Source organism: Ornithorhynchus anatinus, chromosome 14 (assembly GCF_004115215.2).
Source record: "Ornithorhynchus anatinus isolate Pmale09 chromosome 14, mOrnAna1.pri.v4, whole genome shotgun sequence".
Classification (NCBI taxonomy): domain Eukaryota; kingdom Metazoa; phylum Chordata; class Mammalia; order Monotremata; family Ornithorhynchidae; genus Ornithorhynchus; species Ornithorhynchus anatinus.
Genome location: NC_041741.1, coordinates 46,678,740 through 46,813,541, shown reverse-complemented (window position 1 = coordinate 46,813,541; position 134,802 = coordinate 46,678,740). Strand labels below are relative to the sequence as shown.

The following is a 134,802-nucleotide window of genomic DNA, read 5'->3' as shown; positions in this document are numbered from 1 at the left end:
CTTTAAAAGGATATCAAAATGAAAAGAAAGAAACCAGAGCAGAGATAGTCACGGTTTCTGAGAGAGAAAAGGGTAAAAATGATTGTCAGCATTTTAGGTGACAGGAAGTTCCAGAAGGTTGGAAGACTGACGACAGGTCAGTGGACTGACCCAACATCAATTCAGTGCAGGGCAATCAGCTCAATAAATTGATGATGATGATGGTTAAATTGGGTGGTTTTTTGCTCATGATCTCAGACTCATTACCTTTTTCTTTATATCTATTAGAATAGAAAGCTAATTATTGAAATTTTAGTTAAACAAACTAGGGCTAGTTAAAATAGTAAAAAAAAAAATTGGCTGCACCTGTTCCAAATAACCAACTCCAGTTTTGTTCAATTAACCAACCTTTTGATTATCGCAATTAGCCTCAGTCCCATTTATGGTTGTTTGAATAATTGGCTTCCTACTATATTTTTATTTTGATGGAGGCAGGAAGGAGGAGCTGAGAAATGCCTGGGACACAGTACTTATTTGTCTCTGACCATTAAAACCCTGAATTTGGCCAGGAGTTTATTATTTATGTTGATAATAGTCTTTCTGTTAAGTCTGAAGGAAGCCTTGTAAATAAGTACATAAAAATTTACTAGGGCACATATTTTTTTTCTACCTGGTCTCATTCCTTGGAGGTTCTGAGTAGTACAGCAAATGGAGACAGCCACCAACATTTTTTACTCTTTTTTAACGGTAATTTTAAGTGCTTACTATATGTCAACCACTGTTCTAAGCGGTGGGGAGCTACAAGTTTATCAAGTTGGATATAGTTTCTATCCCACATGGAACTCACAGTTTAAATTGGAGGGTGGAGGATTTAATCTCCATTTTACAAATGAGGTAACTGAAGCCCAGAGAAGTGAAGTGACTTGTCCAAGGTCACATATCAGTCAAATTGGTAAATCAGGATTAGAACCCGGGTCCTGGGAGTCAGGACCTTTTGACTCCCAGGTTCATGCTCTTTCCCCTAGGCCATGCTGTTTCTTTCTGGGTGAGTGGACAAGTGACTATTTCCAAAGGCTGGGCTATGAGAACAAACAGAATACTCGGAATAATTAATAAATAACATTTATTGGAAAACTACTCTGTGCAGAGAGTATTGTACAAATCGATCGCTCAATCAATCATATTTATTGAGCATTAACTGTGTGCAGAGCACTGTACTAACTGCTTGGAAGAGAAAATACTACAGAACTGATAGTCACATTCCCTGCCCGTAAACTTAAGTGTTTGGGAGTGTGCAGAAGACTTAGAAAACACAATCTCTTTTCTGCAAGGCACTTAGACTACTTGGAGACAGAGATACCTAAATAAAAAAGCAAATGTTTTCCAGCTCCGTGGTATCGTTATAGTGTACTCACCCAAGTGCTCAGAACAGTGCTCTGCACAAAGTAAGTGCTCAATAAATCGTGGCTCAGTGGTAAGAGCACGGGCTTTGGAGTCAGAGATCATGGGTTCAAATCCTGGCTCGGCCACTTGTCAGTTGTGTGACTTTGGGCAAGTCACTTAACTTCTCGGTGCCTCAGTTACCTCATCTGTAAAATGGGGATGCAGACTGTGAACCCCACATGGGACAACCTGATTCCCCTGTGTCTACCCCAGTGCTTAGAACAGTGCTCGGCACATAGTAGGTGCTTAAAAAATACCAGCATTATTAAATATGATTGATTCATTGTCTGATAAATTACAGACTGTATAAGTGCTAAAGGGGTTAGGTAACTTAAATGCTTAGATGGTGCAAAAGGAATGAGGTGGCTTTTTGGAGTTATAAAGTGTGAAGATGAGAGTTTAGTCAGGGAAGGGCTTCTAGAGGAGTTGTGATTTCAGAATCAGTCAGTCAATCAGTCAATTATATTTAGTGAGCACTTCCTGTGTGCAGAGCACTGCACTAAGCTTGGAAGAGTTCAGTAGAATGGACACATTTCCTGCCCAAAACAAGTTTACAGTCTAGAAGTGGAGGGGGAGGGGGAGATAGACATAAATAAAATAAATTACAGAGATAATAAATTAATTACAGATATGAAGAAGAACTATGAAGATAGGGAGAGCTATTGTAATTGGATATGAAGGGGGTTCCAGATGGGGAGTAGGTGGCAGGAGACACAAGAGTGTGGTACCATGACTAGTTTGAGAGGATAAAAGAGCGTGAGCTGGGATGTAGAGGGAGAAGGGAGTGGATTAGTAGGAGGGAGAGAGCTGATTGAGTACTTTAAAGCTCATGGGAGGGACTTTCTACTTAATGCAGAGAGGAATGGACAACCACTGGAGGATTTCAAGGATCCGGGTAGCAGAGTGAAACATGTACTGGAGAGGAGAAATAATGGAGGCAGGGAGATCTGCAAGGAGGCTGTTAAGAGTAATCAAGCTGGGATATTACAAGGGCTGCGCCCAGCTTGGTAGCCATTGGGATGTAGAGAGAAGAATGGATTCTGGCGACGGAGGAAGAACTTGACAGGAATGGGCAACAGGCTGTATCTCCATCTCATCTATTTCACCGCCGACCGCATTGTTACTACAACCCAGCCCGCACACTTCACTCCTCTAAAGTTAACTTTCACACTGTACCTTAGTGAAGGCCCACAGAAACCTTATTGAAGGTCCACCTCCTCCAAGAGGCCTTCCCTGACTAAGCCCTCTTTTCCTTTTCTTCAACTCCCTGCTGCGTCACTCTGACTTGCTCCCTTTATTCATTCCTCCCCTCCCAGCCCCACAGCACTTACGTACATATCTGTGATTTATTTATTTATATTAATGTCTGTCTCCCACTCTAGACTCTAAACTCGTTGTGGGCAGGGGGTGTGTCTGTTATATTGTTATATTGTACTCTCCCAAGTGCTTAGTGTGGTACTCTGCCCACAGTAAGCGCTCGATAAAAACAATTGACTTCCTCTGGCCTGGAACTCCCTTCCCCTTTATATCTGACAGAACACCACTCTCTTTACCTTTAAAGCCTTATAATAATAACAATAATAATGGTATTTGTTAAGCACTTACTATGTGCCAAGCACTATTCTAAACACTGGGGTAGATACAAGATAATTATTCATTCATTCAATAGCATTTATTGAGCGCTTACTATGTGCAGAGCATTGTACTAAGCGCTTGGAATGAACAAGTCGGCAACAGATAGAGACAGTCCCTGCCGTTTGACGGGCTTACAGTCTAATCGGGGGAGACGGACAGACAAGAACGATGGCGATAAATAGAGTCAAGGGGAAGAACATCTCATAAAAACAATGGCAACTAAATAGAATCGAGGCAATGTACAATTCATTAACAAAATAAATAGGGTAATGGAAATATATACAGTTGAGCGGACGAGTACAGTGCTGAGGGGATGGGAAGGGAGAGGGGGAGGAGCAGAGGGAAAGGGGGAAAAGAGGGTTTAGCTGTGGAGAGGTGAAGGGGGGTGGTAGAGGGAGTAGAGGGAGAAGGTTGTCCCATGTGGGGCTCACAGTCTTAACCTCTATTTTACAGATGAGGTAACTGAAGCACAGAGAAGTTAAGTGACTTGACCCAAGTCATACAGCTGATAAGGGATTAGAACCCACGACCTCTGACTCCCAAGCCTGTGCTCTTTCCACCAAGACAAGCAAATCACATCTCCTTCAAGAGGCCTTCCACTAAGCCCTCATTTCCCCTACTCCCTCTCCCTTCTGTGTCACCTGGGCACTTGGATCTGTACCCTTTAAGCATGTGATAGTCACCCTGCCCTCAGCCCCAGAGCACTTATACCCATATCTGTAATTTATTTTAACATCTATCTCCCTCTCTAGACTGTAAGTTCCTTGTAGGCTTGGATCGTGTTTACCAATTGTATTTTATTACTCTCTCAAGTGCTTAATACAGTGCTCTGCACATAGTAAGCGCTCAATAAATACCTGGGATTGATTGATTGACTGAATTTGGAGGTAGGAGGAAGCCAGGATGCTGCCTAGGTTGCAAGCTTGAGAAATGGGGAAGGTGGTGGTTTCGTCAACTGTGATGGGAAAATGAGGTGGAGGAGAGGATTTGATGGGGAAGATGAGGAGTTCTTTTTACTAATTGCAGGAAGGGCCTATCGTGCCAAGCACTCTGCTAAGCATTGGGAACGATGAGCATTAGACACAATCCCTGGCTCCTATGAGGTCCACAGTCTAAGAACAAAGTGGAGGGGAAGAAATTGGTGGTAGACTCATAAGAAAAGGTGAAAGAATAAAAGCATAAAAGCAACATAAAAGACAAAGGGCTTTGATAAATTCAGCAAGAGTAATAGGATACATAGAATAAGAGACTAGGGGAGTGATTGAGAAGTTTGGTGGCCAAAATTACATAGAAGTACTGTGAGAGGCAAGAGGAATGACTCAAAACAAGTGCTAGAAAGTGGAAGGAGATCAGCCTGTTCACAGAAATTTTGAATGAAAGAAGATTTGGGTCAAAGGGGACAAGTAATGGAATAGAAATGAATGGTAGAGGAATAAGAAGCAGTATTATAAGAAGCAGTGGACAGTGCATGGACCTGGGAATCAAAAGGACCTGAGTCCTAATCCCGGCTCTGCTGCTTGACTGCCAGGTGACCTCAGTTAGGTCATTTAACTTCTCTGTGCCTCAGTGACCTCATCTGTGAGACCGGTGTGGGAAGGGGACTCTGTGCAACTTGAATATCTTGTATCTACCCCAGTGCTTAGTATGGTGTCCGGCGCATAGTAAATGTTTAACAAATATTTTTTTTTTTTAAAAAAAAGGAAGGAGCTACATTTAGACTGGTAAAGAATCAATGGGGGTGGAGCAGGTTCCCAGAAATCAAACAAGGAAATAAAAGTTTTTCAACGAAGGAGCGCAGGAGAAAATGAGTAAGGAGTGCAGAAGGTCTGTTAGTCATTTAGCGGAGCAGTTTCAGGAGCAAAGGTCAAAGACAGCCCAGGTTAAAAGTTCTGCGATTGGCAAAGTGTTGGGAGAGAAAAAGCAAGATATCAGTTATTCAGGAAGGGGAAAGCTTGCTAAGAAACCCTTTTGAGTCAACTTCTAAGAGAGAAAGGAAGAAAAAGAAAGGTTCCCAGAGAACGAGACAGGCCCGGAAAAGTGCAAGTGACAAAATGAGGAACTACTCGGAATGTGGGTCATTTAGAGATAGGAAAGCGTAAAGAATGGTTATCTTCTGGAATAGACCAGGTTGAACGGATGACTAACTCCAACAGAGGATGGGATGGAAAAGCAGGCCTGGAGTTGGGGGGTGAAAATAGACCGAAATGCTACCTTTTGAGCATGCAAAGATAAGAGTTTGAACTCCTAGAGTAGATTCAGAGGCCAGCTAGATAATAGATGGATCCCACAGTGTGGCCCAGTTCTCACCTCACTACTCTCCTACCTCAAACCAGCTTGCACAGTTTGCTCCTCTAATGCCAACCTTCTCACTGTACCTCCTTCTCATCTGTTTCATTCATTCATTCATTCATTTATCCAATTGTATTTATTGAGCATTTACTGTGTGCAGAGCACTGTACTAAGCGCTTGGAAACTACGATTCAGCAATAATGAGAGACAATCCCTGCCCACAGCGTGCTTACAGTCTAGAATGGGGGCGACAGACATCAAAGCAAGTGAACAGGCATCAATAGCATCAATATAAATGAATAGAATTATAGATCTATACACATCAAAACAAGTAAACAGGCATTAATATATGCAAATAGAATTATAGATATGTAGATATATACACAAGGGCTTTGGGGTGAGGAGTAGAGCAAAGAGAGAGAGTCGGGGCGATGGGGAGGGGAGGGGGAGCTGAGGACAAGTGGGGCTTATACTGGGAAGGCCTCTTGGAGAAGGTGAACCTTCAGCTTTATTAAGCGGTTACTATGTGCCAGGCACTGTACTAAGTGTTGGGGTGAATATAAGCAAATCAGGTTGGACACAGTCCCTGTCCCACATGGGTTTCACGGTCTTAATCCCCATTTTACAGATGAATTTACCATAACATGGGGCGGATATCAATCAATCACATTTATGGAGTGCTTACTATGAACAGTAAGTTTGCCTATACAGTAAGTGCTTAAATATCATTATTATTATTATTATTATTATTAATATAAGTAAATAAATTACAGATATGGACATAAGTGCTTTGTGGCTGGGACGAGTGGATGAATAAAGGGAGCAAGTCAGGGCAGCTGGAGAAGAGGAAAGGAGGGCTAAATCAGGAAAGGCCTCTTGGAGGACATGGGCCTTCAATATGGCTTTGAAAAGTGGGGAGAGTCATTGTCTGTCTTAATCCCTATTTCACAGATGAGGTAATTGAGGCACAGAGAAGTTATGTGACTTGCCCAAGGTCTCACAGCAGACATATGGCAGAGCTGAGATTAGAATCCAGGTCCTCCTGATTCCCAGGCCCATGCTGTATCCACTAGGCCATGAGGTGGGCTGGGACGGGGGGGATGAATAAAGGGAGCAAGTCGGAGGGAGTGGGAGAAGAAGAACGGATGGCTAAATCAGGAAAGGCTTCTTTGAGGAGATGTGCCTTCAGCAAGGCTTTGAAGGGGGGGAGAGTCATTGTCTATCGGATATGAGGAGGAGGGAGGGCAATCTAGGCCAAAGGAGATGGGATTAGAACCCAGATTCTCTAATGCCCACTCCTGGAATCTTTCCATTAGAAGCAGCATCTCGTGGCCTAGTGGATACAGCATGGGCCTGGGAGTCAGGAGGACCTGGGTTCTAATGCTGGCTCTGCCATATGTCTGCTGTGAGACCTTGGGCAACTCGCATAACTTCTCTGTGCCTCAAATACCTCATCTGTGAAATAGGGATTAAGTCTGTGAGCCCCATGTGGGAGAGGGACTGTGTCCTACTGATTCTGTTGTATCTACCTCAGCGCTAAGTACAGTGCCTGGCACATAGTAAGCGCTTAACAAATACCAAAAATAAAAAAAAATCAAAAATAGACCATTTGACCCTTATGAACAACCCTCTTATAATGCCATTTTCTCTGAAAGTCTTCCCAGGACTGTTGATTTGTAAAATTCTCTCTAAAAAGTCAGTAGGAAAATCCCAGGAAGTGTGAAAGTTGAGGCACAGGAAGCCTCCTAACGAGATCCCATCCGACACACTGAACAGCAGCCATATGGGGAGTTCTTGAGTCGATTTGGTATTTTTCCAGTCCATCAATCGTATTTAATGATTGCTTGCTATGTGCAGAGCACTGTCCTAAGCACTTGGGAGAGTACACTATACTAAACAGTCCCTAATGAGTTTACAGTCTCTAGGGCCCCCAAAATGAGACTGCCCGTTGGGGTATTTGTTCTGAGCAGATCTTTATCATTCATACCTATCATTCATTGGCACGTCATGATGGCTTGACAGCAGATGCCTCCCTTTTCTAGAGTCTTCCTTGAAGCTTTTCAGTCTTGAGGAGTAGGATGCCACTACCCCCTTCAGAGATTAGAACCTAACTTGCTAACAAGCCCGGTTCTTTGAAGGTGTCACACTGGGCCCCCTCAACCTTCCCATCTGTCTAACGTTCATCTTCCTTTGATTTTTTTTTCTCCTCTCCCATTTGGAATGGCAGGACAGCATTCGTGGTCATTTGCTCTCCTATCAGATATTGAGGAAATCCCTGCTCCAACAAGACCGTGTCTATATCTCTTCCCCTCTCTGCCAATTAAAAAAATAGGGGTGGGGAAAATGGATGGCTCGATGAGAGAGGCAGCACTGGATGGAAACCTCTCCAAATCGTGTAGGTTTTGACTGAGCGGTATTGAAAAGATTCCCTTGGAATTCTTTTCTGAAGGTGGTGTTATAGTCATTTTCTTTCTATTTAAAAAAACAAACAAACAGCCTGCCAATAGTTTTCCACTTCCTGGTTGCTTTCCAGTCCACTTCTGTGGATCTTAACCCAGGACAAGAAAGAGTTGCAAATCTCATATTAAGGTCAAAGAATGTCTTTAGACAAGCTTTACCTGAAGCTTTACCGAAGCCCATTCTGAGACAGTGGTGGATCATTAACCAATTGCTCATTTTACCCAGGTTGGCTCTGTGCTTCCCTCTAGTCCTCAGGTAGATGCTGTTGCAGGTAGAAGGATCTCCAGATCTGAGTATGCACAATCTTGTTTCCGTAGGCATAGAATATTAAGCCAACCAGGCATCAGCCACCAGAGAAGCAGCGTGGCTCAGTGGAAAGAGCACGGGCTTTGGAGTCAGAGGTCATGGGTTTGAATCCCAGCTCGGCCACTTGTCAGGTGTGTGACTTTGGGCAAGTCACTTAACTTTTCGGTGCCTCAGTTACCTCATCTGTAAAATGGGGATTAAGACGGTGAACCCCACGTGAGACAACCTGATTCCCCTGTGTCTACTCCAGTGCTTAGAACAGTGCTCGGCACATAGTAAGTGCTTAACAAATACCAACATTATTATTATTACCTCCGAAGAATGCACGGTCGCATGGGGCGTCTGCAGTGTAAGGAATTTGCTGGTCCTGCCAGCCGGGCCTATAGCCAGTCACTTGCATTTATTGAGTGCTTACTGTGTGCAGAACACTGTACTAAATGCTTGGGAGAGTACAATATAACTGACACATTCCCTGCCCACAGCAAGCTTACAGTCTAGAGGGGGAGACAGACATTAATATGGGTGCATTACCACTGGCCTGGAACACCCTCCTTCATCATATCTGACGAACAGTCGCTCTCCCCACCTTCAAAGCCTTATTGAAGGCACATCTCCTCCAAGAGGCCTTCCTTGATTAAGCCCTCATTTCCTCTTCTCCCACACCACCCTTGTACTCGCATTTGCTCCGTTTATTCACCCCTCTCTCAGCCCCACAGCCCTTATGCCCATATCCATAAAAAAAAATTAGGCCCATCCCAAGAGCCCCCAGAGACAATCAAGAATTTGTGAATTTCCCTCCCATTCAAAGCAGTGAAGATTTCTGAGGGCCTGCTGGAATGTATGACCAGACCAAAAGAATTCTAGAGTTTCCGATCTCCTCTCTTCTCCAATTACAATTCTTTTAAAACTTCTGAAAGCGTCCATGTCTGCCTCTAAACGTCTGGGGGGGAGAGGGCTGCCCTGGGCCTGCGGCTGGGTTAGGGAGCCACACTAGGCCGGCCGGGCCGGGCAGTCCCAGCCACGTGGGCGCCTGTGCAGACCCCTGCCAATGGCTCGCTTGTGTTATGTCTGGCTACATCTCCCAGTTTAGCCCTTTGGTTACTGCCTTGCTGATGTTCCAAACACATTTTCTCTGTTTAGAATCATAATAATAATAATTGTGGCATCTGTTAAGAACTTACTGTGCGCCAGGCATGGTATTATTCATTCATTCATTCAGTAGTATTTATTGAGCGCTTACTATGTGCAGAGCACCATACTAAGCACTTGGAATGTACAAATCGGTAACAGATAGAGACAGTCCCCGCCCTTTGACGGGTTTACAGTCTAATCGGGGAAGACAGAGAGACAAAAACAATAGCAATAAATAGAATCGAGGGGATGAACATCGCATTAAAACAATAGCAAATAAATAGAATCAAGGTGATGTACACCTCATTAACAAAATAAATAGGGTAATGAAAATATATACAGTTGAGCGGACGAGTACAGTGCTGAGGGGAGGGGAAGGGAGATGGGGAGGAGCAGAGGGAAAGGGGGGAGAAGAGGGCTTAGCTGAGGAGAGTTGAAGGGGGGTAGAGGGGGAGCAGAGTATTAGTGGATAGAGCACAGGCCTGAGAGTCAGAAGGTCCTGGGTTCTAATCCAGACCTAACCACTTGTCTGCTGTGTGACTTGGGGCAAGTCGCTTCATTCTCTGTACCTCAGTTACCTCATCTGTAAAAGGGGGATTAAGACTGTGAGCCCCATGTGGGACAGGGACTTTGTCCAACTTGATCTGCTTGTATCCACCTCAACACTTAGTATAGTGCCTGGCATATAATAAGCACTTAATAAATAAGAAGCAGAGAAGCAGTGTGGCTCAGTGGAAAGAGCATGGGCTTGGGAGTCAGAGGTCATGGGTTCGAATTCCGGCTCTGCCACTGGTCAGCTGTGTGACTGTGGGCAAGTCACTTCACTTCTCTGGGCCTCAGTTACCTCATCTGTAAATTGGGGATTAAGCCTGTGAGTCTCACGTGGGACAACCTGATTACCCTGTATCTACCCCAGGACTTAGAACAGTGCTCTGCACATAGTAAGCGTTTAACAAATACCAACATTAAATACCATAATTGTTATTGTTGTTACTAAGCACTGGGGTTGATATAAGATAATCGGGATGGATGTTGTCCTTGTCCCACAGAAGGTTCACAGTCTTAATCCCCATTTTATGGACGAGGTAACTGAGGCACAGAGAAGTGAAGTAACATGTCCAAGGGCCCACAGCAAAGTAGCAGAGCCTGGATTAGGACTGGACTAGAACCCAAGTCCTCCTGACTCTCAGGACCGTTTGCTATGTGAGGCCAGGCAAGTCACTTCACTTTTCTGCAACTCAGTTACTTTGTCTGTAAAATAGTAATAATAATAATAATGTTGGCATTTGTTAAGCGCTTACTATGTGCAGAGCACTGTTCTAAGCACTGGGGGAGATGCAGGGTAATCAGGTTGTCCCATGTGAGTCTCACAGTTAATCCCCATTTTATAGATGAGGTAACTGAGGCACAGAGAAGTTAAGTGATTTGCCCACAGTCACACAGCTGACAGACAGGTGGCAGAGCCGGGATACGAACCCCTGACCTCTGACGCCCAAGCCCGGGATCTTTCCACTGAGCCACGCTGCTTCTCAAATGAGGATTAAGACTGTGAACCCAAATGGGACATGGACTCTGTCCAACTGAATTAGCTTGTATCTACCCCAGCACTTAGTACAGGGCCTGGCACATAGTAAGTACTTAACAAATACCATTAAAAAGAAACAAAACACCTCAGAACAAACCCAATCATGATTTCCATCTTACATAAGGGCTCACAGTCTAGGTACATCACTTCTTTTAAACTGTAAGCTCCTCATGGACAGGAAACATGGTTACACGTCTACCAACTCTGTTGTACTCTCCCAAGTGCTTAGTACAGTGCTCCGCCTACAATAATAATGATAATGTTGGTATTTGTTAAGCACTAACTATGTGCAGAGCACTGTTCTAAGTGCTGGGATAGATACAGGGTCATCAGGTTGTCCCCCGTGAGGCTCACAGTTTTCATCCCCATTTTACAGATGAGGTAACTGAGGCCCCGAGAAGTTAAGTAACTTGCCCAAAATCACACAGCTGACAGGTGGCAGAGCTGGGATTAAAACCCACGACCTCTGACTCCTAAACCCGGACTCTTTCCACTGAGCCATGCTGCTTCTATATGGTAGGTGCTTGATAATAATAATAATAATGTTGGTATTTGTTAAGCACTTACTATGTGCTTAACAAAGCACATAAAGAGAAGCACCATGGCTAAGTGGAAAGAGCCCGGGCTTGGGAGTCAGAAGTTGTGGGTTCTAATCCCAGCTCTGCCGCCTGTCAGTTGTGTGATTTTGGGCAAGTCACTTAACTTCTCTGTGCCTCAGTTACCTCATCTATAAAATGGGGATTCACTGTGAGCCTCACATGGGACAACCTGATCACCTTGTATTCCCCAGCGCTTAGAACATAGTAAATGCTTAACAAATGCCACTATTTTTTTTTTTTTTTTGTGCAGAGCACTGATCTAAGTGCTGGGGTAGAGACAGGGTAATCAGGTTGTCCCACGTGAGGCTCACGGTCTTCATCCCCATTTTGCAGATGAGGTAACTGAGGCGCAGAGAAGTTAAGTGACTTGTCCACGGTCACACAGCTGACAAGTGGCAGAGCTGGGATTCGAACCCATGACCTCTGACTCCCAAACCTGGGCTCTTTCCACTGAGCCACGCTGCTTCTCTAATAAATACCATTGATTGATCTCTGTCTTTTTTTTAAATTGTTGGTATTTGTTAAGCGCTTACTATGTGCAGAGCACTGTTCTAAGCGCTGGGGGGGGATACAGGGTCATCAGGTTGTCCGACATGAGGCTCACAGCCTTCATCCCCAGACTCTTCATTTTACAGATGAGGTAACTGAGGCCCAGAGAAGTTAAGTGATTTGTCCACAGTCACACAGATGACAAGTCAGAGAAGCAGTGTGGCTCAATGGCAAGAGCCCGGGCTTGGGAATCAGAGGTCATGGGTTCCAATCCCAGCTCTGCCACTTGTTAGCTGTGTGACTGTGGGCAAGTCACTTCACTTCTCTGGGTCTCAGTTCCCTCATCTGTAAAATGGGGATTAACTGTGTGCCTCACGTGGGACAACCTGATGACCCTGTATCTCCCCCAGGGCTTAGAGCAGTGCTCTGCACATAGTAAGTGTTTAACAAATACCAACATTATTGTTATTATTATTATTAAGTGGCAGAGCCAGGATACGAACCTGCCTCCTTCTTTGTCCATCTCTTCTCTGTCTCCCTAGCTCACCGTCTGCCCTCCTTCTGCCTCCTGGCACCCATGACCCAGTACTCAGAATGAAAAGCTGTCCCCCATGGATGAGCTCCGCAGAAAATTATTGCCCCATAGAGGGCTCTGACAGGGGCATTGATCATTGAGTGAAACAACATACAAGCGACTCATTCTTATTCCAGGTTTACCCCCGGCAGAACCTTCTTGAACCTAAATTCCTTCAGCTTATAAAGCTGGGGCAGCATGATCAACCTGCTTTTTCCTGGGAGGTAGTGAGGAGTAATAATAATAATAACAGTAATAGTTAAGCACTATTTTCCACATCAGGAAACTGAGGCACAGAGAAGTTAAATGATTTGCCCAAGGCCACACAACAGGCAAGTGACAGAGTAGGAATTAGGACCCAGGACCTCTAATAATAATAATAATAATTATGGTATTTATTTAGTGCTTACGCTGTGTGAGGCACTGTACTAAGCATTCATTCATTCAATAGTATCTATTGAGCGCTTACTACGTGCAGAGCACTGTACTAAGTGCTTGGAATGTACAATTCGGCAACAGATAGACAGTCCCTGCCCACTAACGGGCTCACAGTCTAAACCCTGGGAAGGATACAAGCAAATTGGGTTGGACACAGTCCCTGTCCCACGTGGGGCTCACAGTTTCAATCCCCATTTTACAGATGCAGTAACTGAGGCACAGAGAAGTGAAGTGACTTGGCTAAGGTCACACAGCAGATAAATGGCAGAGTTGGGATTAGATCCCATGACCTTCTGACTCCCAGGCCTGTGCTCTATCCACTAAGCCATGCTGGTTCTCAAAAAATTAAGCACTTATTATGTGCCAATCACTGTAATAAGCCCTGGAGGAGGTACAAGCAAATCGGGTGGGACACAGTCCCTGTCCCATCTGGAGCTCACAGTCTCAATCCCCATTTTACAGATGAGGTAACTGAGGCCCAGGGAAGTGAAGTGACTTGCCCAAGGTCACCTAGCAGTCAAGTGGTTGAGCTGAGATAAGAACCTATGACCTTCTGACTCCCAGGCCCATGTTCTTTTCACTTGGCCATGCTGCTTCAAGGACCAAAGCAAAGGATCGAATCACCCAAAGCTTTGCAAATAATGAGGTTCTGCTAGGAATGTTCAATAATAAGGGAAGATAATCATAATGATAATAATAATTTCATTAGAAGGAGAGAGACAGAACTCCTGGGCCTCAGCAGAGCTGTGCTGTTTCTGCAGGGTTCAGTAAAGACTGACAGTTTACGAACTGCCCCCAGGGTGAATTTACTGCTTTGTGATTTAAAATGACGAAAGAAAGACTCTTTCAGACTGAACAAAACTCCAGCAATACAGTATCAGCTACTTGCTAAATCTGAAACTAAAACAAAGCCACCACCACCGTGAAAGACCCATTTTTATCCACTTACTCATCAAAGAATCTTTTCAAACTTTTCCCTACACCCCACCCTTCCACTAAGGTCAAGTGGGTATAATCTTCAAGAAGAAAAAAAGATTTTTCAAGAAATTAGGAGTCGCAGAAGAATTAAAGCATCACCTTCACTGTAACAAAAGCCTTGTCTCCGGGGAATTCTTAGCCAAGAAGTACTTAGAGGCCTAGAGAAAAGAATGACTACACCAAAAATTCTCATACCTATAACTGTAATGCTATAGCCTTAAGGAGCATTTGTGTTGCGGAAGAAAATGGTGTGAATCTCTATTTAACGTGTTCCGTCGATCGGATATGTCAAAGCCCTAAACCCCACTCCTGGTAAATTATAAGTGTTTTATCTAGTCTGTAACTCCGACAGATTATGAATGTTTGGGATCCAATCCATTACAGTGGCAGGGATGGGGGAAAGGAGGGGGTGGGCGGGGAATGGAGGAGGGTCACTTCTCCAATTTCTACTTAGAAAAGGTTGCCCAGTTTACCGAGCAAGCCAACCGGTTCGCTCAGTGTTTTCACTCTCACGTGGCTTCTCACCCATACAGTGGGCTTTGGAGTTCAGAGTAGAAATTCACACGGTCATCTGGTGTCTCAGAAAATTAATTTATGCCTAGTGCACCGTGTATTTGAGGATCGCAGCGTCCTTTCAAGCCTTACGTATGCTAGAGAAACAGCGTGGCTCAGTGAAAAGAGCCCGGGCTTGGGAGTCAGAAGTCATGGGTTCTAATCCCAGCTCTGCCACTTGCCAGCTGTGTGACTGTGGGCAAGTCATTTCACTTCTCTGAACCTCAGTGACCTCATCTGTAAAATGGATATCAAGACAGTGAGCCCCACGTGGGACAACCTGATCACCTTGCATCCTCCCAGTGCTTAGAACAGTGCTTTGCACATATTAAGCGCTTAACAATATAAGTCATAGGTTCTAATCCCGGTTCCACTTGTCAGCTGTGTGACTTTGGGCAAGTCACTTAACTTCTCTGTGCCTCAGTGACCTCATCTGTAAAATGGAGATTAAAGACAGTGAGGTCCACGTGGGACAACCTGATCACCTTGTATTCCCCCCCCCCCCCCAGCGCTTAGAAGAGTGCTTTGCATGTAGTAAGTGCTTAACAAATACCACTATTATAATTATTATTGTGCTTAGGGGTGTTATTCATCTCCTTATTTACAAAGGGCTGGAAAAGGACAGAGTTAGAACAGTGGAGTGGGCTGTTCTGAGCAGTAGCCCCCATCCCTGTCCCCTCCCTCAGCAGAGGAGAGGCGGCAGTTGGGCCAGCGGTGCAAGGCCCTGTGGAAAAGGGACTGTGGGGAAGTCTGTGGAGACCTGGGGGCCATGGCGGTTGCTCTAGAAAATGGGAGGGGATACAGGCAGGGCTGGGGAAATGGTGCTACATAGCAGAGGGAACAGTGCTTAGAGCCTTGCATAGGTTTGGGCTATCCTGGGGGTCTCACGCTGGTTAGGTGGGCCAAAATAAAAGTGTGTCTTGGGGTCTGGGGATACCCATTTTCTTCCACTCCCCCCATTTACCCTTCTAGGATCTCTCTAGTTCTTCAGTTAAGCATTTCCCCTCCACCTCCACCACTGGACTGGGGAAGCGGCATGGCTCAGTGGAAAGAGACCGAGCTTGGGAGTCAGAGGTCATGGGTTCGAATCCCCGCTCTGCCACTTGTCAGCTGGGTGACTGTGGGCAAGTCACTTCACTTCTCTGGGCCTCGGTTCCCTCATCTGTCAAATGGGGATGAAGACTGTGAGCCTCACGTGGGACAACCTGATAACCTTGTATCTCCTCCGCGCTTAGAACAGTGCTCTGCACATAGTAAGCTTAACAGATACCAACATTATTATTATTAGACTGTACATCGCTAGACTGTAAGCTTCTTTGGAACAGGAATTACGCTTATTCATTCTATTTTCCCAAGGGCTTACTTCAGTGCTCTGCCCACAGAAAGTGCTCAAATACTTTTGATTTTTTTGTGGGGTTTTTTTGGTTTGTTTTGTATGTTTTGATTTTTATTAAGCCCTTGGGAAAATGTAATAGAATTAGTAATAATAATGTTGGTATTTGTTAAGCATTATGTGCCAAGCACTGTTTTAAGCGCTGGGAGAGATACAAGGTAATCAGGTTGTCCCATGTAGGGCTCACAGTCTTCACCCCCATTTTACAGATGAGGAAACTGAGGCACAGAGAAGTGACTTGCCCAAGGTCACACAGTTGACAAGCGGCAGAGTCAGGATTAGAACCCATGATCTCTGACTCCCAAGCCTGGGCTCTTTCCACTGAGCCATGCTGCTTCGTGAGTCCTGCTCTCAGGACCCACAGCAGGTTTCAGGTGGAGTGAACAGTGGGAGGGGGCTCCTATTAAATGTTCCTACCCTATCCTATTTCCGAGAATCAGAAATAAATAAATTACAGATACACAAGTCCTGTGGGGCTGAGGGAGGGGTTTGTTGTTAACCTGGGTCTGGCTGACCCACCATTACATTTCAGAGCCTTCTGAACTTGGAATGCTTCTCAAGAATGACACAGAACACGGATCCTCAGTTCCACTCTCCTTTACAGCCTATCTGTCCAAGTCTCACACCAACACCTCAGGTGAGTGGAGTCAGTTCAAGAGAAGTCTGCATTGCCATGGCCCTGGGGTTATCCATTCTGGATTACTTTATGCCTAGAGTGGTCAATCCGGTATTCTTCACTACCACGGTTTAAAATGTTAAGATTAAAATAATCCAGTGTTTTTCTAGTTTAGGAAGGAGTAGTACCCCATTTGCCATCATTCCCTTTACGTACACAAGAGGCAGAGCAAACGACTGGGCTCCAAGTTGATTTTATTTCACATAGAATATAATACGGCTATATTAAAACCAAAGCGAAAGGACGATGCACAGAAGACATGGAGTTAACAACAAATTTGTAATCCAAAAAGTTCCCTCAGGAAGGAAAGTCAATCAGATGGTTAACAAAATGAAGTGTTGCTTGATGAAGAATTCTGGTTTTCTAGTGCCCATACCTGAAAGATAAAGTTGGTATATTTATTTCCAAATTATTTCATTTTGAACCTAAGTGCTACCTTTTTTAATTTTTCTGAGATCACAAATTTGTCAAAACTATAAATATGCCTGCGCAAATCTGACCAAACTGACAGCAAGACCTCAGAGCCATTACTGGATGCTTACAGCCACAAGGGAAATTTATAGCCCCTGTCCATTTCCTCCCACCTCCCCTTTCTTCTATTGCCTGTTTCCCTGACCCCTCCACCCTGCCCCGCCCTCCAATCTTGTTACTAATAGTTCCTTTAATTTTTTTTTTTCTCCACACAGCTGGAAAGAGAGAGGAGGGAAAAGTGAAGGATTTGACAGAGCAGAAGCTGCTGTGCTTCTGACACCACTTAAAGAGACTATCACACATTCTGCTGTTATTCCTGCCCAGGGGTCCTTACACTAACCCCCGACTGCTCAATTGCCCGATTGAGGGTGAGGAATCAAAGTACCCGGTACATCGCTTTTAGGCCTAGCCCAGTCTCACTCCCAAGCCCACCCCACCAAAGGTGACCGCTGTCTCAGTAGCTGGTACTTTTTTGTTTTTTTAAAATGTAATTTAAGTACTTAACTTACTATGTGCCAAGCACTCAGGTTGGACACTGTGCATGTGCATTAGCCTGGGAAAATCCTCAATGTTGGAGAGCAAACGGACTTCCACCCTGAACTGCCCAACTCCCACCATCCTGGGGACGTGGGGCTCTTAAACACAGAATGCTAATCACACCAAACTGGACCTGGATTAAGTCTTTAAACTCGCCTGGGAAGGCCAAACTAATATGTGCTTCTTGTCATTTTTACCTAAGCGGCCCTTACTGAGCCCCCAAACCTAATTAAAAACAGCCCATGTTTAAACCAAGTGCTCGCTTTCTTTCAGGCATAGTTTTTTCTCTTGGTAGATGAAGGAGAGGCAGCTCTTTTAGCAAATAAGTCCAGCCACAACGTGATGGCCTTCTCAATATGCTGGCCTCCCTCCGGAGTCTGACGATTTGGCTTTCAAGACACTGGGCATCCTGACTGGGCATCCCTCCTAGGCCTAAGTACACTGCTAGCAGGAGATACAGGGCACTTAACCACCGAGTCCGTTGCTTTTGGGGCTCACGTCGCAAAATACCAAAATACCGCCGGCTTGGGATACATACTTTTGAAACTCCCACTCTCGGTTGTCTAACGGGCACACCTGCCGTGTTTTGAGCCAGCGGGAGATACAGTGGAAGTGAAAGGCGTGCTGAAAGAAAGGACAAATTCTGTTCAGAAGACTTGGTTCCCAGTACCTCAGGTTACTTCCTCACAATGCCCTGCCCTTACTGCCTGGGGAAAGACGGGATGAGGCAGAAGGAGAGGAGGGGAGCAAATGGAAGACAAGAGATAAACATTTGGAGCACAGTAAACAATGAGAGGCAGACGAGTTCATACATGTCATCTTGGTAGAGGCGGCAGCCTGGATTTTTGTGGAAAGTGAGCCCCGCAAGGGATGAGGCGATAATAGTGAGGACATATGGACGGGAGAGTAAAAGACCAAATTAAACCTGGCAGGCAGTGGTGGGGGGTGCTGGTAAAAATTTAGGAGGTAAATGGGAGGAGTAGGGTCAGTTAATGTGACTGTTGATTGGGATCCAGTGGAATTTTTTTTACAACTGGGGAGCATGGAAAGAGGTCTGCATTTATATGGCTGCTGGACTCTTTTGGGGAAAAAATGAACAAGAAGTGGGACGTGAGCGAGGGGCTTTGGAGGTGGACTGCAACAATACATTTTATGTGGACGCTGCCTCTCTTCCCACACGGCTCGTTACAGAGATTACATTGGCAGAAGCGGCGCCCTCCCATAACCATTTACTGGTTACCTTAGATGTGGGGGTGGAGCAAAGTGCTGACATCCCTAAAAACCCCAACAGCTTTGCAGACGTGTTGACTTTTCACCAACTCAACCACAGCCATGAATGCAGGTCAGGGAACCTTCCAGAGGAAGGAGCTTCTTAAGGGAGCAATCAGAGCACCGGCTAACATTTTTTGGACTGTTCTATATCTCATATAAAATGGGGACTCTCTAAAATACGCCTCTTGGACATTTAGCTTGAGCAGGAATACTGAATGCTTGGGAGAAAGGTGCCACGATCATTCAGAAGGTCTCATTGTGAGATTGGAAATGGATATACTATGATACAAAGGCCCAGCTGAAAGACTGTTGAGACAATCAATCAAATTTACTTTGTGCACAGCACTGTAGTAAGCACTTGGGAGAATACAACAGAGTTGGTACACACATTCCCTGCCCACAATGAGCTTACACTCTAGACAGAGAGACAGACATTAATATAAATACATAAATTATGGATATGGGCATAGGGGTTGTGGGGCTGAGAGAGGGGTGAATAAAGGGGGCAAATCCGAGTACAAGGGTGGTGTGGGAGAAGAGGAAATGAGGGCTTAATCAAGAAAGATCTCTTGGAGGAGACGTGCTTTGAAGGTGGGGAGAGCGATTGTCTGTCAGATATAATGAGGGAGGGTGTTCCAGGCCAGTGGTAATGCACCGATATTCATGTCTGTCTCCCCCTTTAGACTGTAAGCTTGCTGCGGGCAGGGAATGTGTCTGTTACATTGTACTCTCCCAGGCGCTTAGTACAGTGTTCTGCACACAGTAAGCGCTCAATAAATGCGAGTGACTGATTATAGGCCCGGCTGGCAGGCCCAGCAAATTCCTTACATTGCAGACGCCCCATGCGACCGTGCATTCTTCGGAGGTAGCTGATGCCTGGTTGGCTTGACATTCTATGCCTGCGGAAACAAGGTTGTGCACACTCAGATCTGGAGATCCTTCCACCTGCAATAGCACCTACCTGAGGACTAGAGGGAAGAACAGAGCCAACCTGGGTAAAATGAGCAATTGGTTAATGATCCACCACTGTCTCAGAATGGGCTTCAGTAAAGCATCAGGTAAAGCTTGTCTAAAGACATTCTTTGACCTTAATATGCGATTTGCAACTCTTTCTTTTCCTGGGTTAAGATCCACAGAAGTGGACTGGAAAGCAACCAGGAAGTGGAAAACTATTGGCAGGCTGTTTGTTTGTTTTTTTAAATAGAAAGAAAATGACTATAACACCACCTTCAGAAAAGAATTCCAAGGTAATCTTTTCAATACCGCTCAGTCAAAACCTACACGATTTGGAGAGGTTTCCATCCGGTGCTGCCTCTCTCATCGAGCCACCCTCCACCCCCCCTTTTTTTTTAATTGGCGGAGAGGGGAAGAGATATAGAGACTGTCTTCTTGGAGCAGGGATTTCCTCAATGTCTGATAGGAGAGCAAATGACCATGAGTGCTGTCCTGCCATTCCAAATGGGAGAGGAGGAAAAATAAACCAAAGGAAGATGAACGTTGGACAGATGGGAAGGTTGAGGGGGCCCGGTGTGACACCTTCAAAGAACCGGGCTTGTTGGTAAGTTATGTTCTAGCCTCTGAAGGGGGTAACGGCATCCCACTCCTCAAGACTGAAAAGCTTCAAGGAAGACTCTAGAAAAGGGAGGCATCTGCTGTCAAGCCATCATGATGTGCCTATGAATGATAGGTATGAATGATAAAGATCTGCTCAGAACAAATACCCCAACGGGCAGTCTCATTTTGGGGGCCCTGGAGACTGTAAGCTCGTTAGGGGCTCTTTAGTATAGTGTACTCTCCCAAGTGCTTAGGACAGTGCTCTGCACGTAGCAAGCAATCATTAAATATGATTGACTGGAAAAAAAACAAATCGACTCAAGAACTCCCCATATGGCTGCTGTTCAGTGTGTCGGATGGGATCTCGTTAGGAGGCTTCCTGTGCCTCAACTTTCACACTTCCTAGGATTTTCCTACTGTCTTTTTAGAGAGAATTTTACAAATCAACAGTCCTGGGAAGACTTTGGGAGAAAATGGCATTATAAGAAGATTGTTCATAGGGTCAAATGGTCTAGATTTAAAGACATTTTTAGAGTGAGTAAAATGCTATAAGGAAGATTCTTACATGGGGCAAGTAGCAGATTTGACACATGATAAAACCACATCTGTAGCACTCTTTTTTTTTTTTAAATAAAAATGCAGTAGAATGAGAGGGCATCAAATCAACGCAGTTCTTACATCTGGTAATTTAGAATATTTCCATTTCATAAAAACACATGAATTTGCACAGTTTGAAAGGCTCAAAATGAGATTTCATTGGCACTGTACGGTTGATCTTATTTTAATAGAAATTACCTCTCAGTAGAGGTATAACTAACTGGTAAGCTAGTCAGTTTTTGACATGCCTTTTTGGGGGGAAAAAAGAAAAAAGATGGCAGTAGCCAAAATAAAGTTATTGGGGGTGAAGACAATAACTATCGGAGGACCGGTAAACTAAGAAAATTGTAAAGCACGTGGAAAAATACACACAATTTCTTTTAAACTAAAACTCTTCTCTCAAAATATTCAGACTTTTGGTTGACTTTTCAGGAAGAAGAAAACAGAAAGCTGCCTAGAGATCCCAGTTCTTTCAAACATACTTGAAAAGGTCTCACAAGCCACCGAATGTTGGAGCAAGTTGCAAAGAAGGACTCTGATTTTAAGCAACTGTGAAAAGTAAATGTCTGATGAGCGATGGCAAGCTGATTTAAAGAAATGAAATAAAATAATCCTGATCACTATGGAGCAACTGACATCACCACTTTTTGGGGCTTCCTACTCCAATTAGGAGGTTTTCTTCCACGGAGAATGCTTCGGGATAGAATGGAGAATTCAAAGATTTACTAATATGACTTTTGAAAAGTGTTGGGGTATAGCCAGGAGGGAAATACCAAAACCTAGACCGTCCTGTTTCCGTCCCCGGACTACTGAGGGTTACTTGAATCAAGGGACCGCCAGGAAACCGCCATTTTCTGAGCAAGATACAGCTAAAGCTCACTGAGATACTTTCTGAGTATAATCTTTGACAAATCCAATTACTGTTGAAAGTCCAAGACCACCTAAAACGAGGCCTCCCTAGACTGATGATAGAAAAAACCTTCCCATGTAACAGAAGAGATGGCCTCACTTCAGCTGCTAGGTTGCTCACAAGTCAACTTGTGCCTTTTGCGAATTCAAGACTGTACCTAACATCATGCACACTTAACGTTCGACAACAACAATCCCAGAAGAGATGCAGAAATAGAAGCCTGCACTGAAACTTAAACACTCTTTGAGAATAATCAGTAATGACAATAATAGTGGTATTTGTTAAGCACTTATACGCCAAGCACTGTACTCAGTGCTGGGGTAGAAACAAGATAATCAGTTTGGACACAGTTCCGGTCCCACAGTGTAAGGCGGCATTTAACCCCCATTTTACAGATAAGGAAACTGAGGGCCTAAGAAGCTGGGTGACTTGCCCAAGGTCATAGAGCAGGCAAATGGCGGAGCAGGATAAGAACCCAGATCCTCTGACTCCCAGGCCTATACTCTTTGCTTTAGGCCAAGCGGTTTTGTGGTTTTTGAACCTATTGTATTTAAAAGGGGAAATGTAATATTCAGGAAGGAAACAACTGAATTAAAAACTAAAATACAACAAAGAAAACAAAGTCTTCCAGCAGCAATCTTTAGGACCTTTTGGCCAAGACTGCATCAAGTTTTTAGTGACACTTTCCCTCAGGGGCAAGACTCCTGTGTGAGAATAACTAAATGTGGGCATTTGTAATCAGAGACCTGCCTGATCACATTTAATACAGTGATTATGTTCCTCTGGGATGGGCATATTTCATCTGCAGAACTTTCAGAAGCTGCCGGCCTGCTTTGACTGTCACGGGAAAGAGGTGAATAACTAAATCCCCACACAATCCAAGAATACACAGTTATTTAGTGCACAACAATATCTTTAGTCATGATGGTCTCCCTCAAATTATTTTGTAATTTAGAAAACAGACGTTTTAATCATGAAAAATAAACTGTAACAAGTCCTCAATTCTTGAACTTTTGGGTTTCTCTGTTTATATTACAAAAAAAATTTTAGCTCATGGATTAAGAAGTGCCTTCATGTGTTCCTGGTTTAATCAACCCCCAAGAAATGCTTTCAAGTTAGGATCCTTTTACTAAAATGATACAAAGTTAATCAGGCCACATTCACCAAGTGCCACTGTGTACAGAACATTATATCGGATGTTGTTAAAGGAGATTTAAATGAAGTTCTCACTGGACAGAATCTCTCAATCTGATGTTCTCTACGATGCTGTCTTCACATGAGCCAATATCCCCTTTAGAGCCCATTAGAAAATTTAGTTTTCCCTCCAACTTCCTTGAGATTCCTGTTCAACAAATACTGGCTCTGGTGTAACGGCGTAATTCAGCGTTCTGCTTTTTTACCATTCCTGATTTTACATTCCTGGAGGAGGGGAAAGGAAACAAAAAAAGAGGGAGGAGAGTGACCTTCCAGCCCCCGGCCCCAATTTTTTCTAAATGTAGGTCTGAGTAAATCGATTTTCTGAGGCAGGTAGCCCTCAGAACCACCCAGCAACCCAGAAACCACTTTAAATGAAACTCACTGACAGGCAGAAGCAGCCTCTATCATTGTGGACTTGGCCTTGCAGTTCTTTGTGAAGAAAACTGGTCACATCTGGATAACTGCAATCCTGTAACTCTTTCAGCTTCCTCCCCTCCCCCAGTTACTTACACAGATCCATAATGTGGTTCCTGCAGATGGCACAGTTATCAACCACAATATCCCAGGCCCAGAGGGCTACTGCATTCCACTGCAAAAAGAAAAAGGGAGAACAATGCACACTTACAGCAGAACCGCTATCCCAAATCAGAGCTCTCTTCAAGATCCCTGGTTTCGGCTACCAGTTTTTCACCCACAAGCATCACACCAGATTGGATTTTAGCAAAGTTACTCTTGAAAGTTTGCTACACGCAGCTTTGCTCTTCCGGAGGCTGAACATTCCTCTACTTGCTTACGAAGAAAAGTTTCTTTTGAGATTTTTTTTTTTTGAGCTCCCAAAGAATGCACTGGTAATTTCTGGGTTTGAGGGCCACTGATGAATTTTAGGTAGATAAAATACCTGGTGTTCACAATACCTAGCAGTGAAATTGGGGCATTTATTGTAATAACAAATTTCAAATTATGCACATATTATACACAGAACACAGAACTCTTTTTATTCTCATGTGCAATGACCACTAAATGTATTTTTACCTTTGTTGGGAAAAACAGTGGGCTGGATAGGGGCCCTTGTCTCCTGAGAATGGGAGCTTCCAAGTACCACATTTGAACTCTTAATAAATACACGTACACAAATGGCCAAGGCAATTTTTCACACTTGCTATTGAGGAGTTTGATAAACCCTAAGGTAGTACCCCAACAAAAGGCTTGTGGGGCAGTTTTGAAAGGGCATTTGTGGCCAAGGGAGGCAAATTTACAATAATTACTAGGAAAAGACTCAGATGATGATGATGGGTTCATAAAATGTGTAATCACAGGATAAACTGAACTGATAACTGATTACCCCCAGTGGGAAGGCACAGAACAGGGTCATCCTCTGAAAATCACATAATGCCTTAGGTGACAAGCTAAGGGTTCACTAGAGTTACTGCATTCTGCCTACTCCTCTCACGCTAGAAACACTGACCCTTAGTTTTCAATGTTTTTGTTTACTGCTAACCCCAGATCTACTGGACCAGTGGTATACGAGAAGTTCAATTCTCTGGCTTCTACGTTTCCTAAATGCCACTCAAACTTCCTGTCAGTACCTCAGTTGTCACCCCCCCCCGCCCCACCCCCCATCTCCCACCATTAACTTTCATCTTTTTTAAAAATTAAGTCATCTTCTTGGTGCCTCCGGGCTCTGGCTTGGAAGGGAAAAAAATACGGCTTTACCACTCTTCAACATGGCTGTGCTGAGCAATACTGGAATAAGCGCCGCTGAGCAATACCAGAAACTACGGAAGGGCAGAAACAATTTCAGTTTTAAGAATCAAACGGGCGGGATTAACCTCCTTGCTTCATTTCAGAGGCCTTCGCTTAAAAATCCTTTTTTTTTTCGTTCAGAGGATCTTTAAGTGGGAACAGATACTGCTTCAACCAAGGTGTTGGCAAGCCTCCAAACTCCTTTTTCGAGCAAAATGAAGCCAGTTCTCAATCTGCTTGTCGCAGTATCTCCCCCAACCCCCTTCGGGCTTTTCTGCTCCAAGGGATTCATTTGGTCCCTCGTATTACTTTGGAATGTGCACCCTACGATTCTGAATTCTGGGGAGGCTGCCTTAGAAATCCTCCCTGCCTTCGCCAAGTAAGCCTAAACCAGAAGAGCGGGCACAAGGGTTTGGCCCTCAGGGTGGCCAAAGGCCGAAAGGATGCCGGATTAGAAACTGAGATGCTTCTGACGGGGAGGAGGGCTGAATAATAATAATAATAATGTTGGTATTTGTTAAACGCTTACTATGTGCAGAGCACTGTTCTAAGCGCTGGGGTAGACACAGGGGAATCGGGTTGTCCCACATGGGGCTCACAGTCTTAATCCCCATTTTACAGATGAGGTAACTGAGGCACCGAGAAGTGAAGTGACTTGCCCACAGTCACACAGCTGACAAGTGGCAGAGCTGGGATTTGAACTCATGACCTCTGACTCCAAAGCCCGTGCTTTTTCCACTGAGCCACGCTGCTTCTCTAGCTGAGCCGACAGGGAGACCGTGAGCCCGTCATTGAGCAGGGATGGTCTCTATCTGTTGCAGAATTGTCCATTCCAAGCACTAAGGCCAGTGCTCTGCACAGAGTAATTGCTCAATAAATGTGATTGAAAGAAGGAAACGGATTTAAGACAGGGAGACTGTGAGCCCGTCATTGGGCAGGGATGGTCTCTATCTGTTGCGGAATTGTCCATTCCAAGCGCTTAGTCCAGTGTTCTGCATAGAGTAAGCGCTCAATAAATGCGCCTGAATGAAGGAAACGGATTTAAAAATGGGGTGGTTGAACTAGAATTCAATCAAGGCCAGGCTCTAAGGAGTCGGGAAAAGGGGGAGGCCAAAGGTGGATCGTCCCCAGCTCAGAGGGTGGCATCATTCATTCATTCATTCAATAGTATTTATTGAGGGCTTACTATGTACGGAGCACTATACTAACTGCTTGGAATGTACAATTCGGCAACAGATAGAGACCATCCCTGCCCAATGATGGGCTCACAGTCTAATCAGAAAAGCAGCGGGGCTCAGTGGAAACTGTGAGCCCATTGTGGGGCAGGGATGGTCTCTCTCTGTGGCTGAATTGTCCCTTCCAAGCGCTTAGTCCAATGCTCTGCACCCAGCAAGCGCTCAATCAGTACGATCTAATGAATGAATGAAAAGAGCCCGGGAGTCCGAGGTCGCGGGTTCTAATCCCGCCTCCGCCACTTGCCGGCTGGGTGACTCTGGGCAAGTCACTTCACTGAGCCTCAGTTCCCTCATCTGGAAAAGGGGGATGAATAATAATAATGTCGGTATTTGTTAAGCGCTTACTATGTGCAGAGCACTGTTCTAAGCGCTGGAGGAGATACAGGGTAATCAGGTTGTCCCACGTGAGGCTCACAGTCTTAATCCCCACTTAACAAATGAGGGAACTGAGGCCCAGAGAAGTGAATAATAATAATGTCGGTATTTGTTAAGCGCTTACTATGTGCAGAGCACTGTTCTAAGCGCTGGGGAGAAACAGGGTAATCAGGTTGTCCCACATGAGGCTCCCAGTTTTCATCCCCATTTTCCAGATGAGGTCACTGAGGCCCAGAGAAGTGCAGTGACTTGCCCACAGTCACCCAGTGGCCAAGTGGCAGAGCGGGGATTCGAACCCATGACCTCTGACTCCCAAGCCCACGCTCTTTCCACTGAGCCACGCTGCTTCTCTGAAGATGAAGACTGTGAGCCCCACTTGGGACCACTCACCTTGAATCCTCCCCAGTGCTTAGAACAGTGCTTGGCACAGAGTAAGGGCTTAACAAAGGCCACCATTATTATCATTATTATTCCCCTAGGCCCCTAAACCTCGGCGCTCTTGGTAGAGAAGCAGCATGGCTCAGCGGAAAGACCATGGGTCTGGGAGCCAGAGTTCATGGGTTCGAATCCCGGCTCTACCCCTTGTCAGCTGGGTGACTGTGGGCAAGTCACTTCACTTCTCTGTGCCTCAGTCCCTCATCGGTAAAATGGGGATGAAGACTGGGAGCCTCACGTGGGACCACCTGATTACCCTGTATCTCCCCCAGCGCTTAGAACAGAGCTCTGCGCATAGCGCTTAACAACTACCAACATTAATAATAATAATTTTCATTCAATAATATTTACTGAGCACTATGTGCAGAGCACTGTACTAAGCGCTTGGAATGTACAAGTCGGTAACAGAGACCGATTTGTACATTCCAAGCGCTTAGTACAGTCTCTGCACATAGTAGGTGCTCAATAAACACGATTGAATGAAAATTATTATTATTACCTCGTTCATTCAGTGGTATTTGTTAAGCTCTGCACACAGTAGGTGCTCACTAAATACCAACATTATTATTACCTCGTTCATTCAGTGGTATTTGTTAAGCTCTGCACACAGGAAGCACTCACTAAATACCAACATTATTATTACCTCGTTCATATTATTATTACCTTGTTCATTCACTAGTATTTGTTAAACTCTGCACACAGGAAGCGCTCACTAAATACCAACATTATTATTATTAGCTCGTTCATATTATTATTATTACCTTGTTCATTCAGTGGTATTTGTTAAGCTCTGCACCCAGTAGGCGCTCACTAAATACCAACATTATTATTAGTACCTCATTCATATTATTATTATTATTACCTCGTTCATTCAGTGGTATTTGTTAAGCTCTGCACCCAGGAAGTGCTCACTGAATGAACGAGGTAATAATAATAATAATAATAATAATAATAATAATAATGTTGGTATTTAGTGAGTGCTTCCTGGGTGCAGAGTTCACTAAATATCAACATTATTATTATTATTACCTCGTTCATTCAGTGGTATTTAGTGAGCGCTTCCTGGGTGCAGAGCTCACTAAATACCAACATTATTATTATTACTACCTCGTTCATTCAGTGGTATTTAGTGAGCGCCTCCTGGGTGCAGAGCACTGCACTAAGCGCTGGGAATGGACGATATTAACATTATATCAATATCAACATTATTATTATTACCTCGTTCATTCAGTGGTATTTAGTGAGCGCTTATTGTGTGCAGAGCTCACTAAATACCAACATTATTATTATTATTATTACTACCTCGTTCATTCAGTGGTATTTAATGAGCGCTTATTGTGTGCAGAGCTCACTAGCTCCACCACTTGTCTGCTGTGTGACTTTGGGCAAGTCACTAAACTTCTCTGTGCCTCAGTTATCTCATCTGTAAAATGGGGATTAAAAAAACTGTGAGCCCCACGTGGGACAACCTGATTACCTTGTATCCCCCAGCGCTTAGAACAGTGCTTTGCACATAGTAAGCGCTTAACAAACAAATACCACCATTTAAATACCAACATTATTATTATTATTACTACCTCGTTCATTCAGTGGTATTTAGTGAGCGCTTATTGTGTGCAGAGCTCACTAAATACCAACATTATTATTATTATTATTACTACCTCGTTCATTCAGTGGTATTTAGTGAGCGCTTATTGTGTGCAGAGCTCACTAAATACCAACATTATTATTATTATTACTACCTCGTTCATTCAGTGGTATTTAGTGAGCGCTTATTGTGTGCAGAGCTCACTAAATACCAACATTATTATTATTATTATTACTACCTCGTTCATTCAGTGGTATTTAGTGAGCGCTTATTGTGTGCAGAGCTCACTAAATACCAACATTATTATTATTATTATTACTACCTCGTTCATTCAGTGGTATTTAGTGAGCGCTTATTGTGTGCAGAGCTCACTAAATACCAACATTATTATTATTATTACTACCTCGTTCATTCAGTGGTATTTAGTGAGCGCTTATTGTGTGCAGAGCTCACTAAATACCAACATTATTATTATTACTACCTCGTTCATTCAGTGGTATTTAGTGCGCGCTTATTGTGTGCAGAGCTCACTAAATACCAACATTATTATTATTGCTACCTCGTTCATTCAATGGTACTGCACTAAGCGCTGGGAATGGACGATTGAGCGAGGATGACTAACCCCCTCCCCGCCCTTGCCCTCGATCCCACCCCTCAGGGCCTCCCCCAATGACAGTTCGGGCGCCTGCCCCGTCGGGATAGGCCGCGCTGGGGGACACTTTAATAACAGCCCCCCTGATTGGACGGCCCGCCGCCCCAGCCTCAGCATCCCCCCACGGCGATTGGCCCCGGCCCACGCCAGTCACGCCGAAGCCCCGCCCCCCCCCCGCCCGGGCCGCCGGATCCCCGGCATCTCCCGCAAACGAGCTCCCTTCTCTCCCTCTCCGGGGCCCCGCCGCCCTCCAGACCCGCGGTGCCTCCGGCCTCCCCGGCAAGCGTCCCGACCTTTTTAACTTCAAAGCGTTTCTTGCCGGCGCCGCTGTTGGTGCCGCCGGGGGTGTCCACATCCATTGCGGCCGCCATTTTGGAAAGCCGGGCCCGGGCCAGCGGTCATTGCGCCTGCGCAAAAGCGCGCGGCGAACCGCCCCCCACCCCCACCCTTCGTTCCCTCCCGAGGGAGGCGACGGGGCGGGCGGCCCCGCCTCTTAAAGGCGCAGGGGAGGCCGCCGGCCCCTCCTCCTTCCTCTCCATGTCGGCCTCCCGTCGTCACAGGAGGAGGAGGGGGCGGGCAGGGGCGGGGAGAGGCCGGGCGTGGCCCGGGAAGGACGAGGAGTCGAACCATTTAAAGAGACTCCCCTCCCCGCCCCCCGCACACCCTTCCCCTCCGACTTCCTGCTCCCTTGGTGTGGCTCGGGGGGCCCCGGGGAAGGGAGGGGTGTCTATGGCGGCCTGGGCCGCCCCCAACCGCCCCTCCACAGACGCCGCGCTGCCTGTGTTGGTGTGTCGCCGGCTGCGCCACGGAACGGCGGCCCCGCCCCGGCCCTCAAACGGCGCTACTTCCCTTCCCTTCCCTTCCCGCCCCGCTCCCCTCGGCGGCCCAGCCCCGTCTTGGCCCTCAAATGGTGTCACCTTCCATCCCGGGTCCCCTCAGAGGCCCGGCCCCGCCTTGGCCCTCACACCAAGCCATCTTTCGGCCCTGGTCCTCCCAGACGTCCTGCCCCGCCTTGGCCCTCACACCAAGCCATCTTCCGGACCTGGTCTTCTCAGCCGTCCTGCCCTGCCTAAATCCCCTCAGAGGCCCGGCCCCGCCTTGGCCCTCACACCAAGCCATCTTCCGGCCCTGGTCCTCTCAGCCGTCCTGCCCTGCCCAAATCCCCTCAGTGGCCCGGCCCCGCCTTGGCCCTCAAATGATCACCTTCCATCCCGGGTCCTCTCAGTGGCTCAGCCCCGCCATGACCCTCAAACGGTGCCACCTTCCATCCCGAGTCCTCTCAGCGGCCCGGCCCCGCCTTGGCCCTCACACCAAGCCATCTTCCGGCCCCGGTCCTCTCAGCCGCCCTGCCCTGCCCGAATCCCCTCAGCGGCCCGGCCCTGACTTGGCCCTCACACCGTGCCATCTCCCTGCCCGCGTCCCCTGGGCCCGGTCCCGCCTTGGCCCTCAAACGGTGCCACCTTCCATCCCGGGTCCCCTCAGCGGCCCGGTCCACCCTTGGCCCTCACACCAAGCCATCTTCCGGCCCTGGTCCTCTCAGCGGTCCTGCCCTGCCCGAATCCCCTCAGCGGCCCGGCCCCGCCTTGGCCCTCAAACGGTGCCACCTTCCATCCCGGGTCCTCTCAGCGGTCCTGCCCTGCCCGCATCCCCTCAACGACCCGGCCTTCAAACAGCAACACGTCCCGGGCCGGCTCCTTTCAGAGCCACCAGCAGGTCCTTCGACCTGCACCCCCACACTGTGCAGCACCCTCCAGCACTGTCAGGAGCCAACCCGCCCCGCCATCCCCCTCCGGGGAGGATGGGGAACCCTGGGTGATGGTGGAGAGGAGTGGGAGCCCTCTTTCCCCAGCCCCTGCCTCCTAAGGAGTTAAAAAGAGAGCCTGGGGAGGGCGGGAGGCCCAGGTCTCTCTCCTCCTCACCAGAGCTGCCTCCCACTGGGACAGGCCGGGGTCCAGTCGGACTCTGTCCCGGCTATTCAGGCCCCCTCGCCTCCATGGAAGAGGGGGAAAACAGGAACAAGGAGCAAGAGACACCCGGGGCACCTAGGAGACCCCCCCCCTGGGGGTCAGGCTGGCCTAGAGTCCAGAGGCCAAGGGAAGGGGAGAGCCCCGAGAGGGACGGATCCAGGCCTGATTTCCTTGTCCCGTTGTAGGCCAAGGTCAGTTGGTGAGAAACAATGTAATACCAAAGAGGACATTTCTTCCTTCTGCCCAAGTCCAGCCAAAAAACTGTAGTTTCTGTCACGAACCCCTCCCCCTCACCCCAATCCTCAAATCACACCACCATGACCCATACACTGGAACATCAGGGGAATGTGAACCAAACCCCCCCCATTTATTAATTCATAGATTTTTTTTTTGTTCTAGTCACTTTTCAGAACCAGGAATTTCACAAACACAATCCACAGGATGGGTTTGGTTCATTTTGGCACAGAGATTCCCCCATGTCCAAATTTTCTAGCAGACTGCAAAAGAATGTGATGGTCCACCAAAACATTTCATAAATGAATACTTCTGGTTTGATTTCATTTGGGCCTTTTGACGGTATGCATAGCTAGTTTGTGCTGATGACCAAAAGACTGAGATGCCAGTCTTGAGCACAAGGAACTGCTCCTTCAACAAGTCTTCCCTAATTAATTCCCAACATCCTGAGTTTTGTCAATCATCAACCATACAGGTGTACAGAGAAGTGTATGAAGCATTTAGGAGAGTACACTAGAATTTTCATCCCAACAATTACCTCTAGCACTATACCTACTCTCGACACTTATGTGTAAACATATATTTGATTGAACAAACTATTCATTCTGATTTCACTGTAAATATTTTTATGTCTGTCCTCTCCGTTAGAGTGTAAGCTCCTTGTGAACAGAGAACATGCCTTTGGCTTCTGCTGTACTGGTATGTTTAATAAAATACTTTGTGCTCAACTGATGCTCAATTAATACTATTTATTGAGCACTTACTGCATGCCAAGCACTGTACTAAGCATTTGGGAGAGTACACTTATAGCAGAGTTGACACAACATAAGAGAGTTGGCATACATGCTCACGAGGGGCTTACGGGCTAGCGGACATGCTTACGCTACTATTACTAATTATGGTATTTGTTAAGCGCTTACTATATGCCAGGCACTGTCCTGAGCGCTGGGGTAGATACAAGAAAATCAGGTTGCACACAGTCCCTATCCCTAATAGGGTTCACAGTCTTAATCTCCATTTTGCAGATGAGGCCCAGAGAAGTGAAGTGACTTACCCAAGGTCTTACAGCAGAAACGTGGCAGAGCTGGAATTAGAACCCAGGTCCTTCTGACTCCCAGGCCTGAGCTCTACCCATTAGACCACGCTGCTTCTCAAATTGCAATTGGAAAGATCAGGTCTGGCCAATTTCAACTATGGCTTTGCTTCAGATAGCCACATTGGTGAAGACATTACCTCTGAGTAACTGGTCCTACAAAGACAACCACACAATAAATATTAGGTGATAGGTGACTCCTGTGGTGAAAACCATCAATGGTTATGGAGTGACTCTGGGAGGTAAATCATTTGGGGAGCAAATGATTGCCACTCTCTGGAATACAATCATATGGACTTAAGAACAAAGGGAGTCTGCGGTGTAAATTTTCCTGAAAGCTCTTCCAAAGAACGGTGCACCCATTGACAAAAATTTCTACCCAACTTTCTCTCTATTCACTGGTTTCTGTCCCTCAGAAATATGTCAAACCATTTTGAGTATTATGTTTAAAGACAAGGGTACCCCTCTCTAAATTGGATCCGAAACCCGTTCCAAAGAAGTCTTTGCAGAGTACAGCATTAGGGAAACTACAGCATTGAAGAGCCTGCCATATATCGATAATCGGCTGGTTCGGCACGAAGAGACCCCATTTTTTGCCATGTGTGAAAAGGACCTTTCATGTAGTGTTGGCTTTACCGCCACTCTGGTGTAAACTGGTTTGAAAGAAGCACCATTTCTCTGCCCTTAGGTGCCGACAGGTGTGTGGGCCTGAGCGGTGAGGGGATAAATCTGGGGGCAAGGATGAACCAAGCAATGAACACCCTGCTTAGGTGAAAATCACTTGAATACGATACATTCATTTGGTTTTGTTTTTTCTCCAACATCTGCCCCCTACTTTAAGGACCCTCCTTAAGGAGCTGAGCGTTTTTCAGTGCAGATGAGGCAGTGGCGGTGTTGACAGGCGGTGAGACCACGGTGGTCTTACTTTGGAGTCCACTTTTGGTAAAGGACCTTTTGAACATGTGGTGGGTTATAAATACCTTTAAATTTAATCTGTTTCATGACAAACTATCCGACCATTTACACTGCTGAGTACAGACTCTCCCGGCAATCTATAGGTGGGATCTGGACCCGCTGCGGCTTTCTTTTGCTGAAGACGACGACTGCCCACAGATAGGAAGCTCCAAGGAATATTACAGTCAGTCAAGTGTACACTGGTCTGCTCCAGAGATGATAATCACTGCAGGAGTTTGTTTCAGATCTTACTGTCGCCGGGGGAATTTTCTATGAAAATTTTAATCTTTGCAGCATGTGCTGGGGCATGACCATACACTGGGGAATGCAACGTTAAGATAACATTTGCAGCGACACTCTAGGTTAGTACTAACCTGGGAAAACGGGGATGTGATGTTTAGCTGAGGCTACCTGGAATCACAAATGTTGTCAGAGCTGCTTGGCTTCCAGAAATGCGTCAGCTGTGGAGAACTAGAAAGTCCAAGACGACCAATTTCTTTTTTTATGGTATCTGTTATGCGCTTACTATGTGCCAGGCACTATTGTAAGCGCTGGGGGAAAATAGGTAATCAGGTTGTCCCACAAGGGGCTCAGAGTCTTAATCCCCATTTTGCAGATGAGGTAACTGAGGCAAAGAGAAGTTGAGTGTCTTGCCCAAAGTCACACAGCTGACAAGTGGCGGAGTCGGCATTAGAACCCGGTCCTTCTGACTTTCAGGCCTCCGCTAGGCCACACTGCTTCTCGAATTCCAGGAGTCTCAAGACATTAGGTTGTAATGATGCTGCTATCCTGGTCCATACTTATACAACTTATTCTCTGTCCTTCTCATAATTAAACGGAAGTTACGTGGAGGAGTCGCCCTCAGCTAAAGTCCCAACTTTGGATAATCCAACCTTGGCTCTCAACCTACCAACACGTGTTTCTCTTTTCCATTCTTATCTGCTGTCTGGCTCTAAATCAGGTTTCTGTTAAACCCTTTTTGTGACATAATCATCGATGCACTTACAAAGGTGACCAACATTATATTTGTTTTATTTTTTTTAAATGACAGTAACAGCTGTTCTTCCCTGTTTGGGGAGTGACACCTGTAACATTTTCAGAGGACAAGGCTTTAGGAAGTAACAGCATTTTGTCCAAATTGAATATACATAATCTGCATAGAAGTAATACAAAGTCATTGGAATTCTAGGAAAAATTTGTAGTTTTCTAAGTCCCTGGTGTGGACGCTTTCAAGACCTTGATTTTCAGTGGGCAATTCTGCCACATTAAGTATTGCCAATCCTTGCCCTTTTGAAGGTCTGAAATGATTTCCACACAAATGCATGAAGAAGTGACCAGTCAGGTACCAACTGCTCCTTCTTACAGACAATCCTCTTTAATAGATGCTCCTGTGTTCTTGGTAAGGCCTTTAAAAAAAGATCCACATTGCCCAGCTCCACCTAGGGAACTCACTCTATATTTTCTCTGGGATTTCAACTTTGCTGTACTCGTTAACCCAACTAAACACAGCCGAGCGCTTTGGCTTCAAAGAACATGGTCATATCTAATTCCAAATCCCCAACCTCATGTTGCTGATGCCATTAAATGGAAATACTGAAAGAAAATGGCAAAAAAAAAAATCACAGAAAAAAGCCTTGAGACTTTGACTTAAGCACCTAGTACAGCGCTCTGCACATAGTAAATGCTCAATAAATACGACTGAATGAATGAATGACTCCTTTCTTCCCCCGATCAATTATCCCTGGACCTTTCAGCTACTACAGGAAAAGCAGATGGATCAGTATCACTGGTGAACATGTATTGTTGGATGGTTGGCCCTATTGAACTTTCCTAATGGCAGAGCAATAATAATAATGGTATTTGTTAAGCGTTTACTACGTGCAAAGCACTGTTCTAAGCTCGGGGGGGGATATGAGATGATGAGGTTGTCCCACGTGGGGTTCACAGTCTTCATCCCCATTTTACAGATGAGGCCCAGAGAAGTGAAGTGACTTGACAATAACAATGGACAAATTGCGTCTTTCTTAAAACGGAATCACAAGGCACATCTCCATTGTCCATTAAAATGCGTCCTTTCTGGAATCCATCTGAGTATAACAGTGCTTTAATAATCTCAAATAGGAGGCCTTAAAGCATCACTATCCCTGCTAGTTAATCCTTCCCTAACTTGTGGTAAGAGTGGAAAAGAGGGGATTCTTTTCCTTTCTCTCACCTGTGTCCTAATGGTTTCTCTAAACCAGTTACTCACTCGGCCTCTTTGATAGAAAAGTTAGGAAGGTTAGAAATACTGACTTAATAGAAATGCAGTGGGAGAATCGATCTGGAATCGGCCATGTTCGATTCCTTTGCTGGTTGGGTTCTGGCTGCTCTCCATGGATTCCCCCTGCCTCAGGAAGATGCTAGACTGTTATTAAAGCAGCTCATATTTTGAGGAGCCACTTTCTCCAAGTCCCATGCATAGGCACTGAATTAGGCCGCCTTTTGGAAGGTTTATATTTGGAAAAGTGTTGGTTCTCCTCTAACGTGGGTCTTCCATGTGCATTTGGAATAGAACGTTTGGGCAGAGATAGGGAACGTTCTTCTGACAATGTGTTTGTATGCAGGGGCTGAACCCAGTTGGAGTATTTAAGAACGAATTTTCCTTAACATGAGGTTCTTCAAGAATATGATTCCCACATTACAGTGGAAACAACTGACATGCCACTGATCCCGAAGGGCAAGTATGACCGGATTATGCCCATTACAGGGATGGAAACATATGATGGAGCTATTATTTGCTACCTGCTTTTCGAAACTAAAACTTCCCGAACTTAAAGGTGAAAACACTGTTCCATATATATTTATTGTGCCAGACAGCATCCCGAGGTTTCCATTTTCTTCTTTTTGGTAGGCTCGCTTGTTCAATTTAAATGCCTGGGATATTCTTTCTGGAATTCTGAGACCTATATGCTCCAAGTAGAGGATTAGAGGGTTGCTCACAGATTCCTCCAAATGGGACATTCATGGGAGTTATTGTAGGCCACCCTTAACTACTCAAGTTCTGCTAAAGGTTTTGAGGACAGTAAGGATTTAACTTCATCTCAGCCTTTTTGCATAGGGAAGGCAAAAACTGTGTAGTATTCCACAAAGAACCAACCCAGCCTCAAGTCAAAGATTCATTTTCACATCTGCACTCTTGGCCACACGTGGATCTTTCCATTCACACACACCCATGTGGACCGTGATCGGTATCTTCATCTTCAAGCCTGGAGGATGGCTCTGAATACTGGTGGATTTGCATAGAGAAGGATCCAACTAGTTTCTTCGCTGGAGAGCAGTGAGAGGCCGCTGATTTTTGTGTTCTGCCTCAAACGGCTATTCACTGGAAGGAGGAGCAACCCCCAGTACAATCTGGCAAATAAGGGAAAACAACCCGACCACTTCTGCTTCCTCTGTGGCCTGTCCACCCGTCTCCTTGACTTGGGAAAATAATGGTTGGCTAAAGCCAGGGGCGGCAGACCTGATGAGGGAGAGAGGCGAAGAGGAAGTAAACAGGATCAAGATGTTTCGTGATATTGCTGCTCCGCCCTGCAGGGTGCCGGCGGCAGGGCATTTGGGCAGGCCCGTTCTTTTCTGTCCGCTTAGCTGAAAGCAAGTTATCTAAGAAGAAATGGGTCAGGCAACAAACCCTCTTCGAAAAATTCTCAGCGTGCACTCTAGCCAATCGGATTCATAATGGTGTTCTTGCCTCTCATGGCGCTGGCCACCCGCCTGGGCCTGGCGTGGCCTCTTCCTTCATTTCCTGACCACAGAGGTGATGTTCTGGCCCAGCAAGGTGAGCATCAGCCCCGAGTCCTTCCTTCCCCAAACCTCTCCGTGGTGTTTATAAAAAAAAATAAAAATCCACGGCATCGTCGTTGGTAGGTTTTACCAGCTCCAATTCAGAGGTTAAATCAGGCCAACCCACGCTCCCTAAGGAATCCTACCCCGGTCATCTTCAGGGGCCCATGGCTGCACCTAAAGCTGCCCCGCTACCTCTCCTGAGAGGTGAGGGGCTCCATGCCAGTGCCCCTGCCCTTTCAACAATACCTAAAGGAAAAAGGAAAGATTACAGGACTTTCCTCAGCCATCTGAAATGGAAGGGTCTTTCTTTTTTTTTCAAATGTCAGGAGGTGCAAACAGGCATTTTCCTCCCCTCCCCAGTGTGGAGGAGGAGACAAGTTTCCTCACACAGGGGTTCAAGCACAGAGGATGTGTTGTGAAGGCCAGTGTCTTACTCAGAAAGAAGGGGGTCTATTTGATAAGGGAGACGGAGCTCTAAGACTGGAGAAGTGTGGAGGTAGAAAATAGATGGTGGAAGATCTAGATTTTATCTTATCGTTTCCCTTTTTCTCATCCACCTCCTGCCCTATTCCTTCCTAGTCCCAAGAAGACAGAATGATCTACCAGGTCTCTAGGCCACAGGCGCCGATGCCCTGCCACTTGGGAATTGGCTGAAGACACTAATGACGTGTGTCGGCAGCTAATGAAAGAAGAAATGGACAGTTCAAACCCTGGCTCCTTTAGAGAATTTATGGAGGGAGTGGTCTCCTTCCGTCTGCCATGTGAGCTCTACAGTGGTCTCAACTGAAGAGGGATGACGGGCTTGAATGACAGATGCTACCGTCCTGGGCCTCTCAGAAATTCTGTGAGCCTGGAGTCAAGAGGTAGGGGCCAAGGGAGATCGCGGTGCACAACTCCACCTCACCGTTCTATGGTCTAGATGTGGCATTTCCGTTCAGGCTACCAATTGGAAGCCTGGACTAAACAGAGGCCTTTAATACTACTTGACAATTCAAGCACTATAAAAATACCTTAAACACTGGGTGGCATTAACAAGACAGTGGAAAGATATGGCTCTGCACGGCCGTGGCAGGGAAATCTTTTTTTTTGTCCATTTACATTTAAAAAGAGTATGAACGCAAATGGATGGGAGATGGGAACATAAAACCCTACTGTGACATCTACATTCAGCATCGACTTTGCCCAAGTCAGTAACGATCTCCTCCTCTCTCCTCCCAGAGCTCCAGGGATTCACAGCTGACTAATCCCTCCTCAGTCACCCCCGAACCCTCTTTACTTCAAAAAAAAAAAATCATACACATACAGACACCTACCGTCCCGTATAGACAGGGACGCGTCTATACGTCCGGACGTACAGCGCCGACACGTACACGCAAACGTACACACGGCTGCGGGTGCCTACGTGCTTCCTGAGGCTTTTGAGGTGGATACGGGTCTGGGGAGAGAGGTCAAGAGCCCCTGCTGCAGATCTCTTCGATGTGTTCCATCTCCTTAGGGCAATCTGCAGACAGGATGAGTGGCAGGTCCTGAGTCACCACCACGTCGTCTTCGATGCGCACACCGATGCCACGGAATCTCTCCGGGACACTAGGGTCATCCATGGGAAAGTAGATGCCTGAGAGCAGGAGGAAAGATGCCATTCCCAAAAAGAGCAGGCTCAGTCAACTCTTCCTAACAGTTCCTTCCATTACCGCCCTCCCAGTCCTTCTCCTGCCCGTCACTTGCCACAGAACAATAAACCTTTAGTCCTTTTTGGTGACAAACCAGTTCATTTCAGATCCATTCCGACAAATACTAAATGAAAGTTTAGCAATAACGAGCTTACTCAGAAAGTGAGCTCCAAGTGGGGCCCGATCGGATTATTTTGGATCTACCTCAGCTGTCAGGGCAGTGCTTGGCACAATGTAAGCACTCTGAGAAGCAGCATGGCTTAGTGGAAAGAGCATGGGCTTGGGAGTCAGAGGTCATGAGTTCGAATCCTGACTCTGCCACTTGTCAGCTGTGTGACTGTGGGCAAGTCACGTAACTTCTCTGTGCCTCAGTTACCTCATCTGTAAAATGCAGATTAAGACTGTGAGCCTCATGTGGGACAACCTGATTACCCTGTACACCCCAGCGCTTAGAACAGTGCTCTGCACATAGTAATCGCTTAATAAATACCAACATTATTATTAACAAATACCATGACTGTTATTACTCTGGAGAATTTGAAGCCACAAGACTACTGATGGACCACCTGAGTGATAACCCGCAAGTGGGTAACGCTACATGGAGAGAAGGAAGCCGGCTGACTCTAACAAGGTGCCACCAATTGATGATGGCATTTGTTAAACACTTATTCTGTGTCAAGCACTGTTCTGAGCGCTGGGTACACACAAGGTCATCAGGTTGGACACAGTCCCTGTCCCACATGGTGCTCACAGTCTTAATCCCTGTTTTACAGATGAGGTAACTGAGGCCCAGTGGCAGAGCTGGGATTAGAACCCACGTCCTTCTGACTCCCAGGCCTGTAATAATAATAATGTTGGTATTTGTTAAGTGCTTACTATGTGCAGAGCACTGTTCTAAGCTCTGGGTTAGATACAGGGTCATCAGGTGGTCTCACGTGGGGCTCACAGTCTTCATCCCCATTTTACAGATGAGGGAACTGAGGCACAGAGAAGTGAAGTGACTTGCCCACAGTCACACAGCTGACTAGCTACCATGCCACGCTGCTTCTCGTAATTATTCAATTGCTCCTCAGTACTTATTCCTCAATAATCAATGGTGCTCTGCCCTTAGTTACTCTGATAATTGAGGGCAGAGCACCATACTGAGCACTTGGGAGAATGAGACAGAAGCAGTATACACCTTCCTTCAAGGAGTTTACAGTTCAGACCCAAATTATTAATGAATAGTGGGAGGCGGAGGAAGAGTGAGTACAGAATAGGTAGTGGTGCCAACAGGTCAGGGTGCGATATCAGAACAAATAACTGAATGTAAACACAATTACAGGTGATGAGGACAGTAAGAGGATGGCTGCGAGAAGTAGCACGGCCTTGTGGAAAGACCACGGGCCTGGGAGTCAGAGATCCTGAGTTCTAATCCCAGCTCTGCCACTTATCTGCTGTATGACCTTGGGCAAGTCACTTAACTTCTCTGTGCCTGTGACCTCATCTGTGAGCCCCATGTGGACTCTGTCCAACTTGATCATCGTACATCTACGTTAGCACTTAATAAAAATAAAATAAAATAATAATTTTAAAAATGGCTGTTGGGCTGATCCATATTGGCTAGCGAGAATTAATGGATAATAACTTCCAGGAGGAGTTCAGAAGGGTTATGGTTTTAAAACTGGGAAGGGCTGTGGTCCAGTGAGTTTGAGAGAGGGTATTCCAGGCTGAGAGAATAGAACGAGCAAGGGGTCAGAGGCAGCAGAGTTGAGTACGAGAATGGAAGGAGCGAAGAATGAAGGTGGAAAGTAGCGGGTGAAGACAGCCAATATATAAAATAGGGAAAGTTACTTTCTACGCAGAACAATGAACCTTTTGTCCTTTTCGGTCACAAAACAATTCATTTAAAATCCGATGTGAATCCGGATTATCTTGGATCTACCTCAGATAAAGGTTAGGAATTTTTGCTTGATCAGAGATGGATAGAGGTTTTGGTGGAGAGATCTGAATTTCAGGAAGTGCTTGGGAAAGTACAACACAGTAGAGTTGACAGACGTGATCCTTGCCTACAAGGAGCTGGTCTACAGGGGCAGACAGACATGAAAAGAAGTTAAAATAGAGATCTGGGCAGCATCACGCAATCCAGACTGAAGGAGGGGTGAGGAAGAGGCTGGGAGACAAGTGAGGAACCTGATACAATAATCCAACTGTAGTGTGAGGCAGGATTCAGTAGTTGGCTGAAAGTGAGGCATAAGTTTCCCTTGGACGGTAAGCTCCTTTAAGACAGGGAACATGTCTACCAAATGTTACATTACTCTCTCCCAAGTGCTATATATGGTTCTCTGCACACGGTTGAGTGCTAATAAATACCACTGATTGACGTTTGAAAGCCTGGAGGGAGTCAAGGCCAACACCAAGGTTGTAAGCTTCTGGGTCAGTAAGATTGGTTGTGTTATCAACAGAAATGGGAAAGTTAGGAGGGAAAATGAAAAATTCAATTTTAAACATGTTGAGTTTGGGGTATCAGCTGGACATCCAAGTAGAGATATTCCGGAAGCATGAGGAAATGTAAGGTTGAATATATGGAGAGGGATTGGGGATAGAGGAGAAGATTTATAGACTGTAAGATCCCTGTGGGCAAGGATTATGTTTACCAACTCTATTGTGTTGAACTCTCCCAAGTGCTTAGTAAAGTGCTCTGCACACACAGTAAGTGCTCAGTACCACTGATTGATGTTGTATTGTACTTTCCCAAGTGCTTAATACAGTACACTGCATAGACTAAGTGTCCAATAAATATCACTACCTGATTGGAGTGACTGTAGAGAGGATAGAGCTGAGGTCCCTGAGAGAGCGAATTATTATTATTGCTATTTTTATGGCATTTGTTAAGTGCTTACTACGTGTCAAGCACTGTTCTACGCGCTGGGGTAGATACAATTTTATCTGGTGGGACACAGACCCTGACCCACATGGGGCTCACAATCTGAAAGGGAGAGTAGAACAGGTGTTTAATCTTCATTTTACAGATGAGGAAACTGAGGCCCAGAAGTGAAGTGACTTGCCCAGGGTCACCCAGCAAGGACTTGGCAGTGCACCTAGGTCCTCTGACTCCCAGGCTCATGCTCTTTGCACCAGGCCCCGCTGCACCTCATAACGTAAAGCAAGGAATGTAGGAGATGCAGAACACAAGCCTACGAACCTCCAGTTAGGGAATGGAAAGTAGATGAGGTGCCGGTAAAATGAAAGTGAGATGGAGTAGTCAGGGAGGCAGGAAGAGAGAGATGAGCACCATTTCGGCTAAACCGAGTTCTAGAAGCATTTTAAGGAGACGGGGGGCATTCGTAACAGTGGTCAAAGTGGCCAAAAGGTCAAGGAGGATTTAGGCAGAGTTCAGCTCACTGATCACTGCTATGAGGAGGCCAGGGATGGCTTTAGAAAGTGTGATCTCGGGGCAGTAATGGGGGAAAAAACCTATTTATAGTAAATCAATAAGAGAGGAGGGAAGGAGAAGTTAAGGCAGAAGTGCATACAATCCATTCTTTCAATGGTATTTATTGAGCGCTTACGGCATGCAAAGTACTGTACTGAGCGCTTGGGAGAGTACGCTACAACACTAATAATAATGTTGGTATTTGTTAAGCGCTTACTATGTGCAAAGCACTGTTCTAAGCACTGGGGGCATACAAGGTGATCAGGTTGTCCCTCATGGGGCTCACAGATTTCATCCCCATTTTACAGATGAGGTTACTGAGGACCAGTGAAGTGACTTGCCCAAAGTCACACAGCTGACAAGCGGCGGAAGCGGAATTAGAACCCATGACCTCGGGCTCCCAAGCCCGTGCTCGTTCCACTGAGCCACGCTGCTTCTCTAAACAGACATTTTCCCTGCCCACAGTGAGCTCACAGTCTAGAGAGGGAGATGGACAGTAATACACATAAATAAATAAATAAATAGAAGATATATACATAAGTGCCACAGGGCTGGGAAGGGGGATCAAATGAAGGGAGCAAGTCAGGGTGACGCAGAAGGTTGTGGGAGAAGAGGAGAGGAAAGCTTAGTCAGGGTACGCTTCTTGGAGGAGATGTACCTTCAATAAGGCTTTGAAGTGGGGGAGAGCAATTGTCTGTCTGATATGAGGAAGGAAGGCGTTCCAGGCCAGAGGCAGGATGTGGGCGAGAAGTCGGTGGCGAGATAAGACGAGATCGAGATAGAGTGAGAAGGTTAGCATTAGAGGAACGAAGTGTGCCGGCTGGGCTGTAGTAGGAGAGGAGCGAGGTGACGTAGGAGGAGGTAAGGAGATTGGGTACTTTAAAACCAATGGGGAGGATTTTTTGTTTGATGAGGACCTGGATGGGCAACCCCTAGAGTTTCTTGAGGAGTGGGGAAACGTGGCCTGAACGTTTTTGTAGAAAAATGATCCGAGCAACAGAGTGGAGTACGGACTAGAATGGGGAGAGACAGGAGGCACGGAGGTCAGCAAGGAGGCTGATAGGATAATCCTGGCAGGGTAGGACAAGTGCTTGTATTAAAAATAATTTTAAAAAAGATGGTATTTGTTAAGCGCTTACTATGTGCAAAGCACTGTTCTAAGCACTGGGGGATACAAGGTGATCAGGTTGTCCCACGTGGGGCTCACAGTTTGAATCCCCATTTTCCAGATGAGGGAACTGAAGCACAGAGAAGTTAAGCGACTTGCCCAAAGTCACACAGCTGGCAAGCGGCGGAGCTGGGATTAGAACCCATGACCTCTGACTCCCAAGCCCAGGCTCTTTCCACTAAGCCACGCTGCTTCAACGTGATGGCAGTTTGGATGGAGAGGAAGGGGTGGATTTTAGTGATGCTGTGAATTTGGTTAGGAATGGGAGCAGGGAGCTGAAGGCGGCAGTGGGATTTAAGAGAAGGGTTTATTTAGTAAAGAGGAGACTTGATGCCTGATTACTTGTTTTGATGTCCATCTCCCTTCTTCTAGAGAAGCAGGGAGGCTCAGTGGAAAGAGCCCCGGCTTGGGAGTCGGAGTCATGGGTTCTAATCCCGGCTCCGCCGCTTGCCAGCTGTGTGACTTTGGGCAAGTCACTTCACTTCTCTGTGCCTCAGTTCCCTCATCTGGAAAATGGGGATTCAAACTGTGAGCCCCACGTGGGACAACATGATCACCTTGAATCCCCCCAGAGTGCTTAAAACAGTGCTTGCACATAGTAAGCACTTAACAAATACCACCGTTACTATTATTAGACTGCGAACCTGTTGTTGGGCAGGGATTGTCAAGTCACTTCTCTTCTCTGGGCCTCAGTTCCCTCATCTGTAAAATGGGAATTAAGACTGTGAGCCCCACGTGGGACAATCTGATCATCATGTAGCTTTGCACATAGTAAGCATTTAACAAGTACCATCATTATTATTTGTTGCTGAATTACACTTTCCAAGTGCTTAGTACAGTGCTCTGCATACAGTAAGCGCTCAGTAAGTACAACTGAATGAATGAATGAGTGAGTGTGCTTGAAGGCAGAGGGGAAGGAGCCACCTATGAGGGGGAAGTTGAAGACAGTGGTAAGGGAGGGGAGAGGAAAGAGTGCTCAATAAATACGACTGAATGAATGAGTGGAAGCAAGAGGAGAGGGTCAGAGGCCCAAGTAGAGGAGGTGGATTTGAGTGTAGGCAGGAAATCTCCTCCTAAGACATAGCTGGGGGGAAGAAAGAGGAAGAGGAGGAGGTAATATAGTCAGGAGAGAGCAATGAAGGGAAATGGCATGGTCTAGTGGAAAGAGCACAGGTCCGAGACAAAGGGACCGAGGTTCTAATCCCAACTCCACCACTTCTCTGCTGTAGGCTCTGCACATAGTAAGTGCTCAATAAATAAATTGACTCATTGACCTTGGGCAGATCGCTTTGCTTCTCTGGGCCTCAATTACCTCATCTGCAAAATGGGGATTAAGACTGTTCGCTCCATGTGGGACTCTGTCCAGTCAATCAATCAATCATTTTGAGCGTTTTCTGTGTGCAGAGCGTTCTACTAAGCACTTGGGAGAGTACAATATAACAATGTAACAGACACATTCCCTGCCCACAACAAGTTTACAATCTAGATGGAGAGAGAGATATTACTATAAATAAACCACAGATATGTACATAAATGCTGTGGGGTGGGGTGGGGTGGATGAATAAAGGGAGCAAATCGGGGTGACAGGGAGTGGAAGAAAAGAAAAAGAGGGTTCAGTTAGGGAAGGTCTCTTGGAGGAGACGTGCCTTCAATAAGGCTTTAAAGGGGCCGAGAGTAACTGTTTGTCAGATATGACAAGGGAGGGTGTTCCCGATCTCCTCTAGTGGTAAGTATAGCTCCTGGTATACAGTAAGCGCTTAACAAATCCTTTTAATAATGAAAAAAAAGGTTTGGGAAGTTCAGCCAACAGTTTCTATTTTACCCTTCATCAGGTCATCAAGGGTAAGGGAAGGAGGCAGTGAAGCCACTGAAGAGTTCAGATTAAAGATGTGGAATAACTGGTAGGGGCTGTGATGAGGGAAGAAAAGAAGTTTAGCTGAGCAGAAGAAAGAGCTGAATTATGACAGGTCACTGTGACCATGAGGTTGGCAGAAGTAGGCCCGGTGCCTGGTTTAACTGAGGGATCGAGGTACACTACACCAGAGAGCAAACTCCAGATTCGAAACCATTCCCTTCATGATAGAAGGGCTCTCTTCCCTGACAGATAAAAGTAAAAGGCAAAAATTTAGCCTAGGGAAGTTTAAGCGACATGTTAAGCCACAGATCTGTCTCTCCCTGTACACTGTAAGCTCCTTGTGGTGAGGGATTGTGACTACCAACACGATTATATAATGATAACAGTAATTAATTAGGGTATTCTTTAAACACTTGTTTATGTGCCAGGCAGTGCACTAAACAAATCAGGTTGGATGCAGTCCCTGTCCCACGTGGGGCTCACAGTTTCAATCCCCATTTTACGGATGAGGTAACCGAGGCCCAGAGAAGTGAAGTGACTTGTCTAAGGTCACACAGCAGACGAGTGGCAGAGTCGGTATTAGAACCCAGGACCTTCTGACTCCCAGGTCCATGCTTTATCCCCTGTGGCATGCTGCTTCCTAAGCACTGTGCTTTCCCAAGCATTTAGTATAGTGCTCTGTACTCAGTAAGCGCTCAACCAATCTCACTGACTGAGGGTTGGCAACATGCCATAGGGGCACGGTTAGGAACTGCTTCCCCAGAAGAGGGTTGAGAGTTCCATTCTTGAAAGTCCCTAAAAATGGGAAAAAAGAGGGCAGGGCATCCCCACTGATCCAGGGAGACCAGTTTAGGACATCTTTTCCACCTCTATCATTTTCTCTCATTTGATCCCTGTGGTGAGGTGGTTATCTAAGGACCCTCAGGTTTACAGGTCAAAATTAAGGGCTGTCAACAGGCCAGCTGAGACCTCTTCCTCATCTAGTGGCATTGACTAAATCAACTATGTTCCTGGAACAGCTCACTCTTGTCTAGTGCACGTGATTTGGGTAACTGTCAGAACCCTACACAGAGTAATTCTTTGGTTTGAGGACTTCAATCTAGCAAACAGCCTGGTCCTAAGCAGGTACCCACATATTTGGTTATCTCAGCTGGTAAAAGCAACACTAATTTTAACTTCTTATCATATGATTCTATGCGGGTGGAGGCTGGCTGAAATACTGAGTTTGTCTCTCTTACGTCTTGAAGATGGGGTGAGTTCAAGATCACGAGATGGTGTGGGGCAAAGAGAGTATCAGGAGTAATGTTAAGAGTCTCCCCTGTGCAAAGCACTGTGCCAAGTGCTAAGAAAGAAGTACCTGGATGAAATACAAATCCTGGCTTTGGCTCCCAAAGGATTCCCAATTTAAGGCTAAAGAGGATGGGAATGGGGAGACACTAAGGAAAGATGTAACAGGGATGGAAACTAGAAACTAACAGTGAATTCCATACAGCTGAAACATCATACACCTACGCAATCCAGCAGAGCTAAATTTACCAGTTAAGGTTTGGGGCTTGTTGTTTGCTGATTTTATAAAAAAAAAAAAAAGACAGTTTTCAATATGCCTTTCTGGTTATCCTCATCAAAAGGGGGCAGAAAAGTGGTGAAGGAAGTGGTTTGGACCTGATTATCAAACCGGATCCGGCTAAGATAGGGTGAGGTGAAATTTCAAAAAATCTGCTAGCCTGCTAAGTGTGATCCTGATGACAGAAATTTCCAATTACTGCCTCGCTGACTGAGAGTGTTTCTTGGGGTCCGCACCTGCTTCCAGCTGGACAAGGAAGACATCACTCTCCAGCCTCACTTGGGAGAGCAGAGCATCCGGCAGAAGACAGAGCTGGATATCCTGGAGAAAATGTTCCCTGTTGTGCATCAGAGGGACCAGTTTTTGTGTGGCTTAGTGGATAGAGCACAGGCCTGGGAGTCAGAAGGACCTGGGTTATAATCCTGGCTCTGCCACATGTCTGTTGTGTGACCTCGGGCAAGTCACTTAACTTCTCTGAGCCTCAGTTACTTCATCTGTAAAATGGGGATAAGATTACGAGCCCCATGTGGGAAAGGGACTGTGTCCAACCTGATTAACTTGTATCCACTCCAGAGCTTAGAACAGTGCCTGGCACCTAGTAAGCGCTTACCAAGTGCCATAATTATTATTATAAAGGATAATTATTATTATAAACAACTGCTCGGATGGAAAATGAACAGGTTTCCTCTCCTCCTTCACAGTCGGCTGTGCTGGCTCACCCCGGGCAGATTGGAAAGGCATCTTCTTACCTGGTTCGATAGTGATCACCATTCCTGGCTGGAGCGGGAGTGAACGGGACACGTCTGGAGTGTCATGGACATCCAGCCCCAGGTAATGGCCCACATGGTGGGGGCAGAATTTCCGAGCAGCCTGGTAACAAGAAAATCACTGTGCTGTTACTACAGAAAATGGGCATGGTCCCAAAGGGAAAGCTGGGAATCTGAAAACAGTTAAAATGCGTAGGATTGAGACTCACCAGCCTACACTGAGTTGATTTTTTTTTTCCACCTCAAATGAGTTGGAAGTTCTGGAGGAAATGCATTCTTCAGGAAAACGAAGAGCTCCCTGAACAGGCAGAAAACTTCCCCAGGACTTTACCTGTGCCCTTTACTTCCAACTCAGGGCTTGCCCTGTTCTTCAAGGCTTGAAACTCCTTCCTGCCCAACACTACTTGATTACGCTACTCAATTAGACTGTAAGCCCGTCAAACGGCAGGGACTGTATCTGTTGCCGACTTGTTCATTCCAAGCGCTTAGTACAGTGCTCTGCACATAGTAAGCGCTCAATAAATACTATTGAATGAATGAATTACTTCAGTCCTGGATCCTCCCAACACTTTCTTCCCCCCAAAACCTGCGACTTCCATCGAAATCCAGGCTTCCAATGAACATAAACCTAGGTCACACTGGGGTGCCACTAAATCAAGTAGGCCTGAGACCAAACTCATTTTCTGCCTCGCTTGTGTGGGGCGCTGAAGTGCCTTTGGCATCGACTTCACTAAAACACTGTAGATCACGGCGAAGACTCACTGGGAGAGGATCGGAATGGCTATTCTTTCCTCCCCTTTGTGTTCCCTTTCCTTCCCAACTCCTATCTCCTTTCCCATTTTGGGGCACTGGAAGTGGATGGTGCCCTTTGGATGGGGATGTGCTGCCACCTGCTGGGACGAGCGAACGCTGGGCTCCTTTGTTTTAGAAGCGCCCGTTGCCCGACAGAGCCGTGTCCGCGTCCCCATTAATCACCCAAAAGGGGGAGGCCTACACCTAAGCCTTCTAGAGAGGAAATGGCCCAGAGACCTTCCCCACTACTGATCCTTTTTTCTTTAGGGAGGAGAAGACAGCTGGAATGGGCTTAGTGCCAGACCCACCGGTCCTGCTTAGGCCTCCGGTGGGTTTAGGGTCGTGGAATAATCGTAACTAATGATAACTGTGGTCTTTGTTAAGAGCTTACTGTCGCCGGGGTAGACACAAGCTAATCGGGGTGGACGGAGTCCCTGTCCCACATTGGGCTCACCATCTTAATCCCCGTTTTCCAGGTGAGGTAGCTGAGGCCCAGAGAAATTAAGTGACTTGACAAAAGGTCGCACAGCAGACGAGTGGCAGAGCCGGGATTAGAACCCGGGTCTTTCTGTCTTGCAGGCCTGGGCTCTACCCATTATGCCAGGCTGCTTCTCGTGTACCCACTCCTTTCTCTTTGCACATGCTTGCGTCTCTGGGTGCTCTTCCTGAAATCTCCTCTCTCCTGCCTCCATCAACAACATTAACAGAGGTACTTTTAGCTTGGGTATGGACAGAGTCATGTCTATAAGAGCAACGGAGGGGAGGGCTGGAGAAAAGTGGGCTGGAGGGCTGGAGAAGGGTGTGTTCTGGGAACAGTCGCTGCGACTTCCCCGAGGCGCTCAACCACCGATTGACTGATCCCCCATTGTCTCTCCATTTCGCTCAACTCGACAGCTTCAGAGAGTAGGGAATTCTGGAACAGTGCAGTACCTTGAAAGCGTCGTTTCCCTTGGCGTTCTTCAAGATCCCAAGCTCTTTCAGCTTCTGTCCTATTAATGTCAGCATAAGGCTGTAGATGTTCTCCAGGCTGGTCCCAGGAGTGCAGAGGGTCAGGCAGGCCTTCTGGATCTCCAAGACAGCTTCGTACAGCTCTGCTTGGGGTGCGGTGAACCTGGAGGGCAAGGAACAGTAAGAAGCCACAGGGTCGCCTTCCTGCCCAAAGAATGGTTTGGGGCAACCCGAGGAGATAGGCACAGTGAGCTTTATCTCCTGAATTGGAAAAGTCCAAGCTGAGTGGGAGTGAGCGCTGAGATTCCTCTGCCCTTTACAGTTCAGTAATAACTCATACGGGGAAATTGCAGTTGTGAGAGGTTGGAAATGGGACCACACAGAGCCCATGGTGATCAGGAGAGATATCATTGAATCTCAGTTCTTCGAAATGTGTTTTTTTAGAGTGGAGAACAAAATCTGGGAAGTGGCCCTTTGGCTTTGGATTTGAAGGCTCCGGTGTTTCTTCAAATAACTAAAGTTCAGACTGTCTGTGCCACAGTTACTGTGGTCTCAGGACCAATCTGGTTTAAGCCTTACTAAGACCTCAGTCACAGGGCAAAACTGCAGTGAAATTTGGGACCTCGTGTGGACCTGGGATGTCTACCGCGCATTTGCTGACACATCCACACCCCAAATCCAAGTCCTGCTGGGAAACAGGGGGCCGCGCCTTCTGAGTGTCCTACCTGCCATTGACAGGCCAAGTGCGGGTGATGTCGCTCACGTAGCAGGAGAACTCGCAACCTCCATCCAGCAGCACCATCTCCCCGTCCTGGAATGGAGGGACCAAGGTCAGGTGGGAGAGTTTCTGCTCTGGGATCCCCATTTGCTTTGCCTTCGGTTTTGGGGTGGGTCTAAGAAAGGAGGGCAGATCTGACCTGGTTCCACCTAATATGGGGACACGGAACCTGGCTCCCTCTCTAAAGCTTCCCAGAAGAGTTGAAGTTCCTAGCCACTCTCTTCCTAGCACTCCTCTGGGTTCCTGCAATTATTCTCAACTGTTTTACTCTCCAAGAAGGGGACTCCCAACTTCCTACACTTTACCTTATTATTGGTAAACTTACTGGAACTTCCACCGCCACCATCCTCCTCCATGGTCTTTATTAATAATAATTATGGCACTTGCTAAGCACTTACTATGTGCTAGGCACTGTATTAAGTGCCGGGGTCAATACAAGAAAATCGGGTTGGACACAGTCCCTGTCCCATGTGGAGCTCACAGTCTCAATCCCCATTTTACAGATGAGGTAACTGGGGCTCAAAGAAGTGAAGTGACTTTCCCAAGATAACATAGCAGACAAATGGCAGAGCCAAGTTTAGAACCCATGACCTTCCGACTCCCAGGCCCTTGCTCTATCCACTATGCCATGCTGCTTAAGTGCCTAATGGGTGCAGAACGCTGTTCTAAGCACTTAGAAGAGCACAAAAGAAGCAAAAAATGATGTTCTTGATCTCTAAGGGCTTACAATCTAATGGAAAGAATACATACAGACTCAAAATTGTTTACAAACAGTAGATATATAAGGATGGACGAGAACAGAGTAGGATAGTCTTTTTCAAGGTATTTGTTAAATGCTTACTATATTACTACTAAGCGCTGGGGTGGATACAAGCTAATCAGGTTGGACATAGACCATGTCCCACATAGGGCTCCCAGCCTTAATCGCCATTTTGCAGACGAGGTAACTGAGGCACAGAGAGATGAAGTGACTTGCCCATGGTCCCACAGCAGACAAGCGGCAGAGCCGGAGTTATAACCCAGGTCTTGCTGACTCCCAGGCCCGTGCTCTATCCACTAGGCCAGACTGCTTCTCTATGATCCAGATAGCAGCGGTGGGGCGGGGGGAGACACTGAAGGCCCTCACTTATAGTAGGCAAGGCATACAAGACATGAATAGGCTTCTCCCACCTCTTTCCCTTGACAAGTAAGAGCAGAAAGGGTCTGAGGAGTGAACGTGCCCTTGGTTCGAATTGGTTTGTCCTCTGTAAAAACATCTCGTTTACCTGGATAAGTTGATTGTTCTTCACATAGTGCAAAGTGTTGGACCGGTTGCCGCCAGCAACCACAGGTGGATAAGCCAAGATGTCTGCACCACGAGCTCGGCATTCATATTCAAACTGCAACAGAAAGTAAACCCTGAAGTGAGTGGTAACATGCTGGAAGTTCATTCAATCGTATTTCATTTAATCATATTTATTGAGAGCTTTCTGTGTGCAGAGAACTGTATTAAGTGCTTGGGAGAGTACAATATAATGATAAATGGACTAATTCCCTGCCCACAATGAGTTTACAGTCTAATCTTCAGAGGTCAACTAGCCCAACACCTTGATGGGACCACACCCAAGTCATCCCAGGCGAATCGATTCACCGACTATTTTCAAGACCTTCAGGGAGGTGACATCCTACCTTCCCTTGATCATCTGGCCCAGTATTTCAATTTAACTCACTCCTTACCACCAGAAAATGTTTCCTTGCATCTAACATAGATCCTACATGCTATTTGCAATTTCAACCCATTTCCTATTGAATTGTTCTGAAGCACAATTTTGTTCTGAATTGTTGAATTGTTCAGTGGAGATGAAAGCAGTTGGTTACTTTCTTTTGTTCAGTTATTCTTTATAACTTTCATGTCACCTCCAGCCTTTTGCTCTCCAAGTCAATAATTCATGTTTTTGACCTTTCCTCTTTTCCAAACCTTAAATCACTTTTACTGTTCTCCTCTGTACCCTCTCCAAATTCTCTTTATTTCCTGAGCCCGTAAGTGGAACCCAGCACACTTTACTGAAGCTCTGACCAGAGTTGCACACAGAAGTTTCCTACACATTCTACTCCTAGTAACACTTCCCAGTATCCTGATTTTGCAACAACAGGACTGCAGTGCTGACTCACATTCAGCCTTTTAAATAGCCACTAGCCCATTCATTCCAGAAGAGCAACAATCTAAACTGGAGAGAAGGAAAGAGTGCCAATTTCTTTCTTTTCCCTTTTAAGTGTTTTACACCACACGATTACTGCTGAACGACATTCTGTTTGGCTTTGCATTAGACCAATCTGAACATGAATCCTGCTTTTTTAAAGTGCCTAGTACAGAATAATGGACTCCCAGGGTGCTCAATCAACAAATTTCCCAAGATGCCAGCCACTTCACATCAGCCCTCTCACCATCCTGCTGCCTTTCGCAAACTCAGTGAACAAACTTCCTAATCCATGCTTCAGATCATTCACAGGAATATTAAAAAAAAATCCACCTCAGAACTGATCCTTTTAAAGAATTCTCCTTTACTATATCCATCCATCCCCCTCCCTCTAAGCTTTCACTAAGTATGACCTTTCAGTTAGATAATAATAATAATTAAGATAATAACTGTGATATTTGTTAAGTCCTTACTACGTGCTAGGCATTGTTCGAAGCACTGGGGTAGATACAAGAAAATCGGGTTGGACATAGTGCCTGTCCCACATAGGGCTCACAGTCATAATCCCCATTTTATAGATGAGAGAACTGAGGCACAGAGAAGTGACTTGCCTAAGATCATACAGCAGACAGACAGCAGCGTGGGATTAGAACCCAGATCCTTCTGACTCCCAGGCCTGTGCTCTTTCCATTAGGCCACGCTGCCTCTCCACCTATCCAACAGTTGTGCAGTCTGGCCCGTATTTTTCCAGTTTATTGATAAGACTATCACATGGGACAGAATCCAATGCTTTGCCGAAGGAAATCAAGATACATTATCCCTATTGCTCCCACCTGAACCACTAGACCTGTCATTCTGACACAGAAATAGATTATAGTGTCACTGTGGGTTTTCTTTCAAAGCCTCGTTGATTGATAACTTTTCTCTTCTAGGAGACAGAAGGTTTTTTCCAATACTTTTCCAGCTATAGAAATTGTATTTCCAGGCCTGGGATTCCAGAGTTGACTGAAAAGGAGGATGGAGTCAATTAGTAGTGTTTTAACCACATTCTGAGGTGCTGAGCGAGCAGTCGGCTACGCTTAATTCAACTCCTAGCTGACAGCTATGGTTCAGCTGGGGCAGGAAGCAGAAAACCAAACTCTGATGTGGCAGACAATTGAAAGGAAGAAGTAAGAGGGGAAAAAAAAGTTAGTTACAGGTTCCCTCAGTGTCCTTTCTCTGGCAGGTCCAGAACCCCTGCACAGTAAGACATTGCCAGGCCTGTACTTATTTTCCTAACACATGAGCACTTATGTAAACAGCCTTATACCCTATTTCCCCTATCCATAATTTAATATCTGCCTCCCCCTATAGACTGTAAGCTCCTCATGGGCAAGGTTTTTAACTACCAACTCTGCTGTACTTTCCCAAGTGCTTAGTACAATGCTCTGCACATAGTAAGTGCTTAAATATTTCCGATTGATTGATGAGCTCACATGGTTTTGTGATTTTCCCTGCCCCCACTCCCCAACAATCGTTAGAATAGTCCACATTCTACTACTCACCTTGGCATAGAGAAATGCTTCATTTATAGGGGATTTGCTGGCAAACATGGTCTCTATGAAAGCCTATCACAAAAAAAACCAAAACAAAAAACAGGAGTTGGGGCAGGAATTACAGTCTCTTTTAGCTTAGTTTTGAGTTTGAGAAACAAAATGATGAAATGGCAATCATCCTCTATATTTTGTCTGTCCACTTAAGATTAAAGAGGCAACTTTCCAAAGCAATTGGATGCTAATGTCCAGAACTGAGAAGACAAAATTCTCCCTCCTGCAAAACCTGATGGGTGACCTGGCTGGACGGTAAACCAACCGTCATCCTTTAGAAATCGGGCTAATAGTTGGAAAATGTTAGCTGGGAAAACCATTCATTCTGTTACATCGGGTTTCCTTGTGTTTGAGAGATTAGGAGAGAAGGGCCCATTTCTTTGTCCAACTCAACACTTACTTTGTGTCAGGCACTGTTCTAAGCTCTGTTCTTGCTCCCAGCTTGGTCCTAGATTCTGGAGGAGACTCTGCGGACCAGACAGAGACCCCTCTCTCCCCTGCCCAGCAGTCTGATGAGTAATCTCCATCTAGACTGTAAACCTGTTATGGGTAGGGAATTTGTCGGTTTACTGCTCTATGGTTTACTACTCTACTGAAGGCTCCCCAGTGCTTAGTACAGTGCTCTGCATACAATAAGTGCTCAATAAATGCGACTGACTAATCTATGGGCAAGTTGGGTCCAGGAGCCTCTGGGGTGGATCTATAAAATCTAAATCTCTTAGGGCCTGTTGGCAGAACCACAGCAGGGTTCAGATGACTATTAAAAAAAGAAAAAGGAAAAAAAAGAGAGGAACCTCTGATCAGTTTTGTCTGCCTCAAGGGTGGATGGGAAATTCTAGTCCAGCCTGGCCAAAACAGATTTGGCCGTTCTTGGCTTTTATGGTTTATTTTAGTGTGAGTGCTATTATTCCAAAGCTTATCCATTCTTATCCAAAAGCTTAAAAAACCCACAGGAAAAACAAGACACCCCCACCCCCAGCCGCTTCAAACTTCTTGAGGATGCCATACCTGGGACGTCAGTCTCCCGGCCACCTGCATCAGCTCAATCTCGGCTGGGGATTTGATGAGCCGGAGCTGCTGCACCAGGTGCTGGAGTCCTCGGACTCTGTTCTTGCTCCTGGCTTTGGTTTCGGTTAGAGACTGCAGGAAGTCTGAGTGAAGCTGGGAGTGGGCCGGCCTTGTCCAGTCATACCAAACTGTGTTGGTCTCAGCTTTTAACACGAAACCAGAAAAAGTAAATAAATACAAATAATCAAAGAACACCACAGGGGCAAAAACTAGTTCCACCTCCGTGATGGAAGGGTTAGGCCTTAAATCACTGCTCAATCAGGAAGGCATTCTAAAGATATGCAGTCCCTTTGCTTAAAATATGTGACTGAGGGGTTTGTGTCAAGGGAGGGGGGTGAGGGAAAGAAGGAGGGAGAAGGGCCCCAAAGGGTTCAGTCTTAGGGACTGATTAACTAAAACGTTGAGATTATCCTGGTAAATTAGCAATAACAAAACTCAAATTCCAGTGAGTATTACAGACGTTGTCTGGAGGAATTGGTGGCGGAGCGGTGCAAGAAGCAAGCAAGCACTTGCTAAGACTACGACCCCGGGTTCAAGCTCTCCGATATCTCACAAAAGACCTCTCTGTACCAGAGGGAGGGGCCTCTTGCACAGTTCATCATTTTGGAAGGGGAAATTCTTCAGCTCTGCCTCCACAATCCCTAAAGCCAGACACGTTTCTGCCCTTCTCACCCCCTTCCCTCTTGGAAATCCAAGCTGAGGGCTGGAGATCAGGAAGTTGCCCGTTTCCGGGTCGAACATTATGACACGGTTCTAGTCAAAGGGAATCAGTTCTTCTCTGGTATCATCCTCCTAGTGTTGGTTCATTCACTCATTCAATTGTATTTATTGACTGCTTATTGTGAGCACTTGGGAAAGTACAATATAGCAATAAACAGATGCATTCCCTGCCCCCAATGAGCTTACAGTCTAGGGGGGAGATAGACATTAATATAAATAAATTACATATGTGTACATGAGTTCTGTGGGGCTGGGAGGGGAGTTGACCAGGGAACAGCACTGCTTTCTTGACAGGGATGTCGTTGACGGTAGTTAGGGGAAAAGCGAACTTTGGACACAGGAAGTAAAAAGGGAGTCAATGTTCAGACGCCATTCGTAAGTCAATGCAAGTGAGTTAACTTAGCTTCTCTGGGCCTCAGTTATCTCATCTGTAAAAAAAGGGGGATTAAGAGTGTGAGCCCAATGTGGGACAGAGATTGGGTCCAACCTGGTTAACTTCTATCTAACCCAGTGCTTAGAACAGGGCACAAAGTAAGCGCTTAACTACCATTATTATTATTATTAAAAATGGATTGGGGCTTTAAAAACTAAAAGGCATTTCCATGCCTATTTAGGAAGTAGCCTCCATTTCAGAAAATCTGGGAGATGGAAAGCAAGGCATTAAGGAAAAATGGCCAACTAACTTGGGAAATGAAAGACAACGTTGATTTGATCATATCTGTGGACCCGTGCTACCCTTCCGCCGCTGCTCGCTCCCCCGCCTTTTTCAGATTCCTTGAGTCAGCCCCATCTCCTCCTCTTTACCTTTCAGCTTCGATACCAGATGGTGGAACTCCTCGAGGGTGAAGGCTTCGTCCACTCCGGTGAGGGCTACTGCCCCGTCGGGGCCCGACCGTGGTCCATCCCAGAGTTCCCGGCTCGCGTCCCTGCGCGGGACGAAGAGCGTGGCTTTGTGGGATGGCAGCTGTTTGCCCGGAAGGCTCTGAAGCACCAGAACGCTGTCGGGCTCCTGGAAGCCGCAGAGGTACAGGAAATGGTTGTCTTGGTGGAAGGTGTAGGGGATGTCATTGCTCATGTAATACGTGGGGTTGGACAGCAGGATCACCGTTTGTTCTGTCCCACTCTGCCCCGATGTGTCCTTCCGGATCAGAGTCATGAGCTTGTGCCGGCGCAGGGCGTATTCCACCTGGGACAATCCTGGCGTCACTTCCCCTGTGAACGACAAGCACCGATTATTGGGCTGCATGGGTCGAGTACAGTTCTCTAGAGGACTTTAAGGTCTGCTAGGTGCTTTTTTAAATAATATTTAAAGGCTTACTATGTGCCACACACTGTTCTTAAATGCTGGGGTAGATAATATAGTTGGACACAATCCATGTCCCACATGGAAATCACAGTCTTAATCCCCATTTTACAGATGAGGTAACCGAGATCCAGAGAAGTGAATAACAATGATAATAACCATAACAACAACAATTCATTCATTAATTGTATTTCTTAAGCATGGCATGGCTCAGTGGCAAGGGCATGGGCTTGGGAGTCAGAGGTCATGGGTTCTAATTCCGCCTCCGCCACTGTGGGACGTTGGGCAAGTCACTTAACTTCTCTGTGCCTCAGTTACCTCATCTGGAAAATGGGGACTGAGACTGAGAGCCCCACGTGGGACAACCTGATCACCTGGTATCTACTCCAGCGCTTAGAACAGTGCTTGGCACACAGTAAGTGCTTAACAAATACCATCATTATTATTATTATTATTCTATGCCAAGCACTGTACTAAGCGCTGGGGTAGACCCATTTTATAGATGAGGCAACTGAGGCACAGAGGAGTGACCTTCCCTCTGTCATACAGCAGACAAGTGGCAGAGCCAGGATTAGAGCTCAGAACCTTCGTACTCCCAGACCTGTGCTCAAATTATTGGGCCACACTTTTTCCAAATTATAGATGGAAAAGAAAGAGCCTCAGCAGGTCAATGACTCGCTGTGGATCACCACTGGAAAATGGGAGGTGGGGGGCGGGGGGAGGTGTTGGGAATAGGACCAGAGTCACTTGCTTCCACCCCAGGGCTCAATCACAGGTCAGGGGGAAGAGAAATTCAACTCCTGTGAATCACCCCTCTTCTCTACTAGTGCAGCCCCTTCTGAGAGAGCCACCCACCCTGTCACACGTCCCTAACATCTACCATACCAGAATGGGCACTGTGGGGGGAGGAGGGAGAATTCATTCTAACTTAGCATTGCTGCCTTATTTTGACTTGACCTCAATGTTATTTATCTCACAGTACCAACTTGCACAGGTCTGTAATGACACAGGCATACCCCTGATCCCCCTCCCCTCAAAAAGACACACACAAACCCATCCATACCCTAGCTCCACATACCAGTCACCACTCTTCAGAGGCACATTGACAGCCACGCTCTCTCCGCTGCCCTTTCAGAGTTTGAGGGGCACATTTTAAGGGAAAATCTGAAGCCTGCTAAAGACTGAGCAACTTGAGTCAGTTTTTTTGCTATTATTAAACATTCAAATAGGTTTCCAAGGGAGCTTGTGGAGGGCTTCAAAAATACAGTAGAATCTTATTTTATCTTGAGAAGCGGCGAGGCCTAGAAGAAAAAGCACAGGCCTGGGAGTGAGAGGAGCTGGCAAGTTAGGTAACTTGCCCAAGGCCACACAACAGTCAAGTGGCAGAGCCAGGATTATTCATTCATTCATTCAATCGTATTTATTGAGCGCTTACTATGTGCAGAGCACTGTACCAAGCGCTTGGAAAGTACAATTCGGCAACAGATAGACAACCCCTACCCAACAAGGGGCTCACAGTCTAGAAAGGGGAGACAGACAACAAAATAAACAAGACAGGTAGACCCCAGGTCCTCCGATTCACAGGCTCCAACACTCTCCTGTAAATTCCTTCAGTCCAGTGATTCTCCTTTTGACCAAATAATAATAATAATGTTGGTATCTGTTAAGCGCTTACTATGTGCCGAGCACTGTTCTAAGCGCTGGGGTAGACACAGGGGAATCAGGATGTCCCACGTGGGGCTCACAGTCTTAATCCCCATTTTACAGATGAGGTAACTGAGACACAGAGAAGTTAAGTGACTCACCCACAGTCACACAGCTGACAAGTGGCAGAGCTGGGATTTGAACTCATGACCTCTGACTCCAAAGCCCGTGCTCTTTCCACTGAACCACGCTGCAAATGAGTTTCAAAATTATAAAGGTGACCTCAGGCATCGCCAGGAATGCCCGAGACATGACCACTGTGGACCTTGCAATGGATTAACTACCTGAGGTAGTCACTTTTGGGATAGAAAATGAAGCCAAGGCAGCAACATCCTCCTCACACATCTTGACAGAAGGAGGAGCCTTTTCCCCAGCTCAGCCGTCGGAGGAGATAGTCTCCTTCGCAGAGGGGACAGGATGAGGAGGGAAATATAGAAAGTTGCTCTCTTTTCATCTGTAAAATGTGGATTAAGACCGTGAGCTACATGTGTGGCAGGAATCGTGTCCAATCTGATAACCCTGTATCTCTATCTGGAGATTAGTCCAGTGCCTGGCACATAGTAAGTGCTTAACAAACTGCATAACTTCCTTTCAGTGGGGACGTGTGTGTGTGTGTTTTGGGGAGGGCTCTCAGATGTCACCAATTATAAAATTGCTCTTTCCATAGAATGACTGACTTCTAGAAGTCTGGCCAATCTTTGGTGCGGTTCAGTGTTCTCAGTAGGTCAGAATAGGCCTCCGGGGGCCTGCTTTACAAAACCGGTTTATGCCAGTTTTCTTTTGATTCCTTGTTCTTGGTGAGCTCCCAGGATCTTAGAGGCTTCTATATCTGGCAACAGTCTCTCCACAAAAACCACATTCCCCTGCCAGGATCCCAATCTGAACAAGTCAACAAGACAGGCTAGGGACCGACCTGCTCTCTGCCCGGGATGTTTCTGAGATGCTGGAGGTTGGGCTCCCAGTTCCTAGTATCGGGATCTGAATGCCCGCAGCGCTTTACAGGTGGGGTAATAATAATTGTAATAATGATACTAGCAATGGTATTTTTTAAGCTCTTTCTAAATGCTAGGCCCTGTACTAAATGCTGGGGTGGATATAGGCAAATTGGGTCAGACACAGTCACTGTTCCACATGGGGCTCACAGTCTCAATCCCCATTTTACAGAGGAGGTAACTGAGGCCCAGAGAAGTGAAATGATTTGCTCAAGGCCACACAGCAGACAAGTGTTGGAACCGGGATTAAAACTGACTCCCAAGACCACGCTCTATCCACTAAACCATGCCGCTCCCCACTTCATGCATCTAGAGAATAATAATGTTGGTATTTGTTAAGCGCTTACTAAGTGCAGAGCACTGTTCTAAGCGCTGGGGTAAATACAGGGTAATCAGGTTGTCCCACATGAGGCTCACAGTCTTAATCCCCATTTTCCAGATGAGGGAACTGAGGCCCAGAGAAGTTAAGTGACTTGCTCACAGTCACACAGCTGACAAGTGGCAGAGCCGGAATTCAAACTCATGACCTCTGACTCCCAAGCCCACGCTCTTTCCACTGAGCCACCCAGGACTTGGTAACCCGGAAGGGCCTGGAGAAGCACCCAGGAATGAGTGAGTGGGTGGCTCCAGGATTGGGAGAAATGCCAAATGCCCCGGGACCCTGAGTCCCGATCTCGCCGGTTCCGAGTCTGCAGACTTACAAGCAGAGAGCCAGTATCTACTTTGCTCAAGGCTTGAAAGGCAACGGTGGATGAAGCAGTCTGGCCTAATGGAAAGAGCACAGACCTGGATTCTAATCCCGGCCCTGCCACCTGTCTGCTGTGTGACCTTAGGCAAGTCACTTCGCTTCTCCGTGCCTCAGTTCCCTCAAACTGCAAAATGGGGATTGAGACTGGGAGTCCTTTGTGGGATGGGACTGTGTCCAATCTGATAATCTTGTAGTAATAATAATAATAATTATGGTAACTGTGGTATCGTTAAGTGCTTACTATGTGCCAGGCAATGCACTAAGCGCTGGGGTGGATATCAGCAAATCGGGCTGGACACAGTCTCTGTCCCCCATGGGGCTCAAAGTTCCAATCTCCATTTTACAGATGAGGTTACTAAGGCACAGAGAAGTGAAGTGACTTGCTCAAGTGACACAGCAGACAAGTGTCGAGTCGGAATTAGAACCCTGGTCCTTCTGACTCCCAGGCCCGTGCTCTTTCCACTAGACCAAGCTGCTTCTACCCCAGTGCTTAGAACAGTGTTTGGCACATAGTAAAAACCAACACAAAACACACAAAAAACCCAGTAACTATATAACAAAATCTTAAACTCGATCCAGAACAGGTGTTTTGGCAGAATTTGTGGTAGAAACTCTGCTTCCCACATCCGCTCCCCTCAGATGTCCAACATGGACTTCCTTCTCCTGGTGGCTCCAGGGTTTCCTCCCACTTTTCCCCCCTTTTTCCTTGCCCCAATCCTCCCCCTGTAAGTGTGCTCCAGCTGATTTCACCAGGTGAGGACTGACAATCTCCCCTGGAAGCGGTCCTGAGGAGGAGAGAGTCTCTTTGCCCTAGAACCTTCTGCGCTTTGCCCTTTCCCTGGCGCATTAATTTATTCAATCGTATTTACTGACCGCATACTGTGTGCAGAGCACTGTACTAAGCGCTTAGGTGCGGAGCTAGCTAAGCTGGGGTGGTCACATGGCAAGCAAGAGCCCTTCCCCGAACAAAGCCTAAACCCATCTCCATGCAAATGACAGAGACAAGAGAAAGGGACCATCTACATCATTTATTTATATTAATGTTGATCTCCCCCTCTAGACTCTAAGCTCACTGTGGGCGAGGAATGTGTCTAATAATAATAACAATGGCATTTGTTAAGCGCTTACTATGTGCAAAACACTGTTCTAAGCGCTGGGGAGGATACAAAGGTGATCAGGTTGTCCCATGTGGGGCTCACAGCCTTAATCCCCATTTTACAGATGAGGTAACTGAGGCACAGAGAAGTGAAGTGAGTTTCCCAAAGTCACACAGCTGACAAGTGGCCGAGCCAGGATTTGAACCCATGACCTCTGACTCCCAAGCCCATGCTCTTTCCACTGAGCCAGGCAACTCTGTTGTACTCTCCCAACTGCTTATTCCAGTTTCTTTTTATATTTATCTTTAAATGACCTGCCCTGAGCTGTACAATGGCTCCAAACAAAAACAGAGCTAGACTTTTCTTTACTGGCTCAAGAGTTTTTCTCTGGTTCTTGTGAGCTAGAGACTTCATTACAAGGAACTGAAGAGCTGCTGAACATTTCAGTTGGTTCAAAAGCCCTGTCTCAGTAATCACATAACCACAGATGACTTGTTTTATAATACTTTAAAAATAAGATTGTCAGGTAATTCTAATGTAACCACGTAATGTGGTAAGTAGGACGTAGCGGGAAGAGCTTGGAATTAATAGACAGAGGACCAGTTCCACTCTGCCACTGGCTTGCTGTGTGACAGTCGGCAAGTTACTTTACATCTCTGGTCCCTGGTTTCCTCTTTCTTTTAAAAAAGAAAAAAGATGATAAGAGCTGCCTCTTCCTATCTTGGAGGGGTGTTTTGAAGACAAAATGAGAAGTGTTATGAAAAGTATTTTTGAAAAATAAAAAGTGCTCTACAAGTTCTAGGAATGATTTTACTCTGTATATACTGCTTTAAGGCGCATTTATTTTACACATTTAGTCAACACTCAATTACTCAGGGCTGATTATCCAGCTTATGGATTATTAATGCTCTTTCTTTTCTCTCCCACTCCCCAGTGCCTGCCTTCTGGCCATTTCATTAATACTTAGCACCTCCCCTGGAGCTAAAAAGGAAGAGAAAAAGTTGAAAGCAAATCTGTACTTTATAAAAGCAGTTCCAGTAAACTTTTGGGAGGAGGTTGAGTACATAAATGCTCACTGAATACGAATGATAGATTGTTGGAAGATTTCATTCATCCAGGTTATTCCTAGATGACCCAATTACCACTGATGAGTGTGTTTAAAAAGAATGTCTACTGAGAGTCAAGGAAATCTGTCCTGTGCAATCCTTGGAAGCTATCCTTTACCATCATCAAACACCCTCCCATTCAGCCACTCTTTGAAAATGGGAAGAAACAATACGGGAAGGGAATGTGTCTGTTATATTCTAGTCTCCCAGGTACAATGCTCTGCACTCAGGAAGCACTCAATAAATATGATTGACACTTTGCCAAGCAAAGTGCTCTGTACACAATAACCATTCAATAAATAGCACCTACTGAGGTGCATTTTCAAGGATCCACTGAATTTCCAATTTATTTTACATCGAAAAAATGATAAAGTTTGGCTGCAGGCACAAAGAATTGCAAGTCAAAGGATAGTATTTCTTTTAATTTATAGAAAAAAATTCAAAGACTGGGGGGAGGAGGGGGAAGAAACTGCTAGCAAACTTGGCAGTTTTTCTGACCTTTGGACACAGAACAGCAGGTTGCCATGCCATCTCCCATGAATTTCGTCAGATAACGCTGAATCTGAATAGACATTCTGGCACCTTGTCAAATCATAAATTGGTTCTGAAGCATACACCTCCCCCGCCCACAAGAAAGTATTTTACGGACCACGTGGGGTCGGTTAGGAATGGAGGGACAGTTCTAACAGGTGTTCAACCAATCGAGACGTTTGGTTTGGAAATAAGGCCCAGCCTTCCTCAGTCATGTCAGAGGACTCTTTAGAGCAGAGAACCCTTCACAGGAAATGCTGCGTTGCGGCAGGAAGGGTGGGGAGGTGAGGAACAGTGGCTCCTCACAGACCAGTGGCTCCTCACAGACCAGTGGCTCCTCACAGACCAGTGGCTCCTCACAGACCAGGCCCTGGCCAAAGCCCAAGTACGTCACTTTGAACTGGCTTCCCTGAGATGTTTAACATGGTGTGAATATCTGAACTGCTGGTAGGCATTGTGATCCACGACAGGATGATTTTGAATCCATCTGACCCATGTAAGTATTTGTTGTACATGGAAGCAACCTATCTTTCAATTTTTAGGTAGACATTGCGCTCCATGACAGGATGATTCTGATCCATCTGATCGATGTATTTGTTTACGGAAGCAAATTATTGTTTTTAGGGGCGCTCCTGGAGCCGCACAACAAATAGAATTTCTGTTAGAGCTAAAATGCAAACTCTTTAGAAATAGAATCATTTCATTAATTTAAAAAAAATCAATGAATGTTCGATCACTTACATGTAGCTTTCACAGCAGTTAGAATGCATAAATGAAAAGATCTCTGCAACTCTTGTATGTGGACTACCTATTGCCTTTTGCTCAAAAGCCTCTTGTACTTTCATCTTTTCATTTGTAACTAATTAAAATGTCAAAAATGAAGATCTGATAGTCAAAATTCTGCTATTTCTTGGGTGCTTACTGTGCGTAAAGCATTGCTTCGGAGAGTATAATACAATAGAGTTGTTAGGCATGTTCCCTGCCCACAAGGAGCTTACAGTCTCGACATACAGCATCCTCAGCAGGATACGCTTGGGCAAAAGCGAGCCGTCCGTGGCGGCTCAAGAACAAGCAAGGGGACTACAAGTGTGGTAAAGGAACTGTTCAGCCCTTGTTATATGAGGTAAATTCAGTGGGCCCTCCTAGATACCCAGCTCCGCCACTTGATTGCTCTGTGTCCTTGGACAAGTCACTCACTTCTCTGGGCCTCAGTTCCCTCATCTGTAAAATGGGGTTTACGAAATGGAGCCCCATGTGAGACAGGGAGCGTGTCCAACCCGTTTAGCTTGTATCTACCCCAGAACTTAGTATAATGCCTGGCACATAGTAAGCGCTTAAAAAAAAAATCATTAAAAAAAGGAATACAAATCCATATTATGTATATCTATGACTGATATACGTCCTAGAATCAGTCTCAATTAGTACTGTGAATTGCCACTCGGTAAGCACTCAATACATATTAGCAGTGCTACTATAAATAGTAAGCAGTCAATACATATTAGTCCTGCTACTAGAAGTAGGCAACTTCTTGCCATATATTGCTCAGGACCTGGATCACCCAGCTCACCATTTAGAATACAGCCCGACACAAGAAACCAGGGATTTCCAGAGCTGGCCTAGCTTTGACAATTTCTAGTCTTGTCCTCGCCTTACTTTAGGGCTTTGAAAAAACCTCTTATTGCTTTTAGCTTCAGGTGGTGAGCTGCAATCTCTGACTTTCAGGCGACTTGTCAGCAGGAGCTCCAGGCTGAAGAAATCAGCCAAAGGGCAGCCTTCCCAGAGAGACCCTCTGCTAACCATTCAACGAGTGAAGATAAGGAGCAAATGAGAAATTTGGACTGGTGACTCAGTAAGCGATTACACTCTCTATTGATTTAGCTCCCCCAGATATACAATGAGGTACCTGCTTCCTCTTAACATCTAATTCCATCAACTGACTGGGGTGGGGAGGTGGGGGGCCTCTATTCTCAGTGGTCCAGCGTTGGCTCAGCCGTTTTAATTTTAACTTAGTAATCGGAACCAACTCCTTGCCGCCCTTTATAAATGGCATTTGTTAAGCACTTGCAATGTGCCAGGCACTGCTCTAAGCACTGGGGTAGATATAACGTAAACAGTTCGGACACAGTCCGTGTCCCACATGGGGCTCCCAGTCTTAATCCCCATTTTACAGATGAGGGAACTGAGGCCGAGAAGTGCAGTGACTTGCCCAAGGTCACACAGCAGGCAAGTGGTGGAGCTGGGTTTAGAACCCAGGTCCTTCTGACTCTCACGCTCTTTCATGTGCCCAGCACAGTGCTCTGCACACATGGGTGCTCAGTAAGTGCAGTTATATGTACCTAGAAGGCTCCACTAAATTTACCTCATAGGACAAGGGCTGAATAGTTCCTTTACAACACTTCTAGTCATTCATTCAATTGTATTTATTGAGCGTTTAACTGTGTGCAGAGCACTGTACTAAGCGCCTGGAAAGTACAATTCAGCAACAGATATAGAGACAATCTCTACCCAACAACAGGTTCACACTCTCCTTGCTTGCCTGCTTGCAGAGCAGGGATTAGAACCCACATCCTTTTGACTCCCAGGCCTGGGTTCTATCCAAATCTTCCTCTGACTTGCTGCAGTCACTAAGTCCTTACCTGGTCGGAGGAGGTGTGGATGAGTGAAGGGGCTGGGCTGTCCGAGGTAGCGGTTTGGGATCTTTCTCTCTGGAATAGGCTGAAGGGAGAAACTCCGCTGGAAACATGTCAAGAAACCTAAGGGGAAAAAAGTACAGAGCACTTAGTGGAGAGTCTGATCTGGAAAGTGTACAGAATTTTACACTACAGAGGAGCAGTTTGGAAGGAGGGCACTCCAGGCCAGAGGCAGGATGTGGGTGAGAGGTCGGCGGTGAGATAGACGCAACAGTCTGGGCCTACTTTGATGGTTTTGACACCCGATCAATTTATTGCGCACTTACTGTGTACAGAGCACTGTACTGAACACTTGGGAGGGGACGAGAGTAGAAGAAAACACGGTCCTTGCCCTCATGTCCCAATCTAAAGGGGGACAGGCACAAACTAATCGATAGGAGGAAGAAGGGAGACTAGAAAGACAGAGCTTAAATGTGGTGTTGGAGTTCTATAAACTGATTAGCTCGTATTCTTTCATTCAGTTGTATTTATCAAGCGCTTACTGTGTGCAGACCACTATACTAACTGCTTGGGAAAGAACAATACAACAATAAACAGAGACATTCCCTGCCCGTAATAAGATCAGTCTAGTGGGGAGGGGGAGAGACATTCATTCATTCAATAGTATTTATTGAGCGCTTACTATGTGCAGAGCACTGTACTAAGCGCTTGGAAAGTACAATTCAGCAACAGCTATAGAGACAATCTCTACCCAACAACAGGCTCGATACAAATACAAATAAATAAAATTAGAGATATATACATAAAGGGCGACACAGAAGGGAGAAGGAGATGAGGTAAAGTGGGGCTTAGTGTGGGAAGGCTTCTTGGAGGAGGCATGGCTTCAATAAGGTTTTGAAGGGGGTGGAGAATCATTGTCTGTCGGATTTGATGAGGGAGGGTGTTCCGGGCCAGAAGCAGGACCCGGTCCAGGGGTCGGCAGCAGGAGCACTTAGTACGTACAGTGCCTGGCATATAGTAGGCACTTAACAAATACCATTTAAAAAGCAAAAAAAAGAGGAAAGCTCCTAAAACGAGTCCATGTGGACCTAACTTTCACGGCTATGACAGAACACAGCTACTTGGCCCCAGGGCATTGGGTTTGGGAGGTGAGAAGGACAGACCAAGTGCGCGGGGTAGAGGACAGAACATAGGCCTGGGAGTCAGAAGGTCATGGGTTCTAATCGCACCTCCACTTGTCTGCTGTACTCCACTTGTCTGCTGTGTGACTTGGGCAAACCACTTCGCCTTTCTGGGCCTCAGTTACCTCATCTGTAAAATGGGGATGAAGACTTTTAGCCCCGTGTGGGAGAGGGAACTGTGTCCAACCCAACTTGCTTATATCCATCCCAGTGCTTAGTACAATGCCTGGCACATAGTAAGCGCTGAATACCATTATTATGATGGCCAGAGAAGCATAATGGCCTAGTGGCAAGGGCCTGGGCTTAGGTGTCAGAGTTCTAATGCCAGCTCTTCCACTTGTCTTATGTGTGACTTTGGGCAAGCCACTTCACTTCTCTGGGCCTCAGTGAACTCATCTGTAAAACGGGGATGAAGACTGGGAACCCCACGTGGGACAACCTGATTACCTTGTATGTACCCTGGTGATACTTTTTGTCATCTCCCCTTCCCCGTCACGCTGCTCTTCCCCCTCTCTCCCTGCCAAACAGAGCTTATGTGCATATTTGTCATTTTATTTATGTATATTGAGGTCTGTTTCCTGGGATCTGTGTCTGCCTCTCCCCCAGACTGTGAGCTCATTGTGGGCAGGGATTGTCTCTACCGCTTTATTGTATTTGAGAAAAGCAGCGCGACTTAGTGGAAAGAGCTCAGGCTTGGGAAATCAGTGGTCGTGGGTTCTAATCCCGGCTCCCCCGCTTGTCCCCTGTGTGACTTTGGGCAAGTCATCTCACTTCTCTGGGCCTCAGTTACCTCATCTGTAAAACGGGAATGGAGACTGTGAGCCCCGTGTGGGACAACCTGATTCCTTGTATGTACCCCAGCACTTAGAGCAGTGTTTGGCACATAATAAGCACTTAAATACCATCATTATTATTATTTTGTTTTGTTCTCTGTCTCCCCCGTTTAGACTGTGAGCCCGTTGCTGGGCAGGGATTGTCTCTATCTGTTGGCGAATTATAATAATAATTGTGGTATTTGTTAAGCACTATGTGCCAAGTGCTGTTCTAGGCGCTGGGGTAGATGCAGACTAATCAAGTTGTCCCACATGGGGCTCACCGTCTTAATCCCCATTTTACAGATGAGGGAACTGAGGCACAGAGAAGTGAAGTGATTTCCCCAAGGTCACACAGCAGACAAGTGGCGGAGCCGGGATTAGAACCCACGACCTCTGACTCCCAAGCCCGGGCTCTTTCCTCTGAGCCACGCTGCTTCCAAGTGCTTACTACAGTACTCTGCACATAGTAAGTGCTCAGTAAGTACGATTGAATGAATTACTTCCCCAAGCGCTTAGTAATAATAATAATAATGATGCTATTTGTTAAGCGCTTACTATGTGCTAAGCACTGTTCTAAGCGCTGGGGTAATAATAATGATGGTATTTGTAAAGCGCTTACTCTGTGCAAAGCACTGTTCTAAGCGCTGGGGGAGATACAGGGTCATCAGGTGGTCCCACGGGAGGCTCACAGTTAATCCCCATTTTACAGATGAGGGAACTGAGGCACAGAGAAGTCAAGTAACTTGCCCAAAGTCACCCAGCTGACAGGTGGCAGAGCGGAATTCGAACCCACGACCTCAGACTCCCCAGCCCGGGCTCTGGCCACTGAGCCACACAGCGCTCTGGACCCAGTTAGCGCTGGAGAAATACGGTGGAATGGATCGAATGCACAGTGCTTGGCAGGTAGGAAGCGCTTAATTATAATAATCATAATAATGTTGGTATTTGTTAAGCGCTTCCTCTGTGCAGAGCACTGTTCTAAGCGCTGGGGGAGATCCAGGGTCATCACGTGGTCCCACGTGGGGCTCACAGCCTTCATCCCCATTTGCCAGATGAGGGAACTGAGGCCCAGAGAAGGGAAGGGACTGGCCCACAGTCACCCAGCTGACAGGTGGCAGAGCCGGGATTCGAACCCATGACCTCTGACTCCCAAACCCGGGCTCTTTCCACTGAGCCACGCTGCTTAAAAAATACCGTTTTTTATTTTGTTTTTAAAAAAAGGAGGGGTGGGGGGGGGGGGTCTAACCTGAGAAGGGGCGGGAAGGCCGGCTAGGGAGCGGCGGCATGGTGCACGAGTCACGTGACGCCAGGGCCGCGTCGCCAGGAGACCCGGCCGCGCCCCCGGGCCTTCCTCTCCTCCCGGCGCACGACGATGACGTCACCCCCCTTCTCCACGCGGGCGGCCCCGTCGCTAGACCACGTGACCCCGATGGGGCTGTCCCCCGGCGTGCCTGCCGCCCCACGCGGCGGCTCCCGCAGAGAGCGCCGCCGGAGGACCGCACCTCCCCGCTGTCGATGTGTATAAAACCTGGCCCTCCCCCCGTTTGGATGTGTTATAAAACCTATGAGGGTGGTGGTGTATGGGGGGGGAGGACGTTCTTAATAGGGGGGGCCTGAACGGCTCTTTCTAGAAGGTTCCGGTCAGTGCGCAGGCGCGGGGCTGAGAAGGGCGGAGGGCGGCGAGGGGGGCGGTGCGCAGGCGCGGGGCTGAGAGGGGCGGAGGGGGGCGAGGGGGGCGGTGCGCAGGCGCGGGGCTGCGAGGGGCGGAGGGCGGCGAGGGGGGCGGTGCGCAGGTGCGGGGCTGAGAGGGGCGGAGGGCGGCGAGGGCGGCGGTGCGCAGGCGGCGAGGGGGGCGGTGTGCAGGCGCGGGGCTGAGAGGGGCGGAGGGCGGCGAGGGGGGCGGTGCGCAGGCGCGGGGCTGCGAGGGGCGGAGGGGGGCGGTGCGCAGGCGCGGGGCTGAGAGGGGCGGAGGGCGGCGAGGGGGGCGGTGCGCAGGCGCGGGGCTGAGAGGGGCGGAGGGCGGCGAGGGGGGCGGTGCGCAGGCGCGGGTCTGAGAGGGGCGGAGGGCGGCGAGGGGGGCGGTGCGCAGGCGCGGGGCTGCGAGGGGCGGAGGGCGGCGAGGGGGGCGGTGCGCAGGCGCGGGTCTGAGAGGGGCGGAGGGCGGCGAGGGGGGTAGTGCGCAGGCGCGGGGCAGGGGCGGGAGGGAGGCTGCGAGGCAGGGCCTGCGCCTCGTCACGTTGCCCGTCCTCAGCCCGTCCTCGTCCTCCCACCATGGACCCCCGCAAAGTCAGCGAGCTGCAGGCCTTCGTCAAGCTGTGCAAGCAGGACCCGGCCCTCCTGCACGCCCAGGAGCTGCGCTTCCTTCGCGAATGGGTGGAAAGGTGATGCCCGCACGGCCAGGCCCGGGGGTGGGGGTGGGCTCTCGCTTCGGGCCCGACTCCTCCGGCCTTAGGGGGAGGGGGAGCCCCAGCCCCTTTCCCTCCTTTCCAGCCAGGGCCAATGCTTATAATGGGACTATTTAATAATAATGTTGGCATTTGTTAAGCGCTTACTACGTGCACAGTACTGCTCTAAGCGCCGGGGGAGATCCAGGGTCATCAGGTGGTCCCACGTGAGGCTCCCAGTCTGAATCCCCATTTTACAGAGGAGGGAACTGAGGCCCAGAGAAGTCAAATAATAATAGTAATCATGTTGGTATTTGTTAAGCGCTTACTAGGTGCACAGCACTGCTCTAAGCGCTGGGGGAGATCCAGGGTCATCAGGTGGTCCCACGTGAGGCTCCCAGTCTGAATCCCCATTTTACAGAGGAGGGAACTGAGGCACCGAGAAGTGAAGGGACTTGCCCACAGTCACACAGCTGACAAGGGCAGAGCCGGGATTTTAGGGAGAAAAGGCGTGGAAAGAACACGAACTTGGAAGTTTATTCAATAGTATTTATTGAGCGTTTACTATGTGCAGAGCACTGTACTAATAATAATGTTGGTATTTGTTAAGCGCTTACTATGTGCAGAGCACTGTGCTTGGCTCAGTGGAAAGAGCCTGGGCTTTGGAGTCAGAGGTCATGAGTTCGACTCCCGGCTCTGCCACTTGTCAGCTGTTTGACTGTTATTATTAACATTATTAATAATAATGTTGGTATTTGTTAAGCGCTTACTAAGTGCAGAGCACTGTACTAATAATAATATTGGTATTTAAGTGCTTACTATGTGCAGAGCACTGTTCCAAGCGCTGGGGTAATCAGGTTGCCCCACGTGAGGCTCACAGTCTTAATCCCCATTTTACAGATGAGGGAACTGAGGCACAGAGAAGTGAAGGGACTTGCCCACAGTCACCCAGCTGACAAATGGCAGAGCTGGGATTCGAATCCATGACCTCTGACTCCCAAGCCTGGGCTCTTTCCACTGAGCCACGCTGCCTCTCTGCAGGGCTTGGAATGGACAATTGGGCAACAGAGACCATCCCTGCCCATCGACAGGCTCACAGTCTAATCGCGGGAGACAGACTGGCAAAAACAAGACCACTTAATCACGATAAATAGAATCAAGGGGATGGACACCTCATTCACAAAATAAATAGGGTCATAAAAATCTATACAAATGAGCACAGTGCTGAGGGGAGGGGGAGGAGCAGAGGGAAAGGGGAGAAAGGATGGGTTCTCATCCCGGCCCCCTCCATTTGTCTGCTGGGTGACCTTGAGCAAGCCACTGAGCTCCTCTGGGCCTCGGACACCTCATCTGGAAAATGGATGGGAGCCCCGTGTGCGACCACCTGCTTATTTTGTTTCTACCCTAAGGCTTAGAACAGTGCTTGGCCCATAGTAAGCTCTTAGCAAATGCCCCGTTATTATAAGCACTTAGCAAATGCCCCTATTATTATAAGCGCTTTGGGAATGCCCCTGTTATTATTAAAAGCGCTTCGGAAATGCCCCTGATATTATAAGCACTTAGCAAATGCCCCTGTTGTTATTAAAAACGCTTAGCAAATACTCCTATTATTATAAGCGCTTCAGAAATGCCCCTATTATTATAAACGCTTAGCAAATGCCCCTATTGTTATTATTAAAAGTGCTTAGCAAATGCCCCCATTATTATTAAAAGCGCTTAGCAAATGCCCCTCTTATTATTATAAGCGCTTAGCAAATGCCCCTATTATTATAAGCACTTAGGAAATGCCCCTATTATTATTTAAGCTCTTACTATGGGCCAGGCACTGTACTGAGCGCCGAGGTGGATACAAGCAGTTCGGGTTCGACTCAGCCCCCATCCCACGTGGGGCTCACAGCCTCCGTCCCCATTTTACAGATGTGGGAACTGAGGCCTAGAGGAAGCTAAGTGACCTGCCCAAGGTCAAACAAAGAGCTGGGATTCGAACCCATGACCTTCTAACAGGCCCGTGCTCTATATACCATGCCATGACATTTATTGAGTGCTTACTGTGGGCTAAGCGCTTGGAAAGGAATAATAATAATTATGGGATTAATTAAACCCTTACTGTGGGCAAGGCACTGTACTAAGTACTTGGAAGAGAATTGTAATAATTATGGGTTTAGTTAAGTGCTTTCTCTGCGCTAGGCCCTGTACCAAGACCATGGAAGAGAATAATAATAATTGTGGGTTGTACTAAGTGCTTATTATGTGCTAGGCGCTCTACTAAGCGCTTAAAAGGAATAATAATAATTATGGGCTTTGTTAAGCGCTTGCTATGTGCCAGGTACTGTACTGAGCACTGGAGAACAAGACAATAGAGGGAAGAGGCTCTCTGTCCTCGGGATCTTACAATCTAGCTGGAGACAGTGAAGTTAAAATAAATTACAGATAAGAGAAGCTGCAGCCTCTAAGGAAAAGTACATATCAGACGGCGGAGGGGTTGGGGTGAGTATCGAAGGGCTAAAGGGCTATGCGCCCAAGAAAAGGGGCGCTACAGTAGGGAGTGCGAATCGAGTGGAGAGATGAGGTTAGTCAGGGAAGGCTTCTCGGAGGAGTTGGGATGTTTAGCCAGGCTCTGAAGGTGGGGAGAGCGGTTGGCCGGTCGGATAGGAAGGGAGGAGGGGGAGATCCGGGCCAGAGGGAGGATGTGGACAAGAGGTCAGCGATGAGATGGAGGCGCAGTGAGGAGGTTGGCTTTAGAGGAGTGAAGTGAATGGGCTGGGCTGTAGTGGGGCAGTACAACCAAACGTTTAGTATAGTGCTCTGCACACAGTAAGGGCCCAGTGAATACCATTGATTGATTGGGAGAGGAGCGAGGTTTGGAAGGCGGGAGCTTGTTGTGAGCAGGGAACACGGTCACCAAATCTGTCGTATTCCCCCAAACATATTGTATAGTACTCTGGACCCAGTAAGCGCTCAGTAAATACCACCCACTGATTGGAGAGCTAATTGGGGCCCCCGGGACGTCTCAGCTAATAATAATGGTGTTGGTTAAATGCTTACTTCACGCCAGGCCCTGTACTAAGCACTGGGGTGGATCCAAGCAAGTCGGGTGGGACTCAGTCCCTGTCCCACTGGGGGCTCACAGTCTCAATCCCCATTTTCCAGATGAGGGAACTGAGGCACAAAGAAGTGAAGTGACCTGGTAGGAGCCTGGAGGGGGCGCGGAACGGCAGGGGCTGGGACAGGGAGTCACTGGTCACTTTTCCTCCTTCATCTCTTCCCCCCTCCTCCTCTGGCCACGTTTTCCCCACCCTCTTCCTTTTTCTTTTCTCATTCCTCCCAGCCCCCTTCCCTCCTTCAAGGGGGGAGCGCGGTCCTCTGTCGCTGCGGTGTCACGTTACCGGGGTGTCATTTCAATGGAGATGGCGACGGAGACCTTGGAAAGGGCTAGAAGCGAGGGAAATGGCCAAGGGGGTCGAGAGGCCCGGGAGACCCCGTGTCCAAGAGGAAATTCGACCTCTTCTCTCTCCTACTTAAACTGTGAGCGCCATGTGGGACGGGGACTGTGTCCAACGTGATTAATTTGTCTCTATCGCAACGTGTAGAACAGGGCTTGACAGAAAGCGCTTAACCAATTCCATATTAATAACCATTTCCTCTTGGGTTGGGGAAATAAATCAGAGCCCGGTCCTGGAAAAAGTGCTTTCTTCAGCACGTAACTGTAACCTGCAGGTGACATGTCGTGGCTTTTTCATCCTTTGCCAAACGAAAGCGGTCAGGTAGATCAAACTGAAAATGCCGTGGGATGTTGCCGCCCAACTTGGCATAAGCGGCAGCGGGAACAGCTGAATACCGAGGGGTTAAAGCTGTAAGCCCTTTGTGGATAGGGAACGTGTCCATCAACCCAATTATATTGTGTTCCCAAGCGCTTAGTAAAGTGCTCTGCACACCGTAAGCACCCAATAAATGTGATCGATTAAAGTTTGTCGAGCAGCCCCTCCACCGTGGATCTTCATGCTCTGATAATTGATGTATGTAGTTCACTCTCTGCCAAACACTGGGCTAAGCACTGAAGTAACTACAGTCAGGTTGGACGCAGCCCCTTTCCCACCGGGGGCTCACAGATGAGGAAACAGGCACAGAGAAGTGATTTGCCCAAGGTCACAGAGCCAGGAATAGAACCCAGATCTCCTGACTTCTGAGCCCTGTGCTCTTTCCACTAGGTCCTGATGTTCCTCAGGGAGAGGCTTCAATGATATACTACCCTGTATTAGAGCTAATCGTTAATAAATATTTAACTCCCCAGTGTGCACGGCATTTTACTTTATGCTGCTAAGGGGCCCGTCTCCTCTGATCCATTTTCTGTAGCGTCGTGGCCAAAAATTGGGCTTGATAGTTCTTAAGAAGGTTGACTTGTGACAAACACCGTAATGCATTTGTGGAAAGAGAATTTCCCTCTGATCTTGGGCACACTCACTGTGTGTACTCGAAGCATAGAAATAGCTAAAAATACGAATGCTGGAAGAAAAGTTTTCCCATGTAATACTAGACTTAAGTTTTGAGGCCCTAATAATATCGAGATGGCTCAAGTAATGAAGTTGGAGCAATCAATAGAGTTTGATGAGCTCTTACTCTGGGCAGAGCACTGTACTAAACACTTGGGAAAGTACAAAACGACACACTGTTAATATAAACCGTCAGGAAAAGATTTGCATTAATCTCTGGCGCGGAACTGCCCCTTTATATCTGACTGACCATGGTTCTCCTCACTTCTAAAAACTTGATTAAAATCACAGCTCCAAGAGGTCTTCCCCAGCTAAATCCTCATTTCCTCTATTCCTTCTCCCTTCTGAGTCGTCCTTGCACTAGGATTTGTAACCTTTTATTCACCCCACCCTCAGCTGCACAGAATTTATGTCCATATCCGTAACTTATTTTAATATCTATCTCCCCCTTCAGATTGTTATGGCCTTGTGGGCAGGGAACATGTCTACTAACTCTGTTATATTGTATTCTCCCAATGCTTAGTACAGTGCTCTGCACACAAGGCTTAATAAACATGATTGACAGGGCTTAATAAATGTGATTGAATTACTTATTGAGTGCTTGGGAGAGTACAATAAAACTAATAAAGACCATCCCCGCCCTGGAGGACCTCAGAAATCTAGCAGAAGAATATTGCTCCCCATTTCGGTTAAAGATGATACGGTGAATCAATACTCACCAAACAGGAAATTAGCTCTTTGAAGTTAATCCTGAGGATAATAAACCTGAAGCTCTGAATATTTTTTTACACGAATGCCAGCATACACCTACTTCTCTGCCCCTTTTTTCCCAATTTGAAGTAGGAAATACTATGTAGGATTTTGAGGCGGTAATCTTTCTCCGTGCCTGAGTATCAGTAAATGTACTATGATCGTTATTCAAGATGGAAAACTGTTACCTTGTTTTCTGTCTTGGGCCCTAAAAAGAAGTTAGGCCCTTCAGTCCCATTGCTAATAATTCTCTTGTTCCCGAGTGAACTAAGTGAAATGAAGGCAAAACAATCTAATCTTTTTTCCTTTCTAGTGTACAGGGTCGTGTCTGAGTGGTTTGTTGCCATACGAAGGACAGGCTGGTTACCCCTTATCTGTAGCTGCCCACCAACTCACAGACCACCTGATCCTTGCAAGTCGGAAAAGGAAAACAGTGTTTCATTGTCAGCCCTGTCCTTCTGCCTTGGATCTTTTGTATTTTTGTAAACCTGGACACTATGTATAAGATTAAAAAGCTAACAAAATATTGGCAGGAGGCTTAATGGCTAGATTTACTTTATATTCAAAGGACGTTCGAGAAGTTAATTTGTTCAATTTATTGTTCCGCTTTCCAAGAGGGAGTCTTCCATAAAATGGCGTATTTTTGTTTTTGATCTGTCCCCTTTCCCTGTGTCACTTTTGAAGTTGGAATCGTTTGGCAGAATAAGCGCTGTAGATATTGTACTTTCTGAAAGGGAAACCGTCTTCTCCTTGTTAAATATTCCTGAAAAAGGAGACTTCAGGGAGCTGTGTGTAAGGCACTGGGGCTACCTCATGAATTCAGTCCAATCAGTTGTATTTGAGCGCTTACTGTGTGCAGAGCACTCTACTGAGCTCTTGGGAGAGTACAGTATGACAGAGTTGGTAGACGTATTCCCTGCCCACAGCAAGCATACACTCTAGAGAGAGAGAGACGAGTTAAGAGGAGTAAATTATAGACGTGCCAAAGTGCTGTGGGAGTGAGGGAGGGGTGAATAAAGGGTGGAAGTCCAAATGCAGGGTGCAGAAGGGAGAGGGAGAAGAGGAAATGAGGGCACAGTCAGAGAAGGCCTCTGGGAGCTGTGCCTTCAATAAAGCCTTTGAAGGTGGGGAAAGTGATCGTCTGTTGGATATGAAGAGGGAGGGTGTTCCAGGCCAGAGGCAGGACGTGGGCGAGAGGTTGGCAGCGAGAAGGATGCACAGTACGGCGGGCCCTAGGGGAGCGTAGCGTGTGGGCTGCGCTGTAGTAGGAAAGCAGTTGTGTAAGGGACAAGGGGGTGAGGTGATGGAGTGCTTTACACCGGTGGTCAGGAGTTTCTGTTGATGATGCCAAGGTGGATGGGCAACCGCTGGAGCTTCTTGAGGAGTGGGGGAACATGGACTGAATGCTGAATGTTTTTGTAGAAAAAAGATCCGGGTGGCAGAATGAAGTACGCAGTGTAGTGGGGAGGGACAAGAGGCAGGGAGATATTTACTTGATGCTGTTAGATGAAGGTCTGGAGCGGATGTGGTGGCTGGTCTGTCTAAAACATGTCCCTGTATTCTGATGGCCAGGGCAACGAGACATTGGTAAATATTCCAAGGTGAGAAACAAATATCTTAATAATAGTAATGATCCATTAATCATATGTTAAGCACTTACGGTGTGCAGAGTGCTGTACTAAGTGCTTGAGAGAGTACAACATGACAGTTTAGCAAATGCATCATGGTGTCTCCCCCGTTTAGACTGTGAGCCCGTTATGGGGCAGGGATTGTCTCTACCTGTTGCCGAATTGTACATTCTAAGCGCTTAGTACAGTGCTGGGCACATAGTAAGTGCTCAATAAATACTATTGAATGAATGAATGAACGGAGGGGTTTGCTACGCATTTACTCTGTGGCAAGCATTGTTCGAGGTGCTGGGGTAGGTACAAAGTCACCAAGATGGACACAGTCCCTTCCCCCAGAGGGAAGGAGACCAGATATTGAATCCCCATTTTTTAGATGAGGAGACTGAGGCACAGAGAAGTGAAGTGACTTGCCCAAGATCACACAGCATGCAAGTGGCAGACCCAGGATGAGGATCCAGGTTCTCTGACTCCCAGGCACCGTGCTCTTTCTCCTAGGCCATGCTGCTTCCCCACTGCCTTAAAACGGGGTGTTTGGGGACTGCTGCCATCATTGAAGAGGGTCTGGAGAGAGTTGGGGGCTGCACCTCCTCTTGCTGACCTTTAGTGGGAATTCTTTATAAGCATCCACCTTCACTTAGGGTGGAGGGGAACTCTGCCAGGTAGAGGATTTGGTATGAACGGGTAGATTCATTAGAACTAATCACTACAGCAGTTCCCGGGGGGGCGGGGGCGGTTAATGGAGGGTCCTATTTGGGGAGTCGTGAAAGCCACAGAGACCCACTCAACCGCAGAGAGCAAGCTGAGGAACTCGGAGCAGCTCCACACTGTCTCCATCAATCCACCCACCGAGGGGCTAATTTTACTTGCTCGGAGTGAGTAGGTGATTGTTTTTTCATGTCTGGGTTTACAGAGTTCGGCCTTGAGGGGCTTTTTGTTTTTGTTTTTACTATTGCTAAACAATAGCAGTATTCAGGAGCGCAGAAGTGAGTTGTTGGATATTGACAATGCCTAGGTCAGTAGGATGCATCCAGAGGCGTAGGAGTAGCCAGTTCCCCACAGGTTTGCCTGAGGCGGTCCTTTGCCCTCCCCAGTGCTCTACAACCCTTAGCCCCCGTATTCAACTCCATGCTGGCTCTCTGTAATAACTCTGGCATTTATTAAGCATTTACTGGGTCCCAAGCGTTGGTGTAGATACTGAGATATCGGATTGGACACAGTCCTTGTCCCACACAGGGTTGACAGTCTCCTTTATTCCCATTTTACAGATGAAGAGGCCCAACGAGGTTGTCATATGCCCAAAGACACAAACAGGCCAATAGCAGGGCCAAGCCTGGAACTCGGGTCCTGACTCCCAGCTTCCAGGCTTTTGCACTAGACCCCCCTGCCCCCAGGAGGATTATAACCGGGGACTGGAGGTGTTTTTGTGCTGATCTGACACCCGTCACGCATCAGAAGTGAGCGTGACGTGTACCCGTCCCCAGCACCGCGTTGGTGATGTTGAGAAGTGCTGCGGAACCAGGCTGTCCTGAGTCATCCTGGCCCTGCGGTCCTGTGCTCCCTCACCCAGCTCCCGGAGCCTGCCAGGAAGAAGGGGGTTACGACCCCTGCCTCTCAGAGGAAAATGACTCTTGGAGTCCAGAGGTGGGATTGCCCTAAAACAAGGAGTGTGCACATCTCCTGCAGGGCCTGAGGGAAGTCAGACAGACAAGCATATACACTCCCAGCACCATTTTTCAAGTCTTTGAGTAGTAGTTGTGTGCCTCATCAGAGTATTCAGGGGTGACCCTGATGGCAGTCCAGCTGCAGCTTTTTTGTAAAGGTGGAGAGGGCTCAGGGTTTGAAGGGCAGCTCTACTCCTTCAAGTTTCCGCAGATGGATCCAGCGGGAGGGCCCAGGTTCAGCAAAACTCTAAACTTGGCCCCATGAAGGGGTGGTTTAAGGACTGGAGCTACTGGAGCAGTTCTGTTCCTTTAAATGCGCCCCTCTGCCCCTGCCCAGGGCTTCCGCATCTCCTGCCCCGAGCAGGGAGGAGAGCAGTCCTTAGTGTCCCTCCCGCTCACTGGGAGGGGCAGGGCCTGGAAATCGGTGGTCCCTTCAAACTGGTGGCTCCACCTCCAACCCCAGCTCGGAGAGTACTAAATGGAAGCTTTGGGGTGAGTGCTTGGAAATCTTTGTGTGCGTGTTGTGATGCGTGATTGTCCAGGGCCTTCCTTTGAAAATTTTTTTGTGCTAAATAGATCCAGTCTAAAAACGAACTGCCTCGAGTTAATGGTGTGCTTGGGTGTGGAAACAGGCCTAGGAGTCAGAGGACCTGGGTTCTAATACCAGTTTTGCCACTTGCCTGCTATATGACGTTAGGCATGTCAGTTAACTTCTCTGTGCCTCAGTTTCCTTATCTGTAAAATGGGCATTTGGAACCTGTTCTCCCTCCCCCTTAGACTTTGAGACCCAAGTTGGACAGGGACTGTGTCTGAATTTATTATCCTGTGTCTACTCCGGTGCTCAGTACAGTGCTTGATACATAGCAAGTGCTTAGCAAATATATATATTCTTATTATGAGAGCTGTGCCTGTTTTACTGCTTGGACCCTCAAATGTACATTTATTTTGAACCCTTGTTTTAGAATGTTAATATGTCATGCTGTGTGAGCTTATTTGACTTTTTTAAAAAAAATTCTAAAGGGGTAAAATGGGTTCGGAATTTAGTTGGCAATCCTCTGCATTCCTCTCCTACATGCTGATTAGTCACGTGAAGGCTGAGAAGGGCAGCAGATAGCCGCCGGGCTTTGGCAGTTTGGGGTGAATTTCAAAAATTTCCCCCCTGGGAACTTTACTCGTATTATAATTGCCATATTAAAAGAAAGTATGCAGTTTTTTGCACCCAGTAAGTACCCAGTAAATACAGTTGACTAAGTGAAAAACAGACCTGGTGTTGAGGCAGGGAATTAACGAGTGAATATGTGAACTGAGACGTCTATGAAATAGACGTTATAGGACTCTTTCCCTTTATATGTGGAAAAATATGTTCCCTGCTTTGTAGAAGGTGTGTTTTCGAAGAGGGACTCCATGACATGTGAGTTCACCTTCCTGGTATGTCTGCATGTGCTTGAGTCATTTTGCCATCCTTCTTCATAGTTTCCTGTATGGATTTCTTACAACTCTAGACACTACAAAATAAATATTTAGGTTATAGCTAGAACGCTTCTTTCATTCAAATATCTGCAGGAACACCTCTCTGAATTTCCTGCTGCATATATGCCCATGGGAAGAAACCAATATCTCTTATTACTTACTGGATTTTAATTTTTTTTTCTCCTTTTTCCCACTTCAAGCATGGGTGGCACGATACCGCCTGCTCCTCCTAGGTTTTCATCGGGAGAAAAAGTCAAGGTAAGATAGGAATTTGATATTTGGTGATCAGTGAATACTGCTTTAGAAACACTTGTTTCTTTTTTCTTCCTGGATTTGACTCAGAACATAAAATTCATTTGGGGAAAATTTATTTGTCCTGAAATTTTCTGGTTTACTTTGATAAACAGATATTGTACCAGGACCTGTAAACTGATTTTGTATCATTCTGTATCCTCCATTATCAATAGTTTTAGTCGAGTGCCCGGTAAAACATTTAGCATTCAATGAATCAGTAAGGGTTGGTGAATTGACGAAAGCAAATTGTGTGTCCTAGACTGGCTTCTCGGTCACGGAGCTTTTACATGTGGAATCACTTTCATAAATAAAAAGACTCATTTCCTTGGATACGAATGTCATGGTATTGGTATTAAGCACTTTCTCTGTGCAGAGCACTGTACTAAGTGCTGGGAGAGAAGTCACACGGGGTCTCTGTCCTTCAAATAATAATAAAAATTCAATTTAGAAGAAATGATGACCAGGTTTGAGAGAAATAGTGGTAACACTCGTGGTTTTGTTTGTCTTTTTGGTAGGAGGAGAAAAAGGAGGAGAAAAAGCCGGAGGAACAAGTTAAAGCTGAAGAACCCCAGAGTGAGGAAAGTGACCTAGGTGAGGTGGGGGTGGGTCATTCTTTGTTACTGCCAAACATTATGTGAGAATTATGATGTACCTCTTGGAAATCAATCAGTCAGTGGTATCTATAGAGCGTTTACTATGTGCAGGATACTTCACTAAGCACCTGGAAGAGTACAGTAAAACAGAAAGTGCAGAAACGTTCCCTGCCCATAATGAACTTGCAGTCTAGAGTGGGAGACAGAAACTGATCTGAATAAATCAGTAATTTTTTAATATATCATTTAAAGATACGTATGTAAGTGCTGTGGGGTTGGGGCGGATATCAAATGTCCACAGATCACAGATCCACTTACCTAGGCAACACAGAAGGAGGAGTGAGCCGTGGAAATGAGGGCTTAGTTGGGGAAGGCCCCTTGGAGACTATAGTAAGGCTTTGAAGGTGGAGAGAGTGGTGGTCTGGCAAATATGGAGGGAGAGGGTGTGGGAAAGGGGTTGGCGGCGAGATAGATGAGATTGGGGCCCAGTGAGTAAACTGGTGCTGGAGGAGTGGAGCCTGTGGGCTGGGCTGGAGTAGGAGATTAGGGAGGGAAGCCGATTGAGTGTTTTAAAGCCAGGAGTGGAAGGGGGTTAGGTGGCCGTGTTCTTTTAAAAACTGTTTTTCCCCTCAAATTCCTGCTTGTAGAAATTGATAATGAGGGCGTGATTGAACCAGACACAGATGATCCCCAAGAAATGGGTGATGAAAATGCCGAGGTAAGAACCAGGATTCTCTCTTAGCATTCAGTAGTTTTTAAATTCCTGCTACGTGCAAGAGTACTGTACTTTCCCTTAGGGCCTGGGGAGAGTACAATAGAGTTAGAAGATATGGTCCCTTTCCTTGGGAGATTGCAGTCTAGTGGGGAGCAGACACTAAATTATTGTCAACTAGTGGGAGGATATATTCTACTCTGCTCATGAAATGAGTGTCTTTTAAAAAGGCCTTAAGCTGATGCTGTGGAACCTCTGCTAGAACAAGCTGCATTGGTGGAATAAATACGTTTCTTCTCCTTTTCTTGGAGATAAGATACATGGAGAAGAAAGGCTGTTTTCACAGTGTAACGATAATAGAAGTACAGTTGAGAAGCTATCTGAGTTGGAATGAAAACTGAACATCATGATTGTAGAAATTCCAGGCTAATATATGTTGGGAAGGCTTTGAGTTGTTAAATTTAATACTCGTGGAATTTGTTTAACACCTACTTCGTGTGACACCGGCCCTATGGGAAAATTACAAGAGGAATATGCAGCGTGGCCTAGTGGATAGAGCACAAGCCTGGTAGTCAGAAGGATCTGGGTTCTAGTCCCTGCCCTGCCACTTGTCTGCTGTGGGACCTCAGGCAAATGACTTAACTTTTCGGTGCCTCAGTTACCTCATTTGTAAAACGAGGATTAAGATTGTGAGCCCCACGTGGGACATGGACACTGTCCAATCTGATTATCTTGCATCTACCCCAGCGCTTAGTAGAGTGCTTGTAACAGAGTGAGTGCTTAACAAATACCTCTTTTTTTTTATTTTTAAAGAATAAAACAAAATTCCAGTCCTGGAGAGACGAAGTCTAATGGGAGAGCCCCAGTTGCAGTTAAAACACAAACATATTAAAACATGTTGAAATTTACTAAGCACTCACTTTGTGCAGAGTGGTACTCAGCACTGGGAAAGAATACACAGGTGGGAATTATTCATTCAGTTGTATTTATTAAGTGCTTACTGTGTGCAGAACACTGTACTAAGCACTTGGAATGTACAATTCAGCAACAGACACACATGATCCTGGTCTCTTAGGTGACTCATAATCTAAAAGTAGATATTGCTTATTTACTCTTTTGCAAACAGCTCATAAAAAAGTTACTATCACCATTTTGATGGATGAGGGCCCTCCAAAGTAGAACAGGGAGCTGATTTCTACAGTCACAAAGACAATTGGTCTTCTGATTCTTTTCTAATTTTGTGTTGAGGGATTGCTTGCCCTCCCCTGTCTCTCTACATATATGGTAGAAATAGGAACAGTAGTGAATTGACTAGTTTGAATCCGACTCTTAAGGAAGCTCCACTAATGACTTCTTGCTCTTCCCTTTTTTGCTGGGTTGATATTGAGCCTTCACTCTTTTTCGTTCTCTAGGTGACAGATGAGATGATGGATCAGGCCAATGAAAAGAAGGGCGCAGCCATCGATGCCTTAAATGCTGGTGAGTCGTTGACCGTGATAGATTTCTATGGCGGTTTTAGTGTTCTGACCTCTAAGAGATGACTACAGACTTCTAGGGGTGGCGAGTGTCATGGGTTCGAATCCTGGCTCTGCCACGTGTCAGCTGTGTGACTGGGGGCAAGTCACTTAACCACTCTGTGCCTCAGTTACCTCATCTGTAAAATGGGGATGAAGACTGTGAGCCTCACGTGGAACAACCTGATGACCCTGTATCTACCCGAGCACTTAGAACAGTGCTCTGCACGTAATAAGCGCTTAACAAATACCAACATTATTATTATTATTATTATCCTAAAATAATGAAGGGTGTATGGGAGCCATTGTTAAAAATGTGAGTCTACATTGGTTGGCATGAATCTCAGAGATTATCTTCTAGTTGTAAACCCCAGTTCCCCTTCAGTTGAATGTGAGCTGTCTCCAAGGTAAGTTTTTTTTTTTTAATAGCGGTACATGACCTGGATTCTGATCTCGCTCTATCAGTTGTATGCCCTGTGACCTTGGGCAAGTTACTTTTCTGGGCCTCGGTTCTCCTGTTCTCCCTCCCACTTTGACCGGGAGCCCCATGCAGGACAAGGGATTGCATCCAACCTAATTCACTTGTATCTACCCTAGCACTTAGAAGAGTGTTTGACACATAGTAAGTGCTTAACAAATACCATAAAAAAAAAAAGGACTGCGTGTATTTAGAAATGGCTACTGCCATCTCGTTCCCTTTTCCAAAAGTGGTGCAAAAACACTGAATCCTCGGCGGCAGGAGCAGAAGGGGCGGTGGGCCGGCACAACTGTCAGGCACCACAGGCCTCAATCCCTCAAATTTTCGGGGCCTAGGAGGGTATTTAGGCAGAAGCAGGACTCAGTTCTCTCTTTACTTTTGTGATTGGAAGGGTACCTGCTAACCTATGCCTTGTTTCAGGGGAACTTCAGAAGGCCATCGACTTGTTCACAGACGCCATCAAGCTGAATCCTCGGTTGGCCATTTTGTACGCCAAGAGAGCAAGGTGAGGTCCCCCCCGCCCCCAAGTGACCCTCCTGGGCGTTGCCTCGGGATCCCGTGTCCTACCGGCCAAATTGGATTTGCTTTTTGTCCGTTTGAGTTGCCTTCTGCAATTTTAAGCATTCACTTCCCAGCAAAACCTAAGGATTTTGTCGTTTGAATTCCATGTTCCCTAACGATCCATATGTATTCTTCAGTGTCTTCGTGAAACTGCAGAAACCCAATGCTGCCATCAGAGACTGTGACCGGGCAATAGACATAAACCCTGATTCAGCACAGCCCTACAAGTGGCGAGGAAAAGCACACAGGTAAAGAATGGGACCCACCTTTCAGAAAGCGATACCATTTCATAGCAGTCTAAACTTATGTGCTTCCTGGGGAATCATTTGATTTCTCTGCTTGGGAGAATTGCCTTTTTGGTCTTCGTGAGCTAATGGGGTGTATGGCTTCTAGTGAAGTAGCTGTCATTGCATTACAATTGGAAGGTTAAGGTTTATTTGCTTTAAAAATATATTAATTGGGGGGATTTCATAGCTTCCATATTGAGCCTTTAAATGCTTGTTTTAATTCCTTCTCTCCTCTCTGCCATTCAGCTACAACTTTTGATCCTCTCTTACCCACTGTGAGTCTTTATTGCTCCTCTCTTGTCTCTTGTCTCCCATATTAACTTCTCCCAATTCTCTGGGCTACTTATAAGCATACCTGAATCTTCCATTTCCTTTAGGTTCTCGAAGAACATTTTCTACCTTTCTGTGTCTCTTAATTTCTGCCTTTAACTCATGGTCCACTTAGCCAGACTACTTGTTTTGTTCTGTTTTGCTTTGCTGTCTGTCTCCCCCGTTTAGACTATGAGCCCGTCATGGGGCAGGGATTGTCTCTATCTGTTGCCCAATTGTCCATTCCAAGCGCTTAGTACAGTGCTCTGCAAATAGTAAGAACTCAATAAATACGATTAAATGAATGAATGAATGTTTCCTCCTTTTCAAGCTCCTTCCATGATTCTTTTGTGTTCATATGCTGTACTCAGTAGAAATGTACTTGTTCATTGTACTCCAGTGGTTGACCACCCACCTGCGCATCAAACAGAAACTCCTCACCATTGGCTTTAAATCGCTCAATCACCTTGTCCCCACCTACCTCACCTCATTACTCTCCTACTACAACGCAGCCCACACGTTTCGCTCCTCTAATTCCAACCTACGCACTGTACCTCAGTCTCGTCTACCTCGCCGCTGACTCTCGCCCACGTCCTGCCTCCGGCCTTGACGCCTTCTCTCTTCATACCCGACAGACAACTACTCTACCCACCTTCACAGCCTTATTGAAGGCACATCTCCAAAAGTCCTTCCCTGATTCAGCCCTCATTTCCTCTTTTCCCACTCTCTCTGCTTCGCCCAGCCCACAGCATTTATGTTCTTAGCGGTAATTTATTTGTTCGTATTAATGTCTGTTTTTCCCTCTAGACTGTAAGCTTGCCGTGGGCAGGGAGTGTCTGCTATATTGCACGCTTCCAAGTGCTGAGTTATAGTGCCCTGCACTTAGTGAGCGCTCGATAAATACAATTAAATGATTGATTGAAATGACCATAGGAAACTCATCAGTGACTTCCACCTCCTTGTTCAGCTGACCCATCTTCATCCTGATCCTCCTCAATTTCTCTGCTCTGATGTGGTTTACTGTCTCCTCTGCCAGATACTTTCTGACCTTGGTTTCTAGAGACCTTGTTCTCTCATGATTTCCCAGTGACTGGGAAATCGTATTTATTGTTGTCTTTGTTACCTTTCCTCTTCCACTAAAATTTAATAGTTCTTACAAGCCTTGCTCAAGTATTAACTCCTTTGGAAAATCATAATTAGTTCCAAGGGTAATTTTAGATGTATTACTTCATCATAAATTTATCTCCTAAACCTTTATTTCGTTCTCTAAACTATAAAGCAGGGACTGGGTTTACCAACTCTGTTCTATTGTAGTCTCCCAAGTGCTTAGTACAGTGCTATGCACTCTGAGTGCTCAATATACGTGACTGGTTAGTCGTGCTTGCTGGGTACCTCTTTCTGAATAGTCTGAAATCTCCTTAAATGCAACCTGCCAAAATGGGAACTCCATCTACTCTCCTGAGCCCCCCTTTCCTTTCCTCAGTGTCATGTTCATGTGATTAGTACCACATCTATTTCTTGGAGCCATTTTTGACTCTTCCTCAGCCCACATTCCTCATTTTCTCTATTAGTGGCTTCTGTGTTCTCTATTCTGGGCATCTTCCTTCTCCCCTCAGACCCCAGTAGAAGTTCAAAAAAGAGCAAAAAGTGCTACTCATTCAAGTTATCACGGACGAATCCCAAAAGGGATTCAACTTCCATTAGGTTGGCCGACCACTTAGGTAGAAAACGACCCAGTTCAGCATTTCATCCTCCCTTTAGACTGTAAGTTCAGCGTGGTTTAGCGGAAAGAGCACAGGCTTGGGAGTCAGAAGTCGTGGGTTCTAATCTTGGCTCAGCCGCCTGTCAGCTGTGTGACTTTAGGCAAGTCACTCAACTTCTCTGTGCCTCAGTTACCTCATCTGTAAAATGGGGATTAGGACTGTGAGCCAGACGTGGGACACCCTGATTACGTTGTTTCTACCCCAATGCTTAGAACAGTGCTTGGCACATAGCGCTTAACAAATACCATAATTATTATTATTACTAATTTTGTTGCACTGTACCTTCCCAAACTCTTAATACAGTGCTTTGCACACACAGTTAGCACTCAAAAAATACTATCGATTGATTCCTCCATTGTCTGTATACCCAAGTTGCTGAAGGCCCAGAGGTGGTTTTGCTTTTATCATGGCACCACATGGATTACAAAACCACTCCGACTTTGAATCTTGCTGCTCTCCTCTTTCTTCCCCCTCCCTGCAACTTTTGGGTCTCATTTAGCGAGGGAAAAGCGAAGTCCCAGGACTTGGCCTTAGTCCATAAAAACATTTCTTAAGGACTAACCTGACCAGTTGCCGAGGACCGTATACTTTTTGACCGTAGCAGGAGGGAATGTGGGAATACCTACAAATGTTCATTCTTGTCTAATGTATTCCAGACTCCTAGGCCACTGGGAGGAAGCAGCTCATGACCTTGCCATGGCTTGCAAATTGGACTATGACGACGATGCCAGTACCATGTTGAAGGAAGTTCAACCCAGGGTAAGTTGAAATTGGAAACAAGGGAATATAAAGCATTTGAGTTTTACCATCCACCACAAGAGGGCACCTTAGGTTTTTCTCTGACTTCTATAATAATAATAATAATAATGTTGGTATTTGTTAAGCACTTACTATGTGCAGAACACTGTACTAAGCGCTGGGGTAGATACAGAGTAATCACGTCCCATGTGACTCGCACAGTCTTCATCCCCGTTTTACAGATGAGGTCACTGAGGCACCGAGAAGTGAAGTGACTTGCCCACAGTCACACAGCTGACAAGTGGCAGAGCCGGGATTCGAACCCATGACGTCTGACTCCCAAGCCCGGGCTCTTTCCACTGAGCCACGCTGCTTCTGTATTCACTCTTTATGCACTCAGTGGTATTTTTTGAGCCCTTACTAAGTGCAGCACACTGTGCTAAGCTCTTGGGAGAGTACAAGAGCATTGGCGGACATGTCCCCTGCCCACAGTGAACTTACAGCCTAGAGAGGGAGACAGATATTAATATAAATGATGTATAATATATAATTTAAAGATATGTGCATCCCCTCCAAGTGAGAAATTTTCTTCTAGAACCTGAAGAAACTCAACACCCAAATTGTCTATGGCAATGGAGGATGTATTAGTCCTCTCGTATGGCATGTGCCCATTCATCTTTTTTCTCACCCCCTACCTTGTCTTGGTTGTCTGAAGCAACAAGTAAACCCCTTGTTAAATGACTGCAAGCCATTGATTGGTTTGTTAAATCAGGGTATTTTTCATGCCACATTTTGAGCAACCTGAATTAACCTCATTTTTTTCTAATTTGGTATGTTCAGAATTTCATGTGAAAGAATCGAATGAATGAGCCCAAACCGCTAGGCAGTGTTTGTACTCACCATTCTACCTGGGGTGAAGAGTAAGCTTCTCTCTTCATTCCACCAGGCCCAAAAGATTGCTGAACACCGGAGGAAATATGAGCGAAAACGTGAGGAGCGAGAAGTCAAAGAGAGGATAGAGCGTGTGAAGAAGGCCAGGGAAGAGCATGAGAGAGCCCAGAGGGTAAGTTCTCCACACAAAACCCTTGAAGGAAGTATAGAGGGTGGAAGCTAAGGTCAGGAGAGGTGGGTTCTCTTCCTGGTGTTCCCCACTTCTCCCTTCATACCTCCCCCACTCACCCCAAACCCCATTACAGGCAGCTGTATTGCACTTTGTCAATAATAGGAGCCAGGGGGTTGGTCACTCTTCCTGAATTAAACAAAATGATCACAGACAAGGTTATTCCAAGCACACCTGCAGAGAACAGATGGTTCTTACTTCAGAGTGAAAGTTAATTTCATTTTCATGGTTTTTGTTTTGGTTTTGGGGGGTGTTTTGCCCTTGGAGCAGTTTTGTTTGCACCTAAGATGCTAAAACTTCCTTTTAGGCATACAATTTAAAACCTTGGCAGCTTAGCACTCTCAGGGTATTAGAGGTCTAATTATCTTGCTCCACAGTTCACCGGAGGACCCTGCTGCCTCCATCCTGGTGCCAAATTGACTCCCAACTGAGAAAACCTGAAAGCTTTGATCAAGGAGGCCAGTTCTTCCTCACTGTATCTCTGCCCTGGCCGCTGCCACAAATAGCTGTTGTGTGCCCCTTAAGTACCATTATAGCATGTTGAGAGTTCACTGCTTCAGGTGCCCCTATTTCTTCTCTGCTCACCGCTGTCTCTGGGAATCAAGAAACAAAAGGCCATTGTGCGGGGAAAAAATGGAAGACAGAACTAGAAGGGATGAATTGTAATGCCTGGAGCCTTAGGGAGCGTGGCAGAACTAAAAAGGCAGTCCTGATTTTAGGAGATACAAAAATTGGAGGAAGTTGCCGAATGCATTTCAAGCAAATACACAGCAGTGCAGTGAAGCAGCAATTGTTTTGAATTTCAGCCATCCAGTGGATGGGTTAGTGAAGTCAAGCAGGACTGGCTTACCTAGCATGAGGTGGCCATATCCTTAGGAGAGAGGGAAGAATGACCTGAAGGTCCCCACGCCTCGTATTAGTTCTGGGCCCAGTAGGGGTGGTGGGCGCATTCCCAGTTATTAGCTCCGCAGGCCAGATTCTCTCCTGCCCATTTACCTGACTAGCTTATATCCAGTTTATTGATCATTTTTCTGACTCCCTGAAAGAGCCTTGGTAATGTGGATAATCTGTATTCTTCTGTAATCCCTAATGTGAGTTATCTAGATTTACATTTCAACTCAGGCTAGGCCTGAAAACGGGGTTGCTGTTTGTTTTCTGAGGTGCTACATTAATTTTTGACCTATGTTCTTGTGTTGTTCTCTACTCTTCACTCCCAGGAAAATACTGTCTTTGATATATGTTGTCACAGTGCTTGGGGGTTCTGTGGAAACAAGATATTATGAAAGGATGTGTGTGGGAAAGGAGGGAAGGGGCTATGATTCCTCAGTAAATATTGATTGATTAACTTTGGAATGATGAACTTATTCTCCCCTAAAAGGAGGAAGAAGCCCGGAGACAGGCAGGAGCTCAATTTGGCGGTTTCCCAGGTACCACCTTGTGGAAAAAAATGGGAAGGGTGTGTGGGTGGTCGGAGTGAATGTGGCATTTTCTCTTCTGTTAAACCACAGCAGGAGGAGAAGGCTAACCTCATGAGAATTGTATCGTTTCTCTAGGAAATGCCCTGAGAGTTTGAGTCCATATCTTAATGTTGATGTGCTTTAAGGACAATGGCTCAGATCCCTTCATACTTGGAGCAAAGAATGATTAGAAACAGATAAACTGATAGGAGATATGGGGCTTCTAACCCTGTGGTATTCTCTGATTACAATCTGGGGTGCTGATGTTTAGTGAAGAAAACTTTTGAACTGTTTATTACTCTTCTCATGGCATTATAAGAAGCCATCTCTTCTGTAAGTAATGGTGGAAAGGTGGAAACGGTGATGTTGTGAACCACTGTAATGTGAGCCAAGCATAACCTTTGAGCACTTGAGAATTCACTGTATTCTGGGAGAGAAGAAAAGTTCAGATTGGCAAAGGACTTCTGTTTGAGGCTGCAAGACTAGTTGGCGAATTTTCAATAGTTGTCCTAAAATGAAGGTAAAGGTTTGGAGCCATATAAAGTAAAGGTATTGATAGGTTCCGGTTTTAGAGTTATTTATGAAACCCTCGTTAGGGGCGGAAATGAGTAACCTCTTCAGAATAGTCTGTTTAATGGGAATGAGGGTCCTCTAGATTGGATAAAGAGCCTACTCTCATTCTGGTTTTGCCACCCCTTTTGGGAAGACTCACATAGCCTCCACTGACTTTTCGGTAGTAGGGATGTTGAAAACTAAGTATCTGGGAGCGATAAGCAGACGATGAGTTTTGCTATCTATGCTCTTGTCTCTTCCTTACAGGTGGTTTTCCTGGTGGCTTCCCTGGAGGGATGGCAGGAGGCATGCCGGGAATGGCAGGAGGCATGCCGGGAATGGCAGGAATGGCAGGAATGCCCGGGCTGAATGAAATTCTTAGTGACCCGGAAGTTCTAGCAGCCATGCAGGTAAGACTCGAAATAACCACGTATGGCTATGGTCACCTGTGGCACTTATTGAGCACCTACTGAGTGCCCAAGCCAGTTAGATTTACTGAGCGCTTGTCAGAGCACTGTACTAAGCGGCTGGGAGAGTACCAAAGTTAGTAAACCGCGATCCCTGACCTCAAGGAGTATACAAAGATATGTACATAAGTACTATGTGGAGGGGGTGGAGTCTTAGACTTCTGGAGTTCCAGAAGGGAGGGAAATCGAGTGGGGAGATTTGGAGGCAAATTCAAGAAAGATCTCTTGGAGAAGGTGTGATTATTTATTTTATTTTATTTCTTAAGAAGGGCTTTGAAAATGGGGAGAGTGGTGAGTGAACTGCCAGCTGTGAAAGGGGAGGGAGTTCTAGGCAGGAGGGAAGACGAGAGAGACAGAGAAGAGAATGGGAGTTTACCCATCCCAGTCGGGTGTAAGCTCATACGTACGTGATTGCTGAGGGTTGGAATAAAATACTAAAAATCATTAAGGTGGGTACTTGTGAATACAGGTGCATTTGAATCTGATATTTCAGCCTAACGTACTGGCTTGAGTTCTAATTTGATCCCTTTTAGTCCTCCTGCTTGTAATTTATAAAAAATTTTGTGTCTGCCTTCCCAGAAAACTGACCACATAATCAAGTGTTGTGCTCAGTCTGTTCAGTAAGTACCATTACAACAACTTGGAGCAGAAGCATGGGAAAGGATTATAGAAATTTAGATCATAATTATTCAAACTAAAATTAGCGAAAGATCCCAAGGTCTCTTCCTGCCTTACTGGCCTCAGGTGACAGCTGTGCTAAATAAATTTACAAAGTCCTACCTCCAGATGATGCAATCATAGGATTTTGGAACAAGTAGATCGATCTTGGAACAAGTTGGTCCCTTTTTAAAGTGTAAATGTTTTTAAAATGTTTGCTTTACAGGATCCAGAAGTTATGGTGGCTTTCCAGGATGTGGCCCAGAACCCGGCAAACATGTCAAAATATCAGAACAACCCCAAGGTCATGAATCTGATCAGCAAATTGTCAGCCAAATTTGGAGGTCAACCATAATTCCCTTTTTAATAAAGTCTTTATGGAAGGAAAAAAAAAACCCAGATCACTTAATGGACATCGCAATAACACCAACCAGTGTACCTCTGACCTTCTCATGAAGAAAGCTGGGGTCTGAAGACAATCCCTACCCGCCCCCTCTGCCCCCCCCCACTTCCAATGCAACAGAAATTTTGGTTTTTCCATTTGTGTATTCAAATAATGTTTTCCTATAAGGAAGCACAAATTCAGGCTATTCTCATTAAAGGGTATGGTAGCATTTTTAAAAACTCCAAATATGAACAGCTTGAAGCATCTAGTTCGTTCTGTAAATTCGTTTCTTCTTCATTAAACCGATCGTTCTGGCCCTTGTCATTAGCTGAATTGTGGAATGAGGAGGAAAGTATTAGGATTTTATTTTTCAAACTAGCCAAAAATGGAAAATTTGTCTAGTTAAAAATACTGCTCATTTTTCTCAAGTTGGAGGTGGGTGTTTTGCCAGTTGGGCTTTTGAATTTGTCTTGAAACGTTTAAGGGGCCCCCAGTCAAGAGCGCTTGATTTTGGTGGCAAAACCTAGTGGGACCATCAGAGTTAAATAGTTACTGGGTCAACTGGAACAACTGACAAGGATGCCAGCAATTTCATTGAGTTTAAAGTATCACAATACTACATCCGAGAGTTGGGATGAGGGAAAGATAGGAGCCACCAAACCCTGAATGCCGGCCATGGTGATTGGAAAGGCTACTCTGAGGTTGGATTCTCATCGGGTAATCTTGGCACTATTTGGTCCGGTTTACTATCTTAATGCTTCGAGTTGTCTCTGTGAAGAGAAAGGAGGGTCCTTCCCTTTTGGCATCGTGCTCATTTCCCCTTCCGGCCGCCGCCATCTGGTTCCGCATCGATGTGGTGGTTTTTCTGTATCGTTTGTGCTTGGTGCCGGTTGAAGGAAAGCTTTTTCTCATCGCCGTCACCAACACTGCTATCTTCTCTAACCTCAGTTGTGCAAGCAAATTGAATGCAGGGGTTAATGTTCCACGCAACACAAGCTCTTAGTAGTTTCTAATGTGGCCGGGAGATTTTCATTGGTGTGCAAACGGCTCCTGATTTTAAAGTTTGCTGAGTGGCCTTGTAAACCTAGGAGACCTGTTTGGGGGGTGGGAATCCCCAGTCTTCCATCTTTACATTAATCGATTTAAAGGTTGTTTTAAAAAATGATTAGCTCACTCATCTTTACATTTTGGGAGAGGAGGGCATGAGGAGTGGATTAATATATGCATATGTATGTATATGCAGAGATAAAGCATGCTTTTTCAACCTTTTATATGTATAGCACGTGTTCAAGGGCATTGTGTTATTTAACTCAGTGAAGACTGGCTGCTTCTGACTTCTGTATTTAGCTTACTAAACATTAGCTCCTACTTAAACAGTTGAAAGCTTGTCACAAATGGATCTTGGTAAACTTTTGTTTCTTTTGAAAATGTTATGTCTTAGGATCTTAATCTTATGTTAGGTAAAATTGGTGTCATTTAAACATATAATTCATTCCTTGTGTGTTTTAAGAATTCAACATCACACAAATCAAAAATGCTTTTTCTTGTTCTCATGTCCCTAAAAAGTGGGGGAAAATGTGAGAGCGGTTTTTTTTTGGGCTAAAAAATATATAGTTATCAAATATTTCTAGATGCCTTTAAAAATAAAGTCTGGTTTTCAATTTGGAATTTAGGATTGTCCCTTCTTAACTGGATTGGTCTTTTTGGATTTTGGTTCAGGAATATAAAATTAGGATTTAACAGTAATTTTCAAGATTTTTTTTTTCCATGACCCAGAATAAAAAAAAACACCTTTTGAGTGGCCCCAAATTTTCACGGATACAAGATGACACAAGTATATAAGCTTTAACTCGATGTTAACCTGGAAAAAAAATTCCAGGAGGTAAACACACTTGGCATATTTGTCTTCATCCTGGGGCCAACCTGGTGTTTGAAAAACCTGGATAAGACCTCTGTCTTAGGGTTTAGGTGGAATTAAAAGTTAAGCACTAAGAAGTTTACTGCTAATGTATTTTCAAGGAACTCTTACTGGTCACGGCTTTTCTTCATCTCTCCATCTTCTTGGCGTTACTTCAGAGGCGATCCGATAGGATAAAAATACAGTGCTGATATTCAGGTTTGAAGATTTAAGCTTCCAAGGGTCATCACTAATGGGGTGTTCAGCCTTGGTTGAACAGGACAGTACGTGACCAATCTTTTCCTACACTGTACATCAAAGCTGTCCTTTGGTTTGCATCTACAATTGCTGTTTGCAGAGAATGTCAATTATTTGGTTCTTAAGGTCATGCCATTTCTGATTGATGCACACCAGGCTGGTAGGTTTGCCGCTCTTACTCCCACCGAAGTTGAATCGTAAATGAAATTCCACAAACAATCCCTCCAATTATAACCTGTATATAACCTTTTATTCCAGCATTAAATACACGAATCGGTATTAATATTAACCTCCTTTTATGCTGTTTTCCTTTCCTCCATTTCGGGGTCTCCTTGAACAAGTTATTAGGTTTCCGTATTCACTTTAAGAATCCCCGAAGCATGTGATGTTATATTTACACTCCTTTGACCCTCATAACATTTAACTATTTCAGATTTTAAGCTTGACCGCCGGCTCACTTATTTCTCCTTGACTATGGATTTTTGATCTGACTCGGTTTTCAGACTGCCTCCTCCCCCTTTCTTTACAAAAAGGCCAACCGTCTGTTTTCTGAAAATACCATCTCTGAGTAGAAAGGGCTGCGTAACCTTTCTTGTAAAGAGAGTATCAATTTAAAAGAAAGTCCAGGGACTGAGTAGGAAGGGAAAGAAAGGTCAGATAGTCATTTAGGTTATCTAAACATGGAGGATTACTTAAGATGAATAGCGTAGCTCAGGCTAGTGGTATTGTTCACAGTGATGGGAAAGACGGGGGAAGACAAGCTTCGGGTGGGAAGATGAGTCCTGTTTTGGTTATGCTAAGTTTGAGGTGTCTGCAGGACACCCAGGAAGATGTCCTGAAGGCAGGAGGAAATGGGAGACTGCAGAGAGGTCAGGGTTGGAGATTTGGGAATCAGCAGCACAGAGATGGTATTGAAGCCATGGGAGTGAATGTGTTTTCCAAGGGAGTGGCTGTAGATGGAAAATAGAAGGGGGCCTAGTACTGAGCCTTGAGGGACACCCACATTTAGAGGGTAGGAGGCAGATGGGCAGCAAGAAGAAAGCTGACTCCCCCTTTCCCAGTGAGTCTTGGAGAGTGGGATGAGGCCCTTCTCTGGAGAGAGCAGCTGGGGAGACAGTGTCATCCATTTCTCTCCTTTCTAGCCCCTTTGTCACCAATCACTGGTATTTTTTGAGTGTTTGCTAGGTGCAGAACACTGTATCAAACACTTGGAGGAGTACCATACGATAGACTTGGTAGGAGGCCAGTTGAAGCTGCAGGTGTGGAGGGGAGAAGCTACATGCGCAGTTGGGCTTCTTTCCATCAGAGCAGTGTGGCTCAGTGGAAAGAGCCCAGGTTTGAGAGTCAGAGGAGGTGAGTTCTAATCCCGTCTCTGCCCCTTATATGCTGTATGACCTTGGGCAAGTCACTTCTCTGGGTCTCAGTTCCCTCATCTGGAAAATGGGGATGAAGTCCAAGAGCCACATGAGGGACAATCTGATTACCTTGGATCTTCCCCAGCTCTTAGGGCGCTGCTTGGCCCATAGCAAACGCTTCACAAATACCATCATCGTTATTATTATTCTCTGGGCCTCAGTTCCCTCATCTGTAAAATGGGGATGAGGACTGGGAGCCCCAAGTGGGCCCACCTGATGACGTTGGATCTCCCCCAGAGCTTAGGACAGTGCTCGGCTCATAGCATGCACCTCACATATACCACCATTATTATTATTGTTATTCGCTGGGCCTCAGTTGCCTCATCCGTCAAATGGGGATAATAATATTGGTATTTGTTAAGCGCTTACTATGTGCCGAGCACTGTTCTAAGCGCTGGGGAAGATACAGGGTCATCAGATTGTCCCACTTGAGGCTCACAGTTAATCCCCATTTTAAAGATGAGGTAACTGAGGCACAGAGAAGTTAAGTGATGCCCACGGTCACACAGCTAACAGGTGGTAGAGCTGGCATTTGAACCCATGACCTCTGGCTCCCAAGCCCGGGCTCTTTCCACTGAGCCACGCTGCTTCTCACTGAGCCATGCTGGATGAGGACCGGGAGCCCCACAGGGGACGACGTGGTATCTACCCCAGCGCTTAGGGCAGAGCAAGCGCTTCATAAACACTTAGAGAAGCAGCGTGGCTCAGTGGAAAGAGCCTGGGCTTGGGAGTCAGAGTTCATGGGTTCGAATCCTGGCTCTGCCACTTGGCAGCTGTGTGACTGTGGGCAAGTCACATCACTTCTCTGGGCCTCAGTTACCTTATCTGGAAAATGGGGATGAAAACTGTGAGCCTCACGTGGGACCACCTGATGACCCTGGATCTCCCCCAGCGCTTAGAACAGTGCTCCGCGCAGAGTAAGGGCTTAACAAATCCCAACATTATTATCACTTCACTTATCTGGGCCTCAGTTCCCTCATCTGTAAAATGGGCTGAAGACTGTGAGCGTCACGGGGGAACACCTGATTACCCTGGATCTCCCCCAGCGCTTAGAACAGTGCTCCGCGCAGAGTAAGCCCTTAACAAATACCAACATGATTATTAGTACCAGTCCCATTCCCCCGCCTGAGGAGGGAGGAGGCCACCGGTAGGGGGCGCCCGCGGCGTCGCAGCGGGAGCCGAAAGGCGCCTTCTCATTGGCCGCAGGCGGCCGGCGCCCCGCCCACTTTTCCTGGGCGGGAAAGAAGGGGGGAGGGAACGTGACGTGATGACGTGGAGGCGGCGACGTGATGACGCGGAGGCGCCGGCCGGGGCCCCGGATGTGGTTGTGTGAGGGGAGGCCGCGGGGCCTGGCGCCTCGCTCTCCTCAGGCGTCGTCCCTCCTTCAGCCCGGCGTCGTCCCTCCCTCAGCCCGGCGCCCTCCGCCCGCCCGATGGCCGCCGTCTTGTCCTACGACAGTCTGGTCCACGCCGTGGCCGGCGCTGTGGTGAGGGACGGGGAGGGGACGCGGCCGCGGGTCCTCGGGGTCCTCCCTCCCCCCCCCCACCTCAGCTGAGCCCCTTCCCCTCAACTCCTCCCCCCCTCATTTGTATAGATTATTCATTCCCCTATTTATTTATTTAATAATAATGTTGGTATTTGTTAAACGCTTACTCTGTGCCGAGCACTGTTCTAATAATAATAATGTTGGTTTTTGTGAAGCGCTTACTCTGTGCAGAGCACTGTTCTAAGCGCTGGGGGAGATCCAGGGTCATCAGGTGGTCCCACGGGAGGCTCCCAGTTAATCCCCATTTTACAGATGAGGGAACTGAGGCCCAGAGAAGTGAAGTGACTTGCCCACAGTCACACAGCTGCCAAGTGGCAGAGCCGGGATTCGAACCCATGACCTCTGACGCCAAAGCCCGGGCTCTTTCCACTGAGCCACGCTGCTTCTATTTATTTCGTTCAGGAGGGGGGGGTCCATCCCCCTCGTTTTATTTATCTCCATGTTGTTCTGTTTGGCTCCGCTCCGTCTCCCTCCGTTAGACTGAGAGACCGTGGTTGGGCCAGGGTGGTCTCGCTCTCTGTTGCCCAGTTGTCCATTGCAAGCGCTTAGTTCAGTGCTCTGCACAGTAAGCGCTCAATAAATACGATTGGATGAATGAATTGGGCAGGGATGGACCCTCTCTGTTGCCCAGTTGTCCATTCCAAGCGCTTAGTACAGTGCTCTGCACAGAGTAAGTGCTCAATAAACATGAATGAATTGGGCAGGGATGGGCCCTGTTGCCCAGTTGTACATTCCAAGCACTCAGTTCAGTGCTCTGCATATACTAAGCGTTCAATAAATACGAGTGAATTGGGCAGGGAATGTCTCTATCTATTGCCCAATTGTCCATTCCAAGCACTCAGTCCGGTGCTCTGCACATAGTAAGCACTCAATAAATACGAATTAATTGGGCATGTATGGTCTCTGTTGCCTAATTGTCCATTCCAAGCACTTAATACAGTGCTGTGCACACAGTAAGCGCCCAATAAATACTATTGAATGAATGGTAGTTCTCTGAGGGGTCGAGGCCCCAGATGGCGGACAGCTCTTATTGCTATTATCATCACGGCATTTGCTAATAATAATAATAATGGGATTTGGGAAGTAGCATGGCTCAGTGGAAAGAGCCCAGGCTGGGGAGTCAGAGGTCATGGGTTCTAATCCCCCCTCCGCTGCTTCTCATCTGTGTGACTTTGGGCCAGTCACTTCACTGGGCCTCAGTTCCCTCATCTGTAAAATGGGGATGAAAACTGGGAGCCCCACGTGGGACAACCTAATCACCTAGTACCCATCCAGTGCTTAGAACAGTCCCTTGCACATAGTGCTTAACAAATGCCATCATCATTAAGCGCTTACTTTGTGCTAGGCGTTCATTCCTTCATTCAATCGTATTTATTGAGCGCTAACTCTGTGCAGAGCACTGGACTAAACACTTGGACAATTCGGCCACAGGAAGAGACACTGTTCTAAATAGAGGGTCATCAGGTTGTCCCCCGTGGGGCTCAAAGTCTTCATCCCCATTTGGCAGGTGAGGTCACTGAGGCACAGAGGAAGGGAAGTGACTTGCCCAAGGTCACACAGCAGACAAGTGGCAGAGCCGGGATTAGAACCCATGGCCTTCTGACTCCCAGGCCCGCCCTCTATTCCACTACGCCGTGCTGCTTCTATACTGTGGCCAACCTGCTTTGCTTGTATCCATCCCAGCGCTTAGTACAGAGCCTAGCACATAGTAAGCATGTAACAAGTATCATTATTATTATCATTATTATAATGGCCTTGACTATGGCTAGTCAAGACTAGTGAAAGTCTTGGCTCCGGACAGCACTTGTGTATATTTGTATATATTATTTATTACTCTGTTTTATTAATGATGTGCATATAGCGATGATTCTGTTGATCTATTTCGATGGTATTGATGCCTCACTGCTTGTTTTGCTTTGCTTTCTGTCTCCCCCTTTTAGACTGTGAGCCCATGGTTGGGCAGGGATGGTCTCTATCTGTTGCCCAATTGTCCATTCCAAGCGCTGAGTCCAGTGCCCTGCACAGAGTAAGCGCTCAATAAATATGATTGAATGAATTTCTAAAGGATTTAATGGAAAGCTTTGATTCTAATTTCAATCAGTGGCACTTATTCATAAATCCGGTACTTGTTAAGCACTTCCTAGCCTGTGAGTTTGTTGTTGACAGAGATTGTCTCTCTCCATTGCTGTATGGTATCTTCCCAAGCGCTTAGTCCAGTGCTCTGCACACTGTAAGCGCTCAGTAAATACAACTGAATGAATGAAAGCCAAGCACTGTTCTAAACGCCGGGGTAGATACAAGTTGATCCGTTTGGACCCTGTCCCACGTGGGGCTCACACGTTTGACAGATGAGGTAACTGAGGCCCAGAGAAGTGAGGTGACTTGCCCGAGGTCATACAGCAGTTAAGTGGCGGCGGGGGGATTAAAACCCATGACCATCTGACTCCCAGGCCCGTGCTCTATCCGGTACGCCACGAGTGCTTACGGTGAGGAGAGAACTGTACTAAGCGCCTGGGGGAGGACAGTACAGTGGTGTTGGTAGAGATGTTTCCTGCCCACAACGAGCTTAAAGTCAAGAGGACTTGGGAATTTATAGGTGGACGGCAGTGTCCCCAAGGCTATTACTCCTCAAGCAGCATGGCTCAGTGGAAGGAGCCCGGGCTTGGGAGTCGGAGGTCATGGGTTCGAATCCTGGCTCTGCCACTTGTTAGCTGTGTGACTTGGGCGTCACTTCACTTCTCTGTGCCCCAGTGACCTCATCTGTAAAATGGGGATTAACTGTGAGCCTCACGTGGGGCAACCTGATTTCCCTGTATCTACCCCAGCGCTTAAAACAGTGCCCTGCACATAGTAAGCGCTTAACAAATACCAACATTATTATTACCTTCCTCCTTTCCCTAATTTTCCACCTGGCTTAGCAAGCGTGAAGCATGATGATAGATCAGGGATGGTGGTAATTGTTAAGCACTTACTATGTGCAAAGCACTCTTCTAAGCGCTGGGGGGATACAAGGTGATCAGCTTGTCCCACGTGGGGCTCACAGTTTTAATCCCCATTTTACAGATGAGGTAACTGAGGCACAGAGAAATTAAGTGACTTGCCCAAGAGCACCCAGCAGACAAATGGCAGAGTCAGAATTAGAACCCAGGTATACTCTTGAGTCTTCAGTGACCTTTGAGATTAGTCTGCTCTACTCTAAAGGATCCAAGACAAAGTGGGTTCTTGATTTAATCTCAAGACCTCAAAAGCTCCTTTACTAGAAATCTCCATTTTCTTTTTTAGTTTACCTTTTCTTCCTTATAACCATTTTGGTAACAGGATGAGTGCAATTGCAATTTTCTGTATGGCCCATTTCTTCTTTCCAGAGATCTCTGGGTTCCCTCTGCGGAGGTTTAGACCCCACATCCAGTTCATTTCCATTTTCTTTGTTCTGTGCTGGCCAGTCTTTTTTTGGTATATGATGTCCCAATAGGAGTGACACACCTAGAAATAAAACAAAACTCCCTTTCTTCTTAGAACGTGCAACCTCCAATGTTCCTCTTCTTAGCATGTGCAAACTAGAATGGATTTTAATGTGCTTGTAAGACAAACGCGATTTTAAGTTTGGGAAAGTATTCCTCTTCGGTTAAGCCACTTTTGAACAGCTTATTTCTGAGACATCTTATGGACCCTGGCACAATAAAAAAAAACAACTTCTAATATGACTGTAATTTTGGTTCAGCCTTCTCCCTGCTCTTTAGCTCACCGCCACCGGGATTCAGCTGCCCTTTATGGTTGCCGGGTTGCCTTCCCATCAGCACTTAAAAAGAATGAAACCAAGCCCTTAAACAACTAAATCTCAGCATCAGTTCAGTCCAGAAGCCTAAATAAAAGCCCCCAGCTTTGCCTTTCTGATTCTGCACCCTTTACACAGGCATCTGTCTTTAGTCCTGAATATTACCTTCAACACCCTCCCCGCATCTCCCAGGGGCCCGCTTTAAATCCTCAGATCCGGAACCAAATAACCTGTTGCTCGCACATCAGCTCTGATTGCGCTCCTGGAATTAAGTTTTTAAACCAGTCTCTCTCTGACATTTATCGAGATCTTAGTGAGGGTGCAGGACTGTACTGGATGCTATAGAGTGGAGGAGCAACCAGGTAGGTGGGAGGTGGTGCAGCTGAGAAGGAGGCAGAATTTACCATTAAGTTTAAAGCAGGCAAGGAAACCACAGAGCAGATAAACAGCCCCCGAACTTCAATAACTGTATCGACTGTTTGGCTGCAAAACTAATAATAGTTTAAAGGTAGTGAATTGATCGGACAGGTCAGATTATTAATAATGAAAATTTTAAGCACTCTGTAAGTGCTACACAGTGTTCTGAGCACTGGAATCGTTACAACATAATCAGAGTGGAATTGGTCGTAGTCCCAGGCCTACACAGGGCTCACAAGTCTGAGAGAGAGAGAACAGATTAAACTGTAAGCCCGTCATTGGGCAGGGATTGTCTCTATCTGCTGCTGAATTGTATATTCCAAGCGCTTAGTTCAGTAAGTACGGTATAGTAAGCGCTTAATAATTACGATTGAATGAATGAATGAATTCCCATTTCACAAATAAGGAAACAGATACACAGAAGTTAGGTGACTTGGTCAAGTTCACACAATCAGTAAATGGTAGAGCCAGGATCAGAACCCAGGTCTTCTGACTCCCAGTCCCGGGCTCTTTTCACAAGGCCACCCCACTTCATCAGCTTTCTCAGAATATGGAGTTTTTTTGATGCGAACAGAAGCGTCACTTGTGAGTTAATTGTTGTAGAATCTTTGCCTTTCCCAAAGAGTGTTCCTTTTTTTAGTTCAAAGGGGTTTTTTTCTGGAAAGAGATGTTTGAGATTCCTATGCTGTGTTCAGGAGTAGGACTCCTGCTCAGAGTGTTAAAATTCCTGGGGAAGAAACAGAATAGGTGTATTTTTATAGTTTTTACTAGAATGTGTGTGGCATAGATTGCTGTCAGATAATGTGCTGTCATACTGTACTAGCGGCTCTCAGGTCTCTGCCATGGTGAGGGAGGTGGCTTCCACTGTCCTCTCCTGGCAAGTCTGCCGTGCCTGGTCCTCCCCGACCCTCATCCAACCCCCTCCACCTCGCCTTTCCTATCGTCCCTGGGGTTGGGGGGTCCCCAGTGAGGGGATGCTGCTGGCAGAGGCAGTAAATTCCCTTGAGGAGCATGAAAAGCAGCATCCCCAGTGAATAGATCACAGTCCTGGGAGTCAGAAGGACCTGAGTTCTATACCTGGCTCTTCCCCTGGTCTGCTCTGTGACCTGGAGCAAGTCACTTCACTTCTCTGTGCCTCAGTTAACTCATGTGTAAAATGGAGATTAAGACTTGTGAACCCCACATGGGAGAGGGACCGTGTCCAACCTGATTAGCTCGTATCTCTTCCAGCACTTAGTACAGTGCCTGGCGCATAGTAAGCACTTAAGCACAGAGTAAGCGCTCCATAAATACGATCGAATTAAAGAAAAATGAGCGTCAGCAGCAGCTCAGGCGTTCAGCCCTCAGCTGCACCCCACATTTGACCTCAGGGTCCTCTCCACTGGGACCCTGGACCTCGGGACCCGCAGTGCAGTCTGCACTGACTGGCGTTCTCTGGGGGAACACACTGGCCTTGGGCTAGGGCTTGGAGCCAGCCACCTTGAAGGCAGCGCATCCTATTTTTCCCAAGTGCAGATATTGTTTTCCATGTAAATGTGTACATTTATGGGAACAGATAATAATCTGGAAAAATCCAAAGGACAGGCATTTTAACCAGGACTCGAGTGTAGCCTGTGGGTTTTTTTTGTTTTGTTTTTTGGTGGGTTTTTTTTTTTTTGCCTTTAGATGGCACAAGCCTTGCATGGATAATCTGGACACTTTGAAGCAATAATGCAGCAGTCACTACCTGAAATCAACAACCGTTCTGGTGCATTTGTTTTTTAAAGCAGGCATAATGTGTTCCAATCAATTAATCAGTGATATTTATGTTCATTGATCCTTACCGGAAAAGGGTTTTTGAGCAAGAGTTATGAAGGAAGAGAGATCTCACAACAAGCTTCCTTTAGGGTAGGAGGTTTCGTACTTTTCTTTTATTCTCTTCTTTTTTGTTCATACTCTGTTTTCTGTCTTGACCTTCTTTGGCTGCTTTTGCATAGATATGTTGGATAATCTGCACTACTGAGACCCAGAAATACTTGTTGTTAGGGGAAAGAGCTATGTAGGAAAACACAACAAGCTGGGTTTGTTTTTCTTTCTTTTTGGTGGGCTTATTTTCATCTGCAAAGTTGTTTTCCTCCTCAAGCAAAATATCAGTGTAGGATAAACACAGTGTCAGGTGGGTTCCAGTGTTAATTACTTAAAACCTTTATCTGTGATTGTGAACTTGCTGAAGCACACTGATCAATCAGTGGTAATTATTGAGCGCTTACCGTGTGCATAGTATTGTGCGGCACTCGGGAAAATACAGTTCAGCAGAATTAGTAGGTACATTCCCTGCCCACAGGATTTACAGAAGGAGAGGAGACATTAAGATAAAGATAAATATATAAATGCTGTCTGTCTTGGTGTTTGGTTTGAGAACCTCTAAGCTGTGTGGAAAGTTCATGAAAATAACTTTCTTGAAGTTCTCGCTCACATCAGAGTGAATGTTAGGCCAAGCCATTGAAGCTTTAATAATGTTGGTATTTGTTAAGTGCTTACTATGTGCAGAGCACTGTTCTAAGCACTGGGGTAGAAACAGGGTAATCAGGTTGTCCCACATGAGGCTCACAGTCTTAATCCCCATTTTACAGATGAGGTAACTGAGGAACAGAGAAGTGACTTGCCCACAGTCACACAGCTGCCAAGTGGCAGAGCCGGGATTCGAACCCATGACCTCTGACTCCCAAGCCCGTGCTCTTTAGTGGGTATACGGGGCAGGGTACCTTTTTGACATGTTTGTGGAGGGTCGTGGTGTGGTCTGTATTTTGGGAAAGTGGATTTTGCATAAATAGAAGTAAAGGGGCCTGCTCCTTTTTGTGAAATAGATTTTGTGGAACAAATTGACTTGGTAATGTTTCTTCCAGTGCCGTGGTACCATACTATATAAAGAAGCAGCATGGCTCAGTGGAAAGAGCCCGGGATTGGGAGTCAGAGATTGTGCATTCTAATCCCGGCTCCGCCACTTGTCAGCTGTGTGACCTTGGGCAAATCACTTCACTTCTGAGCCTCAGTTCCCTCATATGTCAAATGGGGATGAAGACTGTGAGCCCCACGTGGGACAACCTAATTCCCCTTGTATCTATCCCAGCGCTTAGAACAGTGCTTGGCACATAGGCTTAACAAATACCAACATTATTATTATTATTATATACTAAAACTGCAATTGCAGTTATTCTCAACATCAGAAGCTAGCTTCAGAGCAATGTACATAGAAGTGAGTGGATTTTTTTTTAATAAATGCTTCTCTTCACAGCTCAAGTTTAACTGTCAATAGTAGTCTCATTCTAAAAGGTGCCTAGAGCCATTGGAGGAGTGGGTTACCGGGAAGCAAGTCTTGACCCGTCTTTAATAAGGGGCTCCTGTTGAAGGGAAGCTCCACTCGAGGTTTACGTGACCAGGTAACAGCTGAATGTTCTTTTACCTCTTGCAGGGAAGTGTGACCGCAATGACAGTATTTTTTCCTTTGGATACAGCAAGACTTCGACTCCAAGGTAAGAATTGTATTCTTTCTGTGGCTCTGATGTTCTTGTTTTCTGGGGGTCTGTCAGTTTGCTTGTTGGGCCAATAAATGGCCCTTAGTGAATTCCAAAGCTCTCTCAGCTTAAGGCAAGGTGAAGGTCTTCTCAAGTGATTGGGTGAAGGTGTGGGGTCTGGGACAGTGGAGAGAGGAAGGCTGGCTCCAAGGAAGACAAGGAAGAGGAGAGAACTAGCGTGGAAAGAACATGGGCTTGGGAATCAGCGGACCTGAGTTCTAATCCTGTCTCTCCTCTGTGTCCTCGGGCAAGTCACTTAACTTCTCTGTGCCTCTGTTACCTCCTCTGTAAAATGGGGATTAAATTCTCCTCCCTCTAACTTAGACTGTGGGCCCTATGTGGTTCAGCGCTTAGAACAGTGCTGGGCACATAGCGCTTAACAAATACTGTCATTATTATTCAGGGACTGTGTCCAACATAAGCGTGTACGTACCCAAGCACTTAGAACAGTGCTTGACATAAAGTGAGCGTTTAACAAATACCCTTGAAATAGGTGGAGGAGATGGCAAAAGGGCAAGGAAGAGGAGAGAGCAACTGCAGGAACCTTGGTGCAGATGGCAGGAGTCATGGCTTTCCCTCAAGACATATTGGTGGGAACAGCAGCGTGGGGAACTGGTAGGAGGAGAGAGAGGGGTTGGGTAATGTTTTAGAGCAGCCCCTCCTCTCCCCCCGACCCCTGCTTCAAGCAAGTCTTCGTTCCCAGAGCCCCCCGCCTGTCTGTCCCCAGCTGTGATATTACCGTTTAAGTGACCAGCGTCCATTCCACATTAATAATTGTTAGCCCTTGATGCCGTTTCTTAATTAGAAGGCATCAGCTGTTTTTGAGTTAGAGGGAAATAGATTATGGTTGTATTAATTTCATGTTGTTGGTCTTGCCAATGCAAAAGGAACAAAATGGACAGAGTCTTCCCAGGGGGAAGCTCTCCTCAGAGCAAAAAGAGAGAAGGAGAAAGAAAATTACCAAGCAAAATTCATTAATAGAATTTTCTAATCATCTCGTCTCAATGTAACCACCTCAGGTGGCTCTGAAATGGCACCCTGTCCTTTTGCAATCCCTCTTATTTTCTTCACTGAATGTTCCCAGCTAGACCCCATAAAAGCCGGTGGTCCGCTTGGTTATGGTGGGACTAATAAGGCATCGGTGAGACTACTGAATTTATTTTTTGGTGGTTAGCCTACTTCTGAATTAGCTCCAACTTTCATTCCAAGTTTTGTAATGCTCTCAAGTGGTTTTTAAAGAATGGGACAGGAAAAGGCACAGAAATTAATCAGGGAAGCTAGGAGGGTTTCTTCCAATGGGAAAGGCTGGCAAGCACAGAATCCCTCATCTTTGAGCTATTAAATGACCTACCTCCCGTTACTAGGCGATACTTAGAGAAACAGCATGGTCTAGTGGAAAGAGCACAGGCCTGGGAGTGAGAAGACTTGAATCCTAATTCCGGGTCCACCAAATTGATTGCTGTGTAACCTTGGGCAACTCACTTAACTTCCCTGTGCCTCAGTTTCCTCAACTGTAAAGTGGGGATTCAATACCTTTTCTCCTTCCTACTTAGACTATGAGCCCCTGATGAGACAGGGACTGTGCCTGACCCGATTAATTGGTATTTACCTCAGCGCTTAGAACAGCGCTTGACACATAGTAAATGCTTAACAATGTAATAACGATAATAATTACCATGTAAACATTGAAATTTTCAGTTGTTTAACTGGTTGATGTTCTTCAAGACTGAGTGTGAGGACTTGGGTACTAATCTCAGCTGCTGTGTGGCCTAGGGCATGTCACTTATCTTCCCTCTTGTGTAAAATGGAGATTCGATACCTGTTCTGCCTCCTGGGGTGTAACCAGAGTCATCGGAGGAAATTCCATGAACCGAGTTCCCTACTGATTGCGCTCTTGAGCATCAGGGCGCAGGAAGAGGGCTGAGTAATACCTGTAAACACCAATCTCATCTTCATTGGCACATTAGAGTGGAAGCCGCAGGTGGGCAGGGAACGTGTCTTGGACTGCAGTTGTACTTTCCCAAAATGCCCAGAGCAGTTTGTTGCACCCAGTGGGTGCTCAATAAATACCCATCCTCCTCCTCCTACTTAGACTGCGGGACAGGGACTGTGTCCAATATCTTTTATCTACCCCACTGTATAGTACAGTGTTTGGCACATAGTAAATACTTCAATACAGTTATCAATTATTATTTCTGAGGCTGCTGTTATAATTCATAAATAGTTTGGGGAGTCAGTCAATCAGTAGTATTATTGCGGGCCTAATCTGTGCAGGGCATTGTGTTGAGTCCTTGGGAGAGTATAGTAGAGCAAATAGAAATGAACCTTGCCCTCAAGAAGCTTACCATCTAATAATAATAATGGTATTTGTTAAGCGTTTATTATGTAAACTGTACTAAGCAAGGAGGTGGATACAAGCAAATTGGGGTGGACACAGTCCCTGTCCCACACAAGGCTCGCAGTCTCTATCCCCATTTTACAGATGTGGTAACTGAGACCCAGAGAAGTGAAGTGACAAGGTTTCACAACAGACAAGTGACGGAGTCAGGATTAGAACCCTTGACCTTTTGACTCCCAGGCCCTTCCTCTATCCACTGTGCCATGTTGCTTGTCTAGGAGGGGAGACAGGAACTAAAATTTACTCCTAGGAGGAAAAAAAAAAGAGGGTTCTGTTCATGAATTAGTACTTTAATAAAGTATGTAAAGTATTTGGAAAAGTGGGAGGTTGTGACTTTACAAGTGCTCAGATAGTGCTGAGCTGGTAGTTGGGGGAGCTGTAACCTGGGGAGGGGAGAAGCAGTGTGATCTAGTGAAAAGAGCACAGGCCTGGGAGTCAGAGGACCTGGGTTTTAATCCCAGCTCTGCAACATACCTGATGTGTGACCTTGGGCAAGTCCCTTAACTGCTTGGTGCCTCAGTTACCTCATCTGCAAAATGGGGATTCAGTACATGTTCTCTCTCCTTTAAGACTATGAGCCCGATGTGGGACCCAGTTATCTCTTAGGTACCCCAGTGCTTAGTATGGTGCTTGAAACTTAAAAAATACCACCGTTATTATTAGGAGAAAGTAACTGGGGAGAGCTTCCTGAAGAGGTCATTTCAGTAAGACTTTGAAGATGGGGAGATTTGTGAGAATAGAAGAGGAAGGTAGCTCCAGGCCAGGGGAAGGATGTGGTCAAAAGATATTGTGCTGGAGAGGCGATAATTAGGCCTGGTGAGTAGGGGAACTCGATAGGAGCTAAGAAAGCAAACTCGGAGAAAAAGGTGAAAGAGTAGGAAGCAGAGAGTTGACTGAGTGACTTAAAGCCAATGGGTATAATTTTGGCTGTGGAGAAAGAAAACAAAGAAGCCCGTGGAGCGATATGTGCACAACAGTGTTTTAGTAAAAGGATCCAGGCAGTAGAGTGGAGTGGGGACTCGAGGCAGGGAATATCAGCAAGGAGGCTGATGCTTAAGGCAGTCCGGGGTATGACGGATGCTGGGACCAGGTTGGTGGCTCTTTGGGTGGAGGAGCAGAGGTGGATCTTGCAGATGTTTGGGAGGAAAAACAGGATTGGGCAGCAGATTCAAGAGGGGACTGAGAGAGAGGGAAAAAAATCAGAGATGATGCCAAAGTTGTGGTCTTTGGGGACGGGAAAGATGGCAGCAAGTTCCGTTACGGTGGGAAAGTTAGGCAGAGGAGAGAATTTGGGAGAGACGATAGGTAGGCGAGGATGTTTTGGGTAAGATGGTTTAGTTCTCACCTTGGCTGGTGTTCCTTGAAGATGAGGGCAGTTTGTCAATGTCTGTCTGCTCCTTGAGCGCAGGGACCATGTCCCATCTGTTTTATATTCCAAGATTCTTAGTAGAGGGCTCTGCACTTAGTAAGTGCTCAATGAAGTGCTGTGTGGTGATCAGTCAGAATCAAGAGCTGTGATTGGGTAAATGGTTCTTCAATCAAATTTTTTGAAGTTGAGCATTTTTCAACAGATTCGCTAATTATAAATACCTCTTCTTTGATCTTGCAGTTGATGAGAAACGTAAATCCAAGACGACACACACAGTATTACTGGAGATAATTAAAGAAGAAGGCCTGTAAGAGTTACTTCAGTTAATTTGAAACTAAGTGAAACAGCCATTTTGGAGTAGTATATACCCACATGATTCACCCTCACCTTTATCCCATCAATCTGAAAAGCCCCAGGGACGTGACTGGTTAATTACTCGACCTCATTCTACCTTTTCACTACCGAAGGCCCATGTGAATAGCTGTGATTGCTCATTTCAGCCAGCAGTTTCTTTCAGATCCCACAGACAGCCATGTTAGACCACAGGAACTATATAACCCATTTCTCTGTTATATAAACCTCCAGCCTAAATGGCTTCTGTGTGATTAAGGATTTTATTTTCCTCACTGGTATCCTGACCTTGCTTAAATCTTCTCATCGAGCTGGATTTCCAACTACTTAGTCAAAACAAGGGTTTAGATGAGGGCATCCACCACAGAGGAAGAGTGAAGTAGTTCAAATCATTTGCAGCTGTTGCGCTGCAGTCCATTTTTTATTCTTAGCTACGTCTCTCCCGCACTGAGCTCTCTGCTGCAGTGGGCTCACTGTGGGAATGATGGCACCATCTTGGCAATTGCTATTAAATTGCTTGAGGTGACTCCTTGATAAAATGAAATTGACAGGAGACTGGCACAGTCTTTGGGGTCGGAGTGTTATTTCCATCCTTCCCCTTTTCCTTATCGAGGAGCAAGTCACTTGGCAGTTAGGATGTATTGATATGGGATTTCATCTGTCGGTTACGTTGGGGTGTCGTTTAGACGGGAGGGCCGGGACCTATCAGAGAGGCTTGATTCCAGGTCCTCGGGGGCACTTGGAATCGATTTTGAATCACTTTTGACTTGGGCTCTGTTTTCCCTTAGCCTGGCCCCGTACCGAGGGTGGTTTCCAGTTATTTCCAGCCTCTGCTGTTCGAACTTTGTCTATTTCTACACTTTCAACAGCCTCAAAGCAGTCTGGGTCAAAGGTAAACGTTCGACCACGGGAAAGGATCTAGTTGTTGGATTTGTTGCAGGTAAGAAGACTTTCTGAATGTTTCTCTAACTCCTGTCAATGTAGTACTTAGGCATTTCAACAAGGCTATTATTTAATGACTAGCCAGTAGTTGATGTGATTACTGTGTGGTTCATCAGGTTACTTCCCATTATATAATTGTAAAACGTGAAGGCGGAAGCTAAAGGGTGGTCAAGTATAGTTGTTTAATGGTCATTTCTTTTCTTCCTGAGGTCCAAGGGGTTTTGCATATATCATCTTATTTATCTTTGATATCTCTGGTAGTAATAATAATGATAATAATGCTGGTATTTGTTAAGCACTTACTATGTGCCAAGCACTGTTCCAAGTGCTGGGGTAGATACAGAGTAATTAGGTTGTCCCACATGGGGCTCACAGGCTTCATCCCCGTTTTACAGATGAGGTAACAGGCACAGAGAAGTTAAGTGACTCGCCCAAAGTCACACAGCTGACAAGTGGCGGAGGCGGGATTAGAACCCACGACCTCTGACTCCCAAGCACGAGCTCTTTCCGCTAAGCCACGCTGGGTAGGAGCACAGTGCTGGCCTAAGGCGCTAGCAGAGTGGCATCTCCCAGGGCCACTGAAGTTGGCAGGTGTTAGAGAATGGAGGTCTCTGCCCATGATCCTTCAACCCATATTCTTAAGGTGTGAGCCAGTCCAGATACTTAGCTCTTCTGGGTCAGACCCATGGTTAAACCAGCTAGTTTCCAGGAACTTGGTTTGTGATTTGGGGGAAAAAAAATAATGCACCCCAACAACCAAAGTGGCCTGCTCTTCAGTCAGAAAGAGTTATCTTTTTGAGGAGAAGGGAGATCACAGAAATCACATTGAAACCCAAAAGGTAGTGCCGGTGTCTTTATTGTAAATTTCGTTTATGGCACCCCAGTAAGGAGTCACCTCAAGCATTTCAGTAGCAGTTGCCAAGATGGTGGCGTCATTTCCACACTAAGCCATTGAAGCAGAAATGAATGCAGGTGAAAGATGTTGGAACAGTCAGAAATGGCACAGTAAAGCCGTCGGGAAAGAAAAAAAAGCATTCAGGGCAATCCAGACTACACTGAACAATGCTTAACCGCGGAGAACCGGCTGCAGCCCACACTCTCGTGGGTGAAAGTATACCATCTTCTCTTCGATGAGTGGTATTTATGAACGCTTAATGTGTGCGGAGCACTGTACTAAACATTTGTGAGAATACAGTAAAACTGAGATGGGGCAGATGAAGGTGGGGTGAATAAAGGATGCAGGTACAGGTGCGAGGGTGATGTAGAAGGGGGTGAGAGAAGAGGAAATGAGGGCGTAGTTGGAGAAGGCCTCTTGGGGGAGATGTGCCTTCAGTGAGGCTTTGAAGCAGGGGAGAGGCACGGTCTGTCAGATATGAGGAGGGAGGGTGTTCCAGGCCAGAGGCTGATGAGGGGTCCGCCGTGGGATGGATGAGATCAAGGTGAAAAGTAGCTCGGCATTAGAGGAGCAAAGTTTGCGGGCTGGGTTTTAGTAGGAAATCAGAGAGGTAAGTTAGGAAGGAACAAGGTGACTGAGTGCTTTAAAGCCAATGGTAAGGAATTTCTGTTTGCTGCAGAGTTAGTTGATGCTAGACTGCAAGCTCCTTGTGGGCAGGGGATGAGTCTACAAATTCTCTTATACTGTAATAATAATAATGGTATTTCATTCATTCAGTAGTATTTATTGAGCGCTTACTATGTGCAGAGCACTGTACTAAGTGCTTGGAATGTGCAATTCGGCAATGGATAGAGACAATCCCTGCCCAGTGACAGGTTTACAGTATTTGTTCAACGCTTACTCTGTCCCCGATTAGACCGTAAGCCCGTCAAACGGCAGGGACTGTCTCTATCTGTTGCCGACTTGTTCATCCCAAGCGCTTAGTACAGTGCTGCGCACATAGTAAGCGCTCAATAAATACTATTGAATGAATGAATGAATGAATGAATACTAAGCACTGGGGTGGATACAAGCAAGTCAGTTTGGACATAGCCCCTGTCCCACGTGGGGCTCACAGTCTCAATCCCCATTTTACAGATGAGGTAACTGAGGCACAGAGAAGTGAGGTGGCTTGCCCAGGGTCACACAGCAGGCCTGTGGTGGAGCGGGGATTAGAACAGTGACCTTCTGATTCCCAGGCCCGTGCTCTATCCACTAGATCATGCTGCTTCTCTCAAGCATGGAGCACAGTGCTCTCTACACAGGAAACCCTCAATAAATTTGATTGATTCTATCACTTCATTGCTAATCAGTGCCTTTTAATCTCAGCCAATTGAGTTGGAGCTAGCTGATTTTCAATTAGATCCAGATTTCATCCTTTATGTAACCTCCGTGTCATCTCCTCCTTGTTTAGGCGATGGATGCAGTAGGTAGAGATGATGAAATGAAGACCGGGTTTTAGGTCAAATGGGTCTTGTTGCTTTCTAGAAGATGTTTCCCTCTATGTGAGATCTGCAAGATCTCCTAGCCCTCTTGTATTTTCATCTCATCTAGATCCGAAAGATTAATTAGAGCAATTTTTGCTTCTCCTGCTGAGAAACTCTGTCATGGTGTTATGATCACAGTGAAACTAAGTTTTGTGGTTGCCAAGGAAAGTTAGAAATAATGTTATCGCTTGAGTCTCACATTAAGTAAGATTTAGGAATTTATTACTTTGTATTCCATTTTCCCCCAAATTCCACAATACTTAATGCTTGAGGAAGACTGTTCTACGTAATCTGACTGAGGAATATACCGCTTTACAGTTTTCGAAGACTAATTCTTTACAAGCCATTTGTCAGGTGCCTATAATGTACTTGTTACAGTTCAAAGCTCCTGATACAATCCCTGCCTTTGGGATTGAGTCTGGTTAGACAGGTTGGGGCTTGCAATCTGTGCATAATCTATAGCAAAATGTTCCATTTGAGGTTCTAAATGTCTCTGAATTTTTTGGAGGGGCGGGGGTAGGGGAGCTCTTCAGTGGGTGACTTGCTGAAAGACTTCAGAGAGTTTTGGCCGAGCCATTTAGGACGGGATGATCGAACGAGAAATCTAGGTAAACAGGAGCAACACTAAGGCAACCGGCAGAGAGAATGAAAGGAAAATGGAGAAGCAACAGGCTTCGGCTGAGCCACCACCTGAGCGACATCTAGTTCCCAGGCGTAATACAGAGGTGATATGCAGAGAACGGAAAGGGTTTAGAGGAGAGCAACGAAAATATTAATAGTAATTTCCCCCCTGCCTTGGGCTAATGAATGACCTGTGCAGCCCCGTCCCAGCAAATAACAACGGTGGTTGTTAGCCAGACAACTCGGAAACGCTGTTTCTGGCCAGTTGTCACTTACGGGGGCACCACGGCAAATTTCGAGAGCTCCATGCGAAGCGGAGCGCAGCCAGCTCCTTCCTGCCTCTTTCTGGCAGCTTCAAATTGGAAAATCATTTGTAGTTCTGAGCAACGGTCAGATTGGCCACCTCGGGCCTCAGCTTCAGGAAACAGTAGGGTGGGCAGCAGTATCGGGGATGTGGCCAACAAGCATTGAGAGAAGCAGCGCGGCTTAGGGGAAAGATCATGGGCCTGGGAGTCAGAGAACCTGGGTTCTAATCCCGTCTCTTCCACTTGCTCGCTAGGTGATCTTGGATGAGTCAGCCAGCTTTTCTGGGCCTCAGTTACCTCATCTGTAAAATGGGTGTTCAGTAACTGTTCTCCCTCTTATTTAGACTGTGAGCCCCGCGCGAGACAGGAACTGTGCCTGATATCTCTTATCTACAGCATCCTCTGTGTTACTTGTATATGTTCATTCATTCATTCAATAGTATTTATTGAGCGCTTACTGTGTGCAGAGCACTGTACTAAGCGCTTGGAATGTACAATTCGGCAACAGATAGAGACAGTCCCTGCCCATTGATGGGCTTACAGTCTCGTATCTACCCCAGCACAGAGTACAACACTTGTACATAGTTAAGTGCTCGTGGCCTAGTGGATAGAGCACAGGCCTGGGATCAGAAGGACTTGGGTTCTAATCCCGGCTTCACCACTTGTTTGCTGTGTGACCTGGGGCAAGTCACTTCACTTCTGTGGGCCTCAGTTATCTCATCTGTTAAATGGGGATTAAGACTGTTAGCCCTCTGTGGGACAGGGAGTGTGTCCAACCTGATCAAGTTGTATCTACCTCAGCGCTTAGTACAATACCTGGCACATAGTAAGTGCTTAACAAACACCCTAAAATAATATCACAAGTACTGTTGTTGAGTGGGAGCTGCTACGTGCCACCTTGGATAATAATAATAATAATGGCATTTGTTAAGCGCTTACTACGTGCAGAGCACTGTTCTAAGCGCTGGGGGGGATACAAGGTCATCAGGCTGTTCCATGTGGGGCTCATAGTTTTAATCCCTATTTTCCAGATGAGGTAACTGAGGCACAGAGAAGTGAAGTAACTTGCCCAAAGTCACACAGCTGACAAGCGGCGGAGCCAGGATTAGAACCCATGACCTCTGACTCCCAAGCCCGGGCTCTTTCCACTGAGCCACACTGATGCTTTCAGCTAGGTTCCAGCAGATTTCCCTCTACCTGAAGGACAACTCTTTTGAAGAGAAAGGAATTGTAGTGGTGTGAAGAAGGAGAAGATTGATTGGTGACTTAATAATAGTTGCAAAGCATTTACTATGGGTCAAGCACTTTTCTAAATTAAATACACTCAACGCAGTCCCTATCCCACATGGGACTCAACCTAAAGTAGGAGAGAGGACAGATATTGCATGCCCATTTTACAAATGAGGAAACTGAGGCAAAGAGAAGTTAAGTGACTTAGCCAAGGTCACCAAGTAGGCAAGTGGCAGAGCTGGGATTAGAACCCAAGTCCTCTGACCCTCAGGCCCGTGCTCTTTCTATTAGGTAAAGCTGCATCTCTGTTGGTATTTACCGAGCGCTTATTTGTGCAGAGCCCTGTACTAAGCACTTGGGAAAGAGTTCAAACTCAAGTCCTCAATCTATGAAAGATTGGTATGTGGAAACTCCAGTGACTAGCCAATCTCCAGTCATTCCACATTTACTTCTGACTTGAGGAAATACATTCAGATTGCGACAGGTCCAGGACAAGATAGAACTTATTAAACAGGTTTACTAAAGACAGTTGAGACCTATCTTTCTTGGAGATTTTTTAGATTAGATCCCCCTCTATCTGGAATAGTTAGGCGGCACCTTGAACTCCCTTTCAGCTCCTGATCACCTGAAAAAGACAAGTGAGGGAAGAGGGGCTTGGAGGTTGAATATCTGCATAGTTGTATGTGAGGAAACAAAGCCCGAAAGATTGAATTCCTTGTTTTTTAAATTATCTCCCAGCCCAAGTTATTTGTTTTCTGGGGACTCAAACTTGTGGGTCTCTTGAATAATCAGTAGAGGGGATGCCCTATTTTCTTTTTTTGCCAGAGTGATTGTTGGTTATCTCTCCATGCCTTACTGACAAATTAACACTGTTTTCCTTGTAATTTTGGAGTGTTTGAACAGCTAAAACATTTTGTTGCGGAAACTGTGCGTGGGTTGAAAATCGGGGGTGGCCGCAGCTCCCCACTGCAAGTGTCTGATACCAAAAAAAATAAAAATAAGTAAATTATGGTACTTGTTAAGTGCTTACTATATGCCAAGCACTGTTCTAAGTGCTGGGGTAAGTCCAGGTTAATCAGGTTGGACACAGTCCCTGTCCCACATTGGACTCACACTCTTAATCCCATTTTTTAATAATAATGTTGGTATTTGTTAAGCGCTTACTATGTGCAGAGCACTGTTCTAAGCGCTGGGGGAGAGACAGGGTCATCAGGTTGTCCCACGTGGGGCTCACAGTCTTAATCCCCATTTTATAGATGAGGGAACTGAGGCACAGAGAAGTTAAGTGACTTGCCCACAGTCACACAGCTGACAAGTGGCAGAGCTGGGATTCGAACTCATGAGCCCTGACTCCAAAGCCCGTGCTCTTTCCACTGCGCCCGGGGAAGTTGCAAGAGCAGACAAATGGTGGAGCCAGGAAGCCGCTCAGCCGGGAGGCCGCCTGACCCCGGCCAAATGCGTGGCCTAGTGGATGGAGCCTGGGAGTCAGAAAGACCTGTGTTCTAATTCTAGCTCCGCCACTTGTCTGCTGGGTGGCTTTGGCCAAGTCATTTCACTTGTCTGTGCCTCAGCTCCCTCACCTGTAAAATGGGGATTAAGACTGGGAGCCCTATGTGAGATATAAACTGTGTCCAACCCAATTACATTGTATCTACCTCAGCGCTTAATACAGTGCCCGGCACATAAAAAGTGCTTAACAAATACCTTAATATTAATAATGATGTAAATTGTAGGTGCTCAAACTAGTCAGCAGCAGGAGAGCAAAATAATAATAATGATGCTATTCATATTAATGTCTGTCTCCCTCTCTAGACTGTAAGCTCGTCACTTACAGGCAGGAAACATGTCTGCTAATTCTGTTGTATTGTACTCTCCCAAGCACTTAGTACAGTCTTCTGCACCTAGTAAGTGCTCAGTAAACACCATTGATTGATATTGGTCCTCTCAACTGGGGCATTTTGTTAACTTTGCTCAGATTATAATGAAGAATCATTCAAAGGAGAGGAAAAAAAGCCACAGGCATATTTCTACCCACTGAACATCTTAAATCCTAACTAAATTTATTCTGAAAGTGTTTCATGATGCTCTAGGAAATCCATCTGCTACATAAAGCACAGTATTATTAGACAGTACCTTTTGGGAGCTCTCGTATGAAGTGACGCCTCGTGGCAGGAGAGTTTGTTTACCCCAGTGAAGCTTAGAGCTATGCCATTGAGAGATTTTTCTCTCGCCAGGATTACCCATAACAGAAAGGTGTAAGCCAAAGCATCGAAGTAGCATGGAAAAAAGTAAAAGACGATGATCAAGTGATCAAAATGTTGATCAGAGACTTAAGTTTTTACTGCACGGAAGAAGACAATGATAAACTACTTCCATATTTTTTTTACCAAGAAAACTCTATGGATAAAGTCCGTAAAGTCCTTATGAATCGGAAACGACTCAACAGCATTTGATGATGACCTTTTGAAAGGACAACTCAAACTGTTTCCCAAAAGGTTTATAAGCAGTCTCCCTAAGTCTCCCAAATGTCTTTGGGCAGAAGGAAACAAGAATTCTGCCTTGTAAAAAGAGGAAATAGAAATAAGAACCGAATCTGAGTATCCTTTTCCCTCAAAACGGTGACCAGACTTTGCTGTCCTTAAATAAAAACATTCTTTACCCAAGTGTCATTCAGTAGTTCTGGAGAAATGAGCCTTTTTGTTCTCCATTAGAGAACTTGTTGTTCAGATTAAACATAAGTATTCCCAGTTATATTTTCTTGGTTTAGTGCTAGTGAGTGTTTATTCTCCTTGAGCCTGATGTTCGGGACTGCTATTGGGTGACGTTTTAAAATCTTACCGTTTTAGGACTCTGGATTCTAGACTTAAGGCTATAAAAATTTTTTCGAAGGCAAATCTAAAAGGTCAGAGTCTCCTAGCTAAAACCTGTGAGGATCTCCCGCCTTGTAATAGTGTTCCAGTTTTCTGTGGCAGCTCACAACACCTGCTTTCGGGCTCCCTCGGAGAGAAAGAAAGAGAATGAGAGAGACAATGAGAACAAACAGGAGCACACACACATTCTGCTTGCTGGGGCTTGCTGGAGTCTTGATCTATATCCACAAGTTAAATTATTAATAATAATGATAATAATTAAAGCAGTTTAATAAAGCACTTGACTGGGAATGAGAAGCTCACCGATTCTACCCCGTGCACTGCTATTGACTTCTTGGGAGGCTACATCCCGCTCATTTGCCACAAGAGGAAATTAAGCCAGTGGAATGAATATTGCCTTATAAAAGAAAGCTGTGGGGAGGAATGATTAAAAAGGGCAAATCAGAAGTGCTTGGAAAGCAGGAAGTGCTTTGATCAATAATGTAAAAGATGTCTAGTTTCTTTGATATGGGTGCCATATCAAATGCTGCTTAGGCCGTTCCTGTGAACTGGCTTTTTGTGTGTTTTATAGGTCAGGAGTAGCATTATTGACAGGGCTGACACTTGATTGATTTCATTAGTCTCGCCTTGTGTTGCACCACAGTGAGAGTCTCACCTAGACACAAAGAGATGACACACCCCAGGTCTCTTAATAGTCCGGGTAAAGCTATACAGAGAAGGTAGAACTCCCTCTGTGGCTGATGGGGGTCTCGAAGACTTGGTGGGGCTGAAAATCCGTGTGAAGGAATTGATTACATTATTAGTGGTGTGCACGGCTCCTCTTGTCCCTGACCGTCACGTCTTAGCTGGGGCGTTGGTCACGATGAGCAAGTAGGCAGGTGGGAGGGCAGTACTTTGCCCAAGGCAAACAAGAATTTCAACCTCAAAACCCATTTAGTGCCAAAGACCTGCTGGTCGGTTCCAGTGCTGGGCCACAGCACCATAGGCCGGGAGGCAGTTGCCAGGGGAGCTGCCTCGGGAGCCACCGCGGCCCTTACCGTCCAAGTTTGCCAGTTGTTGTTTTTTTCAAATGGTATTTGTTAAGCGCTTACTCTGGGCCAGGCGCTGTACTAAGCACTGAGGGTAGATACAAGCTCTTCAAGTTGGACACAGTCCATGTCCCACAGTTGCTCTCAGAGTTGGAGCCGAGCCTGCCCAATAGGGCAGATGCCCTAGATGGTTTTTCGATCCAACTGTCGTTACGGGGGCCGTACTCCCAGCGGACAGTCCCTCTTTCTCCCCATTCCACACTCTCCCTCCCTGTTCCCCACCACTGCAGGGGGGTATGGCCTAGGGCAGGGCTTTTATCTACTCTGTAGAAACACAGTTGAGGTAAATTGTCTTCCCTTTGCTTTCTCTTTCTCTCTTTGTGGTTTTTTTTGTTTCATTTTGTTTTTTAAGGGGTGGTAAATGTACTCCTGACCACTCCGCTGTGGGTGGTAAACACCCGCCTGAAACTGCAGGGTGCAAAGTTCAGGAATGAAGACATTATACCAACAAACTACAAAGGCATTATGGGTAAGCATTGCACAGCACTTTCCTGATTACTTTTTTCTTTCTCTGGAATTTTATCTATGGCATTTATAGTGGTTTAGGGAGGCCCCATAAAAATCGTGCCTGATTTGTGAAGTAATATAAAAATTCAGCAGATTGGGAACCGAGAGCAACTTTAGATCAATGACCCATGCAGGCCCCTGGGCTGTCTCTCATAATGGTATCAGGGAATAATGAAGGGAAGTGTGAAGTTGCCCTCCTTCAACATGCAATTTCAGGGTTAGGGATTAGTTTTCAAATATCCCTTCTCTCTTGAACAGCCTGAAGCCATCCCCCTTGAACTTAAACTCCTCTAGAGCCCTCTACCTCTGTTTAATTTTCCCTCTAGTGATCTGTTATAAGCCTCTCATCCGTGATATTAATGTGCGATGAAAACTGAAAAGTTGGGGTAGCTCAACTTTGATTTTGGAATCAGTACTGGTTTTGAAGGGCATCTAATCAATCAGTCAGTGGTGTTTTTTAATAATAATTATGGTACTAGTTATGCACGTAATGTGTGCCAAGCACTGTTCTAAGTACTGGGGTAGGTACAGGGTAATCAAGGTGGGCACAGTCCCTGTCCCACATGGGCCTCAGTCTTAATCCCCATTTTACAGATGACGTAAGGGGCACAGAGAAGTTAAGTGACTTGCCCGAGGTCACACAGCAGACAAGTGCTGTGGCCAGTGTTAGAACCAACATCCCTGACTCCCAAGCCCATGCTCTTACCAATAGGCCATGCTGTGAGCAGAGTGCTGTTCAGAGTGCTTGGGAGAGTGTGATATTTAAGCACTTACTTTGTGCCAAGCATTGTATTAAGTGCTGGAGTAGATACAAGATAATCAGGCTGGACACAGTCCCGGCCCCATATGGGGCTCACAGTCTAAGCAGGAAGGAAAGATTTAGTTCTCATTTTACAGAAGAGGAAACTGAGGCCCAGAAAAACAAAGTGACTTGCCTAAGGTCACATACCAATTTTGTAAAAAAGCGCTTAGCTCAGCAGTCTGTGTACAGTAAATGCTCAATAAATATCACTGACTATTGGAAAAGGAACTTCCTCTAATAGTGAGACGAATAGTTTTCTTAGGTTCTAGCCTAGCCTCCTCAGATAAAATTACCCCGATAAAATTTGATAAGTGATAAAATTGGTCACTTACTGCTGTGGCCATGTCCTAAATTGTTCAGAAGCATCTTGTGGAAACAAATAAGGCCAACCCCTAGCTGCTAGAAAGAGTCAAACTTGGGCTGGTGATAACAGTAGTGTGGTCTGTTAAGCACCTACTCTGTGTCAGGTACTGTGCTAAACATTAGGGTAGATACATAATAATCAGGTCAGATACGGTCCCTATCCCAAACAGACCTCACAGTCTAAGTAGGAGGGAGTACAGGTTTTGAATCCCCATTTTACAGATGAGGGAACTGAGGCTCAGGGAAGTGAAGTAATTTGCCCAAGGTCACCCAGCAGGCAAGTGGCAGAACTGGGATGAGAACAAGGCTCCCGAACTCCCAGGTCCCTGCTCTTTCCTCTAAGCTGTGCTGTTGCCTCAGAAATGCCCAGACTTCTTGTTTAAATGATTTTTTTTTTAAAAAAAAAAGATTCCTTTTTCTTCTACCTCAGATGCATTTCATCAGATCATGCGAGATGAAGGGATCCTGGCTTTGTGGAATGGAACATTCCCTTCATTACTCTTGGTCTTTAATCCCGCCATCCAGTTCATGTTCTACGAAGGATTAAAGCGACAGCTTTTAAAGAGGCGGATGCAGGTGAGACGGGCCTGAAAGGAAAGAGTTAAGAGCGACTGCCATCGTCTCTCTAACTAGAGAATTGACCGTGCCGTCTTTCGGGGTATGATCATACATGTTCTAAATATTTTTTTGCCCCTTCCCTTTTTTCAACAGCTTTCTTCTTTAGATGTGTTCATCATTGGAGCGATAGCCAAAGCAATCGCTACTACAGTCACGTATCCCATGCAGACGGTGCAGTCAATCCTGAGGGTGAGCATTAGTTCTGTTAGGAATAAACAATGTTGACAGTGGCAGAGGGTGTTTTCTTTCAGAGCAAACAGGATTCCTCCAAGAGACCTTCCCTGATGAAGCCTTCCCTTCCTCTTCTCCCACTCTCTTCTGGGTCACCTTGACTTGTTCCCTTTCTCCATCCCCCCCCCCCCCCCCGCAAGCCCCAGAGTGCTTATCTGTAATTTGATTTATTTAGATTATTGTCTGTCTCCCACTCTAGATTGTAAGCTCATTGTGGGCAGGGAATGTGTCTGTTATATTGGACTCCCCAAGAGGTTAGTACAGTGCTCTGCACACAGTAAGCGCTCAGTAAATATAAATGACTGATTTCAAAGCACATGACTTTTCCTAAGCATTTCACCAAGTCTCAGTTCCTTTCACAGTACAGGCAAACTTAGAGTAGATTGTTGCTCAAAAGAATATATTTGCCCCATCTTGACTCAGAGGATGCCCCAGTTCATTTTCTTGTCAGAGGGCATGGAAGCTGACCCCTCTAAGAGAAAATCTGATGCAGTGTCCCCAGGTAGAATGATTTATAGAAGGAGATAATAATTTGTTAAACACTTACTATATGCCAGGAACTGTACTAAGCAGTGAGGCAGATACAAGATAATCAAGTCCTACATGGGGCTTACAATTTAAATAGGAGGAGAACAGGAATTGAATCCCCATTTTACAGTTGAGGAAACAGGCTTAGAGGAAGTGAAGTGACTTGCCCTAGATCACACAGCAGACAAGCGGTGGAGCTGGGATTAGAACCCAGGTCCTCTGACTCCCAAGCCCGTGATCTTCCCACTAGGCCACGCTGGTGATGGGATGCTTTTAGCTCCTCTTCCACCTAATGTCAGCAGGGTGAAAGGTTTCTGGCTACCTAGTGTAGATTAAATGCCCCAGGTTAAATTTGGCTCCCCGATTTCTGAACAGGAGATAGACTTGCAGGGAGCAGGGACCTTGTACCATGCTATGTGAAATGGTGTCTTCGGAATCGAGTAGTTGGGAAGCCATCAGTCGTTGGTTCTGCAAATGCAACTTCCTAAGACCTCCACCCTTTCCAAGAAAGCGGCTACTATCTCGGTGGGTGGCTTATCGGAGAGCACCTGAAACTTTAGTCGAGATTCCTACCTAATCATGTTCTCCATTTTCCTTTAGAGAGGGAAGCAGTGTTGGCCTGCAAGCATTCTTTAACTTGGCCCCCCACCCCAGCCCAAGTTTTTTGTGGGTGTGGTGTTTTTTTGAGGTTTTCTTGATTTGAGGATCCCAGCAAAAAGGTATAGCTGATGAAAGAGTCAGAAGACTTGGGTCCTTAATCCCAGTTCTCCAGTTGGTCAGCTAAGGGACATGGAGCAAATCATATTTTCTGTGGCTCTGGAAGTGTATAAAATTTAGTGAATTGGTCCATGAAAACATACACACACACACAAAGGAGTTGATGGAGTAATTCACATGTGTGTGTATGTGGGTCGTCAGAGTTCATATGTGCAACAGTGAAGCAGAGTTGTGTTGTTCACACAGCCATCTTTTGAGCCACACTCATGCATGTAGATAGCATCTTGCCATCAGAAGCATCATCTCTGAAAGCAGCAACTGTTTGAGAAGCACAACACTTTTCTAAAATACTGCTATATCCCACTTAGCACTCTTAATAGGATCCATGAAAATGTTAGACAAAAGTGTGTTCAAGAAGAGTTTCCCATAGGAAATAGCTTAGAAGTGCATTAATGCCCTCCAAGATCATAAAAATTAACCAAAACTTATATTGAAGTATAATGAAACAGAGTTCCTCATAATTGAATAACAGAGGTTCATATATAAATATTTGATTTTCAGCTGTTATCCTTTGGTCCTATTCAGCGAAAAGTCGCCTTTGCTAGCACAATAGAAATCTGTCATTTGCCCCGCTCAATAGATCTACCATCATCTAATGGTATATTTAAATGGGCTTTATTCATTCCTAGTTAGTTATAATACCTCAGAGGTTGAGAAGGGGAAGGGAGATGTTTCCACCAATCTCTAAAATATCTCTAAAATAGAAAATACTGAAAGTCAACATTGAGACCATGAAAGCATGTTAATAGAAATGCTATAATGGAGAGAGCTGTATGGCTCCAAAAGCCTTTTTGAGTTTGGTGTATGAAAGTTGCTGTTTAAATGCAAATAATTGGTACTATTTGCATCAAGTGTTCATAGTGGTATTGACTTTTTTTAAACCGATTCTTGGAACAAGAATTGATAAGTATAAAGGGGAAGCAATTTGAACACCTTTTATGTTTGAATCAATCATATTTAGCATGAGTTTAGTCTGTGGAGATATGATTTGATTATAGCTTTTCATCAGCACCAAACCTGAAGAGCTGACAGTGGTGAAATACATTCATCATCTTTTGCACATCTTTCCAGTGGAGATGTGATGTCCACTTGGTGTTCTACAAAATGAAAATGACAACCTACTTTTTGACATGTTGAAGATTATTGCGGACACAACTACTGAATAAAGCACTTCAGAGGAAAGGCACATTTAAATCACTTCATTGTTAATTGTTATGAAGATTCTCACCCTTGCTTTATTCACCTCCGGGCAAAAATTAGGCTGAATAAACCAATAAATGAATAGTTTTTCTTCTCATCTTAGTTCGGGCATCACAGACTAAATCCAGAGAATCGAAGATTAGGAAGGCTTCGGAACATTCTCTATCTACTGCATCAGCGCGTGAGGTGAGCTTTCTTTTTCCTTCCTGCATCCTGATTTTGATTTTCCACACTCCAGCCCTCTGCTGGGGTTAGGTTGGCTTTCTGAGTTTTCTTTCCTTCACATTTCAAAGACCTGAAAAACCTCTATGGTTCCCTTGGCCCTTTTCCGTGGTTCCTCTCTTGCACTCTCCACAAATTTGAATTCTTGAAGAACCTCTATTGAAGACGATGGATCGAGCAATCGGAAGTATTTATTGAGTGCCTTCTGTATTAAGTGCTTGAGAGAACACATTAGAGGTCCAGGACCAAAGGAGCTTTTTATATTGTGGAAACTGCATAAATAGAAGTTTAGCACTTAGATCACTGCTTAACACCTAGTAAGCACTAAACAAATATATTGGCCACCTTCAGCCCCACAGCACTTATGAACATATTTAAAAATTATATATTATAAATTATGGATGTATGTTAATGTCTGTCTCCTCATCTACACTCTAAGCTAATTGTAGGCCGGGAATTTATCTGCCAACTCTGTTGTACGCTCCCAAGCACATAATGGTGGTCTGCCCACAGTAAGTGCTCATGTATTTCTTCACCAGATGTGTAAAGAAAATGTTTTCTCTGTTGTTGCCTTCTTCCCTGGGTGCCTCCTGGTCCTGGAATTTAATGAAAGTCAGTTCCGCTATTCACCCTGTCCTCATGGTTTTTGAAGACTTCAGTTGAGGCCCCTCTCAGCCTTCTTCTTCCCAGATTGAAGAGTCCTACCTTTTCAGTGTGTCCTCGAATACAGAAAGAGGTTGCTCCATCATTTAGAGACCTTATTCTTTTTCTCTGAATGTCACAAAGTTAAACTACAGGGCTTAGGCTGTATGACACCGTGGGCAGAGCGCAGCCCGTAAATTCAGGGGCTGTGAGTTCCAACCCTCGTTTTGTGTCTGGTTTCACAGAGGTCACGCGACCCGCCCCGAGGCTCCCAGTAAACGGCCTCAGTTTCTTCGGTCGATGAAAGGGAATAGCTGTGGCCTCCTGGGACGCTCGGAGGAGCCTGCCAATCCTGGGCCCGAATGCCGAATGTGGCAATAGTGACTTTGAACCGACCGATAGGAGTGACGGGCTCACGAGAGTTGGCTTGGTATATTGGAGAGAGCCCTTCCCCTTGGGAGTCACTCGTTCCAAACTAATCTCAAGTCACTGGTTCCAATCTAATAGGTCATGATTGAGGAATTTTGGAACATGTCACTGGACTTTCTCTATCACTTTCCCCTATTAGCTCCAATTCGTCCCATTTGACACACAACCAACAGCAGCGTCTCATCATCTCTTCAAGAGCTGTAATTGAACTCGGTCACGTACCATTAATAACTCTGAGTAGTAGCCTCCAAAACAAGACCAGAGAAGGAGATCTTTATTTCTTGCCTTTAAAGGAGTGCCTGACAAAGCTGAGGAATTTTTATTCTTTTTTTGGTTGGGGACGGCTGGGGGGAGAGGGGAGCGCAGAGAGAGAGAGAGAGACTTGCTTCTGTCCTGTGGGTAACCCTGGAACTCCATTCTTTAAAATCATAAAGGAGCCCACTTCGCTGGTGCAAAAATGGTTTTTCCCGAAAGCATTTCATTTTATTAAACCTGTCTCTCCTCAGGCGATTTGGAATAATGGGACTCTACAAAGGCCTGGAAGCCAAACTCCTGCAGACGGTCCTCACTGCTGCGCTCATGTTCCTTGTGTATGAGAAACTGACTGCAGCTACCTTCACAGTTATGGGACTGAAGAACGGGCACAAGCGCTGAGAGAGCCCCCTGGCATTCTCGAAATACGCAGAGGAACAGTCTGAAATTTCCGTATCCGAGGGAAGGTAGCTGGGCTGAAAAGGAAGATGTGTGTTTGTACCTTCTTCCTCTTTCTGCTTCCATCCCAGATTGCCGCACGTATTGGCTCGATAAGCACTCTTCGGGAGACTTGGAAGACAGGCCGGTGGATGCGTTGTCAACCTTTCCAGGATGCTGTTTGCCTTGTTGACTTGTGGACTGAGGGTCTGAAGTAATGGAAAACCTTATTAAAAACCCGCAAATCTGTTTGCTATTCGTAACGGTTGTTGGGCTTTTTATTTGCAGGGAACTACGACTGGGAACCAGGGCCTTGGGGCGCACAGGTCCACTTTCCAGCAGCTGTGGGTGGCATGGGAGAAAAGGGTCGCTTGCAGTCCTCACCCCCAAAGCCTTCCATTGTTGCCAGCTACTTTGCAGATGCCTCTTCAGTTGAAATGTGCAAAGGAGGGAGAGAAGTGGCATCTTTCCTTCTATCTTTCCCCTACTGTCTGGGATTTTGGCAAGGTCTGTTTGTATTTCTGCCACCTGAGTTGCCCTAGCTTAATCATCATCTTCCTTTTATCTATTTGTCCTACTTGAATTTAAGGCGTCCCTCTCTGTTCCCATTCCCGGGACTTCCCATCAGCTGCTGGGAGGGACTTGGAATGACATAATCCTTTTCCCTCCACAGCTGAAAGAATTCCTCATCCCCAGATTTTGTTTTCTGAAAAGAATACGAGTGTAGATGACACCTGAAGCATGGTGTATTTGACTCTTGATGTTCCTTCTAGGAGAAAGATAACTCTGTGACTCAGGGACTTTGCCAAAAAGAGGGTGAGTGGTTCTGAGGATTTTTCTTGTAGTGAGTCTGTTTGCAGTATGATTTAACAGGTGTCAGTACTCTTACTCGGTAAGGATTTCGTAAAATCCAGAGTTTCAATCCCAAAGGCTCCTAATGGCCTTAAGGGTGTAAGTTCATTTGAGCCCCATTTTCCCTCTGACTCACTGTGCTGGAACGGGCCATCTCTGAAATGGCAATACCAAGAAGTCATCTTGAAGTAGGAGAAAAGTTCAAATGACGTAACCGTGGATTTTGGCGGAGAGAGAAGGGCATGAGCTAAAGAGCAGTCGTTCACTTGTGTAGGCAATGAAGTATTTTCTTCATTTGGAAACTTTCATTGGTCCGGCCCTTTGGGAGATCATCTAGTTCTCTTCCCCCAGTATTGGCCTGCCTCAAAAGAAGCTCTTGCTTGCCTTTTGGCCCCTAGAATCAGTGACATCATCTTCACAGTCCCAGGAATTTATAGGGAACAGTGCCATTTTAAATCAGTTTTAACCCCTTCCTGCAGTTTTGAGATTTTGGAGGGCTCCTGCGAAATCTTTCTTGCTGGAATGCAATGAAAAGCGGCTGTGGCTTTTACTTTTGTGCCTCCGGGGTGTTAATTATTAGCCAGGTGGTGAGCCTATGATTTTGTGGGAGTTATTAGGTATTGTGTGTGAGCTAGGGTCCTCATCAGTTTGTGCAGATTGGGGGTGGAAATCTGTAAAAAAAAAAAAAAAGGCACCTTTTGTTCCCTTTGCTTTTGTTCTCCTGATGACTCCAATATATGTAATTATCAAACTAGTAATTGGGGGAGGGAGTTTCATCTTTATGGAAAATAAGAATTGTGTGACCCTAGTGATCTGGCAAGCAAAGTTAGGAACTCTCCACATTAGCTAAGGGACCCATTCTTCTGTGCATTTACTTGGAAATGAGCTTGTGGGGAAAGAGATCATGCTTCTTTCTTGTCTCCTGTTGAGAGAAAGGAATTGAGTCATAAATGTGCAGTGTGAAAGCATCTGCTTCAAAGCTTGCGGGTTTTTGTTGGAAAGAGGGATATTTAAATTGGATTTTTGTAGATGCGAGTCGGTGGAAACTGAGGGAATCATTTATTGGTCGGTTAGTGACCTTCAAAGTCTGGCTAAGCCTCCGCTTCAGACTTCCTTTCAAATTTCCTGCTACCTGTGAACTCGTTCCTTTCATCCTGGCCTAATGGAGGATGGCTTTATATTAGGTCAACTGGGTGACCCCCCCAGTATGGAGGTGTGGAATAGTAGCTTCTAGAGTTGGCTATTCCAGAACAGATTAGGGGTTCCTTTTATCATGTATCTTGTGTCTGAAGGCGGTCAATAGTGAGGTGTTTCAGAGGAAGGCAAAACTCGCAAGCTATGGTGCTTCATTATAGAGGTGGAAATCTTCCCCCTGGTGATTTATCCCTTGAAGTGAGGGTTGATAAGCTTAGAAATCACCTCTGTGTCTCTGCAGATGATACTTGATGTCTTTAAGGACCTAATCTTGTTTCGAGGTGTTCTCTGCAGTACCAGAATCCTTATCTGTTTATCCAAGCTCTGAAGGACAGAAATTTGATTATTTTTTTTTTTGGTAGGGGAGGACATCATATTCTACCAGAATATGGCACCTTCTAGAGACACCCATCTCCTCAGCCCTTCTTTTCCTTGTCTTCTTCACATAGGCAGGGATGAGGGTCAGGGAAGTTTGGTGAGTGGCTGAGTGGTATCTGGTGTGGAGAAGAAGGCTTAGCAGGAGAGGTTTGCCATAAATAATAGGGCATTTTGAGAAGAGATGCAGTGTGACTGTACCTCTCCTGCTAAGCCGTCTTCTCCACACCAGATACCACCTGGCCCTCTTTGCCTCCCTTTCTTTCTTCCCTTCTGATCCCTGAGCAAGAGCTGTGGGCCATAGTGGGGAAGAGCCTGCAACTGGAGGAAGGCACTGCAGTAGAAGCAGGAGAACCTGGTTGGTCTTCTTCCCCGTGTGTGGATGCAAAGGAAGAAGGAGCCTCAGTTCTTACTCCCCTTTCCCGTACACCCATGATCGGAGACTTGGCTGTGTTCTGAGTGTGTTCCGGTACCGTTTTTATCAGGGTGAAAAAATCCCAAAACGGTGGGAGTCAGGAATCCTGAGTTGTCAGGAATCCTGACGGGCATGTTAGAACACCCTCTCACACTTCAGTTTCTTCAGGTATAAAGAGGTAAAAATGCTAATCAGCCTCCTCGCCAATACTATGAGTTTGATGATATCTCTAAAATCATTTGAGACTCAGCTTTGGGGAAAAAGCTTGGAACAAAGATATTGATAGTTTCGCTTTATTATATATTGACTTCTTCTGAAAAGCTTTGCATAAGCAGCCCATATTATCTTTCTTCAGTAACGTTCTGGGTATGTGACCGCCCTCCTCAAAAATCTCAACCTCCGTATCAAGCAAAAACTCCTCACTCTCGGCTTCAGAGCTCTCCATCGCCTTGCCCCCTCCTACCTCATCTCCCTTCTCTCCTTTTCCATCCCAGCCCAAATACTCTGCTCCTGTGGCACTAACCTTCTCAATGTGCCTCATCCTCGCCTATCCCCCATCGACCCTGGCCCGTGTCCTACCTCTGGCCTGGAATGCCCTCCCTGAAATCCACCAATCACACATCCCCCTTCAAAGCCCTACTGAAGGCTCACCTCCTCCAGGAGGCCTTCCCAGACTAATCCCCCCTTTCCTCAGCTCCTCCCCATCGTCCCAACTCGCTCCCTTTGCTCTACCCCCTCCCTGCCCACAGCACTTGTGTATATATGTACATATTTATAATTCTATTTATTTATATTAATGCCTGTTTACTTGTCTTGTTGTATATGTATCTATAATTCTGTTTATTTATATTGATGCCTGTTTACTTGTTTTGATGCCTATCTCCCCGCTTCTAGACTGTGAGCCCGTTGTGGGCAGAGATTGTCTCTCTCTGTTGCTGAATTGTACTTTCCAAGCACTTAGTACAGTGCTCTGCACACAGTAAGTGCTCAATAAATACGAATGAATGAATGAATAAGCTCTTCTGAGAACTTGGTGTGGGGAAATGCTCAGAATGAAAATAATGCCTTAAATGTATATATTGATTTTTTCCAAAGAGTTCTGACACAGTTTAATTTTCTCTCCCAACATCCTTGTGAAATAAGGTAGTGGGAGGAAAAAGAAAAGGTATTAAGCATTTACTGCTTGCCAAATGCTGGGCCAGATAAAAGATAATCAGATCAGACATGGTCCCTGTCCCCTAGGGAGTTCACAGTCCAAGGGGAAGAGGGGAACAGGCATTAAATCCCCAATTTTCAGGAAGCACAAGCCCAGAGCAGATAAGAGACTTAACCAGGGTCACACAGGAGGCAAGTGGTGGAATTGAAATTAAAACTCAGGTCCTCTGACCCCCAGGCCTGTGCTCTTCCCAGTAGGCAGCACTATCATCATTTTTCAGAGGGAAAAATTAGGACCACGATTGGTAAACTATCTGCCCAAGATCACAGCGTTTTACCAGAGGTAGAGTCAATAATCCCGACTCCTAATCCAGGGTTTTAGCGTCCTTTTTTGGAAGCTTATATTGACTCCTTCCCCACTGTCCTTCTTGGAGAATGTTTTGTGAGGAGGCTAACTAGGCCTTACTATTTCTCCCCATCTAGTTTTAGTTCTTTAAACACATCCTTGCCTGCAAACCTTCTTCCCCAATTTATTTATTAAAGCACTATCACCCTCGGTCACCCTGGATCCATCCATCTGGCAGGGTCAGTGAGCTGCTTGAAGGGACCGTGTGATGGTACCGTCGTTGACATTTTTTTACAGCATTTAAGCACTTACTATGTGCCAGACACTGTACTAAGTACTGGGGTAGACACAAGCTAATCAGATTGGTCCCTGTCCTGCTTGGGATTCACAAACTTAATCCCCATTTTACAGATGAGTTAGCGGAGGCACAGAGAAGTTAAGTGATTTGCCAAAGGTCACACAGAAGACATGTGGCTGATCTAGGATTAGAACCCAGGTCATCTGACTCCCAGGCCGGTGCTCTTTACCAGTGCTTTTTACCATGCTCTTTGACATCTATCTTAATGAGTAGGGATGTATCATCAGCACCCCCAAACTCTTCCATTAGAAGCCATCATGGACTGATTAGAATCCCTGAATTGATCACAACTCTTTTTTTCCCCACCCACCCAATGGTAGGTTCTTTGTGTTTTTTGGGTTTTTTTGTGTGTGGTATTTAAATGCTTCCAAGTGCCAGTCACTATACGAAGCACTGGGCACATAAAAGCTTAATCACGTCGGATACAGTCCATGTTCCACATGAGCTTCACAGTCTTAGTCCCCATTTTACAGATGAGGGAACTGAGGAACAGTGAAGTGACTTGCCCAGGGTCACGCAGAAGACATGTGGCCGGTCGGGGATTAAGACCCAAATCCTCTGACTCCCAAGCCCATGTTCTTTCCACTAGGCCATGGTGCCTCTCCTCGTGCCTCTCCTCCTCTAGACTGTAAGCTCATTGTGGGCAGGGAAAGCGTCTACCAATTGTGCTATATTGTACTTTCCCAAGTGCTCTGTACACAGTAAAGCACTCAATAAATTTGATAGATTGATCTTAACCTGCATAACTTTGTGAGGGAACAAACTCCTTAGGTAAAAAGTAAAGAGGGTGTTCCCTTCTGTTTTGTTTTGAACTTAAAACCTGAAGCATTTCCAAGAGATGCCAAAGCCAGGGTCCTATGTTTTATTCATCTTTTAAATGAAGTCTGAAGTCCTGCCAGCTTTCATCAGTGAAATATAAGCTAATTCAGCTGCCTGAAAAGAAAGCAGCTTGTCCCCGCTGAGCCAATGACTCACGTTACCATCGCGGCTGTTATTCATGACACCCCTCCAGTTTCCCCACTGGGACTGGGTGGAAAAGGTACCTGGTAAAGAGTGAAGATTGCAGGAAGACAAGTGCAGTTCCTAGACTAAACACCCCCATATCTCCCACGGCAGACTGAACTACAGGCCGACGTTGAGGGGCATTAGATTTCTTTCGTCTGGTGATTTGTGTGATGTAAGGTATTTTAAATATATACAGGCACACACGCATAGCAGCAGCCTAAGCCCCTGCGGTGCTGACTGAATTATGTTAAAAAAAAAGGCAACATGGTTTCATTAGTGAAAAAATTTGAACTAGTCTAGTTTAAATGTAGAGATCTGGACACAAAATGTAATTAAAATGAGTCCTGGCTCTAAAAACTTCCAGTAGGAGAAGAAGGGGGTGAGTAGATTCGGATAGGCTACTTTTCTCAGTGGGAGAGAGAAGTTTTTTCAGGCTGGCAAGAGGCTTGGAGTTCAACAGGGATTCGAGGAATAGGAGGGAAGGACCGGGCACACAGACAAGGCGAGGGATAAAGATCCCTCACAGGTTAGAACAAGCCTCACCTGGATGCAAAACACGGCGGGGACGACGACGCTAAGTTTGGAGCGGGGAGAAACAGAGGGGGTGATTTTCTTTGATACGTTCGGCTGCGTCCGATGTGAATGCCACAATGCGGCAGTCGGGAGAAGCCCGACATCGCTTCTCCATCCTGAGAATTTGTTTTGCCTCTAGCTCAAAAATGGCATCAGGCAACAAACTGTCCTTTATTGAGCACGGAAAGGGTGCATGCAGGTCTCCTCTAGAGCCACAAATATAACAGTATGACACAGTCCCTGTCCATAGTGAGTTCACATTCTAGAGGGGGAGACAGTCATTAATATAAATAAATTTGGGGTATGTGCGTAAATGCTGTGGGGCTGGAAGGGGAGATGAATAATGGGAGCAAGTCAGGGCGACGCACTAAGCCATCATAAGATCTGGGGAAGATATGGGCTAATTGAATTGGACAAATTCCATGTCCCCATGGGGCGCATAGTATTAATCCCCAATGTAGAGATGAGGTAACTGAGGCACAGAGAAGTCAAGTGACTTGCCAAGGTCACAGAGTAGACAAGTGGCAGGGTTGGGATTAGAACCCAGGTCCTAATGCTAACCCGTGCTCCGTCCACTAAGCCATGCTGCCTCACTCCCAACCCGCAGTATTTGTTGAATGCAATCTGGGCGCGGAGCATTCTTCCAAGTGCTTGGAAAGCGCAATCCGACAGAGTTGGTAGACAAGATCCCTGCCCACAAGGAGGTTTCCAACTGGAGGGATTATCCTCCTGCAAATGAGCCCTCCCTGTTGACCAGCTTTTGGGATGAATCAGCGTGGCTCAGTGGAAAGAGACCGGGCTTGGGAGTCAGAGGTCATGGGTTCGAATCCAGGATCTGCCACTTCTCAGCTATGTGACTGTGGGCAAGTCACTTCACTTCTCTGTGCCTCAGTTACCTCATCTGGAAAATGGGGATTAACTGTGAGCCTCACTTGGGACAACCTATTCACCCTGTATCTACCCCAGTGCTTAGAACAGTGCTCTGCACATAGTAAGCGCTTAAATGCCAACAGTATTATTATTATGAATGCCCAACTCACGGATCCCGTGGGCAAAAGCTGTGCATTGACTTTCCAGCCGGAGAGCTGGAGATGCCCAAAACCACCAGAGGGCAGGGAGACACCGTCTCCGGACCGTAAAGCTCTCTCTGGTGTTCTGTTCAGCTTCCTGCTATGGATGAGGGACAAGAGTCTTTTCTTTCCAGAATAGGAAGAGAGGCACTTTTCCCCTCGAAAACTAGATCCCCAGATCTAGTCGGAATCATCGACTTTGATCCTGAATCAAGAAGGAAACGGCAGGGTGAGCCGGGAAGGAGGGAGATAGGCTTTATGTTCCGACCCGCACGCTATCGATCCTAAATTCCTTCCATTTTGATGTCTCCAGTTCACCTCCTGGGTTATTCGTTAATCCAACTTAGCAGCGAACAGAAATAACCTAAGTAAACTCTAATCTCAGTCGATCGTATTTGTTGACCGCTTCCTGTAAGCAGAGTATTGTAATAATAATAATAATGTTGGTATTTATTAAGCGCTTACTATGTGCAGAGCACTGTTCTAAGTACTGGGGTAGATACAAGGTCATCAGGTTGTCCCACGTGAGGCTCACAGTTAATCCCCATTTTACAGATGAGGTAACTGAGGCACAGAGAAGTGAAGTGACTTGCCCACAGTCACACAGCTGACAAGTGGCAGAGCTGGGAGTCGAACCCATGACCTCTGACTCCGAAGCCCAGGCTCTTTCCACTGAGCCACGAGAGTACAGTATAGAAATAAACACACATTTCCTGCCCACAACGAGCTTAAGGTCTAGAGGGACAGACATTAATATAAAAAAATAACAAAGATGTATATGCGTCCTGTGGGGCGGAGAGGGGAGATGAATAAAGGGAGCAAGTCAGGGTGATGCAGAGGGGAGTGGGAGAAGAGGAAAGGTGGACTTAGAGAAGCCCTCTTGGAGGAGATGTGTCCTCAGGAAGGCTTTGAAGGGTGGGAGAGTCACTGTCCGTCGGATGTGAGGAGGGAGGGCATTCCAGGTCAGAGGCAGGACATGGGCAAGAAGTCGGTGATGAGATAGATGAGATGGAGATACAATGAACGAGACGGTTAGCATCGCAGGAGTGAAGTGTGCAGGCTGAATTTTAGTAGGAGAGTAGTGAGGTGAGGTAGGAGGGGGCCAGGTGATTGAGTGCTTTAAAGAGAAAATTCAGGAACCTCATTTTATCCAGTAACCGCCTTTTCCCTGACCCCATCTCGTATTCTGTCTACTAACAAGCAGCAATATTGACCGAGTTCATCTTGGTTCCCTTTTTCTTTGCACTGTTGAAAGGAGATTCAAGGAACTGGATAATCAGTCTTTTACTAATCAATAGTTAGCATAAGGTGCTTGAGTGCCTTTCCTTCCCAAAGAATAAAGTAAGGCGGTATGGTATTTCTTTTTATGGTATTTGTTAAGCACTTCCTATTTGCCAGACACTGTACTGAGCGCTGGGGGAGCTACAAGATAATTAGGTTGGACACAGTTCCTGTCCCACATGGGATTTACAGTCTTAATCCCCATTTTGTGGATGAAGTAACTGAGACCCAGAGAACTAATAATAATGTTGGTATTTGTTAAGCGCTTACTATGTGCAGAGCACTGTTCTAAGCGCTGATTACAGGGTAATCAGGTTGTCCCACGTGGGGCTCACAGTCTTCATCCCCATTTTACAGATGAAGTCACTGAGGCACCGAGAAGTGAAGTGACTTGCCCACAGTCACACAGCTGACAGGTGGCGGAATCGGGACTAGAACCCAGGACCTCTGACTCCTAAGGCCGGGCTCTTTCCACCTAGCTCGCTGCTTCACAGAGGACCATACTAAACATTTGGGAGAGTACAGCGGAGTTGGTAGACACCATCCCATCCCACAAGGTGTTTACAGTCTAGTGAGGATCTTACGCTACAGTCCAGAGCTCCCTGACTCAGACCTTGGAAAGACCCTAAATAGGGGGCCATTGTCTTGTTTCATGCCATCAAGT

At 46.0% G+C, this 134,802-nt stretch overlaps 4 protein-coding genes across 6 annotated transcripts; 2 read left to right on the top strand and 2 right to left on the bottom strand.

Moving 5' to 3' along the window:
• Positions 1-16,704: 16,704 nt before the first annotated feature.
• On the bottom strand, positions 16,705-29,504 carry RBX1 (ring-box 1). The gene is made up of 5 exons (XM_029079483.2): positions 29,387-29,504; positions 23,576-23,654; positions 19,636-19,706; positions 18,074-18,159; positions 16,705-16,903 (listed from the first exon to the last, which is right to left on the bottom strand). The coding sequence occupies exons 1-5, from the start codon at positions 29,462-29,464 to the stop codon at positions 16,891-16,893; spliced, it is 327 nt and encodes a 108-aa protein (XP_028935316.1). The 5' UTR covers positions 29,465-29,504; the 3' UTR covers positions 16,705-16,890.
• A 2,897-nt stretch (positions 29,505-32,401) lies between these two features.
• On the bottom strand, positions 32,402-69,138 carry XPNPEP3 (X-prolyl aminopeptidase 3). Of its 3 annotated transcripts, XR_003764470.2 has the most exons (11): positions 69,025-69,138; positions 65,789-65,905; positions 56,476-56,883; positions 54,892-55,094; positions 53,842-53,904; positions 51,386-51,499; positions 50,068-50,153; positions 49,325-49,505; positions 47,585-47,705; positions 38,477-38,778; positions 32,402-32,543 (listed from the first exon to the last, which is right to left on the bottom strand). XR_003764470.2 is itself a non-coding variant. In XM_029079379.2 (10 exons), the coding sequence occupies exons 1-10, from the start codon at positions 69,062-69,064 to the stop codon at positions 38,612-38,614; spliced, it is 1,500 nt and encodes a 499-aa protein (XP_028935212.1). In that variant the 5' UTR covers positions 69,065-69,138; the 3' UTR covers positions 34,353-38,611. The 3 variants fall into 3 exon arrangements, 2 of the variants coding, with proteins under 2 accessions (XP_028935212.1, XP_028935213.1); XM_029079379.2 differs by lacking the exon at positions 32,402-32,543 and having other exon boundaries at positions 34,353-38,778; XM_029079380.2 differs by lacking the exons at positions 32,402-32,543; positions 69,025-69,138 and adding an exon at positions 58,053-58,275 and having other exon boundaries at positions 34,353-38,778; positions 65,789-65,871.
• Positions 69,139-69,958: 820 nt separating this feature from the next.
• ST13 (ST13 Hsp70 interacting protein) lies at positions 69,959-92,042 on the top strand. Its single transcript, XM_029079381.2, has 12 exons — positions 69,959-70,159; positions 80,362-80,419; positions 80,971-81,046; positions 81,696-81,766; positions 83,173-83,239; positions 84,173-84,257; positions 84,451-84,561; positions 87,329-87,431; positions 88,357-88,473; positions 89,909-89,957; positions 90,807-90,949; positions 91,890-92,042. The coding sequence occupies exons 1-12, from the start codon at positions 70,050-70,052 to the stop codon at positions 92,016-92,018; spliced, it is 1,119 nt and encodes a 372-aa protein (XP_028935214.1). The 5' UTR covers positions 69,959-70,049; the 3' UTR covers positions 92,019-92,042.
• Positions 92,043-96,907: 4,865 nt separating this feature from the next.
• SLC25A17 (solute carrier family 25 member 17) lies at positions 96,908-125,777 on the top strand. The gene is made up of 9 exons (XM_029078939.2): positions 96,908-97,104; positions 104,808-104,868; positions 108,918-108,984; positions 109,817-109,968; positions 118,858-118,974; positions 120,608-120,753; positions 120,889-120,984; positions 123,635-123,717; positions 125,331-125,777. Exons 1-9 carry the CDS (start codon positions 97,051-97,053, stop codon positions 125,476-125,478), a joined length of 924 nt encoding a protein of 307 aa, XP_028934772.1. The 5' UTR covers positions 96,908-97,050; the 3' UTR covers positions 125,479-125,777.
• The last annotated feature ends 9,025 nt before the right edge of the window (positions 125,778-134,802 follow it).

Bases quoted from the DNA above. Each gene is read 5' to 3' on its own strand.
- ST13 (XM_029079381.2), top strand. From the start codon at position 70,050: ATGGACCCCCGCAAAGTCAGCGAGCTGCAGGCCTTCGTCAAGCTGTGC. The intron at 83,240-84,172 runs GTGAGTCGTTGA...GCCTTGTTTCAG, and splicing joins CATCGATGCCTTAAATGCTG to GGGAACTTCAGAAGGCCATC. The intron at 90,950-91,889 runs GTAAGACTCGAA...TTTGCTTTACAG, and splicing joins AAGTTCTAGCAGCCATGCAG to GATCCAGAAGTTATGGTGGC.
- XPNPEP3 (XM_029079379.2), bottom strand. From the start codon at position 69,064: ATGCCGCCGCTCCCTAGCCGGCCTTCCCGCCCCTTCTCAG. The intron at 55,095-56,475 runs GTAAAGAGGAGG...TCGTGTTAAAAG, and splicing joins TCTGGTATCGAAGCTGAAAG to CTGAGACCAACACAGTTTGG. The intron at 38,779-47,584 runs GTAAGAAGATGC...TCCTGCTCTCAG, and splicing joins GGTGATCACTATCGAACCAG to GCATCTACTTTCCCATGGAT.
- RBX1 (XM_029079483.2), bottom strand. From the start codon at position 29,464: ATGGCGGCCGCAATGGATGTGGACACCCCCGGCGGCACCAACAGCGGC. The intron at 19,707-23,575 runs GTAAGTAACTGG...TTGTTTCCGCAG, and splicing joins GAACCACATTATGGATCTGT to GCATAGAATGTCAAGCCAAC. The intron at 18,160-19,635 runs GTAAGGAATTTG...CCTTTCTTTCAG, and splicing joins TCGCATGGGGCGTCTGCAAT to CACGCCTTTCACTTCCACTG.
- SLC25A17 (XM_029078939.2), top strand. From the start codon at position 97,051: ATGGCCGCCGTCTTGTCCTACGACAGTCTGGTCCACGCCGTGGCCGGC. The intron at 104,869-108,917 runs GTAAGAATTGTA...TTGATCTTGCAG, and splicing joins AGCAAGACTTCGACTCCAAG to TTGATGAGAAACGTAAATCC. The intron at 108,985-109,816 runs GTAAGAGTTACT...GTTTTCCCTTAG, and splicing joins ATAATTAAAGAAGAAGGCCT to CCTGGCCCCGTACCGAGGGT.